Source organism: Schistocerca americana, chromosome 8, assembly GCF_021461395.2.
Source record: "Schistocerca americana isolate TAMUIC-IGC-003095 chromosome 8, iqSchAmer2.1, whole genome shotgun sequence".
Taxonomy (NCBI): Eukaryota; Metazoa; Arthropoda; class Insecta; order Orthoptera; family Acrididae; genus Schistocerca; species Schistocerca americana.
Window position 1 is genome coordinate 200,175,187 of NC_060126.1, and position 144,179 is coordinate 200,319,365.

A 144,179-nucleotide genomic window follows, 5' to 3' on the forward strand; every position below is an offset into this window, starting at 1 on the left:
GAAATTGGTAACTTTCATCGCATGCTTTTCTGTTTCCTTAATAGAAAACTCATTTTCATACTAATTGCTTCAGTTCTTAAAGGGAATTAATACGTTTGGCTTAACAGCTCAGCAAAGTTATTTGAAAGTTATTTATGCACTGTTCTGCTAAACACTGGATCAATCACAAAACAGACCCACTGTGAATGCAGTTCTTGAACACAGGATGAGAAATCGCCCTGACTACCGTAAAATTATTGGAAGCTGATGCAGATGGGTGTGTTGGAACAGATTTTATATGTGGACAAGGAAAAAAAAAGTTTTCCCGGGTGAAACTACACTTTCTCTGTGTTAAGTGACAGTATTCTTTCCTCGGAACTGTAAAACTTGTCAATCCTTTGAATGGTGAAAGTTTTATATACCGGCATAGAACTCTCTAACACTTTGGGAAGTGAAAGCCAGCAAAAAATAACGTGTTTCAGGAAGATCTTCGATGCGCAGCAACATGTACGCTGCATATTTTCGTATGACTAAAATATAAACACAAATTCCACCAAATGCAGTACGTTAATTTCCAAAGCACTGAAATCGTGGTTGCAATCTGTTTTCGTCAGCCAATCATAGGTCCTGTCACATTACCTCACTAGCCAATGACAGCAGATATTCAGATCATAGGACACGTGATGTAGTCAGCAAATAGCAACATCACTGTTATGTAGTGCGAACACAAATAGGAAGCCGAGCTTTCACATATAATATTAGTCTTTTTTGCGTGTGTTACCCTTTAAGGTAAATGAGGACGTAAATGTCTGTTCTTCTCCCCCCGAAATTTTTGTAGGTGTTTGATCCTCAATGTATTAAGTTATGGAAGGTAGTCAAACACTCAGCGATTTAAGGAATAACGCTTCCCAAACTGCCATTCACAACATTTTTCCGCGACCTATTAGAAATAGGTTCTTTTGAGCAGTTGCCAGACAGCACCAGGGGTTACTGCGCATATGCAGCTGCGATGACATAGGAAGCATGCTGTGGCCGACCTATGCTGCCAACTGCCTTAGTTCTACACATTTTTTACACAGCCACTTCCGCATTTTTATTTCGGATCTCTCAAAAATGGCGGGGTTGTCGATGTGCGCTTACTGGATCAACGCACCGCTGCTGCGCAGTCGGGAGTTCGTTGGATGGGACGTACCGATTGTTCTGTTTATAGGATTATTACGCGGTGATGTCTGTCCATCACCGCAAAAAAGAAGCGTTTTCTCACTCGTCGGTCTACTTTGTGTTGCTGTATAACAATACTATATTGTACAGTGATGGTTAGTCAACAGTTTTGTAGTGTAATGTAAGATAAGAGTGCAATAGTGAAACCAATAACAACTTTTTGCAGGAACTATTTCAGTGAGATTAATGACTTGTGTTTATACATCGAGAAATTTGCAGAATTTGAAAAGTTAGATGAACAAACTTCCAATGGAGGTGAACACCAAAAGGTTAGACAATATTTATATAATAATGTAATTGGTACCAGTAACATAGTTAGATTATTATAGGGTGAGCTCTGTCCACTGCTGGTGCAAAGCTGTTTTATCCAAATGATACAATAACATTTTAAAGAGCTCATCAAACCCTCTGGTCTGGTAGTGTTGGTACAGGCCGACAGAAATGTGTCTTTTCTCGTTGCTGCTAGCACTTCACGATATAAGCATATTACATCTGTGACACGGAATAAATACACCACTGTGGGACGTGAACTGCGCAGGAGGGTATGTTGGCAGCACTGCACGAAAATTAAACTGGTTTTACCTGCCCCTCATCCAATCTGAGGTGAGCATTTTAAAAAGTTATCGCAGTCTATATAAAAAGGTTTCTAAGAATTTTATCTTTCATTTATCTACAGAATAATCTGTAGAATGTTAATTCATTTATTACATTTTATTCCCTATGTTGTATACCAGGTGTCTGTAACCTCTGTACCAGCATAATTTCTAAAATAATCACTAATGATGACAAATAAGTTACTGAAACATAGTATGCAATATGAAGAATAAAATCCAGTACTTGTAAACTACTACTGAGAAACTGCAGCAACTGGTTCAGAAACGTTTCTTTTACAATTGTCGCTCTAGCTGGGTGCGCTGAAAATTATTGACTTGCTGTACTTAATAACTTAGAATTTCATTTTTGTATTAATTTTTACGAATTTAATTTCTTGTGGTATTTTACTCTTTTTATTGTGTGATCGTTGTAGGTTTCTTTTCCTTCCAGCCGAAGATGCTAAGCAACAACTTACATTGCAACATAGTCTGCATGATTATAGGAATTCCTCACACCTAAAGTCTCAACAAGTGGATCATGTGATTACTGAAATGACTGGCCTCCAGAACGTATCATTTAATTTTGTTGAGGGTACCGACTTTCGCAGAGTAATAAATGCTGGCTCTTTCAAAGAATAAGTTCACAGGTCATATTTGTGTCATAGTGTGTACAATAAGCAGGCAAGAAAAATCAAAAATTTACTTGCAGAATTTGAAAAAATTATCTTTAACAACTGACAAATGGTCTGATTTACATTCTGAAACTTCATAACTTAGTTTGATTTCTCATTATACAAGGGTGATTTGAAAAGTTCTCAGAATGGAAAAAAAGTACTTACATCACTGAAACTTTTTTTTAGTGTATTCTCCTTGTAGATTAATGCACTTGGTATAACTATGTTCCAGTGCCTTGATCCCATCTCGAAAATGAGTTTCCTCCAGGCCTGCACAATAGTTGTCTACTCCAGCCATCTATTCTTCGTTTGAAGTGAATCTTCATCCACCAAGAATAATTTTCAATTTTGGGAAGAGATGGGAGTCTGACGGAGCCATATTGGGTGAATAAGGCGATGTTGCAACAATTCAGACCTCAGTTCATGTAATTTTGCTATGGTGATGGCTCATGTGTGTGGGCACGCATCAAGAATTGCGGCACCCATGTTGCAGATAATTTTTTCATTTCTAATAGTTCATTTAAAATGTGATATACCCTTTCAGATGACATCTGGCAAGCGTGAGGCATTTCACGCACTTTCAATCGACGATCCTCCTTGACCATTTTGTGCACTTTTGCATTGATTTCTGGTGTAGTGACACACCTTGGCTGACCGCTACGTGAATCATCATCCTCCCAACAAAATTTAAATTTAATTGTCCACTTGGTAACAGTTGAATATGAAGGAGCAGAGTCCCCCAGTGTATTCTGGAAATCGGCATGAATGTCCTTTGCTTTTGTACATTTCTTTGCTTAGTCCTTAATCACTGCTCAAATCTCTCTTTTTTTCTTTCTCTGCAGATCACTACCCAGGAACAACAACAGAGCCACATCACCACCACAGCTCTCTTCTAAGAGCACTCACATGGCACGTGTTTACAGGCAATGGTCCAATGAATATCACGTGAACAACTTGTTGCGATAGTACCTGCCGACCTCTTGTTGTGATTCCGAGAACTTTTCATACCACCCTCGCATTTCAAAGGATTTTCACAAGATGTCTATAATTTTGAAATGCGAAGTCATGACTGGGCGCCATACTGGTGACGCAGTATCGACAAAATCTGAAACGATACTTCAAGAATGGAGCATAAATCATCAGGCAGTGTGTTGTATTGTTCTGACATTGGTTCTAACATGATTAAGCCATTGCAGTTGTCTGTCTTTCATTATGTGAATTGTGTAACACATCACATTCAACCTTGTATTTGAGCTGCTGTGGAATCACAGGAGTGCCTACAACTTAACTGCTAAACTGAGAAAAATCGCCATCCATTTCAATCATACTTGGTCACGCAAGCCAAGCAGGCAAAAATTCAAAGGGGAGCCTTAATCAACCTGTTTTATCTGTTATTCAGAATTTCCCAGCTTAGTACATATTGTTAAATATATATATAAATGAATTTTAGTTTTATAGTGTATCTTTAGTGTAAGTATTGTGTGTTTTGTTATGAAAATCCTTTCTGCTAATTTAATTTATTCTATTTCCAATTGGAATAGCACATTCTATATGATGGAGCAATTTTCAAAGCTCAAGGGTTCGCTAATTTTGCACTTACGTTCAAATCCAATTACAATGATCTCCACTGACGACTGGATAAATGTTCAAAAATTTGTAGAAGTAATGAAAACTTCCGAAGAAATTACTAGAAGCTTAGGCAGTTCTCAAGTGAGCATTTCATCAGTCGTACTGCAAATTCAAGTTCTTGTGACCACTTTACAGCAAGATGAAACAAAAACTGATATGGGGTTACTTTGTACCACTTTATTGTCAAAAATTTGCTTTTGAGGAAAATGAGATACTTGTAGTTAGAATTTTTGGATGAAATTTATTTGTAAACCTCCAGAAGGGTTTATGAACATGATTAATGAGTCATATTTTCGAAAAATGAAATTTGTTTTATATTTATAATGTACTAAAAAATAGTGCAAAGTTACCCATTGGAAGGGGCTGCTTTCCACCAACATAACTTTGCTTTTACTTTATGAGAGATGGTGCACTGTTTGACCGTCTGAGTCATACATTGCACCTTAAAATCAACAAGTAATCAACGTATTGTTTCAGGTCAAATAGTGCTTTATTTTTCAAATCAAAATGTCTTTTAGAAATACAAAAATAATGTTATAAGTTGGTACAGTAAGAAAAATATGGTTAACTTATTTGGCGTCATGACACAAATATCTATGTAAACAATTAGGCAGACCACTTCATATCAATTTCTGGGGCGGCATACAAGCCTCTCCTAGATATTTGCTTGGGAGGATTAATTCCTCCAAGTACATCCTCCCCTTGGTACTCAATTGAGTCATCCCTTTCTGGCCATTTCCATGATTTGGTGAATTTTTGCATTGCTTTGATAAATACACAGTCTTCTTTAACTTTCATTTTCTGCCCAGGAAATATTTCACCTTCATACTGGAGGACAACAAATTCCCCAAACATCCTCTTGACGGGAGGACGACGGTTCAATCCCGCGTCCGGCCATCCTGATTTAGGTTTTCCGTGATTTCCCTAAATCGCTCCAGGCAAATGCCGGGATGGTTCCTTTCAAAGGGCACGGCCGATTTCCTTCCCCATCCGCCCCTAATCCGATGAGACCGATGACCTCGCTGTCTGGTCTCCTCCCCCAAAAACCAACCAACCATCCTCTTGAAAAGTTTCTAGCGGCTGATGGTGACGTCTGAATTGCAGTAGATGTGTACGAAGTAGAACCATCACTTGCATGGGCAATGCTTTTACCTGCTTGTATTTGTATTCGCTTCCTGTCCTGTTTTGGCCCTCCACCTATCATAACTAGACTTTCGTTTCTCTTCTAGGTATTTAGTGAAACTCGTTTCAACGTCCTGTGCATTGAAACTTGTTGGTAGTTGTGCTAATAGGGGTGCAACAGTGCATGGGTATATTCCACACTTTAAGAAAACAGATTTCAGATTTGCTGCAGCATTTTCTGCTATGGTCTCCTGCAGTTCCTTCAAAATTACTGGAAAATCCGGTTTTTTTAAAAAGCACAGTATTTTGTTTTATTTCGTTTGGGCGGTCTTTGTACTGGGATAAAATACATTTCCACTTTCTCTTCAACGGTCCAAAGAAAGAAACATCTAAGGGCTGTGTAAGATGAGTACTATTGGGGGGAGGGGGGGGGGGGGGGGGGCGGCGCACACACAAAATAGATTTCATTTTGCAGGCATAAATTTAGCACATTTTGCGTGATGGGTGACGACAAATTATCTCCTATCGCCACTTTCTTCCCCTCTAACTGTTTAAGTCTTGGAAGCGACATAGACTGGAACCAATCAAAAAATGTTACAAGAGTTAAATCACCCACTTTGTGTGTTGTGCCTGGCACCTTTTGGTCCAATTTCAGTCCATGTACTCCACATTTGGGCAGCCTTATATACAAGATAATGAGGAAGAAGATCTCCAGCTGCATTGCAATAGTACATCAAGGAAATGCTAGTTTTTGATGTGTTTCATAGTATCATTCCCCTCGGTAGACACTTTCTTCTGACCAGGAGGATTATCACTCACGTTTCTTTCATCACAGTTCCAGATGTTCTGTTTTGGAACGTCTTTCTCAGTTTCATATATAGTCTTGCAGAACTTGTGCACTGATTCCAGCTCTTATAATATACATATATTTGCAGCAAAGTGGGCAGACATGCACTGATGCCATTTCATTAGAGATTTAATCCAATCATTACCTCATAAGCTGTTCTTGAACTGGGGCATATACCTTCCCCTGACTTGCAAGTAATACTTAACAATATGCTCCAGGTCACATTCATCGACTGGGAACCCAAAATTGCTCAATTTTATAATACAATCAACAAACAGTTCCTCTTCTTGAGGTGAAAAACACATTGTTTTCCTGGCTTGTTGGAGTGTTTGCTCTTCAGTTTATAATTAATTGTCCTCCTGAGGATTTTGAAATAAGCTTCAGCGGCCTTCTAGATCATTTTTCCACTTCTTACTGCTTCAAGACACACTTCCATTTTTTCCTGTGAGTAGTTATTATACTGTCTGGAACCTAAGCAGCATTTTTATACCCTTGGCATGACTGAAGTGAGAAACAGAAAACAAATCTAAACAACTCAAATAAGTTAAATAATACAATTTAAAATTTTAGAACATTTCTCTAATGAGAATGACAATTTAATAATATAAAACCAAATGGCGATAACATAATCTAATTTCAATAACTGGTGCAATTTAATCCCATATTAGCCTCGAATATGTCTTGGTGACAATATTGTTCTCAGGCACAAAATACTTTCACATGAGATTAACAAACTATATCAGACACTGTGAATACATAAATAAAAAGCAATTTGATATGAATCTTACATTCTTGTTAAGCACGCTGGTTGTGATGAAACATAATTAATTTCACTTACATTTCACTCACTGGATAAGTTCACCAACTCCAACAATGAAGATATTAGTTGTCGGCGATTATTGCTGACAATGCATTTGCATGCCATCTATCTCCGAAAGGGAAAAACAAATTGATTTAGTTCCCTCAGTCATCACAAGCGTCTTACAAATAGTTCTCTAAAAATGGTGCAAAGCTACCCCTAAGATGCAAAGTAACCCCAGCTTACGGTACATCAGAACAGTTCCAAACTTTTACAAGAAAATTACGTGATGAATCGATTTCCATCATTAGATATAAAGAACTGACCAAAAACTATCATTACATAATTGCAGCGTATTTAGACTTGTATCGCAAGTCAAAATTTTTCAAAGGCTTCGTCACAGAGCAAGATAAGTGCCAAATACTTAATTTGATGATGATGTTGAAAGATATCCAAGCTCACCTCAAATGACTGCATACCTACTGACTCTAAAAGCGACCGATTTGAAATTGAAAATCAGCCTTACAAACGTTAGAATTCACGTTAAATATGAACGAAGATTAGCGAGACCACTATGCAAAACGAAAATGACAATTTGCTTTTGATGCTAAAAGCAAACCTACGGGAGTACAAAAAGGAAATAAGACTTCCTGTAAAAGACGATCCGCTAATGTGATGGAAATCAAATGGACGCAAGTACCAATATCTATTAGCACTCACTCGCCAATATTTGTCATTTCCCCCCCAGTACTGTAGCCAGTCAACAATTATTCAGTGGAGCTGGCCTCATATATATGAAGAACATAGACTACAGGGTGAAAAGGTTGCAAAATGTCAAATGTAATCTGCCATTGATAAATTCTGAGTATTAATATAATTAAAAATAGGTAAAGAATTGTTCGTTTTCTTAACCCTTCACTGCGTTGCTTTGCAGGTTTCAAATCTCTTTTCGCTGTTGTTCTTGAAGTTTAACGCTTGAAACTGCTTTGCTGATGTGCTGTGTTGTATTATGACGGTAACTGATAAGATTCTGCCCCTAGAATGTGCTACAGAGTGTATGACACGACAATGTGTGTTGCTGTGAGTAGCATTGTAAGTCAGGCTGACATTGCTCTCTTTCGGCGGTGATTGTTAGTGGTAGACTGGAAGAACATGTGAATGCAAAAATTTGTAGTGCTTCTACAACCTTTGGAGAGTGTTCTGCTCCATTCATCTTGTATAAATAATCTGCTAATAAATATGTGAGTAGTATACAAATCAATTTTGTTTGCATATGTGCAGTAGTGCGTAATAACACTTCTATCCACAATCGAACGATGAGAAAGTAGTGTTTCCTTATTTCTGCTTTTTTCTAGTTTATCGTGATAGTTTGAATGCTGTAATGGAGTGTCATTCTCGTATTTCGACAATGGACGACATAAAATGATGACGTATGAAGAATTCATGTCCCTAGGATGCCCTTCTGGCAGTGAAGATGAGTTAGATTTTGACGATTCAGATGAAGGCCTGACAATAAATGTAAATGATCTGGAATCTGCAGATAGTGATAGCGAGCCTGAGGCTACTGTAGTTAATACACATAATTCAAATAATTGTTTGAAGGATGATGAGAATGAAGTTGTTGCTGATGCACAGGTACCACAAGCTTTTGCATATGTGCAAAGTGTTACTGACAAAAACTTCTTTCTTGCTTTCCATAGTGTTTAAGACAAGTGTCTTTCATTACTTTTCGAATATGTCATTAATTCTTTCATATCTGTTGTTAATGTGACATGAAAAAACAATATTTTTTCCAGTTAACCTTTATGTGTGAAAAACTTCACACAGTTTTGCATATGTGTTAAGTGTCACTTATGAGTGTATATGATGTTTCCCACAGTTTTGCATAAATGGAAACTGAATAAAAATAATTTTTTTTTTCTGAATTAAAAACATCTAATTTTTTTTCAACATTTTTCCTAACATCCTTGAACAATCCATTTCTGCCTTTGCTATCATACTTCCATCGCATCACTACATGGTATTTGCTCTGTTCATAACCTTTCGTCGCATTTCTGATTGGAATCAGACGTGACCATGTATATAGCAGTGCGGCATGTTGTTGATGATGATTAGGACAACACACACACACACACACACACACACACACACACACACACACACACAAAATTTTTAAAAAAGCCTCCCGTCGGGTAGACCGTTCGCCGGGTCCAAGTCTTTCGCTTTGATGCCACTTCGGCGACTTGCGCCTCGATGGGAATGAAATGATGATGATTAGGACAACACAACACACAATCCCTGAGTGAAGAAAATCTCCGACCCAGCCGGGAATCGAACCCGGGCCCTTAGGATTGACATTCTGTCGCGCTGACCACGCAGCTACCGGAGGCGAGCGTTGCTGTACCTAAGGCAATTGTTTTATTATATCCTATCCAGATAAGAAATGCAAAATTAGAAAGCAGTGCTTGGCACAATATTCATTCCAAAACTATTCTCTAAAACTTAAAGAACGTGGTGACTTTAACAGATTTTTTTATTAATATTTCACAGTACTTTATGTAACATTTCCAATAAAGTTTACATCGACACAACATTGCTAAAGGCTGTAAGCAGAAAAATTAAAAATCAGTTGTTTGTATACACTAGAACTAAGAATAAGTTTTTTGTGACTTTTTAAAATTGAAATTAACAAGGATGCTTGTGAAGCCAAGAAATTGTATAAGTTTATACTCTACTCTATGAGCAAATATAAATCTTTGTGGGGGGTTACGATGATAAAACATGGTGTGCTGCCAGTCTACAATTTACTGAAGAATGATGTTTTGTCAGTTTAAGGCGTGAGCAACACAAATTAAGAAATAACGTCAAGCTTAGAGGAGATATCAGTCAATTGTTGAAACATTTATTGTGGTCAAAAAAACACTGTGTTTCACAGAAGGCAGAGTTCTGCTAAGGCTTTTCACCGTGGTTTTCACGAAGCCAATTTTCTTGGAGTGCCATTGCTGTATTATCTCATGTTTGGTTCTTTATTATGGCATAATGACAAGATAAAAATGTGCATTTGAAATTCAGCGAACAGATGAAACTAGCTAATACGGTGGAATGAAACATTCCTTTTCAAATAATTTGACTGCTCCTGCGGAAAAATATTAATAAATGCCAAATTTCTTTAGCACCTTCATTGTTCTGCAAAGCGATTAATGCTTGGGTGCCAATTATGTGGAAATAAAAACAGGAAACAAAGTAATAACATGTTTTAATCTTTCGTAATTATGAGTGTCTTAATTCATTTCATAGCTCCCAGCCACAGAAATCTGTCGTGTTTTCATTTGACATGAGAGCTGTAAACGAAGAGAGAACAGCAAAATCACCAAATGTGAATGTGGGTCTTGTAGAGACTACTCCCCACTACAACTGTGACTGCTCTGCACATGCATGAATCTGGTAACTCACCTACACCAAAAATTTTTTTCCGGGTAGCATCCGGCTGGTTGCAATTTCTGCTTTATGCATGACATCCACACTTCAACTAGCGAGAGAAGGTGCTGCTCATACGACTTCAGCTCCGCGCATGCGCATTAACCCTGCTGGCAACTGCTCAAACGAATCTAATTTAGATAGTTGTGATGCCACACTCACCGAAAGCAGTTTGTTGTTATGAAGTATTGCATAGTTTAGTCCTAAAGCCGTTGACAAATTTTGCTTTCGGCGGATGCTTTGTGCTCGCTGTGTTTTGTTGTTGTAATGGTGCATTTTCTTTGCAACTCAAATTTTACTTTGATGTTTATCTCTCGTTTATGGTTTATTGCTACAGTATAATCGGCAATGGCAGATTAAAGTAATATTCTTCGTCAGAGTATGAGCTGTTAAAAGTCGAAATTACAAAATCTCAAAACTAAAACAATGAAAACTTCCTGGGGCATATATGCCCTGTGGAAGGGCTACCAAGAGTTGTGTGCCAGATACCAAACGATTTCAGTTTGTCAAGACTTGCAGCTCTCAAATACTGAAGAAAAGAAATTTTAACTCTGAAACTGCTGCTTATTTACTGGCTGGTTGGTTTCACGTTCTGTCCATTTTCACAGATCATGTGTAATCCAATTAGAGCAAATTTTCTGGTGTGTATAAAATATCGTTGCTATGTGGATCACATCATGCTGTTTAATGAAGATATGAGATACATTTAAATGTGATGACATAAATAGAACTGTCCACAGCAGCCAAATATGAGTGTGTCACTTACGAAAATGGGTAAAGCCAAAAACTAATCAGCTAGTAAATAAAAAGTAGCTTTCGTGTTACATGTCTTTCCTTCCATAAATACCAAAGGTACGTCAAGCACTATCCACTCATTTTGACTCATCTCCTCTATGGAAAGTACTGAATCCATCCCAACTCGTCCATTTTACTGTGAGTGGCTCGTCAGTGATAGTGCAAGCTGCCCTCTCAAGGGCGACAGGAACTACTCGGAGTATTATACACATCCCTCTAACCAACAAGTTCTAGGTGCTTACTTTCAGTGAAACCGAAACAGACACAATTCATCTGTCGGGAAACCTACTGTGCCCTTAATCAAAAATGAGGCAAAAGCAAAAGGGTGGGGTCTACTAATCATCGACAGCTCAAACTTATAGCAAATAATGTGTAGCCTAGTAGAATGAGCCTAAACCACACACAGTTATCAAATCTAAGACTTTGCAACTGTCTCTGCCCAACCGCAGCTGTTCACCTGCCAGCGCACCAGAAGCATGATACTGTCATCATGCTGGAGTATAGCAAGTCAGTGGCCCGAGACACTGACCAAACTTCAAACTTCAGGAATTTTCTACAGTTCAACACGCTACCCTATGACAACTGCACAGTCAGTGGCCAATGTTTGAGACATTTCCGATTGACACAAAAACAAGACTTCTTCGCATAATCAGCTCCAGACAGCTGCTTTTAAAGCCTCATGGCCAGCCCATCACTGTTGAACAGCTGAGCAGTAGCGTAATGTCTAGCCAGTGCTGGGCAGCACCATATCAATGACACTGCCACCACCGCCACTGGGGCTCAAACTTCTATTCACCACTTGACCACTTTGGTGCCAGGAGAGCTGAGCACTCTTCACAGGACTACAATGTTGGGGTCCAGCCATCCCCACACCTGTTGAGATTGAAACGGAGGACTCCTTTGCTCTGAGCCACTGGGGAGTGAACACCGGTTGCCATATTAACGCTGACAGCAGCCAATGTTGGAGCATCAAGCCATAACACTAGAATTCCCTGGACAGCAGCATTGGCAGGACACGGCTGACAGTGTTGTGCTAGGTGGTCAACACACTGGAGATGTTGTGTTGGTATATTTGCTGCACTCCCCAGGAATCAATACTAATAGCACTGAAGACTAATGGGAGTAATAATCTGCAATAAAAAGTTACTTGTATCCACGAACTTTCTCCTTTGCTGCTCCCACAGCCATCTCAGGTGCACTCAGTACATACGCCTGGGGGGCCTCATTCAACATGAGTGACTATTATGGTAGCAATTTATGGAACATGTTGCAACCCACAGTGGATTGTGGCACACAGTGGAACAAACAATGCCTGTCATCTGAACTTTGAGGTCCTACTTGGATCAATCCAGCGACTGGCAGAGAAGACTGAGAATACTACCCTTGCTCAGGGAGTTCCAACAAAGCTCATGATGAGCAGCATTATCCAGGAACCGATCGTGACCTCCATGTTCCAAGTCTAGGGAAGGCTTGATACAGAGGCTTCAAATGTCCTGAGTGAGCAAAGCAGTACAGTGGTTAGCGCAGTGGACTCTTATTCAGAAGGACAGTGGTTCAAACCCACATCCGTCCATGTAGATTTAGGTTTTCCGTAATTTCCCTAAATCACTCAAGGACAATGGTGGATTGGTTCCTTTCAAAGGGCACACCCAATATCTTTCCCCATCCTTCGCACAATCCGAGCTTGTGCTCTGTCTCTAACGACCTCGATGTCAACGAGATGTTAAACTCAATCTTCCTACCAGATGTTCTGTGACAAGCTAGGATGTGACTTCATGCACTTGTACTGTAGGAGTCATGTGCACTACACATCAAAGGCTGCTACCGATGTAGCAAATTTACGCCTAAATATACCACCATATGACATAAGCGAACGAAAATAAGCAAAGTAGACTAATTTTTGTGTTGAACGATCACTCACTTCTGATACCGTTCAAATAGTAAAAATGGCAGTATTAAGTCTTAACAAGATCCTGAACGTGGGTTTTCCATGACAGTTTACTATCTATCTGAACACTTAGAAATTTGAGCTGTCCAGTTTCACTGATCATATGCCCGTTCTGTGAAATTAAAATGTCAGGTTTTGTTGAATTGTGTGTTAGAAACTGTAAAAACTGAGTCTTACTGTGATTTAGTGTTAGTTTATTTTCTACAAGCCATGAACTTAGGTCATGAACTGTGCTTTTTGAAACTGAGACAATGTTGCACACAACATCCTTTACTACCAAACTAGTGTCATCAGCAAACAGAAATATTTTAGAATTACCTGTAATACTGGAGGGCATGTCATTTATATAAATAAGGAACAGGAGTGGCCCCCAACACTGATCCCTGGGGCACCTCCCCACTTGACCGTACCCCACTCAGACCCCACATCACAGCCGTTATCAACATTGCGAATAATGACCTTTTGCTGCCTGTTCCTAAAGTAAGAGGTGAACCAATTGTAAGCTACTCCCTGTATTTCGCAATGGTCCAACGTCTGGAGCAATATTTTGTGATAAACACAATCAAATGCCTTAGTTAAATCAAAAAATTTGCCTAATGTTTAAAACCTTTTGTTTAGCCCATCCAGTACCTCACAAAAAAAAGAGAATATAGAATTTCCAATTGTTAAACAACTTCTAAAGCTGAACTCACATTTGATAGCAAATCTTGTGATATAAGATGATCAATTATCCTCACACACACAGCCTTTTCAATAACTTTTGCAAACACTCCTGGCATAGAAATAGGTCTAAAATTATCTACATTATCCCTTTCTCCCTTTTTATAAAGTGGCTTTACTACTGAGTACTTTAATCACTCACAAAACTGACTATTCCTAAAGGAAAAAATTACAAATATGGCTAAATACAGGGCTAACATGTACAGCACAGCACTTTAATATTCTGCTAGACACTCCATCATAACCATGAGAGTCCTTTGTCTTTAGTGATTTAATTATTGACTCAATCTCCCTCTTGTCTGTATCACAGAGGAGTATTTCAGGCATCAATCTTAGAATGACATTTGCCAAGAAAGTTATATGATTTCCTGTAGAAACTAAATTTTTATTTAATTCACCAGCACTACTCAGAAAATGATTGTTAAATACTGTACATATATTTATCAGTAACAAATATTTTTACTGCAAACTGACTTTATATCGTCGACCTTGTGTTGCTGACCAGACACTTCCGTCACAACTGACCATATGGTTTTAATTTTGTCCTGTGAATTAGCTATTCTGTTTGCATATCACATATTCTTTACCTTACTAATAACATTCTAAGCACCTTACAATACTGTTTGTAATGGGCTACTGTAGCTTGGTTGTGACTACAATTCCCGCTTTGTTCTACATGATATCCTTATCCCACCTGTGCTGCCTGTTACTGCTAGTACCCCATTTAGAACGTTCTAATGGAAAGCAAGTCTCAAAGAACATGAGAAAGGTGTTAGGGAAAGCATTGTATTTATCATCTATGTTATTGGCACTATAAACATCCTACCACTCTTGTTCCTTGACAAGATATAAAAAAATTCTCGACTGCTATTGGATTAACTTACCTACATAGTTTGTAATTAAAAGGCTTTTGTACTCAAACCAATGTCATATTTAAGAGTTTAAATTTGTGCCATTCACGCTTTTACGAACAGAATGCCCATCTAGTAATGAAGAATGAATGCAAACATTGTCTATGGCTGTGGTACTGTTCCCCTGCACCCTAGTTGGAAAAAACACAGTCTGCATCAAATCATATGAATTTAGGAGATCTACCTACATCCTTTTTCTTGCACCATCATATACAAAATTAATATTGAAGTCACCACATATAACTAATTTCTGGTACTTCCTACAAAGTGAATCAAGAACCCTCTCTAGCGTGAGCAGATATGCTCTTAAGTCGGAGTTGGGGGACCTATAAAACAACAACAATTAGAAGTTTAGTTTCACTAAATTCAACTGCCCCTGCACAACATTAAAATATGTGTTCAGTGCAGTGTCTTGATTTATCTATGGACTCAAATGGAATACTGTTTTTTTTTTTTACATACATAGGCACTCCCCCAACCCGCAAGGAACTCCTTGAGAAACAGCCAGCCTGTATCCTGGTAAAGGAAGCCTCTGAATTGTCAAATTATTTAAGTGGTACTCTGATATACCAATAATTTCAGAGTCAACATCTATAAGCAGTTCACTAACTTTATCTCTAAAACCTCTTATATTTTCATGAAATATGCTAATTCCTTCTCTACTTGGAAACATTACATCCTCAGAAGGTGAGCCCCTAGTTAGAGGGACTACCTTCAAGCAGCTATACCTATCAGCTGACAGCCTGACACTATTCTGGCAATACTTTCAGGGAAAGGAAAGATTGATGTGATCAGGCATTTTCCTGTTCCTCAAACAAAAAGACAAGTAAAAGCATTCCCTGGATTAATGTCATTTTTTTAGAAATTTGTTCTGGACCAGCTTTTGAATACTAACTATGAAGACTATGTGGGTACTAACTATGAAGACTATGACAAGTAACATTGCTCTGTTCTCTCTATTGAGTCAAATGAGATTACACACAAAGCTATATTGGTGTATCAGTTGAATATAAGGGTTATGACCTAGACATTGAGCGATGAACTACTTATTAGATTGTGTTTAACTGACTAGTAAAGAATTGAAGTGCTCAGGGAGATTAATTCTCTCACTTACACTTGGAGATAAGACTACTTACATAAAAGCATTAATGACACAGAATTTTAACATATTATACATTCTGTTACATGGAACTCAGTCTTGCATACTGAATGAAAACTAGAGCATACAATGCAGAATACAATTCAAGTAGAACTTTATACAATAACTCAACATTTTTTGAGTAAGAATTCCACCTGGTTTTGCTCAAGTCAATGCTAAAAGATTTTAAGGTAATCAAGGGAGCCTTAGTCAGTGCAAACCTTTTGCACCATCCGGATGTGAATAAAGATTTTTGTCTAGCTACAGATGTGTGTTTTAACAGAATAGGGACATTTCTACTTTAAATTTGAGATGTTGACAGAAAGCCTGCTGCTTGTGCAATAAGTTTTGCAAGCAGAGTTCTCACAGTGTGTGAATGATCGTACACAGTGACAAGAGTTAGAAGCAATAGCGGCTGCTTGGGCTTTCAGGAAATTTAAATATTTCCTGTGGTGTAAACATGCCAAAGTTTTCTGTGGCCACCAACCATTGTCATTCCTTTTTAACTTTTAAGCATACTGGTTCCTCTCTCTTCACGAGTTTGACTTTGAAACTGCATACATAGAAGGAGAACAGAACATTGTTGCGAATACTCTTTCACATCTTCTACAAGGTCTTAATGCATTCATAGAGATCACTGAGCAAATGCCCAGCTGAATCCATACAGCTCACTGAGCAAACATCTGACTTTCTCATTTTACTCATACATCAGGGCTCTTTCTATTCTGATTATTTACACATGAATCCTCTGCAAGATGTGGGTCACTAATGGGGAATTGTAAAACTAAAACTCCCACAAAATACTCATGATAAACAAATAAATACTACATTACAGAATTCCCAGGCATACAAACAAAATAGTAGTCTATTGTTATTTAGCTATTGTGTCATCTAGTTTTGAAATTGTATATTGTTTGTTAGAAAGCAAACCCTTCAAACCAATTTTGTCTGACTGAACTACATCCTACCATTCTGACAAAGCCCTTGGAGTTAGTATCCTTGAATATTGTGGGACCCCTACCCTAGACTAGGGTAGGTGTGTAGTATGTCATTGCTTTACAAGATGTTTTCACAAAATATCTTTAGTTATACGCTGCCAAGAATAAACATAGCCACCATTAAAAGGATCTCAGAACACTACTTGCCTAGAGTTAGCAAAAGCCACTGCTCTTTTAACAGGCAACATCTTGGATTTTATAGGTGGAAAACTTTTTGGAACGACAAACAAATAATGCACATTTTAGTTCTGATTTAGATTTGGAAGCAGATTCTCCGGAAAAGATTTTTATGGAGTTCAATAGGTTTATCAGGATATGCATTCCTACAAAACAGACTAAATGTGTAAAATACTTAGCTCCTTTTGAACAAATTATGCGCATTCTTTCAAAGGTTTTACCATAACAGAACTGATGTGCAAGTCTGACGTAGATGCCTGGATTACACCCCTAGTTCGGATATCATCTGATGAAGTTCCCAAGAGGAAAAGGTTCATCTAGCTCTGATAAATCTGAGTGAAAATGCAAAACAGGGGGGAAAAACTCTTTGACAAAAGGCTACAACATACTTGTGAATATCAAATTTGGGAAGTTGTTGTTAGAACACAACCAAAATCAACTAAAGAAATTCAACTGTATGTGGCAATTACTATACTCAGATCTGAGAGCGATCACCAATATTCCACAACCTGGATCTTATTTATTTGTCAATTAAAATCCAGGATAGATGCAAGCTTCATTTCTGCACAAAGACTTAAAGAAATTTGTGCACTAGTCACCGGCGGAATGAACCTGTTATTTTAAAAAGCATTATATATAATATAATCAATAATACACAAAATGCAGATCATATTATTTACACATTAGCCACAAGTAGAAAACCTAGGAAACTGAAAACAAAGATAACACTCTGCAAGGAAGGAAAGTAAACGAAATGAACGATAAAAATTTTTACTGCACCACACTGCCTACTCTATGAACCACTTACAATATAAAGGGCCAAGAGAATTTTCATGAAGGTAAGTCTTCACCAGTAACAAATGCACCTGACATTAGAGGCGAAATGTTATTAGATTAAGGAAATAAAGCAATTATCATGTCAAATCACAAGAACGAGTCTGACTCAGGACATCTTTTATTTTCATAAGTGCATACTGTGTAGATCATTAAGACAACATAGAGTACGCATTGGAGAATAAGAGTGCTGATGGTACCTGGCAGACATTCTGAGTGTGTGGTTGTGGCTAACCTATTAGGGGCCAAGCACTTTAGTTCATTTATGTGTTAGTAATATAGCATTGGGAATGATGCAAGGGCAGGTCCTCCAATGATATGGAGGATTAATTATTGAACGCAGTTGTAGGAGCTGAAGTAGGACCCCACTGTTCCAATGTTTAAGTATGTGTGTGAATGTATTGAAGAGAGAAGTCAGGTGGAGTAAGGAGGCACATGTGGGTACTAAATATGAAGACTATGACAAGTAACATTGCTCTGTTCTCTCTATTGAGTCAAATGAGATTACACACAAAGCTATATTGGCGTATCAGTTGAATATAAGGGGTATGACCTAGACATTGAGCGATGAACTATTTATTAGATTGTGTTTAACTGACTAGTAAAGAATTGAAGTGTTCAAGGAGATTAATTCTCTCACTTACACTTGGAGATAAGACTACTTACATAAAAGCATTAACCACATAGAATTTTAACATATTATACATTCTGTTACATGGAACTCAGTCTTGCAAAATGGTTCAAATGGCTCTGAGCACTATGGAACTTAACATCTGTGGTCATCAGTCCCCTAGAACTTAGAACTACTTAAACCTAACTAACCTAAGGACATCACACACATCCATGCCCGGGGCAGGATTCGAACCTGCGACCGGAGCGGTCACGCGGTTCCAGACTGAAGCGCCTTTAACCGCACGGCCACACCGGCCGGCCCTCAGTCTTGCATACTGAATGAAAACTAGAGCATACAACGCAGAATACAATTAAGTAGAACTTTATACAATAACTCAGCATGGAATATGAAATTAGTGATGTGAAATTTAAAGAAAATAAATTATGAATATTATTGAGAAAAGGTGAAACACGAACTAAAAGAATTAGTTCAAGGCTGATGAGGCACCACCTTTCAGCAGGCACAATTTCTGAACAATGTCACTCTGGATAAAACTTTGTATGTAAACATGTACATATTCTTAATATTGAACGAGGCAAATGATAAGTAATTTTGAATGATCACATTTGTAGAGCACAAGCATGGATACCGTTAACAAATTCTGAGTAAAAATAAGGACACACATGTTGGAAACAATTCAATGTGAAGATATGATGAGGAGCTACATTCTTTGCTGTAGATTCAATATGTATTTAACTTATATCATCTCCTTGCTGTGGAATTACCTGGAACAATAGAATACAATTGAAAGGCAATTTCTGTCTGATAATATTCATTTACAGTCTGGGATAGACATCCATATTGCTGATATTATCATTAATTGAAATTATACACAAAATAAAACAAGAAATATGAGAAAGTTGTGCATTTCTGTGGGTGTGTTTAGAAACATTGAGAGAATGACAGTAATCTGATAGTAAAATCATTTAACACACACATGCCTAAGTCTACTCACATTGAAAAAGAATAACCCAATAGTGTTCTCAGAAAATTCATTGTAATAATAAAGGTAGTTAATGTGAAAATATTGTTGCTGTTCAGAGCCATAGTTTTGTAAAAAATAGAAAAGAAAATTCAGTATCACAGATTTATTTTGTTCTTTAAGAGAGTACGAAAACAAGTTTATTTCAAATTATGGTTAAAACGGTTCTCATTAACCGATACATTTTATGTAGTGAAGGATTACTTCAGTAACACAGGGTAGAGGTTAGATAACTAGTAATACAAAGTAGTAAATAATAATTCAAATCTCACATCACTTCAACACACACTTTTGTACTACAATGCTTTCTTTTTTTATTTTCTAGAAAACTTTACACCAAAACTCTATGAGCTCGACATCTCACTCATTACAGCGGGATGCTGATTCTGCAATTAGCAGCTCTCACTAATATGAAGGTATATACACTAAAGATTTAAACACATTGAGATTAAACTCCTGAACCATTCCTCAGTAGTGTATGAGCAGGCCAAACAAAAGATTTTAGAAAACATTATTAACAGTTGGTGCACCAGAGATAAAGAGTAGCGCAAGTTGACAGGAGGAAAAAAGATAAGAGGATAGCAACAAACTCTTGAAAAGACTATAATACATATAATAATATAATTTGGAACATGTTACATAACAGTTATTGAACAAGAAAGAGCAGCACAAGAGAAAAATAAAATAAGGTACTGTACAACAGATGAATGGGAAGTGACAATTCATACTCTAACTTATGGGAATTGCAGTTTATTTATGTAAGAGTGACATATCACAACCCAGCAAATGATAAATGAAAGGAAAGCAGGCAGTTACATTATGGCTATGAAGCTGAAAATGTTACAACACAGTAGATTAAAAATAAACAAATATAGTGAGTGCCCAGTACACTACCAAACAACCAGCAAGCAGCATCTTTATAAACTGTGAAATTTACACAATATTTTCAAACATGAATATCAAAATTTTAAAAAGTTTTATTACAGTAACCTGTAGTCATCCAAGTAACAACTTAAAAAACGCACATATACATTTATTACAACATACTTCCTCATTTTGCTACATAGGTTTACTCTGCCGAGTGACAGTTGTGAAGAGTTTACCCACATTTAGTGACGGCACTGCGCATGATGCACGTACACTCACTCACTCATACTCACACTCTCTCTCTCTCTCTCTCTCTCTCTCTCTCTCTCTCTCTCTCTCTCTCTCTCTCTCTCTCCCCCCCCCCCCCCCCCCCCTCCATATAAATCTTTATGGTATAAAAATAGGATGGATATCACTCAATTTCAAGCGCCGACAGCAAGTTGGACATTCCTTTGAGCTCTTTAGAACACTTGTAATACAGTTCTGACAAAACAGATGGCCACAAAGTGTTGACATTACTTGACGACCTTGAGATGGTGAAAAGAATTCCAAATTCTCCAGGCAGATTGGGCATGCACTATCGTCCAAGCTATTCTTCTCTTCACCCTGCTTTGTTTTGTCAGTCTGGGACTCACTGTGGTGGAGACAGCACTTTTTCACATCAGTCACATTTTCTTCAGATGAAGCATTATTCCGAAACGTCGTAGGAAAACTGTAACAACAACTCCAAAATTTGAAGCAAAATTTTGATGCAAACACATAGGATGAAATGATCATAAATTTTACAAAATTTCTTACACAGATTTCAAGTATCAGTAGTGCCAAGCATTAGCGAACACAAAGAGAATGTCATGTTAAAAAAAAAAAAAAAAAAAAAAAAAAAAAAAAAAAAAAAAAAAAAAAATATATATATATATATATATATATATATATATATATATATATATATATATATATATATATATATATTGATAATTATGTTCTGCACTGAGGTGAATACTTAAACTCTTATTTGATCAAGTAAGTTCATTTCATCTTATCAAATAATGTAGTTCATGAAATAAGTTCGTGGCTTGTGGAAAATAATTTGATGTTGAATCACAGTAAGACTCAGTTTTTACAGTTTCTAACTCACAATTCAACAAGAACCGATATTTTGATCAGACAGAATGGGCATTTTATAAGCGAGACGGAACAGTTCAAGTTCCTAGGCGTTCGGATAGATAGTAAGCTGTTGTGGAAAGCCCGTGTCCAGGATCTTGCTCGGAAACTAAATGCTGCTTTATTTACCATTAGAACAGTATCTGAAATAAGTGACAGTTCAACACGAAAAGTAGTCTACTTCGAATATTTTCATATGCTTATGTCGTATGGTATTATTCTTTGGGGAAATTCTTCTGATTCAAAAAGGGTATTTTTGGCTCAAAAAACGGGCTGTTCGAGCTATATGTGGTGTAAGTTCGAGAACGTCTTGTAGACCCATATTCAATAGTCTGGGAATTCTGACATTGCCCTCATAGTATATATTTTCTTTAATGTCGTTTGTTGTTAGCAATATTAGCCTATTCCCAAGAGTTAGCAGCTTTCACTCAGTTAATACTAGGCAGAAATCCAATCTGCATGTGGAATGCACTTCCTTGACTCTTGCGCAGAAAGGAGTGCAGTATCCTGCTGCATCCATTTTCAATAAGCTACCACAAGAACTCAAAAATCTTAGCAGTAGCCCAAACTCTTAAGTCTAAACTGAAGAGTTTCCTCATGGCTCACTCCGTCTATTCTGTCGAGGAGCTCCTGGAAGATCTAAAAAATTAAGCAAATTCCAGTGTTACATTGTTGATTTTCTTTATTTAAACTTACTTGTCACCTGAATATGTTTTTTTTACATTTCATTTTGTCTCTTTCTAATATCGTGTTATAATTTCATGTATTGACTTGTTCCATGACCATGGAGACTTCTCCTTAATTTGGTCCCACGGAACAATAAATAAAATAAAGTAAATCTTTCATTTGTCAAAATCTATTAACAGAGCCCATTATTTCAGTGTGGGTTCACAACCATGTAACACCCCATTGGCTGTGGCAGCAATTCTGAGAAAACTTTATTTTGTGTTTAGAGCATTTCACAGTATTGTTAGAAGCCCAAGTTTCTGTACAAAGCGATACTACAGTAACCTCTTAATATTTTACTAAAACCACAACTTTTTCCACTGCTCCATCAAAAGGTTCAAATGATGCAGGACTCCACGGCTAAAATAAACCTATAGTTTATAATTAAACTCTAGTATGACATGTAGTCACAAATATTTAATTATTATCTCAAAGAATAAAGTTAAGTAATTATATTTTTATCTCTCTGAGGGTATATGTCGACGGTCCAGGTACAAATTGAAATTCCCACACCACAGTGTCATAGCACAGCAATAGAGCAGCCAAAACAAAATGACGCAGCCCCTTTCCACTCACTCAATGGGCTGCTCCTCTAGCAGCATGCTATGAAACTGTGGCATGTGTGTTTAAAATATGTACTAGGATGGCAGATATGTACCTGCAAATAGAATAAAAAATTAACTACATAATTTTCTATTACAGGTGGTGAATGGGAGTCATGCCCACAGCCGGAGATTATTCCACAACTATCCCTTATCACTGCCCTTTATGTATTACATATCTTCTGCCAAGAAGGTTGACTACATTTTAGACTCTATATGGATTGATTGATTATTAAAGTTAATAGGGACTGGATGGAGGGGGTCATCAGTCCCTTCTTAGTTTACAAATCAAAGCCTCTAATGTATTAAGTTAGGAGATACAGGTGAACAGGCAATTTTATTACTATCATCTGAGGCACCAAACTAGTTAGAAGTATATGCAAGGAAAGACAACAATAAGAAGTAATAAAACATAAAATGTTGCAAGGGAGGGTGACAGAAAACACGTTGAAACCCCAGGGATAGTCCTGTGGTGGGAGGTCAATTTTTGCACCCACCCGACCAGCAAACCCTCGGTCACTGTAAAATCAGAATGCTGTCTTCGCTGAATAATAAAAATGTAAAATAAGAAACAAATTATGGAAACAATGATCTGTAAAAAAAGCATACAGAGGTTGAAATAAGTAGATGTCGTGCAGGTCTACAATTCAGAGGCAGATACACAATCAATTCAATCTTTAATCATTTCATCTTTGGTGCAAAACACAATGAGAAGAAGAATCAAGTTAAAATATCCATAAAAAGTAATAAACTACAGTGAGGTGACGGAGATGTGCGGGTCGAAAAGGCAGGGCTCCCCTCAGGACCTAGCATGTGGGAAGAAACTGGTTTCTGCAACCAACCTGATTGGGAAAATGACTTGAGACTTGGGAACAGAATACTCTTGGAGAGAGTTCTCTATGTATTCTTCATTAGAATTGATGGGGGGGGGGGGGGGGGGGGGCGTAAAGGAGCAAATATTGATAGCTGAATGTGTTCCACATGCCACTGCAAAAGGGGTGGGAGGGGGGGCACTGTGTAATAAACATTGGTCAAGTTCTGTGATCCCTAGTTCTATTAGTTTACCTTGGTCCATCCCACAAAGGATTGTGGGTTTTGAAATCATCCAGCAGGAGGAGAAGCAGGGGTAGCTGATAGATCAAGTTAACTATCTCTTCACATGCCAACTCCCTGTCTGGAGGGATGTAGACATTTCAAAGAGCAAAATCCATATGCGTACAACCACAGCTATATGGAGTGAGTGGTAGTTTATTATTAAAAATGCCTGCGAAGTAGGGGTGCATGTTTCGCAGAACAGAGTTTCCTGAAAAGCAACACTTAGTACATAAAATTACAGACGGTATCTGAGACAGTAGATAAGATGATAATGGTCTCACTTCAAACTGGCGGTGAAACTAACAATTACTACTCCACTGAATGCAGGGCTAATAATCCTGAATTAATTTTACGCAAACTTTAATACTGCATGTGCAGACACTTATAGCAAATAAGTACTCTGCAGGGTTTGAATATCTTTGGTTGACATGGTAACAGAATCAATTGTAGTCATTGATCAACACATATTACACGACTAAACTAAATACATTTCTCTTCTAAAGATATGAATTTGCAGCCACAATTCAAATGCTAAAGTGGAACAATCCTGCATTAATTTATGTATTCAATTCTTTGGAGGTCAGCTAGGTATAATCCTTGGAACCAAGTAGCAAAATTCAATCTGAACACGAACTACACTACCGTCCCAAAATGAAGGCTGCACCACAAGGTAGTTGTATAATGCCATTTGCCTTTGGATTTTTCTGATCTTCTTCCTTCTATTTATTCTCCTTACGGATTTTATCTCTGGTTGGGAGTTTCAAGATATACATCTGGAAGGGACACTGAACTAAACGCAATGGTGCCCATAGCCTGTTGTTCTATTAATTACTGGCCGACATCGAACTCTGCAAGGCAGTGCTCACCGGTCGAGTAGGACCACATAGAGGTTACCTTTCAGGATGGGGACGGGACGGTTATGAGTGTGAGGACTCCACTGCAGCAGGGGATGGGGAACAGAAGTCCTTAATACAGATATAGCGGAACAGGAGGAAGGGGATCATTTGCCCCCACAAGCAGATGACTATCACGGCTTGCACTGGAGGAGATGTGAGTGCCTTTACCCTTGCATATTTGCAAAGTTTGTTGTCATTTGAATTTGATGATATTTCTCCTGTGATTCCAAATACAAAAGACAGTGAAAAGCTTTGCACTCCGCTTTGCACTCCTATGTCTTTGTCTCCTCCTTTAAAATGAGGAACTTCAAAGACCAAAGGATTGCCCTCCATCGCTGATACATATTGGCACCTGGTCTCATTCTACAATTAAAGCATTAGCTGGAAAGGTGGAATGTATGGCTTTTACCTCAAAATGGTATACCATTACTTTTAACTTTTCAAGTAACATTCTCCCTTCAAAGGACAAAACAGAAGCACCAATTTCCACTCTTTATCTGTTGGTCTTTGTTAGGTGTAGTAAATAAACTGAACACCTTGTTGTTCAAGGTTTGTACACAATTCTTTGTGTGTCAGCAATGTGAAATCATGATACAAATTAACACCCTGGAGCATGTTGAGATGTCATAGTGACAGGTACGGCACTGAACTTCTTTATAAGGTGGGGAAGGGGGGGGGGGGGGAGGCATTGTATGGAACCACTTCATCTTTTACTAATTTATGCTAAACATTTTCATTTTCAGAAAGAACCCACCATGAGAACGGGTACAAACAAGGTATTGAGGGAAGTTCAACACTGCCAAAGAAGGGGAAAATCTTGAACTCATACCTTTCTGTGTTGAAACAATATATTCTCTCTGGTGAAACTGCTGGATTTCTGTGGTCATCAGTGTGAGATTCTCCCCATTACCTCGCTGCAGCAACAGCTACCCAGCATGGTAATCGTTATCCAAAATACCCGTGCCCCAAACTCGAAAGGTATATAATCCTTGGCAGGCATAAATAGTGTCCTAGCACCAACACAGTGTTGTCAAAGGCTGTGACTAAGCAGGTACCTGACAACCTCCCCCCTTCACAGAACAGAATGACACGTGTGTTGGACTGTGTGTGTCAAATGTGTTCTAATCACAAGAGATGCTTATGATATTATTGCACAATAAAATGTACAGAGTCAGAAAAGGAATACTCATTAAGATAGTACAGTCAGGGAGTACAATTACAGCACAGGATAAAAGGAGTATTGCAATAGCTCAGTGCCCCAGGCTCACCACACGCATACTATTAGGGTTATGAGCTCTCTAGGGGGATGGTTCAAATGGCTCTGAGCACTATGGGACTCAACTGCTGAGGTCATTAGTCCCCTAGAACTTAGAACTAGTTAAACCTAACTAACCTAAGGACATCACAAACATCCATGCCCGAGGCAGGATTCGAACCTGCGACCGTAGCGGTCTCTAGGGGGATGTTTCATATTCTTTACACTTATTTCTTCATCAGTGTGGACACAAGCCAGTGCATACATACCCAGATGTAGGGAATTGTAGCATCCAGATACACTTGTGTCTTTATTGCTGCTGTTGAGTAAAGATATCAGCTTTTGAGAATCATTATTCTTTTGCCTAACTACAACGAAATTCATTAATCACAAAATATACTATTATTATATGCTAATGAGCCAGAAGATTATGACCATTTGCTTAATAGCTTGTCCATCTTTGATCACTGATTCTCGGGTCTCGGGAGAGGGGGGGGGGGGGGGTTGTTTGGGGGAAGAGACCAAACAGCGAGGTCATCGGTCTCATCGGATAAGGGTAGGACGGGGAAGGAAGTCGGCCGTGCCCTTTCAAAGGAACCATCCCAGCATTTGCCTGGACCGATTTAGGGAAATCACGGAAAACCTAAATCAGGATGGCCGGACGCGGGATTGAACCGTCGTCCTCCCGAATGCGAGTCCAGTGTGCTACCACTGCGCCACCTCGCTCGGTGGGTCTCAGGGATCCCACAGTTGGTTGGTAGGTTTGTGAAGATATGTGGCATTAATAACTACGCACAGGTCATGTAATTTGTGTAAATAACGGACCACTGATTTGCGTAAGCAGCAATGGCGTCCGATAGCAACCGAGGTGTGTTCCATAGGATTTACATCAAACAAATTTGATAGCCAAGACATCAACATGAATTCACTATAATGCTCCTCATACTGCTGTAACATAGTTCTGGTTCTGAGGCGTGGACAACAGTCTATTTTCCCATGTTAAAAACATGGTTTGGATGTTGTTATTTTGATTCATTATAACATTTAAATAGCATTTAAGATCAATATTCTCACAAAATATCTGTGAGTTTTATGTAAATAAAGCAAAAATATCATTAAATATCAAGATATGGTCAGATGATAGAAAATGCTCCGTTGCTGACTAATGCTCTGTGCTGTCACAGACTAGGAATAAGACAAAGCTATATGGGTGTTATAGGTGCCTTAAATGAAGTTACGAGGTTTTTATGTACTTTTTCTGCAAACAGTTTATTTACTTAGTGATGGAAAAAATAATTATAGCTTTTTTTTTCAGCTTTTAAGTAACAGAAGAAAGGAATTGTGTGAATGCTGATAGTGGAAGTCTTGCAAAAGTTAATACATTTATACTTCACCCATTTAGAGCTCCCTGCAAAATCATTAAACTCACTCAAAACTAAGGAACTATAGAATTTTTGCAAATGTGTCTATATATTATAACTAGATTGTCAACTGTCAGTCATGAGCTATGGCCCAAAGCGCAATAAATTATTCTTGGCAAAACTTAGTGCGGATTTCCTGTGTTTAACACACATAGGAGAGATACTGCCTCTAGCAGGCGATTGGTGGTGCAATGGGTAGTGCATGAGACTGTGGATAAATAGGACACGTGTTTTTAAAAGTTCTACATGAAATACAAAAATAGTGTTAGCAAGACGAGATTGTAGCAGTTGTTTCAATTGTGGGATGTATTATATATAGCTTCACATTAGTCGTAGTCTGAGAAATGGACAACAGAGGATAAATGCATAATAGTGGGAGAGCACATTTCAGGGGCAAGTTAACATTAACTTCGCAGTGAAACACAAAAATTAAGTTGGTGAACTTGTGCATCAATGTGGTGGCAATTTACCAGTACAGTGCAACCACATTTTATGCATCTTCTCATTCTATAGAACACTCAAAAACACCTTTCCAGAAGTTTTCATAGATGTATTTGAACAGTATGGTACTACACATCATTTGTAACCCATTTTCTGAAACGTAAATTCCAAAACAAGACAGCACTATGAATTAACACTATGAAAGTAGGAGCAGCGAGCTAGCTAGTGATGTCGCAGGCATCACATGACTTGAACGGAGCATTTTAGTGGGCTTTCAAATTATTTGGATTTCATTTTGATTTTTATAAAATATTACTGATATTCAAGGGGGAAAAGCATGTTAGGAGCATAAAATGAGGTAAATGATCATTTAAGATGATTTCCAGGAAACAGTCAAACATCCTATTATACTCCTGAAAGATGACATCGCTGTTGGGGAAGACATCAAGCATGAAGTGATGCCGGTGGTTCGTAGCCGTCAGTGTGTCTTCAATTACCACCATAGGTCCCATGCAAGTGCAAGAGAATGTTTCCCATAGCATAATGCGGTTCCCACCAAATTGCATCCGTTGCACCCTGCACTTTTCGAGCCACTGTTAACCTCGATGACAGCGTTTCTGAAGACAATAATTGACCTAGTGTAATAGGTTTGTTTATAAATAATTACCAGTCACAATTACCTTTATTTACTTTTCGCATGTCGCATTCCAGGAAACGGTACCAATTTTCAAGTGCGTTTTTTGTGTGCATTATGCCATTTCTATGTAATGTTGTCAATGTGAGAGAGTCTGCTTCATTTAGTTGACGTTACTGCAATATAGAAGAAACACATGAGTTTTTAGTTTATGAAGTTAATGGTGAAATTTAGAAGAATTTGTACTTGCAGTTTTCTTCTGGTCCATTTGTGCACACACTAAACATCACACACATGTTGCTGTACCCTTTAAACATTGAAAATATCTTACATAAACAAAACAGTTACAAAGATTTTCCTACAAGTAGTCCACAGAGATAACATTATAGGTCTTCCACAGAGTATGCTGTGCTTTTGTACAGAGGTTATTTATCTTAACAATTTGGATCATAATTCACGTATATCGATTTTACAATTGTGGTTATTTCTATGTGTTACTATTTTTATCTAATTATACTATCAAAACATCTGAAGAAATTCACTTTCGAGTTTTTTGTTTAATATTTTATCTTTATATTTTCTGTAATGTGAATATATCTCCAGTTTTTCTAGCAAATCAATTTTATGTCCTTAATTAGGCGGTGGAGTACACTGACATTTTACTCCATTTTTCCAAATGGGTGTCCTGCATTATATATGTGTGTTGCTATGGCTGATAAATTCGACAGTCTCTGTGTGTGAAAGTTTCTTGTGTTTCATAAGATTCTTTTGTATTACTGTTACAGCTTCTTGTGTGGGTATGTTTGAGTAAAGCTTGGTGATGTCAACATACCCATACAAGAAGCTGTAACAGTAATACAAAAGAACCTTATGAAACGCAAAAAAACTTTCACACACAGAGATTGTCGAATTTATGGAACTCCTTCAGCTAACCCTAAGTTACAACTACTTTACCTTTAATGTCAACATTTATGAACAACCAGAAGGCTTATCAATGGGATCATATATATCTGGTATCATAGCTGACATACATAAACCACCTACAACAAAATTATTTAACAGGCAAGAACCTTGCCTAAAGAAAATTGAGTTTTATAGGAGACATGTAGATGACACACTGCTGTTAGTGAAAGAGGATATGAAAGACATCACAGACATTCTAAATTACTTCAGTAATCTACAAGAGAAAGTTAAATTTACAGTGGAACATGAACAAAATAGGAGCATCAACTTTCTGGACCTAAATATTACAAGATACAACACCACATTGCACATTCAAAATTTATAGGAAAACTGCAATGACCGATACCACAATCCCTCCAACCTCATGTCACCCAAATATCCATAAACAGGCAGTATACAAGCCAATGCTACATACGACAACCGGAATACCATTGAACCAAGAAAACATGCAACATGAAATAAACGCAATGAAAAGATTGGAGTTGCCAATGTTACAATGTTTCCATGGTTGACATAATCCTAGAAAAAGTGAAACAAGACCCAGGTGCAAACTGCAACACAGAAGAAGAAGAGAAAAACAAATGTATATCTAGTATCCCACACATTAGCAATGTATCACAGAAGATGCAAATATTTTCAAAAATCACAAAGTAAAAATTGGGCTTTCTACATCAAATAAGCTACAACAAAAACTAATACATAATATAAAGTGTAATAATGATCCATATTCAGACTCTGGAATGTACAAGGTAGCATGCCACAAATGCTCCATTGTCTGCCTCGGACAAACAGGCCGAAATTTCAACACCAGGTACACAGAGCACACAACAAATCCACTACATCAGCCATAGCAACACACATATATAACGCAGGACACCCATTTGGAAAAATAGAGCAAAATGTCAATGTACTCCACCGCCTAATTAAGGACATAAAATGGATTTGCTAGAAGAACTGGAAATATATTCACATTACAGAAAATATGAAGTTAAAATATTAAACAAAAAACTTGAAAGTGAATTTCTTCAGATGTTTTGATAGTATACTTAGATAAAAATAGTAACACATAGAAATAAGCACAATTGTAAAATCGATATAAGTGAATTATGATCCAAATTGTTAAGATAAATAACCTCTATACAGAAGCACATCATACTCTGTGAAAGACCTTTAATGTTATCTCTGTGGACTACTTCTAGGAACATCTTTGTAACCATTTTGTTTATGTAAGATATTTTCTATGTTTAAAGTGTATAGCAAGTTGTGTGTGATGTTTAGTGTATGTGAGACTCTGCACAGATGGACCAAAATTCCTCTAAATTTCACTACTAACTTCACAAAAAGATCGATAACCAACTAAAAACTTGTGTGTTTCTTATATGTTGCAGTAAAGTCAATGAAATGAAGCAAACTCTCTCACATTGAGAACATCACATAGGAATGGCCTAATACATACAGAAAACACACTTGAAAATGGGTATCATTTCCCGAAACATGTCGCCTGAAAAGTAAATAAAGAAAATCGTGACTTATAGCAGAAGAATTATTTATAAAAAAAACCCTATTGCTTTCACAGTCGCAGGCTTTCAAAACCATTTATAATTGATCAAATCAGATGACCTAGTGTAGGAAATATGTAATTCAACTGAAGAGCCAAAAAGTTTGCATTGGTTGGACGTCGAGTCCTGATGGTCCCTTGCCCACAGCAATCTTAACTGACGAAGTCGCTGTGTTAACATGCGAACATGTAGGGGTGGTCTGTTGTGGAGCACCATGTTCAACTATGTACGATGAATAGTGTGCTCCGAAATGTGTGCATTAACTAGCTTTGTGCTCTTTTGGCACAGATGCCACAGAACACCAATTATCCTACTTTACAGAGCAGACACTCCTCTGAGCCCCACGTTCTGTGAAGAGTCATGGACATCCAACAATTTAGTGCATAGTGGTAGTGTCACTCCTCCTACCTCTTTCTGTAGATGGTCACAACAGTAGTACATGAACATTCTACCAGCTTTGCAACTTTCGAGACACTTGTTCAAAGGCTCTGCATAATAATAATCTGCTCTTTGTCAAAGTCACTTATCTCAATGCATTTCCCCCTTTGAAAGCCATATTGTCATTATGGTGACCCCCAACTGTGTCTGCTCCACCCACTTATATGCTTTTGTTACTGTGTCACATGCCAGCAATGCCACCAGGCGTCATCCAGTGTAATTGCAGGCAGTGGTTTTGGAAGGTAGGAGACGAGATACTGGCAGAAGTAAAGCTGTGAGTACCGGGCGTGAGTCGTGCTTCGGTAGCTCAGTTGGTAGAGCACTTGCCCGCGAAAGGCAAAGGTCCCGAGTTCGAGTCTCGGTCGGGCACACAGTTTTAATCTGCCAGGAAGTTTCATATCAGCGCACACTCCGCTGCAGAGTGAAAATCTCATTCTGGAAACATCCCCCAAGCTGTGGCTAAGCCATGTCTCCGCTATATCCTTTCTTTCAGGAGTGCTAGTTCTGCAAGGTTCGCAGGAGAGCTTCTGTAAAGTTTGGAAGGTAGGAGACGTGAAACTGGCAGAAGTAAAGCTGTGAGTACCGGGCGTGAGTCGTGCTTCGGTAGCTCAGTTGGTAGAGCACTTGCCCGCGAAAGGCAAAGGTCCCGAGTTCGAGTCTCGGTCGGGCACACAGTTTTAATCTGCCTGGAAGTTTCACAAAATAACTTTTTTTAAAAAAGCAGATAAAGTGTCACTAGAAGCCTTCCTAAGAGACAATCTCCATTCCTTCTGAACTGACTATCCAAATGTAGACAAGATGTGGCTCAAATTCAAAAATATAGTAGCAACAGCGATTGAGAGATTCATACCTCATAAATTGGTAAGAGATGGAACTGATCCCCCATGGTACACAAAACAGGTCCGAACGCTGTTGCAGAGGCAACGGAAAAAGCATGCGAAGTTCAGAAGAAGAAATCCCGAAGACTGGCTAAAATTTACCGAAATTTGGCACGGACTTCAATGCGAGATGCCTTTAATAGGTTCCACAATGAAACATTGTCTTGAAATTTGGTAGAAAATCTGAAGAAATTCTGGTCATATATAAAGTACACAAGGGGCATGACACAGTCAATACCTTCGCTGCACAGTGCCGATGGTACTGTTACCGACGACTGTGCCGCTGAAGCGGAGCTATTGAACGCAGTTTTCCGAAATTCCTTCACCAGGGAACACGAATGGAATATTCCGGAATTTGAAACACGAATAGCTGCTAGCATGAGTTTCTTAGAAGTACATACATTAGGGGTTGCGAAGCAACTCAAATCGCTTGATACGGGCAAGTCTTCAGGTCCAGATTGTATACTGATTAGGTTCCTTTCAGATTACGCTGATACAATAGCTCCCTACTTAGAAATCATATACAACCGCTCGCTCACCAATAGATCTGTACCTTCAGATTGGAAAATTGCACAGGTCGCACCAGTGTTTAAGAAGGGTAGTGGGAGTAATACATCGAACTACAGACCTACATCATTGACATCGGTTTGCAGTAGAGTTTTGGAGCATATACTGTATTCAAACATTATGAATCACCTCAAAGGGAACGACCTATTGATCGTAATCAGCATGGTTTCAGAAAACATCGTTCTTGTGCAACGCAGCTAGCTCTTTATTCGCACAAAGTAATGGCCGCTATCGACAGGGGATCTCAAGTTGATTCCGTATTTCTAGATTTTCGGAAAGCTTTTGACACCGTTCCTCACAAGCGACTTCTAATCAAGAAACGTACAGCAAAAATAATGCTAGAAATTGTTACAAAACTGTTAAACACTTACTTGAAGGATATCTAGTATTTGTTTCAAAGATAATAATGGTAAAACAAGGTTAAATAACAGGAAAAATTGTGAAATAGTAGTAACATTTTTTGACAAGATCTTAAAACTGTATAGTTCCAACAGTTAAATTGGAATTCCAGCAATACCAGAAAATCTTGAGGCAGATTTGCCGCCATCAATAAAGGTAGAAATTCATGAAGCAAACAAATCACTCAAAAACAAAAGAGCAAGACTCAATTACAGCAAAATCACTGAAATGATCAGAACCAAAGAGTATTAGTGATCTGCACTGGCCTTCTGAGAGCATCTTGAAAATGGTAAAGATTCCAGGACAGTGGAAAATAGCATTAATCCACCGATTACGTAAGACAGGAGTCAAAATGAAGTGTCAACGATTAGAAGAGTATCACTTTTGCCAGTAGCATGCAAAATATTATCAAACTTCTCCTAAACTGGTGGTTCCCAACCTAGGGTTAATAACACCTTAAGGGGTAAAATGAAGTTTTCTCAGGGGTCACGATACTAAATATTTTTTAAAACACCGTTTGTTGCTGTTTCATGACTGTAATACTGTTTACACTACCAATAATTACATTTTTTTTTCAAATGCTGACATTAATGTGTGACAATGAGGTGGAAGTTACAGCTTCTGAAACAAATGTAATAATATCTTCCTCAGGTAGTCCACCCATTACACGCATACTTTGTGCCATGCATCTACGACAGTAAAACTGAGACACGTCACACATCCTTAAATCTCTCATGAAAACATCTTCTCTGAGATGTAGGTAGTTCCCACAATGAACCAAAAATTGCTTCATTATTTACCTCTCAACAGATAAATGAACTAATAGACAGCATAATAAAACTAACTATGTAATGACTACTACATTGCTATAGTACCTACACATTATTATTATTATTATTATTATTATTACTACTACGACTGTTATTGTTATTGTTATTATTATTATTATTATTAGCAGTGGCCGGACACAATGCGCAGACAGCCTGAAATCTTTCAGTTTCTATAAGGAGATCGTTAATCAACCGATTTACAAACACTAAGTATAGGGTACACATTTTAACTTGGTGTATTTTGAAAGGCAGTGCAGAGTACGCGTGTAGAAGTGCTGCCACAGAGAGGAGTAATGCAGAGGAAGCATGTCTTGTGTCTTGCAAGCAGTGTGTACCATCAGTGTGAGCTTTCTTTTCTGAGAAGGAGTTGTAGGTAGCACTTGCAATGCCCCAGGAATTGCTTCACACACACACACACACACACACACACACACACATACACACATACACCAGATTTTTCACATTCTGACTTAACGCAATCTGCAATCTATTTTATTACAGGTCTACAGTATTTCATCATTTTTTGTAGAAACTCTATACAAATATCATGCATAGCAGTACAGATTACTAGGTATGCACCCAAAGAGGAGAAAATACTGTATATATTTCTGGAACTATAAAGCTTACAAATGCATGCCTTGCAATAGTAATGAAAGAAAAAAAAAACAAAATGCAGTTACATCTGAAGACTTGTTAAGAATGTGCGTCAAATAGGGTCTCACACCTAACCCCACAGCATAATAAATAAATTCGAAAAGCTATTTCATCCTTTTATGCAGGAAGGTTATGGTTATCTCTGAACATTAAGTAACGCCTATTGTAGTGATTACTTACTTATTGATTTTTGAAGGACTGTCTGTGAGATCAATGAATGCAACTGTCTTTGGTACAGTTCTTGCCACGCGTTTTGAGTGTCTGGGTATCATAATGCCATCAGCTATAACCTTCTGCAAAAGGGAACACAAATGTAGTAAGAGCAAGTACATTCTTATGAAGGCATCAGCATGGTACTTGGAAAGTAAATTAAATATGAACTATTTCATCATAGATTTCAGCATTAGCTCACAGTGTAATAGATAACCCAATTTTCTGCTTCATTCCCATACATTCAACAGCATCATACACAAAAACTAGTATTAAATTAAACTATATTCAAAACTATGGCTAGTTGATTTCACCACCAACATTTTTATATCTATGACAAAGTCTCTCAGATAATTTGTGATAATTTTTTTTTATACTTCAAACGTATTTATCAGTCTATCAGAATAAATAGGGGAGAAAACCCAGATTCACAAGAAAGTATTTTAAGAAGTCAAAGCAAGGCAATGTTAAATCACTGCCTGGTAACTAGTACTTTAATAACATGGTTTATTAACGAAGATGGTAATGAGTTCCGAGGCCATGGCAGTTTGAAATCTGCCTTTTTGCGTGCAATAAATGTTTGTTTACTGCTTTTTCTCCAAATCACTGTTCTTACCCAGAGCTGTTCTGGATTTTTATACTAGAGAATGAATTTTAGGCATAATTAGTTCCTTTACATTGATCTTCAGTTCTACAATACCTGCACTTTTTAATGCTTTTGAGTGCATTTTCTTTTTCACTGTTAATTTTCTTAATACGACAATATTATGAAAAGGATAGTTGCTACTCACTATACAGTGGAGATGCTGAGTCACAGATAACTGCCTGAGACTGTAGTCATATGTGTAAGAAGTTGCATTTGCGTAAGTGTTTGTGTGTGTGTGTGTGTGTGTGTGTGTGTGTGTGTGTGTGTGTGTGTGTGTATTTTTGACGACGACCTTGTTGGCTGAAAGCTTATTTTGTGACAGTCTTTTTGTTGTGCCTATCTGTGACTCAGCGTATCTGCAATACAGTAATTAGCAACTACCCTTTTTATAATATTGTTACATCCTAGATTTTCCATTGTTTGATTGTCTTAATTTTAGGTACATTGTTTCAGAGCTGGGTTGGCCTATCACATGATCACTTCACATCACTTGAAATGTGATTGTGAAATACATGTTTCTCCAGTTTTATTACGTACACACTCTTGAGTAGTATAAGATGTTTACTTGTGAAAGAAATAGCTGATCATTGATCACCTGTACATCAGACATTGCTGCAAAGTACTGCTCAGTAAATTATTGTACCAGATTATTATGACAAACTAGTGAAAATAAACTGTGATACAGCAATGGGCACCCACATGGCACCACTCTATACACACCTATTCATGGACCATATAGAGGAATCCTTCCTAACCACACGGAATCCTGAACTCCTCACATGGTACACATTCACTGCTGACATCTTCATGATATGGACTAGGGATCAGGACACCCTGTCCACATTTCTCCAGAACATCAACACCTCCCCTATTTGCTTAACTTGGTCCTCCTCAACCCAATAAACCACCTCCCTCGATGTTGACCTCCGCCTCAAAAATGGCTACATCATTACCGCTATCCATAACAAACTTACCAATCATCAGCAATACCTCCACTTCGACAGCTGCAATCTATTTAATAATAAGAAGTCCCTTCCATACAGCCTAGCCACTCACGGCTGTCACATCTTCAGTGACAAGCAATCTCTCTTGAAATATACCAAGAGACTCACCGAACCCTTCACAGACTGTAACTACCCTCCCAACCTAGTACAGAAAGAGGTCTCTTGTGACTTATCTCTCCAGTCAGCCACTGCCTCCCAACGCCCACCATTCAGTCACAGAGGAGCATTCCCCTCATGATTTAGTACCACCCAGGACTGGAGTAACTGAATCACATTCTCCACCAGGGTTTTGACTACTACTTGTTGTGCCCTGAAATGAGGAATGTTCTACCCACTATCCTCACCATCCCCCCGCAGTGGTATTCCACCATCCATCGAACTGACACAATATCCTTGTCCATCTCTATCCCACCTCTGCTCCCAAACCTTTGTCCCATGGCTCATATCCCTGCAACAGACATAGATGCAAGACCTGCCCCATACATCCTCCCACTATTACCTATTTCAGCACTGTCACAAGCATCTCCTGCCCCCATCAAGGGCAGGGCCACCTGCAAAAGCAGTCACGTGATCTACCAACTACGTTGCAGCCACTGTGCGACTTTCTACGATGGCATAACAACTAACAAGCTGTCTGTCCACAGGAATGGCCATCACAAAACTGTGGCTATGAGACAGCTGGACCACCCAGTTGCTAAGCACACTGCCCAAAATGTTCTTAATCTTAATAACTTCTCCACAGCCTGTGCTATGTGGTTCCTCCTTCCTACCAACATGAGCTTTTCTGAATTTTGCAGGTGGGAACTCTGCCTGCAATGTATTCTATGTTCCCGTAACCCTCCTGGCCTCAATCTTCAGTAATCATAGTTCTTCACCCACATATCCTATCCCCTTCCCTGTTTTCACTCTAGTACGACACAGTCTTCAATTCCAACTTCCAACTGCACCCAAAGTTACTAACTTCTCTCCTCCCCACCCCCCCGCCCTCCTCTGGATCTCCCAACTGCACCCAGCTGACCTATCTCTGTCCACCTTGTTCCCATATGCTCCCATAAGCAGCACTTTATCATTCCCCGTCCCTACACTACCATCCCTTCCCCTCCCCACCCTAGGCTCATTCTTATCCCCACAATCCAGACTGCTTCTCCCATCATGTACAGTTCCTCACAACCTGACCTTGGCAGCCATGACAGTGGTCATGTGTATGTGAGCTGTTTTGCGTGAATGTGTGTGTATGTTGTCCATTTCAGAATAAGGCCTTCTGGCTGAAAGCTGGTGTGTTAATTGTCTTTTTGTTGTGCCTGTCTGGAACTCAACATCTCCTCTATATGGTGAGAAGCAATCTACCCTTTTCGAATATTGTCATTATTCCAGCCTGGATTTTCAATTTTTTAGTGAAAAAATGAAAATTGTCAAGTTTATCAATACGGACAAACTGCAGGGTAAGCGATACAACACAGATTTGAAACTCATTGTGTTGCATAGAATTACTAAATAACATACTGTGATTCAGTATGTTTACTGGGATTTTCAAGAACTGGCTTTAAATGATTACTCCAGGGATAAACTACAACCCCTATGTACTGCTCACATAGGGATTGTGAGGATATGATTAGAATAATTACTGCAGGCACAGAGGCATTCAAACAATTATTCTTCCTGTGCTCCAAATGTGAATGGAATATGAATCAGTTCAAAAAATTCCGGAACAGTTGTAATTTTGCACCAATGGTGTGTGGGGGCGAAATGCGATTGACATCCCTGCACATGCCTGTGTTTAATGTGTAAATGCCGGAAGTTCCATTATTGTATGTCTGTTAGTTATTGTTCAGTGTTGTATTGAGAAAAATGTTGTGTTGCACATTTTGTGAATTTCGAGATGGCATAGTTAGAAGAGCAATGTGTCTGCATTAAATTCTGTGTGAAATTCAAGAAAACCTTTAGAGAGGCATGAAATGATGCAGGAAACCTATGGTGATGAGTGCTTAAGCAATACTCAAGTGTTATGAATGGTTCACATTGATTAAAAATGGCCAGATGAAAGTTAAAGGTGACCTTCTTTCAGAATGCCCTTCAGTGTCTACTGACAATGCTCACGTCAGGAACGACAATGACATTGTGCGTGTCAATCTAAGACTGACTATTCAAGAGATTGCAGAAGAATGTAACAGTTCAGTTGGATCATGTCATGAAATCCTAACACAGCATCTTAGAATGCATTATGTTGCTGCCAAGTTCGTCTGATGGTTCACGAGTCATGTGCTGCCTCATCCTCTGTCCTCTCCAGAACTTGCCCCTGGGGACGCCTTTCTTTTATTTCCAAAGTTGAAAACCCCATTGGAAGGATGAAGATTTGCAAAGGTAGACAAGACAGAAGAAAATTCGCAGACTGCTTCACGTGATTCAGTAATAAACTTATCAAAACTTCTTCTGGAAGCGGAAATGACGTTGGGGGTTGTGTATAAATTGGGAGGAGAGTATTTTGAAGGAAACCATGCACAATACGTAAAAGCTAAGCATAGAAAAAATTTCTGGGAGAAGTTTTGGGATTGTTTGAACAGACCTCTTAAGAAGAAACCTTAATACCTGGTACAACGGGGCGTACCCTCTGCCATACACCTCACAGTGGTTTGCAGAGTGAAGATGTAAATGTAGATGTATAATGCAATAGCAGAGGCATAGAATTACTCAGAGTTAAGAAAGTGTTGACTTAATTTAGAGTACATAAGTATAGCTTTCATGTTCTGAACAAAATTTCCGTTTTTCTTTGTATTTAGGCAAAACTTTGACTGCATAAACTAAAAAAAGAAAAAAATAGAGAATTCTGATATAAATGATAATATAACCTTATGTAAAGTTTTTCGTTTAAAATACTTGACCAAACAGTGCACATTTGTTTCACTTTCATTGTATTTTGCACGAGGGGTAACCATTATTTGATGCAGTGCTACGCAGACAACAAAAATATTTTGGAATATAAACAGCAAAATGTACATGTCCATGTCAAAAGGAGATGACTCAAAAGAATGACGACATGTAGGTAAGTTATGGATTCTTCCAAACCATATTGATGCACTGGGCAGCAAGCATGTAAGAACAGATGAATAGTGGTTCAACGTACTTCAATTACAAATCATAACACACTACTCTGTTAATGCAATTGCAAGCTACAGTGCTACGCGATTACTTACAATTACTCAGACTGGTTATGCTGAAAGACGTAGTGACAGAGGAAAAATTCATGCTTCCACAATCCAATAGTGCATAACACATGTAGGCCTCGTTATTCCACCTTCATAAAGATTAATGTACAATGACAGTCACATCCATTTTCATTCTATTCAGTAGTAGATGAAGTGTTCTCTTTTTCATGAGATCATTCTCTAAAAAAATTCTACAGAATATAATAAAAATGCTTAAGTACAAGCTAAGCAGAAGAAGAAACATGATTCAATGTGCATTTACAGATGTTTTTCTACTTTCATCATCAATTTAATGTTAAATGCTGAGTCAATAAAAATATGATCTCTTGAAACTGAGAAATTACACTCACTGGCAACTTGCGCAGTGAGTTGCCTGGAAATGTTCACAAGCTGGTTACCAACAAATTTCTAACTGGTATTGTCATGTGCAGCATACCACTGCACAATATAGGAGGTGAATGCCCAGCAATCAACTTCCAATTTGTGTAGTAAGTAATTCCCCTTTGGGTAGTCTAGCAGTTACTACCCCCAGAAATAAGTGATCATCATTTAACCAAACCGTTGACTACACACCATTCCATTCAGCAAGAGAAAGCCCAAGACAGCTGGCAACATTGCTGTCAACTTTCAACTGCAAAGTGCATAAGGCTGCCATCAATACTGACTGAAAAACAGCCACCTACAACTCCATCAACACTGTGGTGCCACTGTTGTTGTTGTTGTTGTTGTTGTCGTCGTCGTCTTCAGTCCTGCGGCAGGTTTGATGCAGCTCTCCATGTTACTCTATCCTGTGCAAGCTGCTTCATCTCCCAGTACGTACTGCAGCCTACATCCTTCTGAATCTGCTTAGTGTATTCATCTCTTTGTCTCCCTCTACAATTTTTACCCTCCACGCTGCCCTCCAATACTAAACTGGTGATCCCTTGATGTCTCAGAACATGTCCTACCAACCGGCCCCTTCTTCTTGTCAAGTTGTGCCACAAACTCCTCTTCTTTCCAATTCTATTCAATACCTCCTCATTAGTTACGTGATCTACCCATCTAATCTTCAGCATTCTTCTGTAGCACCACATTTAGAAAGCTTCTATTCTCTTCTTGTCTAAAAATATTTAGCGTCCATGTTTCACGTCCAAACATGGCTACACTCCATACAAATGCTTTCAGAAATGACTTCCTGACACTTAAATCAATACACGATGTTAAACAATTTCTCTTCTTCAGAAACACTTTCCTTTCCATTGCCAGTCTCCATTTTATATCCTCTCTACTTCGACCATTATCAGTTATTTTGCTCCCCAAATAGCAAAACTTCTTTACTACTTTAAGTGTCTCATTTCCTAATCTAATTCCCTCAGCATCACTCGACTTAATTCGACTACATTCCATTATCCTCATTTTGCTTTTGTTGATGTTCATCTTATATCATTCTTTCAAGACACTATCCATTCCGTTCAACTGCTCTTCCCAGTCCTTTGCTGTATCTGACAGAATTACAATGTCATCAGCGAACCTTAAAGTTTTTACTTCTTCTCCATGGATTTTAATACATACTCCGAATTTTTCTTTTGTTTCCTTTACTGCTTGCTCAATATACAGATTGAATAACATTGGGGAGAGGCAACAACCCTGTCTCACTCCCTTCCCAACCACTGCTTCCCTTTCATGTCCCTCAACTCTTATAACTGCCATCTGGTTTCTGTACAAATTGTAAATAGCCTTTCGCTCCCTGTATTTTACCCCTGCCACCTTCAGAATTTGAAAGAGAGTATTCCAGTCAACATTGTCAAAAGCTTTCTCTAAGTCTACAAATGCTAGCAACATCGGTTTGCCTTTTCTTAATCTAACTTCTAAGATAAGCCATAGGGACAGTATTGCCTCACGTGTTACAACATTTCTACGGAATCCAAACTGATCTTCCCTGAGGTCGGCTTCTACCAGTTTTTCCATTTGTCTGTGAAGAATTCGTGTTAGTATTTTGCAGCCGTGACTTATTAAACTGATAGTTCGGTAATTTTCACATCTGTCAACACCTGCTTTCTTTAGGATTGCAATTATTTTATTCTTCTTGAAGTCTGAGGGTATTTTGGCTGTCTCATACATTTTGCTCATCAGATGGTAGAGTTTTGTCAGGACTGGCTCTCCCAAGGCCGTCAGTAGTTCTAATGGAATGTTGTCTACTCCCGGGGTCTTGTTTCGACTTAGGTCTTTCAGTGCTCTGTCAACCTCTTCACACAGTACCATATCTCCCATTTCATCTTCATCTACATCCTCTTCCATTTACATAATATTGCCCTCAAGTGCATCACCCTTGTATAGACCCTCTATATACTCCTTCCGCCTTTCTGCGTTCCCTTCTTTGCTTGGAACTGGGTTTCCATCTGAGCTCTTGATATTCATACAAGTGGTTCTCTTTTCTCCAAAGGTCTCTTTAATTTTCCTGTAGGCAGTATCTATCTTACCCCTAGTGAGATAAGCCTCTACATCCTTACATTTGTCCTCTAGCCGTCCCTGCTTAGCCATTTTGCACTTCCTGTCGATCTCACTTTTGAGATGTTTGTATTCCTTTTTGCCTGCTTCATTTACTGCATTTTTACATTTTCTCCTTTCATCAATTAAATTCAATATTTCTTCTGTTACCCAAGGATTTCTACTAGCCCTCGTCTTTTTACCTACTTGATCCTCTGCTGCCTTCACTGCTTCATCCCTCAGAGCTGCCCATTCTTCTTCTACTGTACTTCTTTCCCCCACTGCTGTCAATTGTTCCCTTATGCTCTCCCTGAAACTCTGTACAACCTCTGGTTTAGTCAGTTTATCCAGGTCCCATCTCCTTAAATTCCCACCTTTTTGCGGTTTCTTCAGTTTTAATCTACAGTTCATAACCAGTAGATTGTGGTCAGAGTCCACATCTGCCTCTGGAAATGTCTTACAATTTAAAACCTGGTTCCTAAATCTCTGTCTTAGCATTATATAATCATCTGAAACCTGTCAGTATCTCCAGGCTTCTTGCATGCATACAACCTCCTTTTATGATTCTTGAACCAAGTGTTAGCTATGATTAAGTTATGTTCTGTGCAAAATTCTACCACGCGGCTTCTTCTTTCATTTCTTCCCCCCAATCCATATTCTCCAACTATGCTTCCTTCTCTTCCTATTCCCACTATCGAATTCCAGTCACCCATGACTATTAAATTTTCGTCTCCCTTCACTAACTGAATAATTTCTTTTATCTCATCATACACTGCTTCAATTTCTTCGTCATCTGCAGAGCTAGTTGGCATATAAACTTGTACTGCTGTAGAATGCGTGGGTTTCATGTCTATCTTGGCCACAAAAGGCGTTCACTATGCTGTTTGTAGTAGCTTACCCGCACTCCTATTTTTTTATTCATTATTGAACCTACTCCTGCATTATCCCTATTTGATTTTGTATTTATAACCCTGTATTCACCTGACCAGTAGTCTTGTTCCTCCTGCCACCGAACTTTGCTAATTCCCACTATATCTAACTTTAACCTATCCATTTCCCTTTTTAAATTTTCTAACCTACCTGCCCAATTAAGGGATCTGACATTGCACGCTCTGATCTGTAGGACGCCAGTTTTTTCTTTTTCCTCCTGATAACTATTTTCTCTTGAGTAGTCCCCGCCCGGAGATCCGAATGGGGGACTATTTTACCTCCGGAATATTTTACCCAAGAGGACGCCATCATCATTTAACCATACAGTAATGCTGCATGCCCTTTAGTGGTTAGTGTTACAATGCCAGATCAGTCAATCACCCAGACTGTTGACCCTGCAACTACTAAAAAGGCTGCTGTCCCTCTTCAGGAACCACGTTTGTCTGGCCTCTCAACAGATACCCCTCTGTTGTGGTGGCACCTACGGTATGGCTATCTGTATTGTTGAGGCACGCAAGCCTCCCCACCAATGGCAAGGTCTATGATTCATAGGGGGGGGGGGGGGTGCTATTATAGAAACATAAACATAATTGCATTATGTGATTGGTCGCAGTAGGTACATACAGCAACTATGCAATGCACAATTAAACTGTCACCTATCATCTCTGGCTGAATGGAACTATATCTTTAACCATAGATTTTATTGTCTACCATTTTGAATGAGCTAAAGATATAATGCAAAGCCAAATAAATGACAAATCACACAAAAACACAGATGATCCTATCACTTTGGTACATAAATATATAAAAATAATGGAGAAGTACAAAAACTGATTAAAATATTAAAGCAAATAACACTCATATTATTGGTTGAAAGAGTGTGTACATCCTCAGCTAGATTAAATGAAATCTGTTTCTTAAAATAATAAAGTTGTGCAATTAAAATATGATGTATCAAAACTAGTAAACTGCCTCCTGACAGTTTGGTTTGATAGATATTTCTCTGTGTAAGCAAGTATTTGGCAAAATGTTTTCACCAGGCTTTACAGAATAAAACCATGTTGTGAACAAGCCTGCAACATCACCACTCTGTATATGGGGAGTAAACGATAACTTTTTGCTACATACCACAGTGGCATAGGTATAGGTATAGGGGAAGTTGAGAGGACACTTGTGGTCTATCAAATCAGGAAACAAACCTAAAATTGAGTCACAATGTACTTGTGGGCAATGGTGCAGCATAATGTTCTGCCTTCATGCCATTAATATCCTTACAAAGAGTGAGAGACATGGAGAAGTCCAAGCTAAGCTCTCCCGTTAGCAGCACAAACTGCGAATTATCCCCTCTCGTGGTGAGTGAGCCACTAAAAAGTGTGGCACCAAAGTAAATTATTCACAGTCAGTGAATTAGTGGACATGCATTTGTGCTGTGTGTTTAATATTCAAGGATGATTTTAGCAAGAAAAAGAAATAAGTTGCAAACAAGTACAATCTACTAAGCCAGTGGCTTAGGACTGTGAGAGTGTATTCAAAATCTCAAGCAATGTGCATGCACTGCAGCTTAGGTATCTTTTGTTGGCCAATTTGAGGTTGTTTCCCAGCCTGACAAACTACAAGTGTCCCTTATCAAACCGATTGTGTTGACTTCCCCTATACCACTGTGGTACACTATAAACAGTTGAAACTTCCTGGCTTTAATTCTGCCAGTAAGCTGTGAGGACGGGGTGAGAGTCGTGCTTGGGTAGCTCAGCCGGTAGAGCACTTGCCCGCGAAAGGCAAAGGTCCCGAGTTCAAGTCTCGGTCCAGCACACAGTTTTAATCTACCAGGAAGTTTCATATCAGCGCACACTCCGCTGTAGAGTGAAAAATTTCATTCTATAAACAGTTATTGATTATACCTTGTAGTACTTTGTACACATAAGGAGGACAGGTGGCAACTGGAGAAGGTAAGATCATTTTCCTCTCAGTAAAGACTCTTGTGTTACAGTGTTCATGCATGGACTTAGTGTCCAACACAGAAAATTCATTGGGGAGGTGGGAGGTGGATTACCAAACAGGCATGACTGTCACTCTACCTCCATACATCACTGAATGGTTCAACTATGTCGTGTAACACAAATTTTAAAATTTGTTTTTAGTATGAACTCACCAGGTTTCCAGGTTTAACCTCAGACAGTAAAAGCCAAGTCTATAGAAGAATCCGGATTTGAAACATGTAACAAGAAAATGCAGTATCCTATGACTACAATATCAATGTCACAATTAGTATCCACCAACTAATACAAATATCTGGGTGTAACATTTTGTAGGGATATGAAGGCGAAAGATCACACATGCTCAGTCATGGATACAGCAGGTGGTAGGTAGATTTCCATTTATTGGTAGAATGCTGGGAAAAGGCAACCAGCCTACAAAGGAGATTGCTTACAAATCACTCGCGCAGTGCATCCCAGAATACTCCTAGGTGATATTGAACATATTCAGAGAAGAGCAACATGAATGATCACAGATCTGTTTCATCCATAGGAGTGTGCCACAGAGACGTTGAAGAAACTGAACTGGCAGACTCTTGAACGTAGGTGCTCTCAGGAAAGCCTACCTACAAAGTTTCGAGAACTGGCTTTAAATGATGGTTCTAGGAATTTTATTAGTATTGTTCCTTACATGAATGGAATGGGAAAAACTCTAATAGCTTCCGCCATGCACTTCACAGTAGTTTGGAGAGTATAAATGTCTATGTAATATTTCTCTTTTCCTTATATTCCACTTTCACTTTGTTTCCCACAGAGACTGAGAAAAAGTCACACCACTAGACACTGGCTATCAGCATGAAATAATGGCAATGGATATGGAGGTGGTGGTGGTGGTGGTGGTGGTGGTGGTGGTGATAATGGGGGAGGAAATAGTCATAATCTATTTTATCTGCTTTCTTCTACAACCTCACTTCATTATTTGTAGGTGAAATAATAATGGGTGTATTGGTGGACACTGCCTATGTCCTCCAGGAGTAACTAAAACTAAATGGTGGAGCTGTACCCACACAGTGATGAACAGAACAGATAACTTCAAGAAATCAAGAACTTTATCTAGAAAGATCAAATGAATTGAACACACATTATAAATGTTTTCATTTAAGTACAGGCTGGTTGCTGGGAATACCATGTGATTCAACCACACAACCTGCCACATGGGTAAAATAATTTGTTCTCTGATGTGTAGTCAGCATACCTGTGTGTCCATAATGTGGGATATGATGTTGTCTATGTCCACTTTATACTCTACAAATTACTATGAAGTGCTTGGCAAAGGGTACTTCTATTCTATCATGTACTACAGTTTCTATCCAGTCCATGTGTAGTATATTAATAACCTGATAGATCATATCAATAGCAATCTCGACATGGAAAGAACAATTGCTTACATGCTTCTGTGAATCCTGTAATTAGCCTGATCTTGTCTTCACAGGTCCTACGAGATTTCTGTCTTAGTACTTGTGTCTGAAACTTTGTAAGTGTTTTTTTGTCAGATAGCTGGCGTCGATTTTCAAGTGTTCACCTATTCACATTTTTCAGCATCTCCATGATATCTCCAGTGGGTCAAACAACAAGCATATTACCATGTGTGCTGCCCTTCTTTTTATACAGTCAATGATATTTGGTATGTGTCACATACTTGTAAGCAATATTTCAGGATGTGTTGCACAAGTGTTCTGTAAGCATTCTTTTTTGTAGACTGTACGCAATTTCCCAGCAATCCACCACCAAACTGAAGTCTGTCACCTGCTTTACATATTATGAGGCCAAATTGATCATTCCATTTCATCTCTCTACAAAATGTTATACCCAGGCATTTGTAGGAGCTGACTGATTCCAATTATGTCTCACTGATACTGTGTAGTCTTAAGGCACAGTTTTTTTGCATTTTTGAAGTGCACATTTCTGAACATTTAAATCAAGTTGCCAATCTCTGCACCACATTAAAATCTTATCAAGAACGGTCTGAATGTTTATGCAGACTTTTTTTCAAATCATATTTCACTGTAGATAACTGCATCGTTAAAAAAGCCTGAGGTTAGCAATATTAGCATTATCTATCAGGTCATTAATACACAACATGAGCAGCAAGGTACCAACACGCTTCCCTGGGAGCACATCTGAAGGTACTTATATATTTGTCATCAACTCACTGTCTAACAGAACATGCCACATTCTAGCTACCAATTGATTTCCAATCCAATCATAGATTTTGTTCGATACCACTTTCATTAGTACGTGCTGATATAGTACTGAACCAAATGCTTTTTGGAAGTCAAGAAAAACTGTGTCTACAGTTATCTGCTGTGCCTCTAAAAAAATAGTTTTATGTAAATGTATAAAATTTTCCTCAGCCTCTGCAGTTAGTTTTATCTTTATCATGCTGCCTTTCAAACAAGATTTTAATGAAACTATGAAAGGGTGCAGAAATTTTGAGATTAAAAACCCTGATATATGTGTGAAAGTTATCACCCTTAAATTTCTGCTCCCTCAATGTCGAGTATGAATGAGTCAACACATCAAGTTCTAATATCATTCTTGTACTGATTGCATATGACATTTGTCTTAGTGTGAAATTTTATATCTTCTGTTTGATGTATTTGTTGGGCTAAGGGCAGCAATTAGGTTGCAGCAGCCAACATTTTGACATCAGAGCAAGTGCAGCAGAAAAATCTCATCGCCAACCACAGCTTCTAGGAATACGCCGAATGGAAAATTCTGTGAACCCAAATTAACAATGGAAAGGAAGAGAACATAAATCTTGAATGCATAATCAATCCCCCTCTCATTCAAAGTCTCTTGCTAACCCTCTTATGAGAGTATCTTATGAGAGATCACTTGTGTACCCAAGTTTGGGAATAAGATACTTTGTTAACACTAACTGCAAGTGTACTGCTTTGAATAGACTTAATAAACAACTATTTTTGTGGTATACTATGCTTCATGAAATGTACGAGAGTACTGCATGACAAACCCTGGTCACAGCTGAACACAGTTTCATTAATACAAATTCACATGACATCACTGTAATTATGTGGTGTGGAGGGAAGGGAAGAAAAACTTTATTCTTTCCCTTATTGCTGTATCATTCGCTTTCTGATAATGCAATTCCTATCCTTTCATTATTAGCATTAGGTATAAGGATACTACTCCCCTTACTCTTCGATCAACCTGCTACATACTTTATGGACAGCTTCACTACAATTAAAGTTCATTTAGAGTTACGTTTGATTCCTAATTTACAATTTTGCCGACATTTATTTGCAGAGAAAAGGTTTCCATTTTTTCTTCCGTGACATAGGTTAACGAATTTTGAGAATTTCATTCTAGAATAAGCTGAAACATAAAAATTCCAGTATTTTTATCATAACTTTTAACAGAATATGAAAGCTATTCCTCAAATTTCTGTATTAAGAAGAAGCTGGGAGCAAACTGAAATGAACGTACATCGTAGAGAAAACAAAGCCTTTAGAAATGCAACCAACTGTTCTCAATTGCTACCATTATGAGCCGAACCACAATGAGAAATAGGTCATGTTATGGGACGTTCTATTCGAATTACAAAATCAGTTCCTGAGAACATCATAAACACACGGTAATTAAGAACATAGTTCTTATTTCTTGGATTGCCCAACACTATTGTACCAAGCACTACAACAAGAATTTGTCTAATACATCTTTGATTTGGTGATTAGATATGTAGCTCTTAAAGAAATTTTTGAAGAAATTCAGAGAACATTGGTTTTGTGTCAGCAATTATACAATGGTTGCTCTCAAGCTGCTTATCACTTAGAATTATCCTAGTGTAATGTAAAATTCCTTTCTTTGAATACTTTCTTCATAAGTGATAATTTCCATAACAATGACTGTGTAACTAAAAACAATAAATATTGACAACATAAAAACACAATTACAAATTAATAAAGATGATGTTCCTACATCATCAGCGACTAGACAGAATTACTTAAAGGTGCATAGTAAGTGATCCCATGAGTTAGCACCAAGATGAAATTGTAGTGACTGGTCTTGTGCCTCACAGGAATTATGAGGAAACGATTTACAATTGTATACAATTTCAACAGCACAAGATGGCTGAAATCCTTCTAAAGCAAAAGTGCCTGTGTCCAATGTAAATAGTCTAGCTTCTTCTGTTACAATTTCCATTGTTGTTGTTATGGTCTTCAGTCGTGAGACTGGTTTGATGCATATCTGTCCAGGTGTACCAGAACAAAATTTCTTACAATGTTGAATTCTGTCTTTCACTGTGGCAAGTTCCAGGCTTCTCGATCAGCTTAGTACAGTAACAGTTAACAAGGAGTCTACAATAGCACTCTGCTAGAACACAAAAACTGTGGAGCTTCTGCATGTCCTTAAGGAAAATGACATGCAGAAATGTTTTAAACTGTGGAAGAAACGAACATAAGTTCAATTATACTAACTGCTCATCCACTGCCACTGAGGTTATTGATTTTAAACTTACAACAGTGTAGGGACACAGTTCAAGGTTAAGAGAGCCTTGCACTAATAAGATATGGCAAACAGTTCCTTAATGTAAACAGTCAAGTTTCTTATTTATTTTACATTATATGACAATAGTAGAATATCTTCACTGATCAGTGTGTTGCAGCAACAAGGGCAAGGGAACGCAAGATGTACATTTTATGGGCACAAATACTGCCACTGAGATCACCCTATAAAATATTCTTAATTCTGCAACCCCCATGATTACATGGGTATCCCCACTCATGTCGATTACACCAATACCAAGCTTCAGTCTGAAAAACTGCACAGTCTTCATCTTGCAATAAACGGTAAATCTCTGTAAAGTAAGGAGATCATTTTTCAGTATCATAATGATCTTTCCTGCATGGCAAATTTCACAATGGAACAACCTGGTATGTATGTCAATCCAGATCTGACTGTTACTAAGAAAAAAATATATGTAGCTAGCTGATTGCCAATAAAAACTGGGTCATCAGCCAGCCTTATTTTTCCACAAAATTTGCACCACGTCACTCATGTGATCACCTGAGTTAATGAAGCTAGCCTACAGGGTCACTGGTCCCCACATGCAGAGGATATCACGCTAATATGGTTCCACCAGAAGGAACAGGATAGTCAGCCAAACAGATCCTTAAATGATTTAAGTAGTCCAATGAAACAGTGACTCGGGTCCAGAGGAATACAATGTACCTCTTGTTAACATGTGGGTTGGAGATATGATCATGAATAGTCATCATCAAGAAGTTTCTAGTGTAATAGTTAGTTATAGCCTGTAAGCTGTTAATGGGTATCTCTAAATTAGTTACCCCTTTAGTGAATCTCACTTTGGCGCAGAAAGAAGGGAAGTACACAGGTATAAACTTTTAACAATCTTCTAATAGAAATTAGATGTGCTGTGTCTTCCAACCAAGACACAGCCAGAGCAAAAGCACCACAAGTGCAAAGATGCAAGCTGGTGCCAGTGCCAAAGACACTCGTCACTTGCGCAAGTTCCACCAGCACCACGGACAGTGCTGAGGATGAAAATATTAACTTTGCCTCGGCCAGTTACTGGCCGAGTACAATCTGCTAATGACCAGACAACAATGGACAGAAGTCTACTTGGATGATAGAAGAGCAGCTCTCGCCGACTTGGTTATAGATCATCGTCCAGGACTGACTTAGACATGGAACGTTGTTTAGTGAACTCTTAGAAGTGAACAGACAGTTGCTGTAAATTGCATTTGTTATGTACTTAGCACTTAGCCACATACATACAGTGTTGCAGGCTTCATTATTCGACAAGTCACAAAGATAAGTTCACCTTTTTAACTCATTTGTGTGACTTTGTTACTAATTTGTTGGAGTGTTGTTGAACCTTTGCTCTCGTATCCTGTTACCCGACCTTGGGGCATAGCTGTGTAATAGGGCCAGGTAGAAATTGTCTTAGTGGTGTTCTGCACCAGAAGCCATTTCACGAACACTCAAACTTGGCGTACTGTAACAACAATGGCAACATTCGGCCTCCACAGCAATAGTGACAAGGCCTTTAAAAAACTGGGGACGAGGGTTTACAAAAATACGTCTGCCACAAAATGGAAATGTTTTCACAAATACAGATTACAGTAATCTCTCTTTGACTACTCCTATACTATAGAGGATTCTTCTTATAAATGTAGCATATGATGGTTATTTACAGTTTTTTTCCATAAAAAGATTTCCTCTGCAGTATGCAAATACTAGTTAGGGAGAAACAACTTCATTTACAACCACTTCTGCTGCCGGTCAGATATATTTCCATGGGGATATGTATAGGATAGCCACTTAGTCTCACCAAGTTTTTCCAGATTGATATCCCGAATTTTGCTGAAAAAGTTATGTAATATATATGGGCAAGTTTTACTCTAAGTTTTCATGGGCACATATGATTTCTCTCTCTTCTTCTTCTGGAGTTGCCACATCATTTATTAGTGACTGTTCAAAGTTCAGCTGGGATTAATAAAGAAAAATTAATATAAATGAATTTACAATAATTCTGTAATACTATGTCACAACTGTTAAAAAGAGAGCCTCTGAGGCAGCCAAACTTTAACATTAATTTCTTCAGTGGCAAAACTCTGAGCCGACAAAGTACGTTGCATTATGTCTTCTTCCATGACCTGATCTTGGACTAACAGTACTACAGAGAACAGTAAATGTTTGATTAACTGCATTATCGTACGAACAGTTTAGAAAAGCAGATATGAAATGTATTGAATATAGCAGGAACTATGTCCTTATGGCTGATTTTCCTTATGTCAGCCTAGTTGGCGTTGTTTAAAAAGTAATGTACGTGAAAATAGTCTACACGGTAAGTTTTCTAAACGTTAATTTGTTAGTTAATGCTTCAAAAAGCGATTTAAAGTATTATTGTGCTGTGGGTAAAAGTACGTTGGGGTAAAACGATATCTACTTTTTTTTAATTATCACATACGGAGATGTCCACTGTGTCCTTTTTTTAAGTGCGCCGCCCCAAGGTAAAGTTCTCGCACAGCATGGTCTAGACTTGGACAAGATTATTATGGCATCAACTGCAATTTATTGCGACCCGGCATAGTTAAGACAGGCGCAGGCGTCAGCCGTTGTTCTCTAATCAGAATCGGTACTTTAGAACGCGGCCGCCTCACGGGCGTGTTACGCGACTCTTTTACATGCATTCGAAACGCATTTCCTCGTGAGGGATCTGTGTTTGTTTTGCACAAATGCTGAAACTTTCCATTTACATCCACATTCTCAAGGCACTTCTGAAAACATTCCGAAGTATTTTCTTTACATAAGTAAGCCAAATTTCGTCGTGAGCATTGAATATTCACGCCAGGAGCAGACGCAATTTCATTTTTTCAGAACAGAGGTAAAAATAAGATTTTACGCAATTTTTAAAACTACATAGAGCAACAAAGGCAAAGAGAGCCGCGCCAGATTATGGACGTTAAAAACAATTCTGCTGTAGGATTTTTTCAGCCTTACTGTCAAAATAAGGCATTTCGAAACAGAACTGGAAAACCGATGACTTAGATTCTTCAGTACCTGAGGCAGTTTGTGTCTAAATAATCATCCAGATACTGAAACATGAATATAAAACAATATTTTATCCACGATCAGTTTCGGTCCTTTAAGGTTCAATGCTGTCTCGGGACCCCTGACATGTTACTAGAAATGGCCTTGGGGGTCGAAACTGATAGTAGTCCAAAATAAAAGTGCAACTGATGACGTTTCCTTCAAAACCACTACAACAGCTGCGGAATCGTCATCAAGATGTTCTGAATGCTGTACAAAAATTTTACAAAACAATAGTATATTTGCAGTTTTATCTGCAGTTCTGCATGCTTAAGCTTATGTCCCCTAGATATCCCATCGTTAGCGTGGGCTGCCGCCATTCCATGCCATGCCACTATGGGATACGGTAACAAACTACATGAGAAGTTACAGCAGGAATACGCTTCGAACTCTTGTCACTGAAATGTAACATCAATAGACTTTGATAGCAAATGATCCACCATGTTTCAAATCACATGCTTTTCATACCATGATCACTGCTATCTGTGAGCAATGCTTTGTGAGACAGTAAGCAAAGCACTAAACTGAAGAGAAATTAGCAAAGGAATTGAGAATCCTGGATATTTAATGTTGTTGTACAAAAGATGCAAGTTCAAATAACGATCCGTATTTTTATTTAAAAAAATTAAAAGTCTACCTTGCTTCTGTGTGAATGGTAGCTACGATACATGACAATTTCTCACACTAACTTTTCACACTCACAATCATACTACGAGAATCGGTCTTGGAGCCTGAGAACTCGACGGGTTAACACGAAGATTCCCGAAGTCAGCGTGCGGACCGAAGTTGACAAGCGAGAAATATAACAATTCAATGTGCTTCTTTACCTTTCCTATGCGACTACAAAACAGACTGTTTATGAAGCATAATCTCAACTGATTTATATTAAAATGATAATACGTTTCCTTCGTCAACGAACAACGATTCTAAACGCCCCTGTGTCTCCAATTTCGTGGAGTCACCTACGAGGGGGCTTCAAAAAGTTAACAACATGTCATCCCATGAAGACCATTACCCAAGAGTGGCGTATTGTCAGAAGAGAGTTCATGTTGTGGGTTTCCTTAAGAATCACTTTTGCTGCGGTACGGAAAACAGGTGCATCACAACGTGGGAATTAAATGTCGCGACAGCTGGAAACTTACTCCAAAGCTGAAGTAAGCGGGACAGTACCATTCTTGTGGGCAAAACGTCTAAATTGCACACAGATTCACCGTGAAATGTTGGCGTCGCATGGTCCAAACGTAACGTCACAACCAGCTGTAGTGACATGGTGCCAACAACCTGATCAATGCCGCACAGACTTGGGTGATGCTGATCGGTTAGGAAGCCCATCGAGATTTACCACAGACAATATCCAGGCAATCGTGGAACCGATTTACAACTATCGTAGATGCTCTGACGATGAGGGCGTTGACACAGTGGCTCAAGATTGGTCCCGTGACCAAGGGGCTGATTTCTGTTGTCGAGGAACTGAACGATTTACAACATCCCGACAATTGGTGGCTGTGCTGAAAAACAATGTAGTGTATCTGCCACTGTGAAGTGTGGTACAGAATGCAGCAAGTTACTCAGCTTGCCATAATAATCTGTAACTTACTTTTTGAAGTTCCCTTATAGAATACCCGAAATTTCAGCGACTTTCTCTAGTGAAATCAATTTCCCTGACAGTTCCATGTTTTCTACACAAATTGCCAGCCAGAATAAACGCCTCTGCAATCTTTTGTTCAATTGAATCATTAATTATCGTAAATTTTATCGTGAATATGATCTAGGGAATTTGGAACTAACCCAGACAAACTCATGTCATTGATTACGGATATGTCAAAGAAAATGAATAATGGCTAGCAATTCTGTTGTGAAAATATGTATCTATGTGGCAGATGTATGTGAAGGCACGACCTACGCGGTGCAGAACTGTTGGGCAATCTGTATATATGATTTCCGAACAGAGAAAGGAACAATTGTCGGTGAGCACATAGTTGTATAATATCCATCGGGACAAGGTATATATCCAGATGCATTATGTGCGGTGTACACGCCATAAGGTATTTGCGAGAATGGCCAAATTCGAGGATTCGGTGGAGGTAGGTGTATGTCAGAACGAGTAGATTATACACAGACTGATGTCAGAATTCTGGATCAGCGTCGCTTCTGTGAGGTTTGTATCCCCTTACTGGGAAAAGGAAATAGTGTTTCTGAGGTTCCACGTAACAATAAACGTGTAGAGTATACTCAAGTGGTAGTTGGTCGCTTGCGGTCCATAAAAGGACAATCATCATTTGCGTCAGGAGGCTGTCTACAGGGCTCGTCCGAAAGGAACCAGAATAAATATGGTCCCACAGTGGTATGTCGATTCTAAGAGTCGTATGCTGATGAGGGTACAGACACAGAGGCCTGGAGTAAGGTATTGAGTTTTAAATGTCACTTCTGCTAAAAGCTGACCTCTGGTGGTAGCCATTTCAGATTAGCTATAAATACTAGTCCTAGAAAATATGCCTCTGCTATGCTTCGTAAGGTAGGCAGTACAAATTCAACAGGTAGACCATTCCCGGTCCATACTCTGCCATTGGTAGCGCCCGCTGACGTCACCAGAGATTTAGTGCTGCGAATTACAATTCACCGTTGTCCTTTTTTTATAGGCGGCAACCACGACGTTTCTAATTATTTGTCGTCCCGATCATAATCAATTACGGCATACCTTTTAGCTCTGATACATTTTAAAACTAACTACGGTTCTCCTCGGTGGATCTGAATGTGTTACACTGTAACAATATTAAAAATAGAATGAGACTTCTCAAATTAAAAGAACTTTGCAGTGATGTCTTACCATCCCACAGAATTGCGTACGTTTAACAATTAAAATAATTATCAGATCAACATAAATACTATTTTCACCACAGTTATGTTTCACATCATATTTGTCATGCATTTGTTGGAGCAGTTTGTTTAATCTGTGACTGCCAAAAAAAGAGACGCAGTCCAGAGCTGATTTCTTCTTGCAGCATTCTTAACAGCCCTCCATTTCACTTTTCTATTTAGACGTATAATCCGAAACGAAGTACTGTCTTCACATTTTCTTAAATGACTGTTTTGTTAAGTTTGTCAAATTGATAACATATATGACTTTCCATCGCCTTTTTGGAATTTCTCCGTGGAAAGTAGAGAAAATGTGCTCGAACTTTATCAACACAGTCCGCCACTGCTTAGGAAATGGATGTGCGACCTCCTTTAGAAATCATTATAGTTCAGTCTTGATTTGCAATTTCTTTTGCGACAAGTTGACAACTTACTGTTTGACCTCTCAGTGAACTGACAATGTTCTTGCCTTTGAACGCAAGGCTCAGGTACCGTGTGGCACATATTCAGCGAGAAATTCTGAATTGTTGAAGTCAATATTTAGAACCAAGTTATCTTTGCTTCTGTCTCTCCTACTATTACTGATTAAATTGGCGCCTAGTTTGATACATACCCGACTGGAAAGAAAAATTTTGTTATCTGAACTGGATTCTTAGCTACTAACATCAAGGACAATTTCTCTCCAAGCAGCCCATTATCTGAGGGAGGCAGAAACACACTTGTCCCTGCCGTTCAAAGCCTCGTCAAAGCACGAAACAAGTTGTGTGTGATAAGATGGGTAATAATCTTGATTGGAACTGGAACAAATATGTTTAAAGCCTTGTACGAGGTATCTGTTCTTTCCTGCGACAAAATGAACGTTGATGGTCGAAGAAGTTAAAAATGCTGAGGTACTTCTGGCGCTGACTGACCGCAGCTTATTTGCGCGAGAACGGCAGACAATACATCTGCATGGCAGAGGATATGTCTTATTGTACCAGTTATTATGATTTCATACAGTTCCATTCACTTATACACTGATGAGCCAAAAAGCCATGACCACTGCCCCCTGCGACGTCGAATGATGCGTTGCGGGCAAGTGATGCAGTAACAGAAGTATGCAAGCGAAGCAGAGAGAGATGGGGGATCTCCATAGGGAAGTATGGGCTGCAAATGGGGAAATCCACTGATTGTAAGATAAGCGACTTCAAGAAAGAGCAGATTATTACTACGCAAAGCCTGTGAACGAGTATCTCAAACGACGAAGCTGGTCGAATGTTCATGTGCTACTGTCGTTACCGTCTACAGAAAGAGATAGGACAGTGACACTACCACAAGATGCTGAAAAGTTGGACGTCCAAGCTCTTCACAAAACTTAGAGAGTTCGGAGGCCTGTCTCCTTTGTAAAATAGGGCAGATAGCGATGTGTGGCACCTTTACCGGAAGAGCAAAATGCTGGTGCACATACCGATGTTTTGGAGCACACTGTCCATCGCACATTGTTGAAGATGGAGCACCTGCAGCAGTCCACCCATTGTGTTCACATGCTGACTCAACGACATTGTCAATTACGATTACATTGGGCACAGGAACATCGAGATTTGACTGTCTATCTATAGGAACAGGTCGATGGTGGTCTCCACAAATGCTGTCATCGAGGTGAATGGCAGCTCGAAACGTGCAGCACGCCAAGAATGTATGCTGGTGGGAGCAGTATTATGCTATGGGAGATATTCTCCAGCGCTTGCATGGGACCTGTGGTAGTAATCAAAGACACACTGGCAGTTGCACACCACCTGCATCCCTTCATGCTTGATGTCTTCCCTGATGGCAACAGCATCTTTCAGCAGTATAATTGTCCATGTCTCTGAGCTAAAACCGTGCTGCAGTGGTTTAAGGAGTGTCATAAGTGAATTCTATGGAACCCAACTGTGTCGCTACTGGGCGTCACCATGTACACACATCAGCAGCCCTTTGTTTAGCGAATTACGTGACCTGTGCCTAGACATCTAATGCCACATACCTCCACAAACCTACCAAACAAACTTTCAGATCCATGATACGCAGAATCAGTGATGTATTTCCATTCCAAAGAAGGACAGACAACCTATTAAGCAGGTGGTGATAATGTTTTGGCTCATCAGTGTACAGCACGAGAAGGATGACATTTTAAATGCCTCTGTATGCACTGTAATTAGTTTCATCTTGTTTTCACAATCTCTATGGGTGCAATACATAGGGGGTTGTAACATATTCCTAGACTCATCACTTAAAGTTGGTACTAGAAAGTTAATGAGTAGGTTTTCATGGGCAAGTTTGTGTCATCAGGCACATGCCAGTTTAGTTCTTTCAGCGTCTTCATGACACTAAAATGTAAACTTTCACGGCCGGAAATATCATGTCCATTATAATTATCCGGGCTGTTATGCCGTGGTCGGTTGATGAATTCTGAGGTGATTCCCAACGTTTCGTCTCCGACTGCGGGAGACGAAACGTTGGGAATCACCTCAGAATTCATCAACCGACCACGGCATAACAGCCCGGATAATTATAATGGACATGTCTTCATGACAGTCGCTCGCAGGTTGAACAAACCAGTGACTATTCATACTGCTCTTCTCTGTATACGTTCATCCGTTCAATATACTCACTACTCCTTTGTGTTATGGGTCCCAGACACTCCAGCAATATTCCAGGATGGACTTAGACAAAGAGCAGACCCCATAGAAAATCTTCAGAAATTATAAGTAAGATAATGTCTTTTCTCTTCGGATTACTAATTTTCATGATACATCATACAGTTAGTGCAGTTCAGCATGTAGCAATTTGTTTTCCTTCAAAAAATCTAACAGGATGGTGAACACACGAGAACAAGTAAAAGTTCTCAAATCTTGCCAGGAAAAAGATAAGGTGGATATTCCCAGTTTTGACTTCCAACAAAATCTGCCATACCCTTTACTCCCCATGAATGAAATATTATACCTCTGTCAACTATGAGAATTCAACTTAAGTATTCAGATTGAAAAAACAACAAAAGTACAATGTTTACGTGGGATGAAACATACGGTTATAAGAGTGTTAATGAAGTTATTTTGTGTCTAAACAGGTACATGACAAGTACATCATCACCACAAGTTGATACATTTTACTTGTTCTCTGATGGCTGTATTGGGTAGAACAAAAATATGTCAATGATTCATTACCTAACAACTTTAGTTGCTTCTGGAAGATTCAAGTACATCAGTCAACACTTTCCCACGAAAGGCCATAGCTTTCTTTCATGTGACGCCGACTTTGCAAAAATAGAAAAAAATTAAAAGAAAGAAAGAAAAGGTAGAAACTCCTAGAGATTAGGAAGACACTGTAGAAAATGAGGCACATTTCAATGTGGTAAGGATGACAGGTAGTGGTTTCCAGGAATACTAATGACATTTAAGTCAGTATTACAAAATGTCAGTAAGAAGAGAGGTCAGAAATTTTCTAAGTATAAAATATTTAAATACACTTATAAATATCAGGAAAAAGTTGCAGTTGCAAAAGCAATGGGAGGAACAGGCTTCACAATATATTCCTTGATGAAGGATCCCTCCCAGCAGATCACTTGCAGCACTAACATTTTACACCAATACACTACCCATAAAATCAGAAAAGCTGGAAAATCTGAAACATCTAACATAGTACTTATCACCAGAGGATGCAGCATTTTATTTATTACTCACAGGATATTCCCAACCTGAAGCGACAGCGTCGCAATCAGAGGAAGAGGAAACTACATAATGAAAGAAAAATTAGTTCTTTTTCATTGCACTAAAAGTTATATACCTTATACTTCTTCAATTCCAAAGATTATGAAGTTTCAGTCATATACAGGGTGATTATAATTAAAGTTAAACTTTCAAACCGGTATTGAAATAACACCACCGGTCAGAATGACATCAAATTGCAATGGAATATTACCAGAGAAGGTGGAAAGGTATGGCAGAAGAAATAGTTACAAAATGTAGCAATAGATGGTGCTGTAAGCGTCACAATTTAATAGTGGCTGACTACAAATGACAAATGAGTCATACAACAACGCGTAAGGTGTACGTTTGATGTTAAACAAACTGTACTACTCAGTGTACATGGGTGTGCAGATGTGATACTGTTAGTTATGTAAGAACATGGCAAGGTCATATCACATCAGATGGAAAAAATCGGTTTTTAATTGTCCTGAGGCCAAAAATCGCATAAAAAGTATCAATCATGTCAGTTTTTAATTGTCCTGTGGCCAAAAATCGCATAAAAAGCATCAATCAAAATCAAATAAGATTATTAATTTCCGTGTGACTGTGGCAAAACATGTTGCATATGTTGTCCACCGTTTTCTGCAACAAGTTGAAATCTAGAAACAACACGTTCCACGACTGATCGAAGTGTTTCTGGGATCACGTTCAGAATGTGTTGTGCAATGCATGCCTTCACTGCAGCTAAGTTTGCAATTAGAACACTGGACACACCTTTCAGATAACTCCACAGGTAGAAGTCACACAGATTAAGAGCAGGTGATTGGGACGGCCAGCCTGTATGTAAATAGCAGCTGATAATGCCAGCATTTCCGAAACAGCGCTTCAGCAGCTGTCTAGCTGGATTTGCAATGTTCGGAGGTGTGCCATCTTGCATAAAAATGATACTCACAGTGCTTAACACTGACGGTACAGATAACAGGACCGGAAGCACCTGTCTCTTCGAAGAAATATGGCACTATGATAAATGATGCCGTAAACCCACACCACAAAGTGACCTTTTCAGTATGAAGTGGTACTGCTGTGGATTCTATTGCCCATATTGACAATTTTGTGTATTGACATATCCTGTCAGATGGAAGTTTTGTAGGATTTTATGCACCGTGTTCACGGGTATGTCCAAAGTTTGGGCAATTATCCATGCACTACACGTTTGCACACCACAATTCATCTCCTCCTGCATTTCTGTGGCCACTGCTATCACTGACTTCGAATCAATTCATTTCCTTCCTCTACCAGATTGCACACCAAAAGAACCCGTATTTTCGAATTATTTTCTACAGACCCATGGCAGTCATTGGACCCACGACTTTTTTCAAACCCCTTCAGTGCCCAGAACTTCTGCAGAGTGATGTGTGCACAGTCATCATTCTTGTAATACAGCTTTACAAGCGGAGCATGAACCTGCATTGTGATAGTCATGGCGAACGTCGCTGACACGAAAGGAGGAAAAGCCGTGTACCCGGCACGTTTATACCAACTTCACTGGGTCGTGCGCATAACAGGTGTTTTCATTTACGTATTCTGACACATACAGCACCACCTATTGATCTCTTTTTGCACTGCTTTTTCTTTTTTTTCTTCTGCTATGTGTCTTCACCCTTCTCTGATAATACTCCATTGTAATTTGACATTATTCTGACCAGTGGTGTTATTTATACAGCATTTTGAAAGTTCAGTTATAGTCACCTTGTATTCAATGCCATAAACCAAGTTAGGATGTAAAAAAAATATAATTAAAAATAATGTTTCTTTCACCAATATCTATCTTTTTACCATGCAATAAAAAACATTCCAAGTCCATGACTATGTGTTAATCATTTTCTCTCAAATATACACTCCAAGTGTGTGAAATTTGCAGGGAATATAAAAGTGAGCAATTCATAAGTGAAGACTAAAAACTACGCTGATAATGCAAAACCATCTCCAGTTATAATATTTTTCGCCTCTCCTCAAATATGTTTTCAATTGTCAAGTTCTATGAGTAATACAGCAGTGTAACACTTAGTCAAAACTGTAAGGTTTTGAACATGATTCACATTTTGCATATTCCTTTCAGTTGAATGTACGCTTAAATATTACAAATTTTGTGGGAGATATTCAAAATATTATGAATGAGATTTCTTTCTCTTCCAGGAAAAATTTTCCACTTTAAGTTTTCATGTGGAGATTTCTTGGCAAACGATAAGGTACAGTTCTTCCAGAGCTTTCATGCAATGAGATGGTCAATATGCAGATATGTGGGACAGAAGTGTGTGTCTCATTGTCACTATCCACTTATATATTATTTGCTTTTAGAAATTGGTAAGGTACACGTATATTAAGACACTTTTTAATGTTTTGCATATTACATCTTGCAAAGACAAGTTTTGATCAACAAATTAAAGAGCAATTTACCCTTTGAAGACAAAAGAGGAAAGCATTCCAGCTGGCCTCACACAATCATGGATAATGAGAGTCTTAGCAAAGAAACACACAGAATAGTTTCCAGAACAAGAAAGCCACTACTGCAGGTGTGAAAGCGTTGCCCAAAATGTAGCGTATGCCCTGCCGATACTGGAAAAAGCAAAACAATGCCTATGAATGTGGCTGTGTATCAATCTTCAGCAGGTACTCTTCTGCCCACCATTGAACCATTTTCTGTATTTTATCAATGGCAGCATTCTGTTTACAACCTGGCAGTATATAATGCAGGCAGTAATATTGGTTTCATGCAGTTTTAGCATGAAATCATTGCCAGGAGATGCGCAGCAGATACACTTATTCATTCGGAAGTACAGGGTGTCCTACTCAAACCTCCCTGATTTCAAGGACCCAAGAGAGAAAAACCACAGTAGATATCACAATGAAAAATGCACCATATTGTAGAGCATCTCAAGGAATTTATATTGCCACATCAGAAGTGCAAAGTATCGTCGCCAGAGTGCAGCATGGTCGCATGAAGTGAACAACTCTCCAGCAGCGCGCGCAAGCAGTAGGGTGGTTTGCAGAAACAAAATTGCCAATTACTGGGCAAAGAAATTATCATTGTTTGTATGAAAGTGATCCAGCTGATGTGAAAACAATTAAGGAATGGTATAAGAAGTTTCTGGCAACAGGAAGTGTTCTGAAACATTCTGGCGGTGCATATTATGGAGTTTCAGAAGAGACAGTGGAGGAAATCAGACAAACGTTTCTCAGAAGCCCACGGAAGTAAATTTGTCAAGTACCTAGGCAACTAGATGTACCTTTATCAACATTGAATCGTGTAGTTCACCAATGTCTTTGTATGTGTGTGCTTATTACAAAGTGCACATTCTGCAACATCTGACGCTGACAACAAACCACGCTGACAACAATTTGTTGCGGATATGCTGCAGCGTATTGATATGGGTGCCAGCATCCTGGAAAGATGTTTATTCTCAGATGAGGCAAGCTTTCATCTATCAGGAAGGATTAATAGGCATAACACAATATTTGGATTTGGAATTTGCAAAATCTACACATTGTCATCGAATATGATTGTGATAGCCCTAAGCTAAACATCTGGTGCAGGCTAATGCATGACAGGATTGTTGGACCGTTCTTTGCGGAGCAAACAGTGAATGGGTAGTGTATCTGGACATGTTGGAGCAGTCTGTGTACCCTCAGATACAAGACTTGCAACCCAACATCATTTTTCAACAAGATGGAGTCCTGCTGCAATGGTCAATGGCTGTTTGCAAGTTCCTGGATAGGAAATTTCCCAATCGTCAGATCGGACACGGAGGACTCATTGTCTGGCCACCACGTTCACCCAACATTATGCCGCCTGATTGCTTCATGTGGGGATCCGTGAAGTGTGTATGTGACCAGAGTGGACGGTATTTCTATGTTGCGACATTGTATTACCAATGTAATTGCAACAGTAACAGAGAAAATGTTACTAAGAACTTGGCAATAAATTGAATATAGACTAGATATTTTTTGTGCTAAAAATGGTTCACATGTAGAGGTGTATTGATGATAAATAAGTAAATTCTTTGAGATGCTCTACAATGAGATGCATTTTTCATTGTCTTCTCTACTGCGGTTTTTTTCCCATGGGTCTTTGAAATCAGGGAGGTTTGAGTGGGACACCCTGTATAATCTTACACATTCCACTCCTCTTACTATGGTGAGGTTCGGAAACTAATCATATGGTCTGCCCACTGTATTTGGCAGAAGAATCTGCAGATGATTTCTATTTATGAAAAATCCGATCGTAAATATTTCACAGTGAATTTGTACATTTGTCTGGCGAAACCAAATGAAGTGAAATGCTGGATGTTGTTGTTGTGGTCTTCAGTCCTGAGACTGGTTTGATGCAGCTCTCCATGCTACCCTATCCTGTGCCAGTTCCTTCATCTCCCAGTACCTACTGCAACCTACATCCTTCTGAACCTGCTTAGTGTATTCATCTCTTGGTCTCCCTCTACGATTTTTACCCTCCACGCTGCCCTCCAATACTAAATTAGTGATCCCTTGATGCCTCAGAACATGTCCTACCAACCGATCCCTTCTAGTCAAGTTGTGCCACAAACTCCTCTTCTCCCCAATTCTATTCAATATCTCCCCATTAGTTATGTGATCTACCCATCTAATCTTCAGCATTCTTCTGTAGCACCACATTTAGAAAGCTTCTATTCTCTTCTTGTCTAAAATATTTAACGTCCACGTTTCACTTCCAAACACGGCTACACTCCATACAAATACTTTCAGAAACGACTTTCTGACACTTAAATCTATACTCGATGTTAACAAATTTCCCTTCTTCAGAAACACTTTCCTTGCCATTGCCAGTCTCCATTTTATATCCTCTCTACTTCGACCATTATCAGTTATTTTGCTACCCAAGTAGCAAAACTTCTTTACTACTTTAAGTGTCTCATTTCCTAATCTAATTCCCTCAGCATCACCTGACTTAATTCGACTACATTCCATTATCCTCATTTTGCTTTTGTTGATGTTCATCTTATATCCTTCTTTCAAGACACTGTCCATTCCGTTCAACTGCTCTTCCCAGTCCTTTGCTGTCTCTGACAGAATTACAATGTCATCAGCGAACCTTAAAGTTTTTACATCTTCTCCATGGATTTTAATACCTACTCCGAATTTTTCTTTTGTTTCCTTTACTGCTTGCTCAATATACAGATTGAATAACATTGGGGAGAGGCTACAACCCTGTCTCACTCCTTTCCCAACCACTGCTTCCCTTTCATGTCCCTGAACTCTTAGAACTGTCATCTGGTTTCTGTACAAATTGTAAATAGCCTTTCGCTCCCTGTATTTTACCCCTGCCACCTTCAGAATTTGAAAGAGAGTATTCCAGTCAACATTATCAAAAGCTTTCTCTATGTCTACAAATGCTAGCAACGTCTGTTTGCCTTTTCTTAATCTAGCTTCTAAGATAAGCCGTAGGGACAGTATTGCCTCACGTGTTCCAATATTTCTACGGAATCCAAACTGATCTTCCCCGAGGTCAGCTTCTACCAGTTTCTCCATTCGTTTGTAAAGAATTCGTGTTAGTATTTTGCAGCTGTGACTTATTAAACGGATTGTTCAGTAATTTTCACATCTGTGAGCACCTGCTTTCTGTGGAATTGGAATTATTTTATTCTTCTTGAAGTCTGAGGGTATTTCGCTTGTCTCATACATCTTGCTCACCAGGTGGTAGAGTTTTGTAAGGACTGGCTCTCCCAAGGCCGTCAGTAGTTCCAATGGAATGTTGTCTACTCCCGGGGCCTTGTTTCGGCTCAGGTCTTTCAGTGCTCTGTCAAACTCTTCACGCAGTATTGTATCTCCCATTTCATCTTCATCTACATTCTCTTCCATTTCTATAATATTGTCCTCAAGTGCATCACCCTTGTATAGACCCTCTATATACTCCTTCCATCTTTCTGCTTTCCCTTCTATGGTTAGAACTGAGTTTCCATCTGAGCTCTTGATATTCATAGAAGTGGTTCTCTTTTCTCCAAAGGTCTCTTTAATTTTCCTGTAGGCAGTATCTATCTTACCCCTAGTGAGATAAGCCTCTACATCCTTACATTTGTCATCTAGCCATCCCTGCTTAGCCATTTTGCACTTCCTGTCGATCTCACTTTTGAGATGTTTGTATTCCTTTTTGCCTGCTTCATTTACTGCATTTTTATATTTTCTCCTTTCATCAATTAAATTCAATATTTCTTCTGTTACCCAAGGATTTCTACTAGCCCTCGTCTTTTTACCTACTTGATCCTCTGCTGCCTTCACTGCTTCATCCCTCAGAGCTGCCCATTCTTCTTCTACTGTACTTCTTTCCCCCACTGCTGTCAATTGTTCCCTTATGCTCTCCCTGAAACTCTGTACAACCTCTGGTTTAGTCAGTTTATCCAGGTCCCATCTCCTCAAATTCCCACCTTTTTGCAGTTTCTTCAATTTTAATCTGCAGTTCATAACCAATAGATTGTGGTCAGAGTCCACATCTGCCCCTGGAAATGTCTTACAATTTAAAACCTGGTTCCTAAATCTCTGTCTTACCATTATATAATCTATCTGATACCTTTTAGTATCTGATACCTTTTAGTATGCTGGATGTGCAGATACTTATTTACTGTAATTTCAGTAGGACCAGCATTAAAATTTTCAGTCACCTCCTCCTCCTCCCCTTCTTCTTGTTACAAAATATGCAGAACTGCATATACTCTATGCATCAAGAGAGCCCAAATAGTTAAGCATAAAGCAGTTTTTCCTTGAAACTTCCTGGCAGATTAAAACTGTGTGCCGGACCGAGACTCGAACTCGGGACCTTTGCCTTTCACGGGCAAGTGCTCTACCAACTGAGCTACGCAAGCATTCCAGTTTTTCCTAGTTTAAAATTTGCTTATAGGTGCAACACTGCTCTAGTGAACTTCTGAATTTACAATTTTCTATTATTTACATTCATTCCTATTATGAGTAATTATTTTTCTAACAAAATTACTTTAAAAACATTTGGTACTATTTTTATAAAACAAATTGGAATTCTGTCACCTGCATAGACAACCAGGCTAAAAAACTTTTAGTAAGAAGTTTTATCTGTTAATTGCAGCAGCTGCTAACTTTAGCAATAAATTTCTCTGCGACAAAATTCCAACAAAGCTTTTTTTCGTACTACATTTTTAACTGCTAAATAAATAGCAGTAACTGCATTTAGTGTCTTATTTGCTAGGGCAGTGATACCCACTCTGTCAGTCATTCTTATAAGTTAATAGTTTTTATCATTTTTCTGTAATAGTAAGCCTTAGTATCATGAGATCTGCTTCACATTCACTCCAAAATGAATCTAAATCTTTGGCTACTTCACCAGAAGCAACAGATGAAATTTTCCTGAAAATAGGAGGAATTTCATCTTGGATTACATTTTAAGTACTTGCCACAAAGATAAATATGCCATTATTATTGGATGCATTTTTGTCATTTTCCCAGAATACAGTGACATTTTCAGATCACTATTCACCACAACTGAACACAAAATAGCAGGATTGTTATCTTTTTCTATAAGCATGAAACTGGTGGCAGATTCTAATTTTATCATAACCTAGTGGCTGCTTTTAAACACAGGACGCCTAAAAGTACACAAAATATGAAGAGTTGAAATTATATATAAATTAGTCTCTGGCTGCAAGACTAGCCTTCAATTTCTTTATTATGGTGATATCTATTTTGGGGCTTCCAGCTCCATGCTCTGATGAACTTTGATATATGCATGTAATACGTTAAACAATGGAAACTCTAGGTAGGAATATCAATAACGTAGGAAAAGACAAGTTGCTACTTACCTTAAAGATGACATGTTCTGTTGCAGACAGGTACAATTAAGAGAGACCAACATATAGCTTTTGACCACAGCCCTTACCAGCAAAAAGAGAAACACACATTCATACATACAAGCAAGCACATCTCAAACACACGAGACAGCCAATTGCAGCAGCTTGGGCTAGAATGCAGCCATCATGTTGGATTGAAGCAGCAATCAGGAGGAGGTGGGGAAGGGAAAGGGACAGTAGTGTATGGGTGGAGGGAGAGAGGAACACTGTCTGGCGGAGTGTGCAGGGACTAGAACACCAACAGGTGCAGGGTCAAGAGGTTGTGGGGCACAGAGGTGGGGGAAAAAAAAAGGATCAAAAAAAGGAGAGGAGCAGGGGAAGATGGGTAGGTGTGAAGGCAGAGGGAAGCAAACATAGAGGGAGGGAGATGATAGTGGGAAGCAGATGATAGAACAGAGGGGATGGAAACTGTTGGAGGGTGTGGGAACAATATGTTACCGTAGGTTGAGGCCAGGATAATTACAAGAGTGGAGATAGTGTCCATCTGTGCAGTTCAGAAAAGCTGGTGTTGGAGGGGAGGATCCACATGGCTGTTTGGTGAAGCAGCCATTGAAATCAAGCATGCTATGCTCAGTTGCATGTTGTGCCACAGGTTGGTCTATTTTGCTCTTGACCACAGTTTGGCAGTGACCCTTCATTGTAATGGACAGCTGATTGGTGGTCATACCAATATAAGAAGTTGCACAATGATTGCAGCAGACAACATTGCTGCTTTCACAGGTGGCCCAGCCTCTGATGGGGGTAGGATAAACTTGCAATGGGACTGGAATACGAAGTGCTGGGAGGTGGATTGGGCAGGTCTTGCACTTGTGTCTTCCACAGGGACATCCTTGTGGAAAGGAGTTGGAACTGGGAATGGTATAGGAATTGACTAGGATGTTGTGGAGATTGGGTGGGTGATGGAGCACCACTTTAGGAAGGGTGGGAAGGGTCTCAGGTAGGATGTTCGTCATTTCAGTGCATTATCATAAGTAATCAAAGGCCTGGTGAAGAATGTGGTTCAGTTGTTCCAGTATGGGGTGGTACTGGGTGACAAAGGGGGTGCTCCTTTGTGGTCAGTTCTTGGGGTGGTGAGAGGATTGGTGGTGTGAGGGGGAAATAGCCTGGGAGGTCTGTTTGCACACTAGCTTTGGGCGATAGTGCCTGTCTTACAAGGCCTTAGTAGTTCTTGTCGCTGCAGATATGCCGCCCTGGGCAGCCAGGCTGTATGGGAGGGACATTTTAGTGTGAAAGGGATGAGAGCTGTTGAAATGAAGGTACTGTTGGTGGTTGGTGTGTTTAATGTGGACAGATGTGTGGATGGAGCCATAAGAGAGAAGGTGGTCATTGTCTATGAAGGTGGCACAATGGGTTGAGAAGGAAGCATTTGAGAGAGAAAGTGTTGAAATTGTGAAGGAAAGATGACAGAGTGTCTTGGCCCTGGGTCCATATCATGAAGATATCATCAATGAATCTGAACCAGACCAAGGGTTTGGTGTTTTGGGAGGCTACGAGGGTCTCCTCTAGATGGCCCATAAACAGGTTGGCATAGGTGGGTGCCAAGTGAATGCACATGGCTGTGCCGCAGATTTGCTTGTATACCTTCTCTTCAAAATACAAGTAGTTATGGTTTAGAATAAACTTAGTAAGGTGCATGATGAATGAGGTAGTGGGTCCGGAGCCTGAACAACACTGGGAAAGGTAGTGCTCAATAGTGTTAAGACTAAGAGTATGAGGAATGTTTGCCTATAGGTAGGTGACAAGTAAGGATCCAGGAGGTAAAGGAGTGAAGGAAATGGCTGATATCTTTGGCGTGAGAGGCTACATTACGAAGAATTGGCTGGTGGTGTTGGTCAATGAAGGTAGAAATTTTATCAGTGGGGGCACAATAACCAGCAACAATGAAGCATCCAGGATTGTTGGATTTTTGGGGTGGTGCAAAGGTGTGTGTGTGTGTGTGTGTGTGTGTGTGTGTGTGTGTGTGTGTGTGTGTGTGTGTGTGAAAAGCTAAGTTGGAGGTAAAGAATTCCTGGAAGGTGACCAGTGGGTGATTAGATGGGAGGGGGTGGTTGAGGGTCGCAGCTGGATGGTGGTACAAACTGAAAAAGACAGGGTTCAATGTTGGAATTAGGTTGGAGGGATTGGCTGACGAGAAGTGCTTCTATTGCAGGGATTGCAAGCAGGAGAGTAGGTCTTTGACAAATACAGCATGGTTAAATTTGGGTATAGGGCTAGTCATGAGGTCTTAATACGATGAACTTCTGTTAGCTGAGGGTATTGATGAAAATGTTAACAATAGTGTTACAGAAATGTTTTGGCTCTGGATTTGGTGGTGTGTTGGTAGGACGTTTGAGGCTATGCGACAAGTTGAGAAGGTAAGCTAAGGAGGGTTTAGGTGTTATGAGGAGAAAAACTGAGGGTGATATGGGGGTTGTATAGTGGTGCCACGAGGTTGAATAGTGACCTGAGGCGGAAGTAGGATTTTGGTAGATTGGATAACTTATGGAGATGGTGTCTGGAATGCTCCTCCTGGTGCTGGAGAGCAAAGGATTCTTTACCTCCAACTTTAACTCCAACAACCTACCCCAGGTCCCTTCCTCAGAACACCAACCTTTCAGCAGAAGAATGAATAGCCATACAACCTCAGAACAAATCTTGACCACTGTTGTTATGGACTGTAGTGACTACTTGGAAGACAGCCTCCACCATATATCTTATTCCTCCACTTGCAAACTCTGCCAGAGTTATTTCATCCCAGAAGTCCAACACAACCTCCAATCCCTGCTTAAAGTCTTATACCCTTCCCAGAATCTTTCATCTGAACCCATTTCCCTCCTCACCCTATGACACCCCACCCCCCTCCCTGCACACACACCTCTTCTATATCCTCCCCAAAATCCACAAACCCAACAATCCTGGATGCCTGAATGTGGCTGGTTATTGTGCCTCCACTGAAGGAATTCCGGCCCTCATTGAGCAACACCTTCAACCAGTTGCCCGTAACCTAGACCCCAAGTCAAAGATACCAACCACTTCCTTCACTGGCTCTCCATCACTGGATGACTACTCATTACTGTTGACGCAACTTTCCTATTCACCAGCATCCCTCATGCCAATGGTCTCACCCCTACTGAACACACCTTTACCCTAAGTCCTTCAGACTCCAATCTCACCGACTCATTCGTCACACACCTTACTAACTTTATCCTAAACCACAACTACTTCTTCTTTGAAGGGAGGGATACAAACAAATCCGAGACACAGCCACTGACACCTGCACGACATCCTCCTAAGCCAACATGTTTATTGGTCAAGTCTCCCAAAATACCAAACCCTTAGTCTAGTTTAGGTTCATTGATGACTGTTGGTTGTGTTTTGCTTTAGGGTGCAAAAAACAACTGGGATCGTATGCACCCAAGTCAAAACTGTAGAAGAGTTAAAAAAAGGACTATACGTTAGTCCCAATTGACATTAGAGAGGACAGCTAAAACCGGGACACAGAGAATGGGCTAAAAAGACACTATACAAAAACGGAGGTCCAAAACTATAAATTAAATAGCCTTCGCCATATTGCTTTCGCAGATAAAAAGTAAAACACCATCGACAGCCAGCACGTCATTTGTTTAAACGGCCGATAATTCAAGTGGGGACATAAACGGTTAAAAAATAGGCACTCTGTCAGGAAGTGGTGGACGGTCAAAACTTGGGTGCCACGTGTACAAAGTGGTGAGGTAGCGCCACTTATCAGACGACGATGGCTAAAAAGTCAATGCCCAATACACAGCAGCGTTAAAATGATCTCCTCCTGGTGGGAGGACTGAGAGGAGGTTGTCCAAGGCACTGAGAGAGGCTTAATAAGCCGGAGCTTATTCCCGTGAAGGGAGGACCATTGGCGATGCCAAAGGGACACAACCTCCTGACAGACAACAACACAGGGATCACTGGAGGGAATATAGGAACTAGTGGGCTGAGGTGCGAGGACTGCAGTCTTGGCAGCAACCTTGTTTCTGGCAGACCGACATGACCAGGAACCCGCATAAACATCACAGTGGCTCACCAAGAGTGAGCAAGTTTCCTGGTCCCGTTGCAGTAAGGAATGGGCGGTGTATAGCACACAGATTGACGGGCACTGAGTGAGTCTGAGCAGATGACACAATATAAAATTCTGTCACCGAATGTACTCTGTGGCCTGATACAGGGTGAAGAGCTTGGCTGTAAATACTGAGCAGTGTGCTGTAAGCCAATGTTGAAAGACACAGGCACCAATGGCAAAAGCACACCCGACCCCACGGTCAGTCTGAGAGCCATCAGTGTATACAAAGATACTATTGCGAAGTTCCATGCAAAGGTCATGAAACCGAAGGCGATAAAGCGAGGCTGAAGTAGAGGAAGCGAATGAAGAGCAAGGTTAACATTGGCCGCTTCACAAAGCCAAGGTGGTGAAGGGTTCACACCCACTGGGAAAGTTGCAGGTAGTCTGCAGTTAAGCCGCCGTAGCAAGTGCCGAAAGCGGACTCCAGGATGTAACAGAGAAGATGGATGCACCCCGTACTGGTGATCAAAGGAATCATTGAAGAAGGAGGCATAGGATGGCTGGCCACACATGGCAGACAAACAGCATGCATACCTACTGAGGAGAGAAAGTCACAGTGGTAGGACAGTGGTAGTTCAGCAGCTTTAGCATACAGATTCTCAACCGGGCCAGTGAAAACAGCGACAGTGGCCAAACAAATGCCATGATTGTGACTAGTGTTGAGATGGCATAAGAGAGATGGACATGCAGAAACACAAACAAAGCACCCGTAGTCGAGTTTCTAACGGACAAGAGACCGGTACAAATGGAGGAGGGTGGATCGATCGGCACCCCAGGAAGTACCATTGAGAACACGTAGGGCACTGAGGAACTGTGTTCATTGATGATGACTTCATGATCTTGCCTCAGGGCCAAGATATCCAACTTCATTCCTTCGCAACATCAACACCTTCTCTCTCATATGGTTCACCCAGTGTGCCACCTTCCTAGACGTTGACCTCTTCCTCTCTGATGGCTCCATCTGCACCTATGTGCACATTAGACACACTAACCAACAGCACCCAAATTTCGACAGCTGTACTCCCTTTCACACCAAAAAATCCCTCCTACACAGCCTGGCCACCCAGCGACAGCAAATCTGCAGTGACAAGAACTCCTTTGCTCAGTATGCTGAGGGTCTCATCTAGGCCTTCACAGACAGGCACTACCCCAAAGACCCAGTCTGTAAACAGATCTCCCATGCCACATCCCCTCATACCCCCAATCCTCCCACCACCCCAAGAACTGCCCACAAAGAAGTGCCTCCTTTGTCACACAGTTCCACCGCAGACTGAAAAACTGAATCACATCCTTCACCAGTGCTTTGATTACCTATCATAATGCACTGAAATGAGGGACATCCTACCCATGATTCTTCCCATCCCTCCTAAAGTGGTGTTACATCACCCACCCAACACCCACAATGCCCTATTCCATTCCTATCCCACTCCCAATTGCAGTACCTTGGTACAAGAAGGATTGTATCACTGTGGAAGACCCAGGTGCAAGACCTGCCCAGTCCACCCACTCAGCACTCATATTCCAGTCCTGTCACAAATTTATCCTACCCCATGGGGAGACTGGCCACCTGTGAAATCAGCAATGTCATTTATCAGCTCTGCTCCAAACATTGAGCAACTTTTTATATTGGTACAACCACCAATCAGCTGTCCACAATGAGGGCCACTGCTAAACTATGGCCAAGAGGAAAGTAGACCATCCTGTGGTACAACATGGAACTGAGCATAATATGCTTGATTTCAATGGCTGCTTCACTACTCAAACCATCTGGATCCCCCCTCTAACACCAGCTTTTCTGAACTGCGCAGATGGAAGTTATATTTAGAACACATTCTCCACATACTTAATTATCCTGGCCTCAACCTACTGTAACATGTTGTCCCCATGCCCTCAACCCAACAGTTTCCACCCTGTCTGTCCTATCACCTTCTGCCCATTGTTGTCTCCCACCATCTATGTTTGCCACCCCTCCCTATGCACCTGCCCATCTTTCCCTGCTACTTTTCCTTTCTTGCTCCTTTTTCATCACTTCCCTGCACCACAGCCTCCCGACACTGTGTCTGATGGCATTCTAGTCCCTGCACACTCCGGCAGAGAGCGTTCCTCTCTCCCTTCAACCATAAACTGCTATCCCTTTACCTTCCCCGCCCCCTCCAGATTGCTGCTTCCATTCCACGTGACAGTTGCATTCTAGCCCGAGCTGCCAGAGTTGGTGGTCATATGTGCGTGAGGTGAGCGTACTTGTGTGTATGAATGGTGTGTTTCTCTTTTGTTGATGAAGACTGTGGCTTTGTGTAAGTTGTCTTTTCATTGTTCCAGTCTGTAACTTATCGTGTCTTCTTTACAGTAAGTTGCAATCTATCTTTTCCTAGATGGTTTACCCAATGTTAGGTGTATTTTGGCCATGGTCACGGCTGGTTATCATCACTAACCAGCACAGTGTGCCAAACCCTGTGTGCATCACTTAGGAAGTTGACACAACAGCAGTCAGCAGCACCTCAGAGTATTTTGCCTGTCTCATGCCTTGCACACCAGTAGGAATAGTTTTTTTCATGGCTGGCTTTGCCAAGAATCTCAATTCTTAGGGAATGTCATCCACACCAGGGTGCCTCTTTTTTTCATTTCTTCTTCTTTTTTTTTTCCAATACCATTATCATCACATACACATTATAGAGAATAAAATACATAGTTGTCAATATGCCAACTGCTACAGGTTTGAATGTTGTCAATCACTAACTTACTCATTAAAACTGTTGCAAGTACTTAGGTCCAATACCACCTGATGCTCTTTCAGGGCTAACATTATTTTCAGGAGAGGCTCAGTGTTTATGTAAGGTAGGAGTATATGTTTCAAGTAACCGAGTTTTCTGATGGACAATATGTAACACTGTACAAAAACACTAAGTGTCTGATAGTAGGTCTCTCATTCCCATTAGATAGGGAAGATGATGATTACAGATCCATACAATATTTACCGGAAGTGTATTCATGAGTGATGGGAAGGAGGTTGGGCCATCTTTCTTCCTTTTTCTGTTTTATTACTTTATTTATTTTTGACCAACTTCGTCATTACCGGTCCCAAGCCCAGATGAGAAAGGAGGAGGGTTAAAGGATGGGTCAACCCCCCTTTCTCCATGAAAAAAGAACCCAGTTAACGAAAAAGACATAAGGAAAAGCCAGACTGATCAAAATATTTACAAAACTGAGTACCTAAATGGATTCTCTGGATTTAGAAATGGAATATGAAATGTAAGGTCAATCATGACAGGGGGAATGCAACAACTTTGAGAAGAACTGGGTAAATATCAATGCCTAGTGGCAGCAATCCAAGAAACGAGACTTCCTGAGGGTGTTGGGGTTTTTTTTTTTTTTTTTTTTTTTTTTTTTTTTTTTTTTTTTTTTTTTTTTTTGGGGGGGGGGGGGGGGGGGGGGCACCTCAACTACTGAGGCCATTAGCGCCAAGTCACAAATGTAAGTGCACATATAATCTGGTAAAACTCAAGGGGGGGTACACCATAAAGTTCTTACAAAGACACAGATAAAATAATTAAAAGAGTTAGATGTCTTTGGACAAGGCCGTCAAAGTAATAAAACGAAGAACACAAGCAGCTGCTTGAGCGTCATCAGCTAAAATTTCCTGTAACGTAGATGGCAGAGATAGCACAACACAAGATTGATTAAATCGGGGACACGACAATAAAACATGGCGCACTGTCAATGCATGACCACAAGGGCACTGCGGGGCGGGGTCACCGGATAGCAGGTAGCAGTGGCGAAACTGGCAATGCCCAATCCGTAACCTGGCCAAAAGGACCTCCTCTCGCCAAGATGGTCAGGAGGAGGTTGTCCAAGCTGTTGGGAACGGTTTTATGGCCCGGAGCTTATTTTCTTGAAGTGACGACCAAGTATCCCACCATAATGACACAAGCCTCTTACAAACAACCCCACTAATGTCAGATGATGGGACACAAAGGGAGGCTGGCCGAGGCAGGAGGACTACAGCCTTGGCCGCAGCTTCAGCAGCCTCATTCCCAGTCACTCCTGGGTACCCACGTAAAGCTAACAGGAGAGCCATCATCAGCAAAAGAATGGAGGGATTACTGGATCTGTTGCACCAAGGGATGGACCGGATATGGAGCTCCAAGGCTCTGAAGAGCACTGAGTGAATCAGAGCAGAGTACATACGGAGAATGGCGGTGGCGGAGGACATACTGAACAGCCTGATTGAGAGCAAAAAGCTTGGCCATAAAGCTGGAACACTTGTCGAGGAGCTGGTATTTAAAGGTGATGTCCCCGGCGACAAAGGCACAGCCGACACCATCGTCAGTTTTGGAGCAATCAGTATAAATAAAGGTGTTACTGGCAAGTCGCGCACGAAGTTCGACAAACCGTGAGCAATACACTGCATCCGGAGTACCCTCCTTTGGGAGCGAGCTGAGGTCAAGATGAATGTGAACCAGAGCCTGGAGCCAAGGTGGTGTCAGGCTCTCACCCTCTCTGAAGGTGGTAGGGAGTGCAAAATCCAATTGTCGAAGCAGGCGACGAAAGCGGACTCCAGGGGGCAGCAAGGCAGACACATACAACCCATACTGACGGTCGAGAGAATCGGCAAAGAAGGACTGATAAGAGGGGTGGTCGGGCATTGACAACAGCCGGCAGGCATACCGACAAAGCAGTATGTCGCGCTGGTAGGTCAATGGTAATTCGCCAGCTTCAGCACAAAGACTCTCGACGGGACTAGTATAGAATGCTCCGGTCGCAAGACGTAACCCCCGATGATGGATGGAGTTGAGACGGCGTAAGAGGGATGGCCGAGCAGACGAGTCTCCCATAATCCAGCTTTGATCAGACTATGGACCGATATAAGCAAAGCAGGACAGTGCGATCTGCTCCCCAAGATGAACCACTAAGAACACGGAGGACATTAAGGGAACATGTAGAACGGGCAGCCAAATAAGAGTCATGCAGAGACCAACAAAGTTTCCTGTCCAGTGTCTTCGTTGTCTCCACGAATGGGAGAACAACGGGACCGAGATGTAAGGATGGTGGAAGGAATGCTCTATATCGCCAAAAGTTGATGCAAACCGTCTTCTCTTCAGAGAACCGGGAGCCATTAGCCACACTCCACAAGTATAGGCTGTCAAGACAACGCTGAAGGCAGCGCTCCAGGAGGCAACATTCTCTGGGCACTGCAGTAGATCGCAAAGTCATCGACGAAAAGAGAGCCTGAGATGTTAGGTTGAATGCAATCCATAATTGGATTGATCGCTATGGCAAAAAGGGCTACACTCAAAACGGAGCCCTGAGGCACTCCGTTCTCCTGGCGGAAGACGTCTGACAATGCAGAACCCACACGTACCCTAAACATTAAAAATGAATCAATAAAAATGGGCAGGCGACCACATAGGCCCCACCTGTGCATAGTGCGGAGGATACCTCCTCTCCAACAGGTATGGCAAGCCTTCTCCAAATCGAAGAACACAACTACCATGTGGCGCTTTCACAAAAAGTTGTTCATGATGAACGTCGACAAGGTCACAAGGTGGTCAACAGCGGAGCGGCGTTGACGAAAGCCGCATTGAACATCGGTAAGTAGCCGTCGAGATTCAAGAATCCAAACCAACCGAGCGTTAACCATGCGCTCCATCACCTTACAGACACAGCTTGTAAGAGAAATGGGGCGGTAACTAGAAGGAAGGTGTCTATCCTTCCCGGGCTTGGGTATGGGAACAACAAAGGCCTCACGCCAATGTATGGGGACCTGACCTTCGGTCCAGACGTGATTATAGGTATGAAGAAGAAAGCATTTGCCTGCTGGAGAAAGGTGTTTCAGCATCTGAACGTGAATGGCATCTGGCCCCAGAGCAGAGGACCAGGACAGTGCAAGTGCACGTTCGAGTTCCCGCATGGTAAAGGGGGCATTATAATCTTGCAGATTCAGCGAGTGGAAGGAAGGTCGCCGAGCCTCTTCTGTCTCTTTTCTGGGAAGGAAGGCAGGGTGGTAATTGGCGGAGCTTGAAACTTCTGCGAAGAAGCGGCCAAGGCGTTGGAGACATCCACAGGGTCCACAAGTACCTCATTACCTGATGTCAGGCCAGGTATCGTGGAGTGGGCCTTAATGCCCGACAGGCGGCGCAGGAGTAAAACTGTTAAAGGAGCTTGTGAAAGCGGCCCAACAAGCTTTTTTGCTGTCTTTGATGACTGCGCAACCAGGTGCTTTTTTTTTTTTGGGTGCACAACTTTAACCGTCATTAGCGACCAGACTACGTTAGGAATGCACCGCGAGTCAAGTTTAAAACAGCAACGAAACGGAAAACACGATAAAAGACAGACTGACAGGCATAGGATTAAAAAAAAACGCATAATCAAATGTCCTTAGAGAGGGTTGTCAAGTTGATAAAATGAAGAACGCGAGCAGCTGCTCGTGGGTAATCCGCTAAAATGGCATCTAGAGTACATGGCAGGCCAAGATCAAGACGCAGTGTGTTAAAATCCGGACAGGACATTAAAATGTGGCGGACCGTCAGCAATTGCCCACATGGGCAGAACGGCGCCGGCGCCGGCGCAGCCGTCAGCAGATGGCGATGGCTGAATCGGCAGTGTCCAATTCATAACCGGGCCAAAACGACCTCCTCCCGCCGAGAAGGGCGTGAGGAGGACGTCCAAGCCGCGGGAAGAGGTTTCAAGGCCCGAAGCTTGCTGTCTGTAAGTGCAGCCCAATCGGCATGCCACAGCGATATAATGCGCTGACAAATGACCCTGCTACAATCTGACGAAGGGACACAACAAGATGCTGTCCGAGGCTGGAGAACCGCAGCCTTGGCTGCGGCATCTGAAGCTTCGTTCCCAGGGATACCGACATGGCCAGGGACCCACATAAAGCTAACCGGAGAACCGACGTCCACCAGCTGCTGAAAAGAGCGTTGCATCCGGTGCACGAAAGGGTGAAACGGGTACGGATCACTGAGGCTCTGGATGGCGCTCAGGGAATCGGAGCAGATGACATATCCAGAATGTCGGTGGCGGCAGATGTAAAGAACAGCCTGGTAGAGGGCAAAGAGCTCAGCTGTGAAGACCGAACAATGGCCATGGAGCCGGTATTTGAAACTTTGTGCCCCGACAATAAAAGAACACCCGACCCCGTCATTGGTCTTAGAGCCACCTGTATAAATGAAGGTCATATTAATGAACTTCGAACAAAGTTCGACAAAACGGGAGTGGTAGACTGAACCGGGGGTAACCTCCTTCGGGAGCGAGCAGAGGTCATGGTGGACGCGAACCTGAGCCTGGAGCCAAGGTGGCGTGTGGCTCTCGCCCACTCGAAAGGTTGCAGGGAGTGAAAAATTAAGGTGTTGAAGGAGGCGACGAAAGCGAACTCCAGGGGGTAGCAGGGCAGAGACATACAACCCATATTGACGGTCGAGAGAGTCATCAAAAAAGGAACGATAAGACGGGTGGTCGGGCATTGCCAGTAGCCGACAGGCATACCGACAAAGCAGTATATCGCGCTGGTAGGTGAGTGGCAATTCACCAGCGTCAGCATGAAGACTCTCGACGGGACTAGTATTAAACGCTCCGATCGCAAGTCGTAAACCGCGATGTTGTATGGAGTTGAGGCGGCGTAAGATGGATGGCCGTGCAGAGGAGTATACAAAGCTCCCATAATCCAGCTTGGAGCGGACGATCGACCGATATAGGCGAAGTAGGACGGTTCGATCCGCTCCCCACGACATACCACTGAGAACACAGAGGACATTTAGAGAACGGGTACAGCGGGCAGCCAAATATGACATGTGGAGACCAGCTAAGTTTCCTGTCAAATGTAAGACCTAAAAATTTTGTTGTCTCCACGAATGGGAGAGCAACGGGACCGAGTCGTAAGGACGGTGGGAGAAACTCTTTGTAGCGCCAGAAGTTAATACAGATCGTTTTCTCGGCAGAAAAACGGAAGCCATTGGCGACAGTCCAGGAGTAAAGACGGTCAAGAGAACGCTGAAGACAGCGCTCCACGATACACGTACGCTGCGCGCTGCAATAGATGGTAAAATCGTCCACAAAAAGGGAGCCTGATACATCAGCTGGGAGGCAATCCATTATTGGATTGATCGCTATGGCGAAGAGAGCGACGCTCAAAACTGAGCCCTGTGGCACCCCATTCTCCTGGCGAAAGGTGTCTGACAGGACAGAACCCACACGTACCCTGAACTGTCGATCCATTAAAAATGAACTAATAAAAAGAGGGAGGCGACCGCGAAGGCCCCATGTATGCATGGTGCGGAGAATGCCCGCCCTCCAACAGGTGTCGTAAGCCTTCTCCAAATCAAAGAACACAGCCGCGGTCAGGCACTTCCGCAAGAAGTTATTCATAATGAAGGTCGACAAGGTAACCAGATGGTCAACAGCAGAGCGGCGCCTACGAAATCCACATTGTACATTGGTAAGTAGGCGTCGAGACTCGAGCAGCCAAACCAAACGGGAATTAACCATTCGCTCCATCACTTTACAGACACAGCTGGTAATCGAGATGGGTCGATAACTGGAAGGCAAGTGCTTGTCCTTCCCCAGCTTAGGGATCGGGACAACAATAGACTCGCGCCAGCATGTGGGAACATGTCCCTCAATCCAGATGCGATTATAAGTATGAAGAAGAAAACCTTTACTCGCAGAAGAAAGGTTCTTCAGCATCTGAATATGAATAGAATCAGGCCCTGGAGCGGAGGACCGTGATCGGCCAAGTGCGTTTTCGAGTTCCCGCATGGTGAATGGGGCATTATAACTTTCACGATTCGAGGAGCGGAAGTTAGGTGGCCTAGCCTCCTCTGCCGGTTTGCGGGGGAGGAAGGCAGGGTGGTAATGAGCGGAGCTCGAAACCTCTGCGAAAAAGCGGCCGAAGGCATTGGAGACAGCCTCACGGGCCACAAGGAAGTCATTCGCGACCGTCAAGCCAGAAACTGGTGAGTGGACCTTAGTGCCAGATAGCCGGCGCAGGCTACCCCAGACAACAGAAGAAGGAGTAAAACTGTTGAAGGTGCTTGTGAAAGCAGCCCAGCTGGCTTTCTTGCTTTCTTTAATAATACGACGACACTGTGCACGTAATCGTTTATAATTGATACAATTCGCCACTGTAGGGTGGCGTTCAAAGGTGCGTAAAGCACGTCGACGAGCACGTAAAGCGTCTCTACATGCTGCGGTCCACCAGGGGACCGGTACGCGACATGGAGAAGAAGTAGGGTGAGGGATGGAATATTCAGCAGCAGTGAGAATGACTTCCGTGAGGTGTGCGACCTGACTATCGCAGCTTGTGTAGGTTTGATCCTGAAAGGTCGCCCTGGAAGAGAAGAGCCCCCAGTCTGCTTTGGAGATGGTCCAACTAGATGAGCACGGAGAGGGGGTATGCTGCAGGAGATGGATAACACACGGGAAGTGGTCGCTCGAATATGTATCAGAAAGTGCATACCACTCAAACCGGCGTGCAAGTTGGGGAGTACATATAGAGAGGTCTAAATGGGAATAGGTGTGAGATGTGTCCGAAAGAAAAGTAGGGGCGCCAGTATTGAGGCAGACAAGATTGAGCTGGTTGAAAAGGTCTGCTAACAGGGAGCCCCTCGGGCAGGATGCTGGAGAGCCCCAAATGGGATGGTGGGCATTGAAGTCTCCAGTTAACAAAAATGGTGCAGGTAGCTGAGCAATAAGTTGCATCATGTCTGCCCTGGTAACGGCAGACGACGATGGAGTGTAAACGGTACAAATGGAAAATGTAAAAGTGGGGAGAGTAATGCGGATGGCAACTGCCTGCAGGCCGGTGTGCAACGTGATGGGATCGTAGTAAATATCATCCCGGACCAGCAACATAACCCCTCCATGAGCCGGGATACCTACCACAGGGGGTAGGTCAAAACGCACAGAGGTGTAGTGTGCCAAGGCAATTTGATCGCATGGGCGTAGCTTCGTTTCCTGGAGGGCTACGACGAGCGGACGGTGCAAGCGGAGCAGCAACTTTAAGTCCTCTCGGTTGGAGCGAATGCTGCGAATATTCCAGTGAATAAGTGCCATCGTACGAAGAAAAGGAAGATGAAAGAAGGGGTCACCTCGAAGGCCGCTGAGGGCCTGGCTTCGAGCGAGCACTGCCGCCGCTATCAGTAGGCTGACAGTCATCGTCCATTGGTTCTATAGGTTCATCGGCCATCTTGGTAAGATGGCCGGGAGGGGGAGCTTCCTCCGCCGGTGAACGGCCAGATGTTCGGCTACCGGCGGTGCGGCCAGGCGAAACGGATGACGGCCTGGGGTGGCAACCGCTGGGTGGCGCAGGAGAAGAAATGCGCCATGGCGGAGAAGGAGAACTGTGCTTCCTATGAGCCTTCTTGGAAGGTCGTTTGGTGGAAGTACCGATCGATGGCTGGGAGGTCGAGGTACGTAGGAAGTCTGCACGGGATGGTTCCTTCTTGAAGGCCCGTGCATCTGACTTCTGGGTCTTCGTCTTAGCAGAAGCTGATGAAGGGGCTGGTGTCTGTGGGGTGATGGGAGGAAGAGGAGACGTCGACCGCGCGATCTTAGCACTGGCCGAACGGACGGCCGTGGTGCTGAAGGTCAGATCGCATGTCTGGGTTGCCACCTCCCTGGTAGTCCGAGGAGAGGCGAGGACAGTACTGTATTTCCCCGCTGGGAGCAGCGTGGGCTTCCTAGCAGCCGAGGTGGACACTTTCTCTTTGACCCGAATTTCTTGGATACAGCGTTCTTCCTTATAGACGGGACAGTCGCGGGAGGATGCGGCATGGTCACCCTGACAGTTCACACAACGAGGAGACGGAGGTGGACAGTCACCCTCATGGGCATCCCTGCCACAAGTGACACATTTAGCCGCATTGGAACAAGACTGGCGAGTGTGATTGAAACGCTGACACTGGTAGCAGCGCGTAGGTGTCGGGACAGAGGGGCGAACAGAAATAACCTCGTAGCCCACCTTGATGCGCGATGGCAGCTTAACACTATCAAAGGTCAAGAAAAGTGTCCGGGTCGGTACAAGGTCATTGTTGACCTTTTTCATGACCCTATGGACAGCCGTCACGCCCTGCTCAGTGAGGAAAGATTGAATATCCTCGTCAGTCAATCCGTCGAGGGATCTAGTATAGACCACACCACGAGACGAATTCAAAGTTCGGTGAGCCTCCACCCGGACAGGGAACGTGTACAGGAGTGTGGCCCGAAGCAGTTTTTGTGCCTGAAAGGCGCTCTCAGTTTCTAGTAACAAGGTACCATTACGCTACCTGGTACAAGATTTGACAGATCCGGCTATGGCATCTACGCCCTTCTGGATAACGAAAGGGTTGTAGGAGGAAAAATCCTTTCCATCCTCAGATCGAGAAACGACGAGGAACTGTGGGGTAGGCGGTAGTACTTTCGTCACTGGGGGCTGGTCATGTTTCCGTTTGTGGGCAGAAGTCGAGAGAGAAGAAGAGAAATCCATTGCGGAGGAATCCCCCATTATTGCCAGCGTCTCCGATGGGGCGCTCCTTCCTTAAGGGGACCCTCTCAGAGGGCACTCCCGCCTTAGGTGAATGTTTACACCTCAGGTCACACCTCCCGAGAAACAGACGGAGGGACCAATCGGCATGGTCAGAAGGTATCAGCTCAGGCAATCACCCCTCCCTGGGCCTGGCCTTTACCAGGGGGTACGTGCGTGCCTTACTTGTCTACCCAGGGCGGGGAATTACGCGTTACCCCGTCACCGGCTACGCGTGCGAACGCGTGGGTCGGCCTTCAGGCGCGCACAGGGAGGAAGGAAGAAGAGAAAAAGAAAAGAGAGAGGGAGAGAGAGGACAGACTGTCTCAAACGCCGAGGTGGAGACCAGAGAAGGCAAGGAGGAGAAGGCAAGGAGAGCAATGCTCAGCTTCACACCGTGACGGCATGTGCCCGAAGCGCAAACATCGAAAGCATCGCATAGGAGGCAGGACGTAAGGTCGCACGTCGCACTGGTAGCACATCACCTTTACCTTTTACGGGAGAACATCCCCTCGGAGGCGAGGATAAAGGCCCCAGTGTTGACGCAACGGTCTTTGGGGCCGCACTGGACTCGCCGGACGAAATGCACGCCACGGCGCTACAGGTTGGCCCTGAGCTCCTCATCAGATTGCAGCAGGAGGTCCCAATGGAAAATAACCCCCTGCGTCCTATTGAGCACCAGATGTGGGACAATGGACACTGGGATGTCCTCTAGTCAGTTGCATGCCTGGAGCGCCAACGACTGTATAGCGGAGGTGGTCTTTATGAGAATGGACTCCGAACGCATTTTACTAAGAGCCTCGATGTCTCCGAAGACAGGGTGTATACATGGACAAGGAAAAAAAATTCCCGCATTTCCTGGTTGAAAGTACACTTTGTCCCGGGTGAAAATACACTTTTTCTGTTTTAAGTGATACTATACTTTTCCTCGGCACTGTAAAACTTATCAATCCTTAGAATGTTCATGGTTTTCTACACAGACATAGAATTTGCCGGCACTTTAGAAAACGAAACCCAGGATGGAAAAAAAATACGCTTTGGAACAATCTATGATGTGCAGCAACATGTACGCTGCATTTTTTCGTGTTACGGAAGTATAAATTCGAATTCCATCAAACAGTGCATTTTACATTCCGAAGCAATGAAATCGAGATTGCGATGCACTTTTGTAAGCCATTCATGGCTCATGTCACGTGATCTCTCCAGCTGATGACAGCATAGGCCACATGATGTAGTCAACCAATAGCAAGATCACTCTTAAGTAGCGTGAACACACAAAAAAGAAAAATTAATGGTTTAAATTAAAATACATAGTGTTGCTACAAGAAAAACAAAGCTTTCACACACAATATTGGTCTCGAATGTTTAATAAGCTGCAAGAGAAGGTACGCTTCCACGTATAATGCTGATCTTTTTGCGTGTGTTACACTTTAAGATATATCACACAAATGTGCCAGTAAAATTTTTAATAACAACGCAAATGTCTGATCTTCTGGGCTCGAAATTCTTCTAGATGGTTGTTCTCAAAGAGTTGATTTTTAAATGAGAGTCAAACACTCTGTGATTGAAGAAATTCATCGTACATTCTCGCACATAGTTCATCTTGCGTAAAACAAAATTTACTTCGAAAGTAACACATTTCAAGCCACCATTCGCTGTTAGAAATTGGTTCGTTTCAGCAGTTTCCAGAGAGTGCCAGATAACAGGCGTCACTGCACCAGCAAAGCTATGATGACGCAGGAAGCCCGCATCTTCGTACGTGTAAAACTTTAAAATATCTTGCATTATGTCATAAAAGAAACAAGACATCAAAGGATACTTCAAGAGCGTCGGAATTTCGTGAACCATACTAAAATGCATAATTCAGCTTAAAGTGCACAACGGTTATATCCAGATTCGGAAGTAAATTTTCTTGAGTACCAGTACTGTATTATCTCATGTTTGGTTCTTTATTATGGCATAATGCCATACGAGCTAGAAGATGGAAAACGTGCACTTGAAATGCAGCGAATAGTTGAAACAAGCCAGCAGCGTGAAATTAAGCACTTCGTTTCAAATAAATTGACTGCCTCTGCGCAAAAGACTAATAAAAGCCAAATCTCTTTAGCAAACTGACAAAAATAACTTCATTGTTCTGCAAGGTGATTAATGCTTGACTGTCAGAAAGGTGGAAATAAAACCTGAAACTAACAACATATTTTAGCCTTCCGCAATTATGCGAACGTATTTTAATTCATTTGGTAGCTCCCGGCCACAGAAATCCGTTTTGTTTTCATTTAATGTGAGAGCAATAAACAAAGAGAAACAGAAAAATCACTAAACATAAACAGAGGTCACGTGGAGACTACCCACCTCCCCACTACAACTCAGACTGCTCTCTGCATCAGCCCCAGATCTACGATATTTCCGAACCGGAGACATTTAGATAGTGGTGCCCAGCAGTCACACATCTGTAGCCAGAAGCGGGAAAAGGTACTACTCATACGCTACTCAACTGCGCATGCGCAAGAGCCGGCCCGCAACTGCTCAAATGAATCTAATGTAAACAGCTGTCACGTCACGCTCATGGGAAGCAATTTGTTGTTAGGAAGCACTGCATATTCTTCCTAAAGCCTTTGACACACTTTGGTTGGCAGACGCTTGTATGAGCACTGTGTTTTGTTGTTGTATATGGCGCATTTCCTTTGCGACTTAGTTTCATTTTCGTGTTTCCCACCCCCTTCTCGTTCATGTTTTGTTGCTGCAGTATTATTCTGCAGAAGCGGGATACAATAATATCCTTCGTTAGAGTATTGGTTCTTACCAGTCAAAAATGACAAAAATTTAACTGGTAACTAAAACAATGAAAAATTTCTGGAATTATAAAAATATCCCGCGTTTTTCCCGGTTTTCTCCCGGACGAAAATATTCCCGGGTCGTATACACCCTAGAAGATATCCTCGATATGCTGTACAGAGATCATGGGCATAGAGGTGGCGAACGTCCCCCCATCGGTCCGAGAACAGACTAAATAGCGGGGGGAGTACTGCCCCAAGCCGGCGGGCCTGTCCTTCCTCCCAGGGAGTGGCCAAGAGGGAAAAGGCAGAAATACCAGAACCAGAGACAGAACCTTTCCTCTTAGAAGATGCGGCCGCAGAGCAACCTGATGCATGTTGACGTTTCATCTGCGAAACGTCCGCCCCGATACCACCCACTCCGACCAGGGGCTCTCCCCACGGGCACCACCCCGCCTCAGCAAGGGACACCTGGCAGTACAATCATTGCCGGGAGTTCTGATGCCCGAGGTAGACGGGCATCTACTCCTTGGCTTACGTGGGGCAGGTGCAGCTCAGGTATCGGCAGTACGATCCCTGTGTTGTCAGGGGAATACAACCTAGAGGGTACATGATGACCCCACCACAATGGGCTGGCTACCGTGCTGGATTTCGGGTGACATGGAAAGTCCATCATGATCGTAGGTGCAGATGGGGACGCACTATGGGCGTAACTTGTGCAACCCATCAGGTGTTTAGGCCCAAATTGATGAACAGTGGGTGCAGTTACGACGCCGTTACGATGATGAGTGCCAGGGTCTTAGTGCACTGAGGACCGGTGATACACCACGTAAGGTGCCTTTCCCCAAAAGGCTCATACTTCTGTAGAATTTTGAAAAAATGGAGGTCAAATCCCAATGGGGACCATCACATTGAAGGCCAAAATGGTTGAAACTCCTTTTAGCCGCCTCTTACGACAGGCAGGAATACCTCAGGCCTATTCTTACCCCGGACCCGCATGGGGGTTTCCTGAGGGTGTTATGAAGATTGGAGATACCCAGATGCCCTTTGACAGCAGTGAGCAAAGTCAGGCCTGGACTTCGGGGGTTAGATTTTCTGTCCACAAAAAATGATATTGGGTGTCAACAAATGGGCTCCAGCATTTGCTGGATGATTTTAAACACTAAACCACATAAGATCTGCCTAGTGAGCTGTCACGCTGTATCAGAGGATGCTGATGAGGAAACAAAGAAAGATTTCTGCCTTGAACTAGAGAATGTAGTAGAGACTACAAAGACATTCGGTTCACTTGATAATGGGAAACTTCAACGCCCAAGTGGGAAGAGAAGTACAGTATCGTCCAACGATTGGTCTTGACAGTGCTGAAGAAATCCTGAAAATATGGCCTGCTTTGACAAGGACAAGTTGGAAGATGTAGAAGTGAGACAATGCTATCAAGATAAAATTGCAGAAAACCTCACAATATCAGAGAACCCTCCACTTTCAAAGACACATGGTTGGTATTGAGGAATGCAGTGTTACAGGGTGCAAGAGGAGAACTTGCTTGCCTTCCAAAACGCAGAAGTAAACCTTGGTTCACTGGAGAATGTCGAGAATCTGTTGGGATGAGATCAGTGAAGAGGATACAGTGGTTAGAAAAACTTTCAGAAGAAGCAAGGGTGAAGTGAGGCACAACATGGACAAACTCATGAGAAAGAAGAAACAGGAACACCATCAAAGACTGTTGAAAGCAGCAGAAGAAGCAAGGTCATCTCGCTTGTTTTTCCAGGCCTCAAGATTTGACAGAGGGGTTTTTTTTTTTTTTTTTTTTTTTTTTGGGCGCAAAATTTCTATGGTCATTAGCGCCCAGTCCGTGACTTAGGAAACAGTAAAACGCCGAAATTGAAAACCAGCAGCAATGGGAACGAAAGTCATAAAATTGGAGAAACTAAAAGCAGAAGGAAGGCTTAAAAATCCACTACAGAAGGGGGTTGGTTGTCCCCAAAAAAAGCTTCAAATGACTGACGTCATTTCACTGGCACTAATAAACTTGAGAACGCGGTCAGCTGAGCGCGTGTCATCTGCTAAAATCGACAATATATCAGGCGAAAGCTGTAGACGGGAGCGTAACAGATTAAAATAGGGGCACTCAATTAAAAGGTGTCTTACCGTCCACAGCTGAGAGCAGTGGGGACAGAGTGGGGGAGGATCGCCGCTTAAAAGATGTCGATGGCTAAAAAGACAGTGCCCTATCCGGAGTCTAGTTAAAATTACCTCCTGCCGACGACGCGTTTGGGAGGAAGAGGTCCAAGCACAGGGAAAAGGTTTCACGTCCCGCAATTTATTATGGGTAAGTGTCGACCAATGCGTGTGCCATAAATGAACAACACGTCGACATAGAACGCTCCGTAGATCGGCGAAGGGAATCGATTGAATAGCTGGCCGAGGAAGAGAGACTGCAGCCTTGGCTGCAATATCGGCCGCCTCATTTCCACAAATACCAACGTGTCCTGGGAGCCAGAGGAACGCCAGCGAGACGCCCCCCAGGTGGAGCAAGCGCAAACAGTCCTGAATCCGGTGGACCAGAGGGTGCACAGGATAAAGAGCTTGGTGACTGAGGAGAGAGCTGAGAGAATCTGAGCAGATAACGTACTGTATCCGCTGATGGCGGCAGATGTAGTGGACAGCCTGGAGAACAGCGTAAAGCTCCACAGTATAAACCGAACACTGGTCGGGAAGCCGAAAGTGATTTGGGGTGTCGCCAACAATATAGGCACTCCCTACACCTAACGATGTTTTGGAGCCGTCGGTGTAAATAAATGTGGCGCCCGTCATTTGTGCACATAGAGCAGCAAATGCCTGACGATAAACAAGTGAAGGGGTACCATCCTTGAGAAATCGACAAAGGTCACGGAGCAGGCAGATCCGTGGACGGAGCCAAGGCGGTGCTGTACCCCAAGTTGTCAAGAAGGTTTTAGGTAAGCGGAAGGAAAGAGAATGGAGCAGTTGACGGAAGCGTACTCCCGGTGGTAGTAGGGAGGAGGGGCGGCCTGCATACCCTACACCAAAGGAGGCGTCGAAAAAAATGTCATGGGCTGGATTAGCAGGCATGGAAGACAGATGGCTAGCATAATGACTCAGAAGGATTGCTTGCCGATTGGACAGCGGAGGTTCAGCAGTCTCAGCATAAAGGCTTTCCACAGGGCTGGTGTAAAAAGCTCCAGACACTAAACGTAATCCACGGTGGTGGATAGAGTCGAGACGCCGAAGAATAGACGGCCGAGCAGAGGAGTAGACTATGCTTCCATAGTCCAATTTCGAGCGCACTAAGGCGCGATATAGGCGGAGAAGGACCACTCGGTCCGCTCCCCAGGAGGTACCATTCAGGACACGGAGGGTGTTGAGGGATCGCAGACAGCGAGCCGAAAGATAGGAAACGTGGGAGGACCAGCACAGTTTTCTGTCAAACACAAGACCCAAGAATTTAGCGACATCTGAAAACGGAAGGTTGACAGGACCTAGATGTAAGGAGGGCGGAAGAAACTCCTTACGTCGCCAAAAATTAACACAAACGGTCTTACTGGGAGAAAAACGGAAGCCTGTTTCGATGCTCCAAGAGTGGAGGCGATCGAGACATCCTTGAAGACGTCGTTCAAGAAGGCTGGTCCGTTGAGAGCTGTAGTAGATCGCAAAATCGTCCACAAAGAGGGAGCCCGAGACATCAGGAAGGAGACAATCCATAATTGGATTGATGGCAATGGCAAACAGTACAACACTCAGCACGGAGCCCTGGGGTACTCCGTTTTCTTGGGAGAAAGTACGGGAGAGAGTAGTGTTCACCCGCACCCTAAATGTGCGCTCTGCCATAAATTCGCGAAGAAAAAGGGGCAGCCGACCTCGAAAGCCCCAAGAGAACAGCGTCCGGAGGATGTCTGTCTGTCCAACAGGTATCATATGCTCTCTCCAGATCAAAAAATATTGCTACTGTTTGGCGTTTCCGGAGAAAATTGTTCATGATATAAGTGGAGAGAGCAACAAGATGGTCAACTGCAGAACGATGCTTTCGGAATCCGCATTGGGCAAGTGTTAAAAGACTGCGGGATTCCAGCCACCACGCTAAACGGTAATTCACCATATGCTCCAAAACCTTACAGACACTACTCGTGAGAGAAATGGGGCGATAGCTAGAGGGGAGATGTTTGTCCTTTCCAGGTTTCGGAACAGGAACGACGATAGCTTCCCGCCATCGTCTGGGAAAAGTACTGTCGGTCCAAATTCGATTATAAAGGCGAAGGAGGTAACGCAGACTATGGGTTGATAAATGCAGCAACATTTGGACGTGGATACCATCCGGTCCTGGGGCGGAGGAGCGAGAAGAAGAGAGTGCATGTTGGAGTTCCCGCAAGGAGAAAACAGTATTGTAGCTTTCGCGATTTTGAGAGGAGAAAGCAAGAGGTCGCACTTCCGCTGCACGTTTCTTCGGGAGAAACGCTGGCGGGTAATTTGAAGAGCTCGAAATCTCAGCAAAGTGCTGACCCAACGAGTTAGAAATTGCGACGGGGTCCACTAATGTGTCATGCGCGACAGTGAGCCCAGAGACCGGGGATAAACTAGGCGCGCCTGAGAACCGTCGAAGCCGACTCCAAACTTCCGAGGAGGGAGTGAAGGTGTTAAATGAGCTAATAAAGAATTTCCAGCTTGCCTTCTTGCTATCGCGGGTGACACGACGGCATCGCACTCGGAACTGCTTATAGCGGATACAGTTGGCCAAAGTAGGATGGTGGCGGAAAACGCGGAGAGCACGTCGCCGCTCACGTATTGAATAACGGCATGCCTCGTTCCACCAAGGAACTGGGGGGCGCCGGGGCAATTCGGAGGTGCGTGGTATTGAATGTTCCGCAGCTGTAAGAATAACGTCGGTAATGTGTGTGACCTCATTGTCGACGCTGGGAAAGTGACGGTCATCGAATGTCGCTAGAGACGAAAAAAGTGTCCAATTGGCTTGGGCAAACTTCCAGCGTCGCGGGCGCACGTAGGGCAGTTGAGGCTGCAGTCTGACACATGGAAAGTGATCACTCGAGTGTGTATCATCAAGGGCGAACCATTCGAAGCGCCGAGCTAGCGGAACAGTACCGACCGAAAGGTCCAAATGAGATAAATTTGTCGTGGAGGCAGACAAAAATGTAGGGACCCCAGTGTTGAGGCAAACTAGATCCATTTGGTGGAAGACGTCTAGCAATAGTGAGCCACGTGGACAAGGATGTGGAGATCCCCAAAGCGGGTGGTGAGCATTGAAGTCCCCAACCAGCAAATAGGGGAGTGGAAGCTGACCAAGAAGATGAAGGAGATCAGCTCGTGTCATTGGTGTAGACGATGGAATATATACAGTACAAAGAGAGAACGTGTATCCAGAAAGGGAAAGACGGACGGCGACAGCTTGGAAGGAAGTGTTTAAATGGATTGAGTGATAATGGAGAGTTTCATGGAGAAGAATCATGAGTCCTCCATGCACTGGAATGCCTTCAACAGAAGGGAGATCATATCGGACGGACTGAAAATGAGGGAGAACAAAGCGGTCATGGGGACGCAGCTTTGTTTCCTGAAGACAGAAGATGACCGGCGAGTAGGATCGTAAGAGGATCGACAATTCATCCCGATTGGCTCGAATACCGCGGATATTCCAGTGGATAATGGACATAGGGTGAACAGAAAATGGAGGAATGTGACCAAGGTCGCTGTCAACTCAACGACTGCTCTGAGCTTGCGACCGACAGCATGGAATGGCATTCAGCCGAAGGCAGAAGATCCTGATCCATAGGTTTGTCAGGAGCAGCTCCTGCCACCAGCGATCGGCCGGTTGATCGGCCGCCAGCAGTGCGCCTCGGCGACACAGAAGACGGCCGAGGGCGATTTCCGCCAGGTGGTGCTGTAAATGGGACACGCCTTGGCGGAGAAGGAGAGGAACTGGGTTTCTTTGTAGCCTTCTTGGAAGTATGATGTTTAGAGGAAGGAGGAACCGATGGTTGGGAAGTTGCCGTATGTAAAAACTCTTCACGAGTATGCTCTTTTTTCGAAGTCTTGGTGTCTGACTTTTGGGCTCGAGATTTAGCAGAACTTGACGAACGGTTGGCCAGGGAGTGGGCAGGCAAAAGTGGTGAGGTTGAACGGGCGATCTTTGCGCTGGCCGATCTGACGACGTGGCACTAAAGGTGAGGTCGCAAGTCTGCGTGGCCGCCTCCTTTGTTGGCCGAGGAGAAGCAAGGACAGTGCTGTAGTTTCCTTTCTGAGGCACGGTGGGCTGTCGACTGGCGAATAATTTTCAAGCAGCAAAGGTCGACACCTTTTCCTTTACTCTAATTTCCTGGATGAGCTTTTCGTCCTTAAAAACGGGACAATCTCGAGAGGAAGCACCGTGGTCACCCATACAGTTGATGCAGCGAGGGGATGGAGGTGGACAAGCACCCTCATGGGCATCCTTGCCACACATAACACATTTGGCCGGATTGGAACAGGACTGGCTGGTGTGATTGAACCGCTGACATCGATAGCAAAGCGTAGGATTTGGGACATAAGGGCGAACGGAAATTATCTCATAGCCTGCTTTGATTTTCGATGGGAGTTGAACTTTGTGAAATGTCAAGAAGACAGTGCGGGTTGGAATGATGTTCGTGTCAACCCTTTTAATAACCCTATGAACAGCCGTTACGCCCTGGTCAGACAGGTAGTGCTGAAATTCTTCGTCAGACAATCCATCGAGGGAGCGTGTATAGACGACTACACGCGAGGAATTTAAAGTACGGTGCAGTTCCACCCAGGCAGGGAAGGTGTGTAGTAGTGAGGTACGCAGCAATTTTTGTGCCTGGAGGGCACTGACTGTTTCTAACAACAGGGTGCCATTCCGTAATCTGGAACAAGCCTTTACAGGACCTGCAATTGCGTCGACACCTTTCTGAGTAATGAAAGGGTTGACCGTGGAGAAGTCGTGACCTTCGTCAGACCGAGAAACAACAAGGAACTGTGGCAATGATGGAAGAACTGACTGTGGCTGAGACTCAGTGAACTTATGTTTGTGAGCAGACATAGTGGAAGGTGAGGAAACCATTGCGGAAGAATCCCCCATGATTACCGGCATCTCCGATGGCGCGCTCCTCCCTTGTGGGTGCCCTCTCTGAGGGCACTCCCGCCTTAGGTGATTGTTCACACCTCAGGTCACACCACCCGACAAACGGACGGAGGGACCAATCGGCACTTTCGGAAGGTATCAGCTCGGGTAATCACCCCTCCCTGGGCCTGGCCGTTACTAGGGGGTACGTACGTGTCCTACCTGTCTACCTGGGGCGGGGAATTACGCGTTACCCCGTCACTGGCTACGCATGGAAGTGCGTGGGTCGGCCTTCAGACATGCACAGGGAGGAAGAAAGAGAAAGGGAAAGGAAAGAAGAGGGGTCTCAAACGCCGCAGCGGAGAAAAGGGCAAAGAGAAGAGGGAAGGAAAAGAGAAGGACAGAGGAAGGACGAAGACTTGCAAGTGTAGAAAGATGTGTAGAAAGCAAGGAATTTGTAACAGTTTCGAGCGTCCGTCTCCAGACGTAGGCACAAACCATACTCCCAGAGGGGGAGAAAGGGAAGGAAAGAGCCAGTGGTGAGGGGGGTGGGGCGAAGATGGGGGACGGGGAAGGATGCGGAAAGGGAAGGTATGCAGCCCGGAAAGGAAGGAGGGCCACATTAGCTCGGGGTCCCGTGCTCGCTACGCACGTGTCCACAAAAGAGTTGTGGACCCCCTGGGGGGATTTGACAGAGGTGTCTATCGACAATGTACACTGGTTCTAATGAATGAGACGGGTGAAGTGGTACTGCCAGAAGAGCAGGCAAACCTATTTAAAAACATTTTGGGAACCTATCGAAGTGGGACATTCTGTTAACGGTGAAAACTTAGACGAGAGCCCATTTTGATAGAGTAGAGGTCCCTGAACCATCAGAGGAAGAAATCAGTGTTGCCTTAAAACTACTCAAGAACAACAAGGCCCCAGGAAGTAGTGGTATCACAGCTGAGATGCTTCGCTTGGGAGGACAACCCCGGATGGATGCACTGACACAATTAATATCTACCATCTGGGCAGCAAAAATAATTCCTGAAGAATGTAAGGGAGCAAATATATGTCCCATTTTCAAGAAGGGTGATGCTATCCAAGTATCCAACTACCGAGGAATTTCACTTCTTGAAATTGGATACAAAGTCTTTACAACTCAGCTGCTAAACCAAATGAAACCACTGGTTGAAGGCATTAATTGTGGGCACATATCAACGTGGGTTTGTCCCCAGACGGTCTACCATTGACCACATATTTACTTCGAGGCAGCTGATAGAAAAATTCTATGAGTTCAATCGGGAAACCAGAGAAATGGAGATGGTGGGAGCAGACACAATTCTGGTATTTGCTGATGATGTTGTGATCCTTGGCGACACACTAGAGCAAATGTGTGCTGATACATCCCGATTCCTCCAAAATGCAAAGGAAATTGGGCTGGGGGTGGATGAGGACAAAACTAAAAATATCTTGGAGTTTCACATTGTCGAGTTCTCCCTCCTTCCACTGTTACAGATGGGAATACCTTAGAACAAGTTGAAGAGTTCAAGTACCTGGGCTCAATAATAACCAACAAAAGTGAAGTGATGAAAGAAGTACATTAACGCATACTGAGTGCTAATCATGTGTTCTTTAGTCTGAACAACCTTTTCAAATCTTGTCTGATATCTCAGAAGAACAAAGTCCATCTGTACATGACACTGGTGAGGCTAGTACTTTTATACAGTTGTGAAACTTGGGCAACATTAGCAACAACAGAAGATTCAATATGTGCATTTGAAAGAAACTTACTTTGGAAGATCTACGAACTCGTCTACAATAACATGGAAGGTAAATGGGAAAGAAGAAAGAAGTTTTGGAAAGCTACACATTGGACAAATATTGGGACAGAGGCGACTACAATGGTTTGGTCACATCTTACGAGTGGACGAATCCCTTACTGAGAGAGTCCTCCACTCTCAACCCAAGGGCAAACATCTGAGGGGACGCACAAAAACGCAATGGAAAGATCGAGTGGTGATGATCCTTCAAGAAGTGGAACTGGCGGCCATGGAGGATGATGCTAAAGGCCGAAAAAGATGGAATGCCATCTGCAGCAAATACCTCCTCTACGATCCTTTCATTGGGATTTTTGTGTTTGTAATGTTTTTTCTCTCCCTATTGTTCTTCTGCTGTAGGCCTCAAAGGCTTGTTAATGCAATAAATGATGATAATGATGATTTATTTTTGACCAGAAACAATAACAACACGCATCACTTCTTAATGTGTTTTTAGTCTAAGCTGAAGAGTGTTAAAGTAGTAGTCTGGAACTGAGGGGAAGCATGCAGATCTACAGACTGCAGGTTCTTTGAAGACTACTTCACACATCATCTCATCTAGAGGAATATTTTCTTGCGAATCATTAAAGGCCACAAGACAAACTTGTTTGGACAATTTGGAACTTTTCTTTAAGGCTTCTGGTGTCTTTGATCAGCTGTTGAAGCTTTATTTCAGGTCAGTGTGCATCCCTTTTCTTTTCTTTGTATTTTGATACAGCAAGATGAGTAATCTTCATTTGGTTGGTTAATTGGTTGGTCGGCTGGCTGGCAGCACGAGATAGTCCATCTGAAGTTCGTGATAACAGCCAGAAAGTGGACTGAATTGTGATAGTATGCTGGAATGATAGTACTACAGCACTGAAAGCCGTATTGGTATCCGAGATGAAAGTAATTGGAAGAGGTAAAACTATACATGCCAAGCCAGTCTGCAGACCCAAGAGCTGGCGAGTGTCCCCAAAGGCTCATTAGCATCATAGCCAGAAACAGCTCCCCCCACATCTGACCCTTACTGTCCTGATGTGGGGGTTAGCCAATAATGGAATGAATAAAAAATAAATAATTTTTTCTATCCATAATCACAAAAGAGAAATTACTAAAAATGTAATAAGCACCAGCAGTAGACAATAATAAAATGTCAGAAATAGTTAAAATAGTAAAATTACGTGAGAGGAATAATTAGGTCATTCACTGGGTTGGCCTAGTTGGATGAGTGCCTGGATGAGGCCCTCTTAATAGCTAGCAGCTCTGCTGTGAACACACTACCTGATCCCAGCAATAAATGGTGTTCTAAGCCAGTAAGAGACGTGAAAGGGCATCCTTCCTTATCTATCATCTTAGAACCATCAGTGTAGAAGATAACAGCACCCTGGAACTCTTCAAGGTTGAAACACAGAAGATGCCAGAAGACCATAGGGGCGACAGAGACCTTAGGAACCTGGACTAGGTCTGTCCTAATCCATGGTCTAGGCAGCATCCAAGGGGGGTGAGGGAGGAAATACACGGCACACATTCCAATAAGTGAACATGTAGATTCCAACAGAGGGAAGTGAGACGCATTCCAACCGGCAGTCCCAAGTATAGGAAGTTATCAGGAGGGAGACATCTCCAATTTGCAAAGAGGACAGGGTACACGAGATGGTAAGGAAATCAGCGAATGGAGATTGCATAAGAAACCACAACAGTGAACGGGGCAGCCAAGTACTTTCAGAGTGGAAGAAGCCGATGAGCCATAAACCTGACTCCATAATCTAGTCTGGACAAGACCAGAGCATGGTAATGAGACGAGTAGCATGGCCTGCACCCCAAGATGTGTGGGCCAGGAGGTGGACTGCATTAAGCTTCCGCATACATGTAGTCTTTAGGGGGTGAATATGGGGCAGACATGTCAGCTTTTTATTGAAAATAAGGCACAAGAAACGTGACTATAGTACAACATCTAGGAGGTAGTTGGCTAAATAAAGTTCTGGGGAGGAGTGTACTATGGGTCGTGACGAAAATGCATAACATGCATTTTGGAGGGAGAAATCTGAAACCAAGGGAGGCGGCCCACGCAGAGGCCCGCCGTATTGCGCCTTAGAGCCAGCACTCAGCAGATGCGATCGAGTGGGAGCTGCAGCAGATGCAAAAATCTGTCGACATACAATGCCAGGATAACCAAAGACCCAACAGAGATTACAAGCCCATTGTCAGCTATGAGGAAGAGTGTGACACTTAACACAGAACCCAGTGGGATACTGTTCTCCTGAATATGAGGAGTGCTGTGTGAAGTACCAACTCTAATCCGGAAGAGCAGGTAGGATAAAACGTCGTGAATAAAAATCAGACAGGTGCCGTGAAAGGCCCAGTCATGGGGGGTAACTAAAATGTGATGGCGACAAGCTGAGACGTGTGCCTTATGTAGGTCAAAGAAGACCGTGACAGGGTGCCGACATTCAGTAAAAGCCAGTTGAATGGCTGCTTCCAATCAGAGTAAATAGTCAGTTGGAGAGTGTTTTCCCTGGAAGCTACACTGATGTGGGACAAACACCCCGACATTTGAGTACCCAGCATAATAGGGAACTAACAGTCCTCTCGAGCAGTTTACAAAATACGTTTGTCAGGCTAATCAGACAGTAGGTGTCAAGAGATGTTGCGTTCTTCCCAAGCTTCCACCCCGTGAGGGGGAGGCACCCGTCATCCAAATGTGGTTGAAGAGCACAAGTACATGTTGCCTCTGGGTAATGTCCAAGTGTTGGATTATCTGGTTGTGGATGGAATCCGGGCATCGGGCAGTGTCATGGGAAGAGGTGAGAGCCTGCAACAATTCCCATCCAGTGAAGGGTTCATTATAGGGTTCACCTTGGTGGGTGTTGAGACAGAAAGAGGGGGGAGGAGAGGGGTGCCTGCATTGTTAACTCGGCTTTTCCCCCAGATAGCAAAATAGGAAGAGGACACTGATGCTGTCATAAGTGTGTCATGAGGTGTTTTTTAAGGACCAATGGATCAGTACACAGAGCACCTTTGAGAGTAAGACCCTGGGCAATTGACTGTTGCTGGTGGCCCAGTAGGCTATGGAGCTTGGACCAAACCTGCAATAAAGAGGTATACATCCACAGAGAGGAAACAGTGCCCAGCATTCCTTTTTACTCTGCCCCATTAGGTAGCAAGCCTTAGCATGGAGATGCTTCAAAACGAGGAAGTTGGTTTGTGAAGGATGTTGTTTGAATCGCTGCAGTAACCGCTGGTGGTCCTGGTTAGCAAGCTATGTCCTTGGTACTCCATGGTACAGTCGATGACGAGGGGAATCTGGAGATAGAGGGACAGCAGTGCCAGCAGCACGAAGAATAGTGGCAGATACACCCTGCACGACCACATCAATGCATTCGAGAGAAAGGTGTCTAATTGCTCAGCAGACATATATAAAGACCCATTGGCCCTTCATGTTGCCGAAAGTAGGTGCCTGTCTGCCTGGCAGCAGCAGGAGAACAACAAAATCAGCAGAAAGTTGTCACTGTCACACGGATCATCATGACATGACCAACGTAGGGAAGCTATAAGAGCAGGGGAGGAGATAGTGAGATTGATAGCAGTAAAGGTGTCATGAGCGGCAGTGTAATGGGTAGGGGAACCTTCAAAGTTTGTTATAAGTTGGTCAATTAAAAGACCCCCTACCTGTCAATGTGGCACTCCCTCTTAGGGGGTGGTGTGCATTGAAGGTCTGAGGAGGAGATACAGGAGCAGGAGTTTCTGTATTAAGGTAGATAGGTTAACATAAGGAAGTGGCCTACCTGCAGCGAGGTAGACATTGCAAACAGTGATTGCCTGAGTAGTTTGCACTCTAACCACTATTGCTTCCAGGTTGGTATGAAGGGGTCCAGTCACTAATGCCATTGGTATGAACCAAAGTGCAGACTTCTCCAGATGCTATCCGAGATCAGCATGGTTTCAACAGAATGCCCGATAACCACAAAACATTTGAGAGTGGTCATCACAGAAATGCATTTCTTGAAGAGAAAGACAGAATGCAAAATAGGAGGAAACAAAGGCTTATATTTCCAGTACGTGACAATAATTGCAATTCCACTGGATTATTGTGTGGCGAGAGTCCAGGTTAGATATAAAGAAGCTGAGGTGAGGTCACGTCACTCAGTCAGTGGTTGTCATCAACAAGGATGGGGCCACATCCATAAATAAGATGTCAGACCCACGTTGCGACATTGAAGAAACACTGCAGCATATGGATCAACACAGGATGTTAGACTGCAGGCGCGCGAATTGGACTTTGTTCAAGGAAACGCTTGACAGTCGCATCCCACCCACCCACGCGATTAACGAGACAGCTCAAATTAATGAGCCAGTTGAAACCCTCACCAGCGCCGTACAAGACGCAATAGCCGACACCATACCAATCCATACACCACAACAACACACTGCTGCCCTGCCCCAGGAGATCCTGGGCCTTATCTCAATGAGGAACCGCCTCAGGAGACATTGGCAGCGTACCAGGTGCCAGCACTTCAAACAGCACATGAACAGGCTCCAGGGAATAATCCGGGACAAAATACAAACATTTAAAACACAACAGTGGGACCAGAAACTCGATGGGCTGGACACCACGTGACCTGGCGTGTGGCAGATGGCCCGACACTTTACCAGGGAGAAACTGTACACACCCACGATACAAGGGCCCGACGGACCAGCATATTCTGCGGAAGAAAAAGTGGAACTGACGGCCCTCACACCCCGCAGTGTCATTCACACTGAACCTGGATCCCACAGACCCAGCATTCACACAAGCGACCGACCAGAAGGTCACACGCATCCCGGCCCAACCAGCGCGCAACATCATCCGACAGGCTAACACAGCTGAAGTCAAATGGGCCATCATAATGCATACCACCGCTAGGAAGGCCCCTGGTCACGATGGCATTCAAAACCGTGTCCTCCAGGAGTTCACGGAGAAAGCAGTAGAATACCTCACACACATCACGAATGCCATACTTAAACACCAACACTTCCCCACCCTTTGGAAGACGGCCAAGGTCCTGTTGTTCAGAAAGCCGGGGAAAGACCACTCCCTCCCACAAAATTACCGACCCATCAGTCTGCTTGGCGCGCTCAGCAAGATCGTTGAGAAGGTAATACTAAAATGACTCACTAGGCACTGCATCACAAACGACACCCTGATACCGGAGCAATTCAGTTTCAGGAATCACCACTCGACAACACAACAAGTCCTCTGCGTCATTCAATACATAACACACGGATACAACACAAACAAAGCAACTGGGACGGTGATCCCCAAAATCGAAAAGGCTTTTGATCGTCTATGGCACAACGGCCTTATACGCAAATTCAGCGACGCAGGGTTCCCCGACGGGCTCGTACGTCTCATACACTCTTATCTCACAGACAGGAGTTTCAACACTGACGTGCAGGGCAAACAATCAACACAACATGGTATCCAGGCAGGAGTACCCCAAGGAAGCATCCTAGGGCCCTTACTGTTTAACCTCTACATTAACGACCTCCCAGCTACACACAACACAATGGTGGCAATCTATGCAGATGACACTGCCATCCTTATGCAAGATTGGAAGCCGTCTAACATTAACTTACAACTACAGACTACACTAAGAGCGGCAGAGCCTAGGCTGGTGAAATGGCGTGTTAGAGTAAACGTCGACAAGTACGAAGCCGTACTGTTCACTAGAAGATTGAAACTACTGCGCAAACATCAGCACTACAACCCAATAACACTACATGCACGCTCAATACGTTTCTGCGAGAAGGTCAAATACCTCGGTGTCTGGGTGGACCAGAAATTACTCTGGGGGGACCACATTCAACACGGGACCAACAAAGCAAACGCGAGGCTCAAACAACTCTACCCTATGCTTTACAGGCATAGCACACTGAATAGGAGGGTGTCTAGGTCCATGTACATGACACTTATTCGACCCCTGATGACGTACGCAGCCCCTGTCTGGGGATATGCTGCGCCCACACGCCTGCAGCTCATACAGAACAAAGTACTTAGAATCATAAGCAACGCTCCACGCTACACATGCACCGTGGCCCTTCACCAGAAATATCAGCTAGATACCCTCTTGCAGGTATTTCAAAAACTCTCTACACGACTGTACAATAACACGAGACACTCATGTAAACCGTTTATCCTTTCTCTGGGTAACTACGACCACAACCATAGATAGAAACATAATAGACCAAAGACACTATTGGCAAGAAACTAAACATATATGGTCCATAGCGCACTAACACGACAGTACAGGTGAGCCCCTGCAACACAGCTACTACTGGTAACCCCAGATGCTCGACCCGGCAAAAAACAGGCAACCGCAGGGAAACCGTACTGTACACAGCAAACAAACCAGCCACAAACACCCACTACACTGTGAGCTGATCTACGACCGATTGCCCACTAATGTATGACGACCTTGAACTGCAACAAGCCCTACAACGAGCTTCCGCAATGAAAAAGGTAACGATGCACGATATCTCGCACTAACATAACCACACCCTGCATGCACTGTCGCAGCTAGCAAGCTGCTACTGCCCTTACTACCCGTCCTACTGTCACAGACATTTTTCCCCCCTTGGCGCTTTTTCCCCCCTCTGCCCTTACAACCGCTACCCTTCAATCGCTTTCGTCCACTTTATATCTCCCGGTGGACCATGTAAATGAGTAATCTTACCCAGATGCATGGATAACATCACAGCCAGCATCCTGTGACTCCTGATTCAAAAACTAACATGTTATACGGAGGTGACAGTAGAACTTTTGGTTTGGTCACCACGTTATTGTGGGCATGGAGGGGCCCCATCCTATAAAAAAAGGTTGTGACGGGGGAGATGGCACCTCCTGGGGCCTTGTCCTGGGAGTTATGTTTCTTTGGGAGTTAGAGGAGTTGCGGTGCATTGAGGGAGAACAGAATTCTGCAAGATTCAGACCCAAAAGAGAATGGGCAATCTTTGGGTGCACATATGGTGAATTTCACAGCCGAGATGTGGTAGTAGGCTTCCAGCCCGAGAGATGCCAGGGGAGGGGAGGGGTGGGGGTGGGGGAAGAAAGAGGGAACTTCTTCGGGTAGAGAGAGGAAGTGGCTCCTGGAGTGGAGGGTGTGGGAAATGTAAGGAAGGAGGAGGGGGAGGGGAAGGCGGAGAGAGGAGGCACCAAGGCTGAGGTAAGGAAGTAGGAGGAGGGGAAAACAATTTAACAGAGGTAAAAGTTGAAGAAAGTGACACCGGTTGGAGTCTTTCATGCTTTTGACGAGCCTCAGCATAAGATATTTGGCGATCCAGGACTTGTACTCTTGGATCTTCTTTTCTCTCTTGTAAGCTAGGCAATATGGTGAGCATGGAAAGTGGCAGTCATGACAATTGACGCGAAAAGGTGGTGGAACACAGGGGCTTCCCTCATGGAGCGTGTGTCAAGTCACACAATGGAAAGACATACGCCCAAAATGCAAGCACCAAAAGCACCTCATATGGAGTGGAATGTACAGCTTCATATCACACCTATAGCACATAACCTTGACCTTCTCTGGGAGGCTATCTCCCTAAAAAGCCAGAATGAAAGTGTCGGTCTCAGTACAGTTATCTTTAAGACCCTCCTGCACACTTCGAACTAAATTAATGTTTCATCACTCCAAATTAGCACAGAGTTCCTCATCAGTTTACAGGACGAGGTCCCTATGAAAAATCATTCCCTGGAGCACATTCAGACTGGTGAGGGGTAATAGACACTAGGACATCACCAAGCATGAAGAGCTGCAGACTAAGCAGCTTTGATCAACAAGGAGCCCGACCACATCTTACTGAGGACTTCACTTCACCAAACTTGTCCTCAATGTCCTCCACAAAAAAACAATGACTTTGTGGAGATGAATGTGGCCCCATCCATCTTGGTACATAGAAGGTAGTGGGGAAAGTATTTTATCCCAAGAGGGCGAGCCTGGTTCTCCTCCCAGGAGGTAGCCAGGGAAGGGAAGGCTGCCGGGTCATACGATGCAGCATTCAATTATCCTTTAAGATTTGAAGAGACAGCCATTTGCGAATGGGCAGATTTTTGCAGCTTGATGCACTTCATGTGCCAAGCATCCACCTGATACTACCCACTCCAATCAGTGGCTCTCCCCATGGGGTTACCCAGTCACAGTAATGGCCTCCTGGCACAGTGGCCGTTGCCAGCAGTTCTGATGTTACAGGAAGACAAGCAACCACTCCTTGGCATACACAGGGAGGGAACAGTTCAGGTATCAGTAGTGTGATCCCTGTGTTGTCAGGGAGCTCAAGCCGATGGGTACATAACAGCCCCACCACAGGAACTGACTAGACATGCTAGTGACCTAATGGGATGGAGCGGGGCTATGGCAAGAAAGGAAGGAAGAGGGGTAGGAAGATGTGAGAGAAATCCATGCTGTAGAAGCTATGGAGGGAATTTTTCCCCAAATGGCTCACACCAAAAACAGAAAATTTAGAAGTGGAGGTCAAACCCCAAGCAGGGACCTGAACTCCAAAAAGGATGAAAGAGAGCAGGCATAAGGAACAAAATTGCTAGCAATGCAGGGAACTAGGTGAATAGCCAGGTCGACATAAATCCAAGCACCAAGAGAGGGGTAGGAGAAGGCAGTGGGGAAGGACCAAGGATAGGGAGGGACGGGCACTGTGAAGGAAATGGACCCAGTATAGGGAGAATGGGCTGCAACAGCTCGGGACCCCTTGTGCACCACGCATGAACTTACAAAAGAACATAACAGACATGGAACACTTCTGGAGCAACATATGGTCAAACCCGGTACAACTTAACAGACATGCACGGTGGATACAAGCAGAAACAGACTCATACAAGATGATACCACAAATGCCTGAAATGATAATTTTGCACCATGAAGTCACCCGAACAATTAATTCTACTCACAATTGGAAAGCCCCTGGGAAAGATAAAATAGCAAATTTCTGGCTAAAGAAGTTCACCTCAACACATTCACATCTAACTAAATTATTTAACAGTTACATTGCAGACCCATACACATTCCCTGATACACTTACACATGGAACAACTTATATGAAACCTAAAGATCAAGCAGACACAGCAAACCCAGCTAAATATCGCCCCATAACATGCCTACCAACAATATACGAAATATTAACTTCAGTCATTACACAGAAATTAATGACACATACAACACAGAACAAAATTATAAATGAAGAACAAAAAGGCTGCTGCAAAGGAGCACGAGGATGTAAAGAGCAACTGATAATAGATGCAGAGGTGACATATCAAGCTAAAACTAAACAAAGGTCGCTACACTACACATACATTGATTACCAAAAAGCTTTTGATAGTGTACCCCACTCATGGTTACTACAAATATTGGAAATATACAAAGTAGATCCAAAATTGGTACAGTTCCTAAACATAGTAATGAAAAATTGGAAAACCACACTTAATGTCCAAATAAATTCAAATAATATCACATCACAGCCAATACAGATTAAGCGTGGAATATACCAAGGAGACTCATTAAGTCCTTTCTGGTTCTGCCTTGCTCTGAACCCACTATCCAACATGCTAAATAATACAAATTATGGATAAAATATTACTGGATCATACCCACACAAAAATCACACATCTGCTATACATGGATGATCTAAAACTACTGGCAGCAACAAATCAACAACTCAACTAATTACTAAGATAACAGAAGTATTTAGCAATGATATAAATGTGGCTTTTGGAACAGACAAAAAGAAAAATAGCATAGTCACAGGAAAACACACTAAACAAGAAGATTACATATTGGATAACCACAGCGACTGCATAGAAGCGATGGAAAAAACAGATGCCTATAAATATCTAGGATACATACAAAAAAATAGGAATAGATAACACAAATATTAAAGAAGAACTAAAAGAAAAATATAGACAAAGACTAACAAAAATAATGAAAACAGAATTGACAGCAAGAAATAAGACAACAGCTATAGATACTTATGCTACACCAATATTGACCCACTCATTTGGAGTAGTAAAATGGAGTAACACAGACCTAGAAGCACTCAATACACTTATACGATCACAATGCCACAAATATAGAATACATCACATACATTCAGCAACAGAAAGATTCACATTAAGCAGAAAGGAAGGAGGAAGGGGATTCATCGACATAAAAAACCTACATTATGGACAGGTAGACAATTTAAGAAAATTCTTTCTAGAACGAGCAGAAAGTAGCAAAATACACAAGGCAGTCACTCATATAAATACATCGGCTACACCATTGCAATTTCATAACCACTTCTACAACCCTTTAGATCACATAACATCAACAGATACGAAGAAAGTAAATTGGAAAAAGAAAACACTACATGGCAAGCACCCGTATCATTTAATACAGCCACACATCGATCAAGACGCATCCAACACATGGCTAAGAAAAGGCAATATATACAGTGAGACAGGATTCATGATTGCAATACAGGATCAAACAATAAACACCAGATATTACAGCAAGCATATTATTAAAGATCCCAATACCACAACAGATAAATGCAGACTTTGCAAACAACAAATAGAAACAGTAGATCACATCACAAGCGGATGTACAATACTAGCAAATACAGAATACCCCAGAAGACATGACAATGTAGCAAAAATAATACATCAACAACTTGCCATACAACATAAACTAATAAAACAACACGTTCCCACATACAAGTATGCACCACAAAATGTACTGGAGAATGATGAATAAAAATTATACTGGAACAGAACCATTATAACAGATAAAACACCACCACATAACAAACCTGACATCACACTCACCAATAAGAAGAAGAAATTAACACAACTAATCGAAATATCCATACCCAATACAACAAATATACAGGAGAAAAAATTGAAAAATGCATCCAACTAGCTGAGGAAGTCAAGGACATGTGGCATCAGCATAAAGTTGACATTATACCAATTATACTATCAACTACAGGAGTCATACCACACAATATCCACCAGTACATCAACGCAATACAGCTACATCCAAACTTATGCATACAACTACAGAAAGCTGTAATTATTGATACATGTTCAATTACCCGAAAGTTCCTAAATGCAATGTAACATATACCGTACAGTTAAAAGGAAGTCACGCTTGATCAAGGTCTGCGTCACTTTCCATTTTTAACCAGACATAACGTCTGAGAAAGGAAAGAATAATGATAATTTAAAAATAGAAAATATCAAATACAGAATTTTACTTCATACAATATGCTGGCTCCTTACTTCTGCTTGTTACATAAAAATGCTGTTGCATTTCATTGGCAAAATTCCTTTCCTCAACACAAAAATCTGACTTGCTAGATTCTTGATTTCACACTTTGTAATGTAATGGACTGTGGGATTCCACACTGTGGCATCACCCTCTCCTCTTCCATTTGTTTTCATGAACCATAAGAGAAACAGAGAATAACAGATACCATACGCCGACAGGAATAACATCCATACAAGGTCTTTTCAAAAAATTCCGGAGTATTCGTAATTTCATGCCAATGGTATGTTGGTGCAAAATGCAGATGGCATACCTGCACACACCTGTGTTTAATGTGTAACTCCCAGAATTTTAATTGTTGTATCTCTATTAGTTATTGTTCAGTGCTGAATTGAGAAGAATGTTGTGTCGCACATTTTGTGAATTTCAAGATGGCAGTGTTAGAGGGGCAATGCGTCCGCATTAAATTTTGCGTGAAACTCAAGAAAATGTTTTCAGGGACACACCAAACGATGCAGAAAGCCTACAGTGATGTGTGCTTAAGCCACACAGAGTGTTACGGTTGGTCTGAGCGATTTAAAAATGATTGGACAGAAGTTAAAGTTGATCCTCATTCAGGACACCCTTTGACATCTACTGACGATGCTCATGTCAGGAACGTGAATGAAACAGCATGTCAATTGAAGACTGGCTGTCAGAGGTTACAGAAGAACGTAAAATGTCAGTTGGATTGTCACGAAATCCAGACACAGCATCTTGGAATGTGTAGTGTTGCCCAAGTTCATCCCACAGCTCACGAGTCAAGACCAGAAAGAGCTTTGCCTCACAATCTGTGAAGAGCTTTTGGATTGTGCAAACAAGAACAAGATGTTTCTTAAGAGTCTCCACAATGGGTCAGAAAGTCTCTTCAAGACCAAGAAAAGCTTGTCTTGTCAGGTCAGGTCAAATGTCAATGCCATGTTGATAGTTATCTTTGACTTTAAAGGATACTTTCAGTATGAATTTATGCAACAGCAACAAACTGTCGATCAGTGGTACTATCGGGACATGTTGCGACGCTGTGAGAAAATATGACTCCGGCCTGAAATGTGTCGAGACAATTCACAGCTCTTGTATCATGATAGCACACCTGCACATTCATCCCTGTTGCACAAAAAACGAAATCACTGTGCTGGCTCATCCTCCATACTCTCCAGACCTGATCCCTGCAAACTTTTTTTTTTATTTTAAAGTTGGAAACCCCATTGAAAGGATGAAGGTTTGCAACAACAGATGATATAAGACAAAATTTGCGGAGAGCTCTTCGCATGATCCAGCAAGAGGCATACCAAAGCTATCGGAAGTGGAAACAGCGTTGGGAGCAGAGTACCAATTGCTAAGGAGAGTATTTTGAAGGAGACCGTGTACAATAAGCAAAAGGTAAGCGTAAAAAAATTTTTGTTGACAAAGTTCCAGAATTTTTTGAACAGACCTTCTAAATGACCAGGAGACTGTTCACTGAATCACTACAAATTAAAACTTTGTCGAAAGAGATCATTTAATAAAACTTAGGCCTCTGTTAGTGACTATCAGCTTCACTGAGAAACCATTACATAATCCCAGTAACAGATGTTGGTCTAGACTAGCAGGAGATGTAAACGCACATTGTCTTATCAATAGTTTTAGAGCCAGCAGAGTACACGATGATAGCACCCTGATACTGCTGAAGAACAGAGGAACAGACACCAAGCAATCATGGGCATGACAAACTATAGGTCCATGACATAGATTGGTCCTAATTTGCAGTCTACGTACTAACCAAGGAAGTGTGCATAGGAATACATGAGAAGTACATTCCAAAAGCGGTAGGAGATTGTCTTCGTGGAGAGTCTCGAGGTGCATTTCAATTTGGAAACCAATTGAGGGTAAGCGTCTGGGGGTCAACACCACCTGAATGAGAAAAGAATTTGATAAGTAAGATGATCATGACATTGTGCTGTGGTCATTGTGCCAGGACTGAAGAGGTAAGATCCACACTTCATTGAGGAGACTGTCTATGGCAGCAGTTCTCAAACTCTTTTGGCAACATTCCCCTTTTGAAATACCTAATATATTACAGAGCCCTAAAATAATCAAAACTTGGTTTATGTTCGTTCTTTAACTATAATAATTTAATGAAAATCAAATAAAAATATGTACATTATATACTACTGTCTTCTACAACAATATACGCACAAGAAACACCATTATACAATACACAAAATAACACTGTATTGATTCCACTGTAAACTGATAGAATTGTTCCCATATAATGGGAGGTGTGAAGTTGCTATCTTATTTTTAACCAACTGTTTAATGCCACGATGATAGAATAGAGTTGAAGAAACAAATCTGTTTCAGCATCTAGTCTGATGTAGTGTTTTGTCTTTGTAGCTGCATATGCCGAGACTCACTTTTCACCAAGTACGAGGACTATTTGGAAAGTACGGTCTGATCGATCACGAAATGGAAACGACTGTGAAAATCAAAAACGTTTTCTTTGCAACACTTAGCTACACCTTCCAGCTACTTGTCTATATAGTCATCAATCCCACTTAGATATCTGTCACAGTGTTGTACACTGGTCTGTAGCTTGTTGTCTGTGCCAAAACACTGTCTTCATAGCCAATGGTACATGTCAGCAGAGACGAGGCTCGGGGAGCGAATTACGAGCTGGATTGTGGGCAATCAAACACCTTCCAGCAAAAACTTTGCAGGAGCACCTTCATTGCCCTGCAGAGTGTGGCTAACAACTGTCATCAAGACGGAAAGGTCTGGCAGTTATAAGGGATGTGTGACATCAAACATTAGGCATCTTTTCATGCTCACTGTGCGCTCAGAACTGAAAAGAGTGACTTGATACGATCACCAGAGACACTGTTTAACACATCTGTGGAAAGCTGCATTGGATTTTCATTGTAGTTTCTATTTCGTGCCCGATTGCACACTACTTTTTGAACAGCCTCATATATTGTTGGGAATAGGGAAAGGACAGTCAAGAGCCTGTGTGCCAAGTTATGAATTTCATCATGAACCCTGCACAAAAAATCATCAAGTGGTACTGTTTTGAACAATAATTCCTTTCTTTGGTTTCTGCAAGTTCGTCACAAAAGGATTCTGAGCCTATGAATTCATTGTCAGTTTTGTATTCTGCTCTTTTTCATGGAGGCACTGGACCAGTTCTTCAATCTTCTCCCACCACCACACAGAATCCAGACTCTAAACAGACGAACCTTTCTTCCAGAGGCCTTAGCCCCACAGAAATATCAGTCCTTTTCAAAGGCCTCACTTTTTGCCCCGCTCCCAAATTCAATCAGCAGTACTTGTTAAAGACCTTCTCTCCTTCTCCCGGTCCCGACAGCGGAAACACTTTTTCACCACCAACTCTACCAATCAGACTTAACCAAAGACCAATGCTGAACCCTGCCGCACTCAATTCACTCCTCCATCCAACTGTGATCCACCCCCCCTGCCCCCAAATCACACATTGTTAACTTTCTAGAATTTCTTAACCTTAAACCTTGCCTCACCATCATTCCCCCAATCCCTCAACATGCAATACCTGCAGATAAAGGCTCCACCACTGCTGTTTTGAACTGCAGAGATTATCTGGCAGAAGGACTCTGTCAGCTGTCAGATACATCCACCTACAAACCTTGCCACAGTGACAGGAACAGTGGAGGAAATGGTTGGTATCTTTCATATGGGAGGGTAGGTTCCGCGTGATACGTTGAAGTTGTTGGTCTATGAGAGTTGAGATTTTCTCAGTGGGGGCATAGTAATCACCACTTTGGGACGCCCTAGGTGGTTGGTTTTGTGGATTCATCTGGTTCAGATTCATTGATGACATCTTTGCGATTTTGATCAAGGATGAGGACACCCTACCCACATTCCTCCAGAACCTCAACAACTCCATTTGCTTCACGTGGTCCTACTCAACCAAAAAAGTCACCTTTCTAGATGTTGACCTCCACCTCAAAGATGGCTACATCAGTACCACCATCCATATCAAACCTACTAACCACCAACAATACCTCCACTTTGGCAGTTGCCACCCATTCCATACCAAGAAGTCTCTGCCATAAGGCCTAGCCACCAATGGTCATCGCATCTGCAGTGACGAGCAGTCACTCTTGAAATATACTGAGGGTCTCACTGAAGCCTTCACAAACCATAATTGTTCTCCCAACCTTGTACAAAAACAAATCTCCCATGCATTATCTTTCCACCACCACCACCACCACCACCACCTACTCCAGTCTGGTCACAAACATCACCTATCCCATCAAAGGCAAGGCTACCTGTGAAACCAGTCATGTGATCTCCAAGCTAATCTGCATTCTATGTGGGCATGACAACCAAACAAGCTGTCTGTTCGCATGAATGTCCACCGACAAACTGTGCCCAAGAAACAAGTGGACCACCCTGTTGCTGAGCATGCTGCTGCCAAGCGCGACATCCTTCATTTCAAAGACTGCTTCACAGACTGTGCCATATAGATCCTTCCCACCACCACCACCACCACCACCACCACCACCACCACCACCAGCTTTTATGAATTGCGCAGGTGGAAACTCTCCCTGGAATACATCCTACATTCCCGTAATCCTCCTGGCCTCAACCTTCATAAGTCGTTGTCCTCTCCCATCCAGCCCCTTAACTGTTTCCATTCCAATACTACACAGCCCTCATTCCTCCATCGTACCCAGTCTTTTTACTTCTTTTCTGCTATCCCATTCCCTCCCTCCATCTAACTTCCTGACTGTACATAGCTGCCCTACCCTCTTTCCACCTCACCCCTCCGCACTCCCCAACAGCACGTCACTGTCCACCACACCCACCCTACTATCCCTCCCCCTCCCCGCTCCAGCCTTCTCCTTACCCCCACCCAGTCGCCACTCCCACCTTGCACCAGTGCTGCTGCTCACAGTGTGGCTTTAGTTGCTTGAGACTGCAGTCATGTGTGTGAGAGTTGCGGTTGCATGTATGTGTGTGTTTGCCATCTAATTCTGACGAAGGCCTTTCTGGCCGAAAGCTATTATTTGTGACAGTCTTTTTGTTGTGCTTATATGCAACTCAGCATCTCTGCTACATAGTGAGTACCAATTTTCCTTTTCATAATATTGTTACATTCCATCCTGAATTTCCATTATTTAATCTTCAAATATTTTATTCGATAAAATTGCTGTCTTACCAACAAACACACTCGGTGATAAAAAGCTTTTGTTAAAAAGTTTTCTAGTTCTCACTTGCCAGCACAGGCAATCCAATATATATAACGAAAGCGTTGGTATGTTGATAGAGACACTAACACACACACACACACACACACACACACACACACACACACACACACACACACACACACACACACACACAAAATATTCAAGCTTTTGCAACCCACGGTTGCTTCATCAGGAAAGAGGGAAGGAGAGGGAAAGACGAAAGGATATGGGTTTTAAGGGAGAGGGTAAGGAGTCATTCCAATCTTGGGAGTGAAAGACTTACCTTAGGGGGAAAAAAGGACAGGTATACACTTGCACACACACAAATACCCATCCGCAATTATACAGACACAAGCAGACATACGTAAAGGCAAAGAGTTTGGGCAGAGATATATTTTTCCCACGTGGAATATTTCCCTATATATATATATATATATATATATATATATATATATATATAGAGGGAAACATTCCACGTGGGAAAAATTATATATAAAAACAAAGATGAGGTGACTTACCGAACGAAAGCGCTGGCAGGTCGATAGACACACAAACAAACACAAACATACACACAAAATTCAAGCTTTCGCAACAAACTGTTGCCTCATCAGAAAAGAGGGAAGGAGAGGGAAAGACGAAAGGAAGTGGGTTTTAAGGGAGAGGGTAAGGAGTCGTTCCAATCCCGGGAGCGGAAAGACTTACCTTAGGGGGGAAAAAAGGACAGGTATACACTCGCGCACACACACACATATCCACCCACACATATACAGACACAAGCAGACATATACAGAGGCAAAGAGTTTGGGCAGAGATGTCAGTCGAGGCGGAAGTGTAGAGGCAAAGACGTTGTTGAATGACAGGTGAGGTATGAGTGGCGGCAACTTGAAATTAGTGGAGATTGAGGCCTGATGGATAACGGGAAGAGAGGATATATTGAAGAGCGGTCGCGAGTGTATACCTGTCCTTTTTTCCCCCCTAAGGTAAGTCTTTCCGCTCCTGGGATTGGAACGACTCCTTACCCTCTCCCTTAAAACCCACTTCCTTTCGTCTTTCCCTCTCCTTCCCTCTTTTCTGATGAGGTAACAGTTTGTTGCGAAAGCTTGAATTTTGTGTGTATGTTTGTGTTTGTTTGTGTATCTATCGACCTGCCAGCGCTTTCGTTCGGTAAGTCACCTCATCTTTGTTTTTATATATATAATTTGTGATCATTTTGTTATCAGTATTGACAACTACTATCCGCTTTCCGCAGAGAGATAGATTTACAATTCATTAATTTTTTCTAAATATATCTGCCAAAAAAGCTACTGTGGACAATCAAGTTACACTGCTCAGATTGTCTCTTAATTTTTTTTTAAAAAAAAAGGGTCAATCATAAAAGTCAGTAATTCAGTTCTTGGCTCGAATAATCTTGTTAAGTTCTCACCCTGAGATAAACATCTAACCTCGATGTGGAGCAGTCCCATAATTTTCACACAGCACTGAAACCAACTGGCACAGAAAAGTGTGTTTTTAACGTAACTGATTATTTTCATTGCTTCATCAAGAACTAATTATAGATTTCACAGTATCATCTTTATCAGGTGTGCTTGTTTATGCACAATAAATAAGCTGGAACTACAGTTTGGCACTTTACTTTCTATTAATGATACCACTCTGGCTATTTTACTAGTCATTGCGAGTCACTATCTGTACAAATATTGATACTGTTGTTCTGAGCGAGATGGTTTACTTAAAGAACTGTAAATTGCTTAAAAAATTTCTTCTGCAGTAGTGATAGTCAGCAGCGATGTGCACATAAGCAAGTCTTCTTCAAGTGAATGTTTATGTGGATATTGTAACTATCAGCGAGATGGCCAGTTGAGTATCATCAGTCAACACATCCATTTGCAAGGCAAATTTGTTATATTGAAGTCACCCAACCAGTGCTTGCTGATAAAGCCTGCAAATCGTTAATTCGATGTGAAACAGTGTCATTTGAAATCGGCGCTGTAATATGCTTTGCACATTTTTCACCAAACATACAATGTGTTAATTCTGCTCACAGACGAATGGAAAAACTGATAGAAGCCGACCTCGCGGAAGATCAGTTTGGATTCCGTAGAAATGTTGGAACACGTGAGGCAATACTGACCCTACGACTTACCTTAGAAGGAAGATTAAGGAAAGGCAAACCTACGTTTCTAGCATTTTTAGACTTAGAGAAAGCTTTTGACAATGTTAATTGGAATACTCTTTTTCAAATTCTGAAGGTGGTAGGGGTAAAACACAGGGAGCGAAACGCTATTTACAATTTGTACAGAAACCAGATGGCAGTTGTAAGAGTTGAGGGACATGAAAGGGAAGCAGTGATTGGGAAGGGAGTGAGACAGGGTTGTAGCCTATCTCCGATGTTATTCAATCTGTATATTGAGCAAGCAGTAAAGGAAACAATAGAAAAATTGGGAGGTAGAATTAAAATCCATGTAGAAGGAATAAAAACTTCAAGGTTCGCTGATGACATTGTAATTCTGTCAGAGACAGCAAAGGACCTGGAAGAGCAGTTGAACGGAATGGACAGTGTCTTGAAAAGAGGGTATAAGATGAACATCAACAAAAGCAACACAAGGATAATGGAATGTAGTCTAAATAAGTCGGGTGATGCTGAAGGAATTAGATTAGGAAATGAGACACTTAAAGTAGTAAAGGAGTTTTGCTATTTGGGGAGCAAAATAACTGATGATGGTCGAAGTAGAGAGGATATAAAATGTAAACTAGCAATGGCAACGAAAGCGTTTCTGAAGAAGAAAAAATTGTTAACATCGAGTATAGATTTAAATGCCATGAAGTCGTTTCTTGAAAGTATTTGTATGGAGTGTAGCCATGTATGGAAGTGAAACATGGACGATAAATAGTTTAGACATGAAGAGAATAGAAGTTTTCGAAATGTGGTGCTACAGAAGAATGCTGAAGATTAGATGGGTAGATCACATAACTAATGGGGAGATATTGAATAGAATTGGGGAGAAGAGGAGTTTGTGGCACAACTTGACTAGAAGAAGGGATCGGTTGGTAGGACATGTTCTGAGGCATCAAGGGATCACCAGTTTAGTATTGGAGGGCAGCGTGGAGGGTAAAAAATCAAAGAGGGAGACCAAGAGATGAATACACTAAGCAGATTCAGAAGGATGTAGGCTGCAGTAGGGACTGGGAGATGAAGAAGCTTGCACAGGATAGAGTAGCATGGAGAGCTGCATCAAACCAGTCTCGGGACTGAAGACCACAACAACAACATGGTTTTAATAAATCTTGGCAATAGTGTGCTCTTCGCCTGCTCGTGTAATGTGATAGCTAATCTAATAGGATCCCTCTGGCTTTTTCATTCACAGTTTGGGATGCATACTTCACAGTTTTTTTAACAATTTTTCTTTCTTATGCATAAAAGATTTTTCATTATTGCCTTTGCAATTAGGGCGTATAGTTTCTAAATGTCAATGCATCTTGGCAGGTACTGTGTAACTTTTCGGTGCCATTTGAATCAATAAATCTGAGATTGACGTAAGATTCGTCATACTCCCCCTCCCTTGAAACCACTGAGATTAAGTTGAATCTCACAATCCCTATCGAAAATCTTTGAGGTTGATGCTGCATTTTCCTAGCAAAGCACTTTTAACTTTCGGTGCAAGATGTTTTGCAACAACTTAAAGGCAATGCTCCATTTTATCTTTTGAAAGCAACACGTTAATTTTACTCTTTGGCAACCATAGAATATCACCTCAAGATATTGCATTTCACAACTGTAATCAATAACAAATATGAATCAATATACCAAGCAGTGCGCAGTCCACTGTGCCAAATTGGACTGCACATTGCAGTATAAAAGTTTAGTAGGAACTGTACTCGTGCTGTGTGACGTGCATTTATACAGACCTGGGCAGAGAGGCATAGGTAGTGAAGGGATGAAATCCAAGGTGGTTCAAGATGTTTGTGGATCAGAGAGAATGGAAAGAGTGTAGTGATGTTTATGAGAGTTGTTTTTCTCTGGCATTTCCAGGATCACTAGGGCAGGCTTCTCCAGAAATTTCTTCTTTTGCTCCTTAACTCTTTTAGAAATTCAGTATTCTTCCAAAGTCTTATCTGCTGTGAAAGTAAGAACTGAAGAGAAGCAGACAGCACTGGCATATGCAGTCCATGGCTCATTCAGCAGCTGGCTGATGTTTGGTTATTTGCCAACAGATTTCGGGGCAGAGGGTTCCCCAGGAGGGAGCAATGTCACTAGTAGATGCCAGAAGAGGAAATTGCTTCTGCAGCTTGGTGCACTCAGGCTACATACCTGAAGATGGTGCTGCAGGAACGACAAGATGAGGGTTCCTAACTCTTCTATGGCCTAATTTTCTTGTGCAACTACCCGAGGTCAACATCAAGGGAACAGAAGAAGTAAATACTTAAGATACAATTAATGACCCAGCCACTGCGGAGACAAAATTCAATGTCATTGGAATGAGATGTAAGCTGTCATATTTTATTCAGGCTTCAAAATGAGAGCAGTGACAGTAACTTAAGTTCCAGGATTTTAATTCCTTAATTAAAGTAGTACAGTTTGGGAATAAAGGGAGGAGTTTGTCACTGAAACTGACACAGAATGGTTGCTCACACAGGATGTTTTCAAGCAGTGGACAACCAGTCTCTACATCCACATCGATATTCTGCAACCACGTTCAAGTGCCTGGCAGAGCATTCATGGAACCACCTTCACAATTCTCTATTAGTCCAATCTCGTATAGTGCATGGAAAGAATGAACACCTGTATCTTTCCATACGAGCACTGATTTGCCTTATTTTATCATGGTGATCGTTCCTCACTATGGAGGTTGGTGTCAACAAAATATTTTCGCATTCGGAGGAGAAAGTGGGTGATTGAAATTTCTTGAGAAGATTCCATCTCAACGAAAAATGCCTTTCTTTTAATGATGTCCAGCCCAAATCCAGTATCATTTCTGTAACACTCTCTCCCATATTTCACAATACTACAAAACGTGCTGCCTTCCTTTGAAGGTTTTCGATGTACTCCGTCAGTCTTATCTGGTAATGATCCCACACCGCACAGCAGTATTCTAAAAGAGGACGGACAAGCATAGTGTAGGAAGTCTCCTTTGTAGGTCTGTTACATTTTCCAAGTGTCTTGCCTTAAAACGCAGCCTTTGGTTAGCCTTCCCCACAACATTTTCTGTGTGTTCTTTCCAATTTAAGTTGTTCGTAATTGTAATACCTAGGTATTTAGTTGAATTTATGGCTTTTAGATTAGACTGATTCATCGTGTAACCGAAGTTTAATGAGTTCCTTTTAGCACTCATGTGGATGACCTCACACTTTTCATTATTTAGGGTCCCCTGCCACTTTTCGCACCATTCAGATATTTTTTCTAAATCGTTTTGCAGTTTGTTTTGATCTTCTGATGACTTTATTAGTCGATAAACCACAGTGTCATCTGCAAACAACTGAAGACGGCTGCTCAGATTGTCTCCCAAATTGTTTACATAGATAAGGAACAGCAATGGGCCTATAACACTACTTTGGGGAACACCAGTAATCACTTCTGTTTTACTCGATGACTTTCCGTCAGTTACTACGAACTGTGACCTCTCTGACTGACAGGAAATCACAGATCCAGCCACATAACTGAGACGATATCCCATAAGCACGCAATTTCACTACGAGCCACTTGTACGGTACAGTGTCAAAAGCCATCCAGAAATACGGAATCGATCTGAAATCCCTTGTCAACAGCACTCAACACTTCAAGTGAATAAAGAGCTAGTTGTGTTTCACAGGAACGATGTTTTCTAAACCCATGTTGACAGTGGGTCAATAGACCGTCTCCTTCGAGGTAATTTATAATGTTCGAACACAATATACGTTCCAAAATCCTGCTGCATATCGATGTTAACGATATGGGCTTGTAATTTAGTGGATTACTCCGACCACCTTTCTTGAATGTTAGTGTGACCTGTGCAACTTTCCAGTCTTTGGGTACGTATCTTTCGTCGAGCGAACGGTTGTATATGGTTGTTAAGTACGGAGCTAATGCATCAGCATACTCCGAAAGGAACCTAACTGGTATACAGTCTGGACCAGAAGACTTGCTTTTATTAAGTGATTTAAGTTGCTTCACTACTCCGAGGATATTTACTTCTACATTACTCATGTTGGCAGCTGTTCTTGATTCAAATTCTGGAATATTTGCTTTGTCTTCTTTTGTGAAGGCATTTCGAAAGGCTGTGCTTAGTAACTCTGCTTTGGCAGCATTGTCTTTGATAGTATCTCCATTGCTAATGCGCAGAGAAGGCATTGATTGTTTCTTGCCGCTAACATAGTTCACATACAACCAGAATCTCTCTGGATTTTCTGCCAGGTTTCGAGACAAAGTTTCGTTGTGGGAACTGTTATATGCATCTTGCATTGAAGTCCGCACTAAATTTCAAGCGTCTGTAAAAGATTGCCAATCTTGGGGATTTTGTGTCTGTTTAAATTTGGCATGTTTGTTTAGTTGTTTCTGCAACAGTGTTCAAACTCATTTTGTGTACCAAGGAGGATCAGCTCCGTCGTTTGTTAATTTATTTGGTATAAATCCCTCAATTGCTGCCGATACTATTTCTTTGAATTTGAGCCACGTCTGGTCTACACTTAAATTATTAATTTGGAACGAGTGGAGATTGTCTCTCAGGAAGGTGTCGAGTGACTTTTTAACTGCATTTTTGAATAGGTATATTTTTCGCTTATTTTTCGAGGACTTGGGAATTACAATATTCAGTCTCACTACGACAACTCTATGTTCACTAATCCCTGAACCAGTTTTGATGCTCATTATTAACTCAGGATTATTTATTAAGCGTGTTCCCACAACCGTTTACTATTCATGTGGGCTCATGAACTAACTGCTTGAAATAATTTTCAGAGAATGCGTTTGGCACAATTTCGGATGATATTTTATGCGTACCTCTGGAAATAAACATGTATTTTCGCCAACATATAGAGGGTAAATTAAAGTCACCACCGACCATTATCGTACGAGTTGGGTACATGTTTGAAATCAAACTCAAGTTTTCTTTGAACCTTTCAGCAACTGTATCAACTGAATTGGGAGGTCGGTAAAAGGATCCAATTGTTATTTTATTCCGGTTGCCAACAATGACCTCTGCCCATTCTAACTCACAGGAAGTACCTACTTCAATTTCACGACAAGTTAAACTGCTTCTAACAGCAACAAACATGCCACCACCAACCGTGTTTAGCCTATCCTTTCGGAACACCGTTAGGTTCTTCGGCTGAGCTTATATCCGGCTTTAGCCAGTTTTTAGTGCCTACAACGATTTGAGCATCAGTGCTTTCTATTAGTGCTTGGAGCTCTGGTGCTTTCACAACACAGCTACGACAATTTACAACAGTTATACCAATGGTTCTTGTATCTATGCTCTTCCTGTGTTCAGCCTGCACCCTTTGTGACTGAAGCCCTTATTGTGTTTTCCCGAGAACCTCTAACCTAAAAATCCGCCCAGTCCACGGCACACAGCCCCTGCTACCCGTGTAGCCACCTCCCGCGTATAGTGGACACCTGACCTATTCAGCAGAACTCAAAACCCGACCACCCTTTGGCGCAAGTTGAGGAATCTGCAGCCTACACGGTCACAGAACCGTCTGAGCCTCTGATTCAGACCCTCCACTTGGCTCTGTATCAGAGGTCTGCAATCAGTCCTGTCGACTATGCTGCAAATGGTCAGCTTTGCTTTCATCTTGCAAGAAAGACTGGCAGCCTTTACCACTTCTGTTAGTCACTCGAAACCAGAAAGAATCTCTTCTGATCCAAAGTGACACACATCACTAGTGTCGACGTGAGCAACCACCTGCAGCTGGCTGCACCCTGAGCTCTTCATGGCATCCAGGAGGACCCTTTCTACATCTGAAATGACTCCACCCGGTATGCACATGGAGTGCACATTGGTTTTCTTATCCTCCTTGTCAGCCAAGTCCCTAAGGGTCCCCATAACGCGCCTAATGCTGGAGCTCCCAACTACCAACAATCCCATCCTCTGTGATTGCCCGGATTTTGCAGGCTGAGTGATTTCCTCTGGAACAGGACAGGTGGCAGCATCTCGCTCAGTGACAGTGTCAGCCACAGACAGCACCTGGATCCTGTCAGACAAACTGGGGAGGCCTTACGTGCCCCCGCCTGGGAAGTCTTTTGCCGCCTGCTTCGCCGTGGGGCAATCTCCCAGTCGATCACAGGTGAGGGGTCAGCCTCAGAGCGAGCAGTAACTGGGTTGGCCACCGTTGAGGACCGATCAGAGGACTCAGATGTGCTCGATGTCCGTTAGATCCCCACAGCCGGCCCACAACACATATGCACAGATTGGTGGCATTTAAAGCACCGCATCAGTGGTGAGAAACACAGCTTCACAACTGCAGCCTCAAGCTGTGTAACCGAAGCCATTACAGCCTGAAGCTGAGAGCGAAGTGTTACCAACTCGGCTCGCATCCGCACACAGCAATCGCAGTTCCTGTCCATACTAAAGATCGTGGAAAACTAAACTATGCAGATAAATGGAGAATCGGCACGTGCTGTGCAACACTACTGCAGACACTGACAAAAATGCAGGAACTGTGTCTAATAATACGCAGATATTCAAAAACCTAACAACCGAAGCACTCAGGTGAAACTAAAAAATTCGCCCGATTAGGAACTTGCAATATGTCACAAAATCGATTTACTTTCCGACGCAAATGAAAACGCGAGAACTGTGGCTATTAGATATTAAATTTACACGCAGAAACTCAAGAAACTAAACTATTAAAGCACACAGATGATATAATAAAATTCGCTCCTGGTAAGAAACTCTTAAATGTCACAAAAGTGGTTACTTCCCTGTTGCTGCATCTGTCTCGGTCAGCTACTACTGGGTTCGTGAAATCTTCTCGGGTGATCAGCCGAGTAAAGGCGTCGTCTTCTCGCAACGTTTCGAAGGGTTTCATACCCATCATCTTCAAGCGAAGTGTCGAGATGCTGTGTTGCGCGGTCCTATAAAGGCTCCTGGACCAGTGACTGATTCCGGGCGCCGACCAATCAGGTACCTGCGGAATCGGCCGCCGCGCCAGTGGTGGAGGGTTCGCGGCGCGGACCGGGTGTCGAGTCCCTGCCGGTTCCTAATACGTCTGTGGCCGCTACCGTCTTCGTGCCGGAGCGTTCTCTTCTAATTTTAGTTATTGCGGGATTCCAAGCTGTACTAAGTTGGAAACCAGTGTCTCGATTGATCAGGTTGCTGTTCAACCGAATTTCTACAGCCTCTTTGAAAACTGAATCCCAAAATCCTTTAGCGTCACACAGCTTCTTCGTACCCTCAAAGAGGAAGGTGTGTCCTTCGTTAAGGCTATGTTCCGCTACCGCCGATTTTTCTGTCTGACCAAGGCGTACATTTCTAATGTGTTCCGAGCGCCTCTGCGTGATGCAGCGCTGCGTTTGTCCGATGTATTTCGTACCACATTCACATTCAATACTGTATACGCCCGGAGTCTGCAGTCCTAGGTGGTCTTTGACTGAGCCAAGTATGTCCTTAATTTTACTTGGGGCATGAAAAATTGTCTTGATGTTGTGTTTCTCCAGAATGCGGGCAATCTTGGCTGTTGGCGGTCCCGCGTATGGTAGAAATGCCAGGCATCTGGTCTCATCTTCTTCTTCTGGTGTGTCTACCTTCCTGCTCTCGTGTAGGGCGCGCGAGATTTGCGTCTCATTATAACCGTTGCTGCGGAAGGTCTTCCTTAGGTGTTGTAACTCTGCAGGTAGGCTGTCATCATCACAGATAGACTTGGCCCTGTGCACAAGTGTGTTAAGCACTGAGTTGCGTTGTGCAGGGTGGTGGCAACTCTGTGCATGAAGGTATAAATCCGTATGTGTCTTCTTCCTATACACAGCGTGACCCAAGGTGCCATCAGGGTGCCTCTTGATTAGAATGTCAAGGAAGGGCAAGCTTCCGTTTTCTTCCACCTCCATGGTGAATTGTATGTTGCTGTGTATGCTGTTGAGACGTCGCAGGAAGTCTTGCAGGTTCTCTCTGCCATGTGGCCACACGACAAAAGTGTCATCCACATATCTGTAAAAGGCTTTAGGTTTCAATGGGGCGGTGTCCAGGGCTATGTCTTCAAAGTGCTCCATGTAAAGATTAGCGATGCCTGGAGCTAAGGGGGACCCCATGGCTACACCATCCACTTGTTCATAAAATTTGCCTCCACACTTGAAGTAGGTGTTTGTTAACACATGCCGGAACAGCTTTATTGTGTCCTCACTAAAGCGTGTTTCGAGCAGCGCTAGGGAGTCTTCCAGCGGTACTCGTGTGAAGAGTGAGGTGACGTCAAAGCTGACAAGAAGATCTTCTTTATCCAGGGCATGGGTACGAAACCCTTCGAAACGTTGCGAGAAGACAACGCCTTTACTCGGCTGATCACCCGAGAAGATTTCACGAATGGAATACGCCGAGAAAGTCTCAAATCACATTTAACATACCTCTACGGGGAGGATATCCATCGCAGCTACCAGATGCTACAGAAACTACGACTCAAGACGGGCAAGCTGCTTAGCAGACTGGCCTTCTTACAACGGTGTCGAGATAAAGAAGTGTTGCCAAAATTTGCCAACTTGCGACACCCTGTTAGCACGACAAGATCCAGACGCATACTACAACGAGCCGGTGCGGCCCTGGTGCGCGAACACATACGGGTCACCAGGCAGGAGTTAGATAAGAACGCAAGGATGCTGCTTACTCAACACCTTCGATTGGCATCCCATCTCCCACCACACACATGGGAGTGGATCGACGGAAACACATATGCAAGCAGTGAGATCCACAAGAGAAAAGCCACGGAAAAACAATGTGGCAAGTTCACCAGACTGTCTGGAGCCCGGCAACATGCCGACCACACAACCAATGCCAAGACTGTCATCAATCTGGCAGGCAAAGAACTGGACGAGACCACAATATCAGTGCTGTCGAGAGGACTTAATTTTGCTCCAGTACCCAGGACACTACCTAAGCGAGACATTATCAGCAGCATCGAGCAAGCCGTGCGCGGCCTCCCTACGGAGGCAGCTGAGGAAGTTAGGAGAGAGATGTGCAGGGTCCTGAAGAAGGCAAAAATGCCGAAGAACAACATAACGTCTGCTGAATGGAAGGCTCTTAAGGCCCTACGTGAGGATGAGGACACTGTCGTTCTAGCTGCTGACAAAGGCAATGCCACGGTGATACTGAGGAAAGAAGATTATTGGCAGAAGATAAACTCACTGTTACAAGATACTGCCTACAAGCAACTGGACAAGGACACGACAGCTTCCGTGACTCGCAAGACCATCGCCTTGCTCAATGACTCTGGACTGGAAAAGGACGTCATCAGGAAGCTGTGGTGGTGGTTGTTGGGATGTTTAAGGGGGACTAAACAGCGAAGGTCATCAGTCCCCCATTCCAAAATCAGGCGAGCCGAAAATCTACGGAGCAGATAAAAACCAAAGGGGGAGGAGACGTCCCCCCAGGCGCTAAAAGAACACAAATGCAGCAACAAACACTACAGACAAGAACAGGACAGAGGAACACCAGACAGAAAGAAACAGAAGAAAGGAGGATGGCCGGAGACTGGTTGACTGACCAGGAGAAAAAAAAAGGGAAAGAGTCAACCATCTGACGGCACACCAGAACAGCAACAGACACAAGGACAAAAGACACAGAAAGGGAAAGGCGCAGGACCTCCCTAAATCGAACCATAAAAAGGACTACGACGGATAAAATGTAAAACAATGTCAGCCATGGAGGCATCGTCGGATAAAATCAAAGCCAAAGTGCCCGGGAGATTAAAAGATTGCCGGAGTGTGCGCAGTCGAGGACACTCCAGCAAAATGTGGCCGACCGTCAGCCGGGACCCACACCGACACAAGGGGGGATCCTCCTGACGCAACAGATGGCCGTGCGTCAGGTATGTATGGCCGATGCGCAGCCGACACAGGACTACCGAGTCCCTGCGAGAAGCCCGCAGGGAGGAACGCCACACATCGGTCGTCTCCTTAACAGCCCGCAGCTTATTCGGGGATGTCAGGCCACGCCACTCATCAGCCCACACCCCAAGCACCTTACGGCGCAACACCAGCTGCAGGTCGCGAGCTGTGAGGCCGATCTCCAAAGCTGGGGCGTCGATCGCCCCTTTGGCCAGCCTGTCAACACGTTCGTTCCCCGGGATGCCAACATGACCTGGCGTCCAAACCAAGACCACCGAACGACCAGAACGGGCAATGGAGGAAACAGACTCCTGAATAGAGGACACCAGAGGAGAGGAGGGATAGCAGCGGTCGATGGCCTGAAGGCTGCTCAGGGAGTCACTGCAGATGACGATGGACCCACCTGAGCAGAAACGCATATGCTCAAGAGCGCGCAAGATTGCCACCAGCTCTGCAGTAAAAATACTGCAGCCAGCCGCCAAGGAGCGTTGCTCAACATGGGCAGCGTGAGCAAAAGCGTAGGCAGTGCGACCATCAACCAGGGAACCATCCGTGTAGACAGGCTCACAGCCCGGAAATGATTCGAGGAGCGCAAGAAAACGGCGACGGAGGGCCACAGGCGGAACCGAGTCCTTAGGTCCCTGTGCCAAATCCAGACGGACGGACGGCCGGGACAAACACCAGGGAGGCGTAGGTGTACGGACCCGGAAGGGAGGCAGAAGAGGGAATGACCCCAGTTCTGACAGCAGGGACTGGACACGGACAGCTACGGAAAGCCCAGACCTATGTCGCCGTTCGGGCAGATGGAGGACCATAGCAGGGAAAAGCAGGCGACGATTGGGATGATCTGGCGAGCAATGAACGTGGACAGAATAGTCGGCGAGCAGACGATTTCGGCGAATCCGCAGCTGGGGAACCCCGGCCTCCACCAGTAGACTATCCACGGGGCTGGTGCGAAAAGCGCCAGTGGCAAGCCTAACCCCACAGTGGTGTATGGGGTCTAACAACTGCAACACTGAGGGGGACGCAGACCCATAGGCCAGGCTCCCATAATCAAGCCGGGACTGCACAAGGGCTCTGTACAACCGCAGCAGCGTGCAGCGATCTGCACCCCAAGACGTGTGGCTAAGGCAGCGGAGGGCGTTGAGGTGCCGCCAGCATTTTTGCTTCAGCTGAGTAACATGAGGAACCCATGTGAGCCGGGCATCAAACACGAGTCCCAAGAAGCGGCAAGTGTCCACCACTTCAAGCAGGTGGCCATCGAGGTAAAGTGCAGGATGAGGGTGGACCGTCCGACGCCTGCAGAAGTGCATAACTCGAGTCTTGGCAGCAGAGAACTGAAAACCATGAGTCAGAGCCCATGATGCTGCCTTGCGAACGGCGACTTGCAGCCTGCATTCGGCGACTCCCGTAGTCGTGGAGCTAAATGAGATGCAGAAGTCGTCGGCATACAAAGAAGGAGACACCGACGACCCCACTGCTGCAGCCAGACCATTAATGGCCACTAAAAATAAGGAGACGCTCAACACCGAGCCCTGTGGGACCCCATTTTCCTGTATATAAGAGGAACTAGAGGTGGCACCGACTTGCACCCGGAAAGAGCGGCGCAATAAAAAGCTTTGAAGAAAAACCGGGAGCCGACCACGAAGACCCCACTCATGCAACGTGGCGAGAATGTGATGCCTCCATGTGGTGTCATACGCCTTCCGCAGATCGAAAAATACAGCAACGAGATGCTGACGTCGGGCAAAGGCCGTACGGACAGCAGATTCCAGCCGCACCAAACTGTCCACTGCAGACCGGCCCCGACGGAAGCCACCCTGGGATGGAGCGAGGAGACCGCGCGACTCAAGGACCCAACACAAACGCCGCCCCACCATACGTTCGAGCAATTTGCACAAAACGTTGGTGAGGATAATGGGACGATAGCTGTCCACCGCCAGTGGGTCCGCACCGGGCTTCAAGATGGGGACAATAACACCCTCTCGCCATTGCGACGGGAACACGCCTTCGCTCCAAATGCGATTAAATATCGCGAGAATGTGTCTCTGGCAGTCCCTGGAGAGATGCTTCAGCATCTGTGCGTGGATGCAGTCCGGTCCTGGTGCCGTATCAGGGCAATCGGCGAGGGCAGCGAGGAATTCCCTCTCGCTGAAAGGAGCATTGTAAGTTTCAGAACGACGCGTGTGGAACGATAATGGCGTCTGCTCGGCCCGCTCCTTGAGAGAGCGAAAGGCGGGGGGATAATTTGCAGTCGCAGAGCTCGTAGCGAAGTGCGCAGCAAGGTGTTCAGCAATGGCGGCAGCGTCCGTGCACACAGCGCCGTCCAAAGAGATCCCAGGGACACCCATAGGGGTCTGGTGTCCATAAATCCGCCGTATCCGGGACCACACGAGCGACGGGGAGACACGGGAGCCCAAGGAGGAAACATACCGCTCCCAGCACTCCTGCTTACGCCGTGCAATAAGACGACGGGCGAAGGCACGGAGCCTCTTAAAGGCGATGAGGGTCTCCAGAGACGGGTGCCGCCTATGACGCTGGAGAGCCCGCCTACGGTCGCGAATAGCCTCAGCAATCTCCGGCGACCACCAGGGGACAGCCTTCCGCCGAGGGAGGCCAGAGGAACGGGGGATGGCAGCCTCGGCCGCTGAAATGATGGACGTGGTTAAAACACGGACCACCTCGTCAATGTCACCCTGTGGAGGAGACTCAATGGTTGCAGCGGAAGTAAAAGCCGGCCAGTCAGCCCTGTGGAGAGCCCAGCGGGGCAAGCGCCCAGAAGAATGACACCGGGGCAGTGACAAATAGACGGGGAAATGGTCACTACCACACAGGTCAGGATGCACTCTCCATTGGAGGGATGGGACAAGTCCAGGGCTGCAAATAGAGAGATCGATGGCCGAGAACGAGCCATGGGCCACACTGAAATGCGTGGGAGCACCGGTGTTCAAGAGGCTAAGGTCGAGTTGAGCCAACACACGCTCCACGGCCCGACTGCGATCATCGGCGACAGTCCCACCCCATAGAGGGTTGTGGGCATTGAAATCGCCCAGCAGCAAAAAAGGTGGCGGCAGTTGGGCTATCAGAGCAGCCAGGACATGCTGCGCGACAGCACCATCAGGTAGAAGGTAAATACTGCAGACGGTGATAGCCTGTGGCGTCCACACCCGAACAGCGACAGCCTCTAAAGCTGTTTGTAGAGGTACAAACTCGCTGTGAAGAGAGTTAAGGACATATATGCAGACGCCACCAGACACCCTTTCATAAGCTGCCCGGTTCTTAAAATAACCCCGATAGCCACGGAGGGCGGGGGTTCGCATCGCTGGAAACCAAGTTTCCTGGAGAGCAATGCAGAAGAAAGGGCGAAGGCTGGTAAGTTGGCGGAGCTCAGCTAAATGGTGGAAGAAACCGCTGCAGTTCCACCGGAGGATGGTACTGGTCATTGCTGGGAAAGGCGTGACGGGACGGGGAAGGCAGATTACGCCGCTGGGTCACCTGCTGCCTCCAAGTGAGCACCTGTGCCAGTGCTTTCCATGGCGTCGGAGGGACTGGCGAGATCGAGGTCCTCAGCGGACGCCAGGATCTCCACCTCGTCCTCAGACGCAGTGTTTGAAGGTTGCGGTGGGACAGGTGCCACCGCAATGTCAGGATGCTTGGGAGCCTTTTTCTTCAACTGCTTCGCACGCTGTGCCTTGGGAGGGTCTGGCTGGGAGGGCCCCACTGGGTCAGTCTCAGGGACGGACGACGACCGTGAAGCCCTATGACCAGCGACCGGTTGTTGCTTCAAAACTTTGCAGGTATCCGCTTTGACACTGGGCAAAGCCTGGGAAGGGAGGGCCCCAAGGGACCCCTTCCTGGCTAGAGTAGCCGAAGAAGCCCTACGCTTCTCCGGCTGGGAAGGGGGGACGAATGTCCCCGATGGTTGGGGTGGTGTCGCTCCTGGAGTAGATGGAGCAACAGAGGGCGAAGTGCTCCCCACAACCAAGGGGGCCGGGTCATTTTGCCATAGCTGAGAGGCAATAGTACGTGACGACACGGGAGAGGATCGGACCGCTGTTGCAGCAGCGGCATAGGTGGATGTCATGGGCACAGGATGTAGCCGCTCATATTTCCGCCTTGCCTCGGTGTAGGTCAGGCGGTCCAGGGTCTTATATTCCATTATCTTCCTTTCCTTCTGGAAGATCCGACAGTCCGGTGAGCAGGGGGAATGGTGTTCTCCACAGTTAACACAGACGGGAGGCGGAGCACATGGAGTATCAGGATGCGAAGGACGTCCGCAATCCCGACACGTGATGCTGGAAGTACAGCGAGATGACATGTGCCCGAACTTCCAGCATTTAAAACACCACATCGGAGGAGGGATATATGGTTTCACATCACAACGGTAAACCATCACCTTAACCTTTTCGGGTAAGACATCACCCTCAAAGGCCAAGATGAAGGCACCGGTGGCTACCTGATTATCCCTCGGACCCCGATGGACGCGCCGGACGAAGTGAACACCTCGTCGTTCGAGGTCGGCGCGTAATTCATCGTCGGACTGCAGAAGAAGATCCCTATGGAATATAATACCCTGGACCATGTTGAGACTCTTATGCGGCGTGATGGTAACTGAAACATTCCCCAACTTGTCACAATTGAGCAACCTCCGTGACTGGGCAGAGGATGCCGTTTTGATGAGCACAGAGCCAGAGCGCATCTTGGACAAGCCCTCCACCTCCCCGAACTTGTCCTCTAAATGCTCCACAAAAAACTGGGGCTTGGTCGACACGAACGATTCTCCATCAACCCGCGTACACACAAGGTACCGGGGTGAATATTCGCCACTGCCTTCTTTAGCAAGACGTTCCTCCCATGGAGTAGCTAGAGAGGGAAACGATCTCTGATCCAATTTCTTCCCGTTGAGGTTAGACCTCGATCGCTTAGAGACTGCTGGTGGAGGCCCACCAGCGATAGATGATGTACCACGCTTCATTGCGGGTCATCCGCCCTGATGCCACCTACTCCGACCAAGGGCCCTCCCCACGGGCGCCACCCAGCCACAGCAATAGCCACCTGGCAGGATGGCCATTGCCGGGAGTCCTGATGCCCCAGGGAGATGGGCATCTACTCCTTGGCATACGTGGGGAGTGAACGGCGCAGGCATCAGTAGAGCGATCCCTGTGTTGTCAGGGGGCTACAACCAAGAGGGTACATGGCGGCCCCACCACAACGGACTGGCTACCGTGCTGGATCTTAGGTGCAAAAATGGCCAAGGTCGTTGTCACAGTTAAAAGAAACACTGCTGAGTGCAGCGTGGTAATCGCCCAAGAGATCGAAAACGAGCGGGACACCATTGCAACGACGAGAAAGACGGCTAAAGGTCTAATTGCACGAAGGATACAGTGCACCATGTAAGACGCCCTTCCCCAATTGGCTCGCTCTTCGGAATAATTTAGATAGATGGAGGTCAAACCCGAGAGGGGACCATCACATAAGGCCGAAACGTTTGAGACTCCTTTTAGTCGCCTCTTACGACAGGCAGGAATACCGCGGGCCTATTCTTACCCCCGAACCCGCAGGGGTATCAGGAAGCTGTACCCCAGAGCACCGGCACCACCACGGCTATATGGGCTCCCTAAGATCCACAAAGACGGAGTTCCATTGCGACCCATAGTGAGCACCATCAACTCACCAACATATGGTTTAGCCAAGTACCTAGCACAACTGCTCAAACCGATCGTGGGTCACTGTGAGCACCATGTCAAGAACTCGGCGGAGTTTGTGAAGGTACTACAAGGCTTTCGCCTGGATAAAGAAGATCTTCTTGTCAGCTTTGACGTCACCTCACTCTTCACACGAGTACCGCTGGAAGACTCCCTAGCGCTGCTCGAAACACGCTTTAGTGAGGACACAATAAAGCTGTTCCGGCATGTGTTAACAAACACCTACTTCAAGTGTGGAGGCAAATTTTATGAACAAGTGGATGGTGTAGCCATGGGGTCCCCCTTAGCTCCAGGCATCGCTAATCTTTACATGGAGCACTTTGAAGACATAGCCCTGGACACCGCCCCATTGAAACCTAAAGCCTTTTACAGATATGTGGATGACACTTTTGTCGTGTGGCCACATGGCAGAGAGAACCTGCAAGACTTCCTGCGACATCTCAACAGCATACACAGCAACATACAATTCACCATGGAGGTGGAAGAAAACGGAAGCTTGCCCTTCCTTGACATTCTAATCAAGAGGCACCCTGATGGCACCTTGGGTCACGCTGTGTATAGGAAGAAGACACATACGGATTTATACCTTCATGCACAGAGTTGCCACCACCCTGCACAACGCAACTCAGTGCTTAACACACTTGTGCACAGGGCCAAGTCTATCTGTGATGATGACAGCCTACCTGCAGAGTTACAACACCTAAGGAAGACCTTCCGCAGCAACGGTTATAATGAGACGCAAATCTCGCGCGCCCTACACGAGAGCAGGAAGGTAGACACACCAGAAGAAGAAGATGAGACCAGATGCCTGGCATTTCTACCATACGCGGGACCGCCAACAGCCAAGATTGCCCGCATTCTGGAGAAACACAACATCAAGACAATTTTTCATGCCCCAAGTAAAATTAAGGACATACTTGGCTCAGTCAAAGACCACCTAGGACTGCAGACTCCGGGCGTATACAGTATTGAATGTGAATGTGGTACGAAATACATCGGACAAACGCAGCGCTGCATCACGCAGAGGCGCTCGGAACACATTAGAAATGTACGCCTTGGTCAGACAGAAAAATCGGCGGTAGCGGAACATAGCCTTAACGAAGGACACACCTTCCTCTTTGAGGGTACGAAGAAGCTGTGTGACGCTAAAGGATTTTGGGATTCAGTTTTCAAAGAGGCTGTAGAAATTCGGTTGAACAGCAACCTGATCAATCGAGACACTGGTTTCCAACTTAGTACAGCTTGGAATCCCGCAATAACTAAAATTAGAAGAGAACGCTCCGGCACGAAGACGGTAGCGGCCACAGACGTATTAGGAACCGGCAGGGACTCGACACCCGGTCCGCGCCGCGAACCCTCCACCACTGGCGCGGCGGCCGATTCCGCAGGTACCTGATTGGTCGGCGCCCGGAATCAGTCACTGGTCCAGGAGCCTTTATAGGACCGCGCAACACAGCATCTCGACACTTCGCTTGAAGATGATGGGTATGAAACCCTTCGAAACGTTGCGAGAAGACGACGCCTTTACTCGGCTGATCACCCGAGAAGATTTCACGAATGGAATACGCCGAGAAAGTCTCAAATCACATTTACTACTGGGTTGTTCGTATACCTGAAGACATATGCCCAGATTGGTGGCATTTAAAGCAACACATCAGTGGTGAGAAATACAGCTTCACATCACAAAAGTACACTCATGATTTCTACCTTAGCCATTAGCACTCTGGACTCACATTCAGGAGAACAGTTCAAACCCATGTCCTCCCGTCCTCCCGATTTAGGTTATCTACGATTTCCCTGAATCGGTTAAGGCAAATGCCAGGATGGTTCCTTTGAAAGGGCATCGCTGACTTCCTTCCCTCATTCGATGGAACTGATGACCTCTATCCAGAATGAGATTTTCACTCTGCAGCGGAGTGTGCGCTGCTATGAAACTTCCTGGCAGATTAAAACTGTGTGCCCGACCGAGACTCGAACTCGGGACCTCTGCCTTTCGCGGGCAAGTGCTCTACCAACTGAGCTACCAAAGCACGACTCACGCCCGGTACTCACAGCTTTACTTCTGCCAGTATCTCGCCTCCTACCTTCCAAACTTTACAGAAGCTCTCCTGCGAACCACACAGAACTAGCACTCCTGAAAGAAAGGATATAGCGGAGACATGGCTTAGCCACAGCCTGGGGGATGTTTCCAGAATGATATTTTCACTCTGCAGTGGAATGTGCGCTAATATGAAACTTCCTGGCAGATTAAAACTGTGTGCCGGACCGAGACTCGACACCGACAAAGCAGTATATCGCGCCGGTAAGTTAGTGGCAATTCACCGGCTTCAGCATGAGGACTCTCGACGGGACTAGTATAAAACGCTCCGATCGCAAGACGTAAACCCTGATGTTGTATGGAGTTGAGGCAGCGTAAGATGGACGGCCGTGCAGAGGAGTATACAAAGCTCCCATAATCCAGCTTGGAGTGGACGATCGACCGATATAGGCGAAGTAGGACGGTTCGATCTGCTCCCCACGACATACCACTGAGAACACGAAGGACATTTAGAGAACGGGTACAACGGGCAGCCAAATATGACACGTGGAGACCAGCTAAGTTTCCTGTCAAATGTAAGAACTAAAAATTTTGTTGTCTCCACGAATGGGAGAGCAACGGGACCGAGTCGTAAGGACTGTGGGAGAAACTCTTTGTAGCGCCAGAAGTTAATACAGACCGTCTTCTCGGCAGAAAAACGGAAGCCATTGGCGACAGTCCAGGAGTAAAGATGGTCAAGAGACTGCTGAAGACAGCGCTCCAAGAAACATGTACGCTGCGTGCTGCAATAGATGGTAAAATCGTCCACGAAAAGGGAGCCTGATACATCAGCTGGGAGGCAATCCATTATTGGATTGATTGCTAAGGCGAAGAGAGCAACACTCAAAACTGAGCCATGTAGCACCCCATTCTCCTGGCAAAAGGTGTCTGACAGGACAGAACCCACTTGTACCCTGAACTGTCGATACATCAAAAAGGAATGAATAAAAAGAGGGAGGCGACGGCGAAGGCCCCATGTATGCATGGTGCGGAGAATGCCCGCCCTCCAACAGGTGTCGTAAGCCTTCTCCAAATCAAAGAACACAGCCACGGTCGGGCACTTCCGCAAGAAGTTATTCATAATGAAGGTCGACAAGATAACCAGATGGTCAACAGCAGAGCAGCACCTACGAAATCCGCATTGTACATTGGTAAGTAGGCATCGAGATTCGAGCAGTCAAACCAAACGAGAGTTAACCATTCGCTCCATCACCTTACAGATGGGTCGATAACTGGAAGGCAAGTGCTTGTCCTTCCCCGGCTTAGGAATCGGTACAACAATAGACTCGCGCCAGCAAGCGGGAACATGTCCCTCAATCCAGATGCGATTATAAGTACGAAGAAGGAAACCTTTACCCACAGGAGAAAGGTTCTTCAGCATCTAAATATGAACAGAATCAGGCCCTGGAGCGGAGGACCGTGACCGGGCAAGTGCATTTTCGAGTTCCCGCATGGTGAATGGGGCATTATAACTTTCACGATTCGAGGCGCGGAAGTTAGGTGGCCTTGCTTCCTCTGCTTGTTTTCGGGGGAGGAAAGCAGGGTGGTAATGAGCGGAGCTCGAAACCTCTGCGAAAAAGCGGCCGAAGGCATTGGAGACAGCCTCAGGGGCCACAATGACGTCATTCGCGACCATCAAGCTAGAAACTGGTGAGTGGACCTTAGTGCCAGATAGACAGCGCAGGGTACCCCAGACAACAGAAAAAGGAGTAAAACTGTTGAAGGTGCTTGTGAAAGCAGCCCAGCTGGCTTTCTTGCTTTATTTAATAACACGACGACGACGCGCACGTAATCGTTTATAATTGATACAATTCGCCACTGTAGGGTGGCGTTCAACGGTGCGTAAAGCACGTCGACGAGCACGTAAAGCGTCTCTACATGCTGCGGTCCACCAGCGGACCAATACGCTACGTGGAGAAGAAGTAGTGTGAGGGATGGAATATTCAGCAGCAGTGAGAATGACTTCCGTGAGATGTGCGACCTGACTATTGCAGCTTGTGAAGGTTTGATCCTGAAAGGTCGCCCTGGAAGAGCCCCCAGTCTGCTTTGGAGATGTTCCAACTAGTTGAGCACGGAGAGAGGGTATGATGCAGGAGATGATGGATAACATACGGGAAGTGGTCGCTCGAATATGTATCAGAAAGTGCATACCAGTCAAACCGGCGTGCAAGTTGGGTAGTACATATAGAGAGGTCTAAATGGGAATAGGTGTGAGATGTGTCCGAAAGAAAAGTAGGGGCGCCAGTATTGAGGCAGACAAGATTGAGCTGGTTGAAAAGGTCTGCTAACAGGGAGCCCCTCGGGCAGGATGCTGGAGAGCCCCAAAGGGGATGGTGGGAACTGAAGTCTCCAGTTAACAAAAATGGTGTAGGTAGCTGAGCAATAATTTGCATCATGTGTGCCCTGGTTACGGCAGACGACGATGGAGTGTAAACAGTACAAATGGAAAATGTAAAAGTGGGGAGAGTAATTCGGACGGCAACTGCCTGCAGGCCAGTGTGCAATGTGATGGGATCATAGTAAATATCATCCCGGACCAGCAACATAACCCCTCCATGAGCCGGAATACCTGCCACAGGGGGTAGGTCAAAACGCACAGAGGTTTAGTGTGCCAAGGCAATTTGATCGCATGGGCATAGCTTCGTTTCCAGGAGGGCTATGACGAGCGGACGGTGCAAGCGGAGCAGCAACTTTAAGTCCACTCGGTTGGAGCGAATTCTGCGAATATTCCAGTGAGTAAGTGCCATTGTGAGAAGAAAAGGAAGATGAAAGAAGGAGTCACCTCGAAGGCCGCTGAGGGCCTGGCTTCGAGCGAGCACTGCCGCCGCTATCAGGAGGCCGACAGTCATCGTCCATTGGTTCTATAGGTTCATCGGCCATCTTGTTAAGATGGCCGGGAGGGCGAGTTTCCTCTGCAGGTGAACGGACAGATGTTCGGCTACCAGCAGTGCGGCCAGGCGAAACGGATGACGGCCTGGGGTGGCAACCGCTGGGTGGCGCAGGAGAAGAAATGCGCCGTGGCGGAGAAGGAGAACTGTGCTTCCTATGAGCCTTCTTGGAAGGTCGTTCAGTGGAAGTACTGGTCGATGGTTGGGAGTTCGAGGTACGTAGGAAGTTTGCACGGGACGGTTCCTTCTTGAAGACCCGTGCATCTGACTTCTGGGACTTCGTCTTGGCAGAAGCTGATGAAGGTGCTTGTATCTGAGGGGTGACGGGAGGAAGAGGAGACGTCGACTGCGGGATCTTAGCACTGGCCGAATGGAGGACCATAGTGCTGAAGGTCAGATCGCATGTCTGCGTCACCACCTCCCTGGTAGTCCGAGGAGAGGCGAGGACAGTACTGTATTTCCCCGCTGGGAGCAGCGTGGGCTTCCTACTAGCAAATAGCTTGCAAGTGGACACTTTCTCTTTGACCCGAATTTCTTGGATACAGCATTCTTCCTTGTAGATGGGACAGTCGCGGGAGGACGCTGCATGGTCACCCTGACAGTTCACACAACGAGGAGACGGAGGTGGACAGTCACCCTCATGGGCATCCCTGCCACAAGTGACACATTTAGCCGCATTGGAACAAGACTGGCGAGTGTGATTGAAACGCTGACACTGGTAGCAGCGCGTAGGTGTCGGGACATAGGGGCGAACAGAAATAACCTCGTAGCCCGCTTTGATGCGCGATGGCAGCTGAACACTATCAAAGGTCAAGAAAAGTGTCCGGGTCAGTACAAGGTCATTGTTGACCTTTTTCATGACCCTATGGACAGCCGTCACGCCCTGCTCAGCGAGGAAAGACTGAATCTCATCGCCAGTCAATCCGTCGAGTGATCTAGTATATACCACACCACGAGACGAATTCAAAGTGCGGTGAGCCTCCACCCGGACAGGGAACGTGTACAGGAGTGTGGCCCGAAGCAGTTTTTGTGCCTGAAAGGCGCTCTCCGTTTCTAGTAACAAGGTACCGTTACACAACCTGGTATAAGACTTGACAGATCCAGCTATGGCATCCACGACTTTCTGGATAACGAAAGGGTTGACAGAGGAAAAATCCTTTCCGTCCTCAGATCGAGAAACTACGAGGAACTGTGGTGCAGGCGGTAGTACTTTTGTCACTGGTGGCTGGTCAAGTATCCGTTTGTGGGCAGAAGACGAGAGAGAAGAAGAAAAGAAATCCATTGCGGAGGAATCCCGCATGTGTGTCAGCGTCTCTGATGGCGCGCTCCTTTGCTCCTCCCTTGTGGGGACCCTTCCAGAGGGCACTCCCGCCTTAGGTGAATGTTTACACCTCAGGTCACACCTCCCGAGAAACAGACGGAGGGACCAATCGGCATGGTCAGAAGGTATCAGCTCAGGCAATCACCCCTCCCTGCGCCTGGCCTTTACCAGGGGGTACATGCGTGCCTTACTTGTCTACCCAGGGCGGGGAATTACGTGTTACCCCGTCACTGGCGACGCGTGCGAACGCGTGGGTCGGCCTTCAGGTGCTCACAGGGAGGAAGGAAGAAGAGGAAAAAGAAGAGAGAGTGGGAGAGAGAGGACAGACTGTCTCAAACGCCGAGGCGGAGACCAGAGAAGGCAAGGAGAAGAAGGCAAGGAGAAGAAGGCAAGGAGAAGAAGGCAAGGAGAAGAAGGCAAGGAGAAGAAGGCAAGGAGAAGAAGGCAAGGAGAAGAAGGCAAGGAGAAGAAGGCAAGGAGAAGAAGGCAAGGAGAAGAAGGCAAGGGAAAGAGTAAGTAAGACAGTGAGATGGAGAAGAACAAAGGAAGGAACCAACCAAAAGAAGGAAGAAACGAGAAGAAGTGAAAAACCAAAATGACGCAAATATAGGTCGCGGAACCGTCCGTCTCCGGACGCAGGCACTAACTACCCCCTTGAGGGGGAGGGACTCCTGCCTGACGACAGGCAGGAATACCTCGGGCCTATTCTAACCCCCGGACCCGCAGGGGGGGCAGGGTTCATTGAGTCCTTAGGGCCATGTGAAAGGTGCAGGGGAAGCAACGGCCTATGTGTACACCATGGAGATGTACGTGAATGGACCTCAAGTATAGGTGGTAAAGGCAAGGGCTCCAGTTTGGAAAGAAGGGATGGGACATGGACTGCAATTGGAAGCCCTGACCTGGGCCACCGATGCGGAAGATGAACTGCCATGGGTGGGAAAAGGAGACTGTAATTCCGATGCACAGAGAACTACAAATGTGTGCAACGTAACTGGCCAGCAATTGTGCACGCCTAACCTGCAATGAAGGAACTCCGGCCTCCACCAGGACGCTGGTCACCAGACTTGTCCTAAAAGCTCCTGTTGTTAGACGAACGCCACAGTGGTGCACTTGGTCGAGCAAATGTAATGCTGAGGGTGCTGCCGAACCATAATACAGACTCCCATAGTCAAGGCGGGATTGAACTAGGGCTCTGTAGAGCTGCAGCAGCATAGAGCGATCTGCATCACAGTTGGTGTTTTATTTTTGTTTTTTGTGGTTTTAGGGCGCACAACTACAGTGGTCATTAGCGCCCAGACTAAGTTATGAATGCACTGCGAGGCACAATCTTAAAACAGCAACTAAAAAGGACAATACTATAATAGGCACATTAACAGGCAAGGGATTAAAAGAAAACAGCATAATCAAATGACCTTAGACAGGTTTATCAAGTGGATTAAATGAAGAACGCGAGCAGCTGCTCCTGGGTCATCCAGAGTACATGGCAGGCCAAGATCAATGCACAGTGTATTAAAATTCGGACAGGACGTTAAAATGTGGCGTACCTTCAGCAATTGCCCACATGGGCAGAATGGCGCCGGCGCAGCCGTCAGCAGATCGCGATGGCTGAACCGGCAGTGTCCAATTCGTAACCGGGCCAAAACGACCTCCTCCCGCCGAGAAGGGCGTGAAGAGGTTGTCCAAGCTGTGGGGAGAGGTTTCAAGGCCCGAAGCTTGTTTTCAGTGTAAGTGTAGCCCAATCAGCATGCCACAGAGATAAAATGCGCTGACAAATGACCCTGCTAAAATCAGATGAAGGCACACAACAAGAAGCTGTCCAAGGCTGGAGGACCGAAGCCTTGGCTGCGGCTTCTGCAGTTTCGTTCCCAGGGATACCAACATGGCCAGGAACCCACATAAAGGTAACCGGAGAACCGTCGTCCACCAGCTGCTGAAGAGAGCGTTGGATATGGTGCACGAAAGTGTGAACCGGATACGGATCACTGAGGCTCTGGATGGTGCTCAGGGAATCAGAGCAGAGGCATAAGCAGAATGTCGGTGGCGGTGGATGTAAAGAACAGCCTAATAGAGGGCAAATAGCTCAACTGTGAAGACCGAACAATGGTCATGGAGCCGGTATTTGAAACTGTGTGCCCCGACAATAAAAGAAAACCCAACACCGTCATTGGTCTTAGAGCCATCTGTATAAATGAAGATCGTATAAATGAACTTCCAAAGAAGTTCGACAAACTGGGAGCGCTATACCAAAGCTGGGGTAACCTCCTTTGGGAGTGAGCTGAGGTCAAGGTGAACGTGAACCTGAGCCTGGAGCCAAGGTGGCATGTGGCTCTCGCCCACTCTAAAGGTTGCAGGGAGTGAAAAATCAAGGTGCTGAAGGAGGCGACGAAAGCGAACTCCAGGGGGTAACAGGGCAGATACATACAACCCATACTGACGGTCGAGACAGTCATCAAAAAAGGAACGATAAGACGGGTGGTCGGGCATTGACAATAGCTGACAAGCATACCAACAAAGCAGTATATCGCACCGGTAGGTTAGTGGCAATTCACCGGCTTCAGCATGAAGACTCTCGATGGGACTAGTATAGAACGCTCCGATCGCAAGACGTAACCCCCGATGTTGTATAGAGTTGAGGCGGCGTAAGATGGACAGCCATGCAGAGGAGTATACAAAGCTCCCATAATCCAGTTTTGAGCGGACGATCGACCGATATAGGTGAAGTAGGACGGTTTGATCTGCTCCCCACGACGTACCGCTGAGAACACGGAGGACATTTAGAAAACGGGTACAACGGGCAGCCAAATATGACACATGTGGAGATCAGCTAAGTTTCCTGTCAAATGTAAGACCTAAAAATTTTGTTGTCTCCACGAATGGGAGAGCAACGGGACCGAGATGTAAGGTCGGTGGGAGAAACTCTTTGTAGTGCCAGAAGTTAATACAGACTGTCTTCTCGGCAGAAAAACGGAAGCCATTGGCGACACTCCAGGAGTAAAGACAGTCAAGACAACGCTCCAGGAAACATGTACGCTGCGTGCTCCAATAGATGGTAAAATCGTCCACGAAAAGGGAGCCTGATACATCAGCTGGGAGGCAATCCATTATTGGATTGATCGCTATGACGAAGAGAGCGACGCTCAAAACTGAGCCGAGGCACCCCATTCTCCTGCCGAAAGGCGTCTGACAGGACAGAACCCATACGTACCCTGAATTGTCGATCCATTAAATGTACGCATGGTGCAGAGAATGCCCGCCCTCCAACAGGTGTCGTAAGCCTTCTACAAATCAAAGAACACAGCCACAGTCTGGCGCTTCCGCAAGAAGTTATTCATAATCAAGGTCAACAAGATAACCAGATGGTCAACAGTAGAGCGGCGCCTATGAAATCCACATTGTACATTGGTAAGTAGGCATTGAGATTCGAGCAGCCAAACCAAACGAGAGTTAACCATTCATGCCATCACCTTACAGACGCAGCTGGTAAGGGAAATGGGTTGATAACTGGAAGGCAAGTGCTTGTCCTTCCCCGGATTAGGAATCGGGACAAAAATTGATTCGCGCCAGCGTATGGGAACATGACCCTCAATCCAGATGTGATTATAACTACGAAGAAGAAAACCTTTACCCACAGGAGACACGTTCTTCAGCATCTGAATATGAATAGAATCAGGCCCTGGAGCGGAGGACCGTGTCCGGGCAAGTGCATTTTCGAGTTCCCACATGGTGAATGGGGCATTATAACTTTCATGATTCGAGGAGCGGAAGTTAGGTGGCCTTGCCTCCTCTGCCTGTTTTCGGGGGAGGAAGGCAGGGTGGTAATGAGCGGAGCTTGAAACCTCTGTATTGAGGCAGACAACATTGAGGTGGTTGAAAAGATCTGTTAACAGGGAGCCACTCAGGCAGGATGCTGGAGAGCCCCAAAGGGGACGGTGGGCATTGAAGTCTCCAGTCAACAAAAAAGGTGCAGGTAGCTGAGCAATAATTTGCATCATGTCTGTCCTAGTAATGGCAGACGACGACGGAGTGTAAACGGTACAAATGGAAAATGTAAAAGTGGGGAGAGTAATTCGGACGGCAACTGCCTGCAGGTCGGTGTGCAATGTGATGGGATCACAGTAAATATCATCCCGGACCAGCAATATAACCCCTCCATGAGCCGAAATACCTGCCACAGGGGGTAGGTCAAAACACACAGAGGCATAGTGTGCCAAGTCAATTTGATCGCATGGGCGTAGCTTCGTTTCCTGGAAGGCTACGACGAGCGGACAGTGCAAGCGTAGCAGCAACTTTAAGTCCTCTCGGTTGGAGCGAATGCCTCGAATATTCCAAAGAAGAAGTGCCATCGTGAGAAGAAAAAGGAGAAGCAAGAAGGGGTCACCTCGAAGGCCGCTGAGGGCCTGGCTTCGAGCGAGCACTGCCGCCGCTATCAATAGGTGGAGATCATCGTCCATTTGTTCAATAGGTTCGTTGGCCATCTTGTTAAGATGGCCGGGAGGGGGAGTTTCTTCCGCCGGTAAACCGCCAGATGTTCGGCCCCTAGCAGCGCGGCCAGGCGAAACGGATGACAGCCTGGGGCAGCAACCGCTGGGTGGCGCAGGAGAAGAAACACGCCGTGGCGGAGAAGGAGAACTTTGCTTCCTATGAGCCTTCTTGGAAGGTCGTTTAGTCGAAGTACTGGTCGATAGTTGGGAGTTTGAGGTACGTAGGAAGTCTTCACGGGACGGTTCCTTCTTGAAGGCCCATGCATCTGATTTCTGGGTCTTAGCCTTGGCAGAAGCTGATGAAGGTGCTTGTGTCTTATGGGTGACAGGAGGAAGAGGAGATAATCGAGCGATCTTAGCACTGGCCGAATGGAGGACCGTAGCGTTAAGGATCAGATCGCATGTCTTCGTCGACACCTCCATGGTTGTCCGAGGAGAGGCAAGGACAATACTGTATTTCCCCGCTGGGAGCAGCGTGGGCTTCTTACTAACAAATAGCTTGCGATCAGCCAAGGTGGACACTTTCTCTTAGACCCGAATTTCCTGTATACAGCGTTCATCCTTGTGGATAGGACAGTCGCGGGAGGACGCTGCATGGGCACCCTGACAGTTCACGCAAAGAGGAAACGGAGGTGGACAGTCACCCTCATGGACATCCCTGCCACAAGTGACGCATTTAGCCGCAAGACTGGGGGGTGTGATTAAAATGCTGACACTGGAAGCAGTGCGTAGGTGTCGGGACATAGGGACGAACAGAAATAACCTCCTAGACCGCTTTGATGCGCAACGGCAGCTCAACACTATCAAAGGTCAAGAAAAGTGTCTAGATCGGTACAAGGTCATTGTTGACCTTTTTCATGACCCTATGGGCAGCTGTCACGCCCTGCTCAGCGAGGAAGGACTGAATCTCCTCGTCAGTCAGTCTGTCGAGTGATCTAGTATACACCACACCACACGACATATTCAAAGTGCAGTGAGCCTTCACATAGACAGCCACTGGTGGCTGGTCATGTTTCCGTTTTTGGGCAAAAGTCGAGAGAGAAGAAGAAGAAAAATCCATTGCGGAGGAATCCCCCATGATTGCCAGCGTCTCCGATGGCGCGCTCCTTCCTTGTGGGGGCCCTCTCAGGGGGCGCTCCCACCTTAGGTGAATGTTTACACCTCAGGTCACACCTCCCGAGAAACGGACGGAGGGACCAATCGGCATGGTGAGAAGGTGTCAGCTCAGGCAATCACCCCTCCCTGGATCTGGACTTTAGCAGAGGGGTACGTGTGTGCCTTACTTGTCTACCCAGGGCTGGCAATTACGCGTTACCCCATCACCGGCTACGTGTGTGAACGCGTGGGTCGGCCTTCAGGCACGCACAGGGAGCAAAGAAGAGGAGGGGAAAAAAGGGAGAGAGGGAGAGAAAGGAAAGACTGTCTCAAACGCCGAGGCGGAGACCATAGGGTGGAGAAGAAGGCGAGGAGAAGGAGAAGAAGGCGAGGAGAAGAAGGCAAGGTAAAAAGTAAGGAAGACAGTGAGAGAGGGAGAAGGACAAAGAAAGGAACCAAACAAAGGAAGGAAGAAACCAAAGTAAGTAAAGCGAAAAACCAAAATGACCACAAATGTAAGTCGTGGAACCGTCCGTCTCCGGACGCAGGTGCAAACTACCCCCTTGAGGGGGAGGGACTCCTTTTAGTCGCCTCTTACGACAGGCAGGAATACCTCAGGCCTATTCCAACCCCCGGACCCACAGGGGGGCCAGTTGGTGTTGCTCAGGCAGTGGAGGGCATTGAGTTGCTCCAGCACTTCCACTTAAGCTGACGAAGATGAGGAACCAAGTCAATAAGATGTCCAAAACCAGTCCTAAAAATCGATACATCATTAAGATAAAGTTCTGGTTCCGGATGAATGGTACGACCCCGACAGAAGTGCATAACACAAGACTTTGTGGCCGAAAACTGTAAACCGAGGGCTAGAGCCCATGACTGTGCCTTGTGGATAGCTCCCTGTAGGTGCCCCTCAGCAACACCAGTACTGGTGGAGTAGTACGTAATGCAGAAGTCGTCTGCACACAGAGAAGGTGAGACAGACTGCCCTAAAGCTGCTGCTAGACCATTAATGGCCATTAAAAATTGAGATACACTCAATACACAGCCCTGCAGAATCCCATTCTCCTGGATATGGGGGGAACTCCGGGAGGCACTAACTTGGATATGGAAAGTACGAAGCAACAGGAAATTTTGGATAAAAATTGGGAGCAGGCATTGGAGACTCCATTCGTATAATGTGGCAAGGATGCGATGTAGCCAGGTCATGTCATATGCTTTCGTACATCAATGAAGACAGCAACCAGGTGTTGGCATCTTGAAAAGGCTGTTCGGATGGCAGCCTCGAGGGACACAAGATTAACAGTGGTAGAGCAAACCTGGCAGAAGCCGCCCTGACATGGAGCCAGTAGGCTACGTGATTCCAGGACCCAACCAACCGCTGACACGCCATACGTTCCAGCTACTTACAAAGAATGTTGGTAAGGCTGATGGGCCAATAGCTATCCACATCAAGTGGGTTTTTATAAAGCTGCTAAAATTTAGTACCGTCCCCACCTGCCCCCTCCCCCCTCCATGAACCATGGACCTTGCTGTTGGTGGGGAGGCTTTTGTGCCTCAGCAATATAAATTGCCGTACTGTAGGTGCAACTACAATGGAGGGGTCTCTGTTGAGAGGCCAGACAAACGTGTGGTTCCTGAAGAGGGACAGCAGCCTTTTCAGTAGTTGCAGGGGAAAAAGTCTGGATGATTGACCGATCTGGCCTTTTAACACTAACCAAAACGGCCTTGCTGTGCTGGTACTGCGAACGGCTGAAAGCAAGGGGAAATTACAGCCGTAATTTTTCCCGAGGGCATGCAGCTTCACTGTATGGTTAAATGATGGAGTCCTCTTCGGTAAAATATTCTGGAGGTAAAATAGTCCCCCAATTGGATCTCCGGGCGGCACTACTCAAAGAGGACGTTGTTATCAGGAGAAAGAAAACTGGTGTTCTACAGATCGAAGCGTGGAATGTCAGATCCCTTAATCAGGCAGGTAGGTTATAAAATTTAAAAAGGGAAATTTATATGTTAAAGTTAGATATAGTGGGAATTGGTGAAGTTCGGTGGCAGGAGGAACAAGACTTCTGGTCAGGTAAATACAGGGTTATAAATACAAAATCAAATAGGGGTAGTGCAGGAGTAGGTTTAATAACGAATAGGAATGCGGGTAAGCTATTACAAACAGCAGTATGAAATTTTGGAATAAGTTTGTGTATTATATCTAAATATTTAAAAAAATACCATAAAGATAAATTAAAATATTCCAAATGAAAAAATATACAAGTTTTTTATTTATTTTTTTAGCTAACGGATGTTTAGTTTTACAAAAACTGCAATATCTGGAGTCTCAGACCTGATAGAAAGCTCAAATTTGTTTTAAAATACTCTTAATTGTATAGGCTATTAGATAAAAGAAAAATTATGTTGGCTTTTTAACCTGTTTAATAGTTATCTAATTTTTAAAATAATATTAATTATATTTTAAAAATAAAAAGTACAAAGTGACAGACAGCGAAAATAAGTTTTTGTCTTCTTGGAGTAACAATGTACGCTTGGATTTTGTTTTGTTACTCCTGTGTTTTGAAGTAAAAAATTATTACAGTGTTAAATAGTGCTTGGATAGTATTTTATTAAGTTTATTCGAACTTTCAGTAAGTAATGTTACTTAGTTTACAGAGATTCTTTTCCAATATCCTATAAAAGTAACCAGAACAGTAATCAGACCAAAAGTGAAATCAGTATGTCAGATATTCAAACCTGTAGCATAGGGTTATTTAAAAAATCTGACTGTTTCCAAACAACCTACACACCTTCAAAACAGTTGCAACTGGTATCTGAATTGAGTGAGGAAGAAAAAGATTTGATCCACTTATGATCTGGAATTAATCTGTGTGAATTTAAGAATATATGTTCACACCACAGCTACTACTTTTTAAACGTTTTTGAAAAGTATCAAACAACATGTGTAGACCCACTAAAAAAACACAAAAAGCCCATCAAAAAATCATTGAGATGTGTAGGCTTGGATCTTTCTAAACAATTACTGACAAAAAATATTAGCATAAAACTTGGACAAAAGCTTTGCTCAACATGCCGTAACTTTTGTGAGGAAAAAGTAAGAGTTGAAGTCAATGAAAGTGAAACAGATGATGAAGCCATGGTTGAATTAGAATCATTGGAATCTAGAAATGAATCCCTCGTACAAACAAACATTGCTATTGATTATTTAGGTTTAACACCGATAAAGCTTCATGGCTTGTCAGAACGAAGTAAAGGGTTTTATTTTAAAAGGAAGGTTAGCAGTATTGAAAAGACTGCAAAAAAGGCGGTTTCAAAAGCATTAAAATATGATGCACCAAGTTCTGATGATGACGAAGAAGATACAAGTGTGGTTGAGAAAGCAAAGGATGTTGATGTAGTGATTTCTCTTATGAAAGAGAAGATTTC

General features: G+C 43.5%; 1 protein-coding gene across 1 annotated transcript; it reads right to left on the reverse strand.

The window, feature by feature from the left end:
- Window positions 1-19,608: 19,608 nt before the first annotated feature.
- On the reverse strand, window positions 19,609-53,695 carry LOC124544891 (E3 ubiquitin-protein ligase AIRP1-like). The gene is made up of 3 exons (XM_047123620.1): window positions 53,611-53,695; window positions 35,084-35,196; window positions 19,609-21,096 (listed from the first exon to the last, which is right to left on the reverse strand). The coding sequence occupies exons 1-3, from the start codon at window positions 53,641-53,643 to the stop codon at window positions 20,772-20,774; spliced, it is 471 nt and encodes a 156-aa protein (XP_046979576.1). The 5' UTR covers window positions 53,644-53,695; the 3' UTR covers window positions 19,609-20,771.
- Between the last annotated feature and the right edge of the window lie 90,484 nt (window positions 53,696-144,179).

Excerpts from the sequence above, each read along its gene's own strand:
- LOC124544891 (XM_047123620.1), bottom strand. The coding sequence starts at position 53,643 with ATGTATCGTAGCTACCATTCACACAGAAGCAAG. Across the intron at positions 35,197-53,610 it reads ACCATTCACACAGAAGCAAG|AAGGTTATAGCTGATGGCAT; the intron begins GTAGACTTTTAA and ends TCCCTTTTGCAG. Across the intron at positions 21,097-35,083 it reads AGTCCTTCAAAAATCAATAA|TTTTCCTACGACGTTTCGGA; the intron begins GTAAGTAATCAC and ends TTGTTGTTACAG.